The 121,658-nt window shown below is 43.2% G+C and overlaps 9 protein-coding genes, 2 long non-coding RNA genes and 2 pseudogenes across 14 annotated transcripts; 4 read left to right on the top strand and 9 right to left on the bottom strand.

Moving 5' to 3' along the window:
• The first annotated feature begins 27,789 nt into the window (after positions 1-27,789).
• LOC127769275 (putative disease resistance protein RGA1) lies at positions 27,790-41,000 on the top strand (annotated as a pseudogene).
• Positions 39,517-43,682, bottom strand: LOC127769276 (uncharacterized). 2 transcript variants are annotated; one of them, XR_008016751.1, is made up of 3 exons: positions 43,282-43,682; positions 39,725-42,745; positions 39,517-39,631 (listed from the first exon to the last, which is right to left on the bottom strand). It is a non-coding gene; the product is annotated as an uncharacterized LOC127769276 (long non-coding RNA). The 2 variants fall into 2 exon arrangements; XR_008016750.1 differs by lacking the exon at positions 39,517-39,631 and having other exon boundaries at positions 39,916-40,036; positions 40,178-42,745.
• A 500-nt stretch (positions 43,683-44,182) lies between these two features.
• LOC127770811 (GDP-mannose 4,6 dehydratase 1-like) lies at positions 44,183-47,609 on the top strand (annotated as a pseudogene).
• Positions 47,610-48,235: 626 nt separating this feature from the next.
• On the bottom strand, positions 48,236-49,768 carry LOC127770290 (uncharacterized acetyltransferase At3g50280-like). Its single transcript, XM_052295951.1, has one exon. It carries the CDS (start codon positions 49,745-49,747, stop codon positions 48,332-48,334), a length of 1,416 nt encoding a protein of 471 aa, XP_052151911.1. The 5' UTR covers positions 49,748-49,768; the 3' UTR covers positions 48,236-48,331.
• A 7,985-nt stretch (positions 49,769-57,753) lies between these two features.
• On the top strand, positions 57,754-61,853 carry LOC127770289 (disease resistance protein RGA2-like). Its single transcript, XM_052295950.1, has 4 exons — positions 57,754-58,100; positions 58,265-58,415; positions 58,506-59,207; positions 59,926-61,853. The coding sequence occupies exon 4, from the start codon at positions 59,942-59,944 to the stop codon at positions 61,724-61,726; it is 1,785 nt and encodes a 594-aa protein (XP_052151910.1). The 5' UTR covers positions 57,754-58,100; positions 58,265-58,415; positions 58,506-59,207; positions 59,926-59,941; the 3' UTR covers positions 61,727-61,853.
• A 3,002-nt stretch (positions 61,854-64,855) lies between these two features.
• Positions 64,856-69,903, bottom strand: LOC127770288 (kinesin-like protein KIN-10B). Its single transcript, XM_052295949.1, has 18 exons — positions 69,623-69,903; positions 69,322-69,526; positions 68,689-68,892; positions 68,402-68,594; positions 68,110-68,312; positions 67,347-67,603; positions 67,163-67,258; positions 67,057-67,090; positions 66,860-66,934; positions 66,723-66,773; positions 66,543-66,647; positions 66,388-66,463; positions 66,045-66,301; positions 65,891-65,937; positions 65,788-65,809; positions 65,647-65,715; positions 65,502-65,543; positions 64,856-65,292 (listed from the first exon to the last, which is right to left on the bottom strand). Exons 1-18 carry the CDS (start codon positions 69,820-69,822, stop codon positions 65,257-65,259), a joined length of 2,172 nt encoding a protein of 723 aa, XP_052151909.1. The 5' UTR covers positions 69,823-69,903; the 3' UTR covers positions 64,856-65,256.
• A 3,909-nt stretch (positions 69,904-73,812) lies between these two features.
• LOC127769373 (60S ribosomal protein L35) lies at positions 73,813-75,715 on the bottom strand. Its single transcript, XM_052294925.1, has 4 exons — positions 75,600-75,715; positions 75,368-75,503; positions 75,121-75,277; positions 73,813-74,116 (listed from the first exon to the last, which is right to left on the bottom strand). The coding sequence occupies exons 1-4, from the start codon at positions 75,601-75,603 to the stop codon at positions 74,042-74,044; spliced, it is 372 nt and encodes a 123-aa protein (XP_052150885.1). The 5' UTR covers positions 75,604-75,715; the 3' UTR covers positions 73,813-74,041.
• Positions 75,716-76,317: 602 nt separating this feature from the next.
• On the bottom strand, positions 76,318-80,312 carry LOC127769540 (uncharacterized). Its single transcript, XM_052295136.1, has 4 exons — positions 80,177-80,312; positions 79,968-80,081; positions 78,477-78,581; positions 76,318-76,914 (listed from the first exon to the last, which is right to left on the bottom strand). Exons 1-4 carry the CDS (start codon positions 80,280-80,282, stop codon positions 76,646-76,648), a joined length of 594 nt encoding a protein of 197 aa, XP_052151096.1. The 5' UTR covers positions 80,283-80,312; the 3' UTR covers positions 76,318-76,645.
• A 6,391-nt stretch (positions 80,313-86,703) lies between these two features.
• On the bottom strand, positions 86,704-91,901 carry LOC127772011 (3-oxoacyl-[acyl-carrier-protein] reductase 4-like). Its single transcript, XM_052297981.1, has 11 exons — positions 91,512-91,901; positions 89,676-89,818; positions 89,331-89,384; positions 88,506-88,586; positions 88,361-88,406; positions 88,169-88,263; positions 88,057-88,089; positions 87,616-87,750; positions 87,439-87,532; positions 87,128-87,210; positions 86,704-87,043 (listed from the first exon to the last, which is right to left on the bottom strand). The coding sequence occupies exons 1-11, from the start codon at positions 91,669-91,671 to the stop codon at positions 87,011-87,013; spliced, it is 957 nt and encodes a 318-aa protein (XP_052153941.1). The 5' UTR covers positions 91,672-91,901; the 3' UTR covers positions 86,704-87,010.
• A 3,191-nt stretch (positions 91,902-95,092) lies between these two features.
• Positions 95,093-96,772, top strand: LOC127769926 (uncharacterized). Its single transcript, XR_008016859.1, has 2 exons — positions 95,093-95,510; positions 96,456-96,772. It is a non-coding gene; the product is annotated as an uncharacterized LOC127769926 (long non-coding RNA).
• A 3,332-nt stretch (positions 96,773-100,104) lies between these two features.
• LOC127771382 (class V chitinase-like) lies at positions 100,105-102,912 on the bottom strand. Of its 2 annotated transcripts, XM_052297284.1 has the most exons (3): positions 101,711-102,912; positions 101,451-101,626; positions 100,105-100,895 (listed from the first exon to the last, which is right to left on the bottom strand). In XM_052297284.1, the coding sequence occupies exons 1-3, from the start codon at positions 102,894-102,896 to the stop codon at positions 100,893-100,895; spliced, it is 1,365 nt and encodes a 454-aa protein (XP_052153244.1). In that variant the 5' UTR covers positions 102,897-102,912; the 3' UTR covers positions 100,105-100,892. The 2 variants fall into 2 exon arrangements, with proteins under 2 accessions (XP_052153244.1, XP_052153243.1); XM_052297283.1 differs by lacking the exon at positions 100,105-100,895 and having other exon boundaries at positions 100,916-101,626.
• Positions 102,913-109,104: 6,192 nt separating this feature from the next.
• LOC127772039 (eukaryotic translation initiation factor 3 subunit H) lies at positions 109,105-113,592 on the bottom strand. The gene is made up of 12 exons (XM_052298010.1): positions 113,445-113,592; positions 113,220-113,329; positions 112,357-112,473; positions 112,151-112,254; positions 111,169-111,235; positions 110,652-110,785; positions 110,524-110,572; positions 110,376-110,447; positions 110,180-110,281; positions 110,021-110,088; positions 109,701-109,853; positions 109,105-109,325 (listed from the first exon to the last, which is right to left on the bottom strand). The coding sequence occupies exons 1-12, from the start codon at positions 113,452-113,454 to the stop codon at positions 109,268-109,270; spliced, it is 1,044 nt and encodes a 347-aa protein (XP_052153970.1). The 5' UTR covers positions 113,455-113,592; the 3' UTR covers positions 109,105-109,267.
• A 1,568-nt stretch (positions 113,593-115,160) lies between these two features.
• LOC127769620 (protein XRI1-like) lies at positions 115,161-118,309 on the bottom strand. 2 transcript variants are annotated; one of them, XM_052295218.1, is made up of 9 exons: positions 117,969-118,309; positions 117,202-117,254; positions 116,988-117,098; positions 116,770-116,906; positions 116,603-116,681; positions 116,425-116,506; positions 116,272-116,324; positions 115,896-115,976; positions 115,161-115,802 (listed from the first exon to the last, which is right to left on the bottom strand). In XM_052295218.1, the coding sequence occupies exons 1-9, from the start codon at positions 118,028-118,030 to the stop codon at positions 115,549-115,551; spliced, it is 912 nt and encodes a 303-aa protein (XP_052151178.1). In that variant the 5' UTR covers positions 118,031-118,309; the 3' UTR covers positions 115,161-115,548. The 2 variants fall into 2 exon arrangements, with proteins under 2 accessions (XP_052151178.1, XP_052151177.1); XM_052295217.1 differs by having other exon boundaries at positions 116,413-116,506; positions 117,969-118,308.
• Positions 118,310-121,658: the final 3,349 nt, after the last annotated feature.

Raw genomic sequence — 121,658 nt, forward strand, 5'->3', positions numbered from 1 at the left:
TATATCATGGAGCAGTTCTATGACTATAAGATGGTCGATGACCGTTCTGTAGTGGAACAGTCTCATGAGATTCAGATGCTGGCAAAAGAACTTGAGAACAACAACTGCGAGTTGCCGGACAAGTTTGTGGCGGGAGGCATTATTGCCAAACTGCCACCTTCTTGGTCGGACTTTGCTACTTCTCTAAAACACAAGAGGCAAGAGTTCAGTGTTACTGACCTCATTGGCTCTTTGGGTGTTGAGGAGAAGGCGAGGGCAAAGGACATCCGGGGCAAAAAGATCGAGGGAGGTTCTAGTGCTAATTTGGTGCAGAAGAAGAACCCTCATGCATCCCACAACAACAACAAGAAAGTCAAACCTGACGTCAAACCCAAGGCTACAACCAATTTTAAGAAGAAGGGCAAGGGAAAGGCAAAAGGAGATTGCTTTGTGTGTGGCCAGCCTGGGCATTGGGCCAAGGATTGTCCTGAGCGCAAGGACAGAAGTCTGCAAACATGGTTATTAGTGAGGGTGGAGAAACATCGGGGTATGGTAAATTTTTACCTACAGTTCTCTCTGTGTGTCAGTCACCTGATTGGTGGGTTGATACTGGTGCTAATATTCATGTGTGTGCTGATATTTCCCTGTTTTCTTCTTATTAGGTCGGGAGAGGTTCCTCCTTGTTGATGGAAAACGGATCGCTTGCGGCTATTCATGGTGTTGGTACGGTCGATCTGAAGTTTACTTCAAGAAAGATCGTGCAACTGAAGAACGCGCAACGTGTCCCTTCAATAAAGAAGAATCTAGTTAGCAGCTTTCTACTATGTAGAGATGGTTTTAGACTTGTGTTTGAATCCAATAAATGTGTTGTATCTAAATATGGAACGTTTATTGGAAAAGGCTATGACAGCGGAGGCTTTTTCCGCTTTTCCTTGGATGATATGTGTAATAAAGTTGTGAACCATGTAAGCGTTGATGATGATGAGTAATGTGTGGCATTCGCGACTTTGTCATGTGAATTTTGGTTGTATGTCGCGACTTTGTCATGTGAATTTTGCTTGTATGACACGCTTAGCCAACATGAGTTTAATTCCAAAATTCACTTTAGTCAAATGCTCTAAGTGTCATACTTGTGTTCAATCGAAACAACCTCGCAAGCCTCACAAGGCATCTGAGGCGAGGAATTTGGCACCACTAGAACTTGTTCATTCCGATCTGTGCGAAATGAATGGCGTGTTGACTAAAGGGGGAAAGAAATATTTCATGACATCGATAGATGATTGCACTAGATTCTGCTATGTGTACCTATTGAAAACAAATGATGAAGCATTACATTACTTTAAGATCTATAAGGCTGAGGTAGAAAACCAACTGGAAAGGAAAATCAAACGGTTGAGGTCTGATAGGGGTGGAGAGTATTTTTCCAATGAGTTTACTTCTTTCTGCGAAGAGTATGGAATTATTCATGAGAGGACGCCTCCCTATTCACCCCAGTCAAACAGGGTAGCCGAAAGAAAGAACCGCACTCTAACTGAGATGGTGAATGCCATATTAGACACTGCAGGACTTTCCAAGGAATGGTGGGGTGAGGCAATATTGACTGTGTGTCATGTCCTGAATAGAATTCCTACTAAGTATAAGGAAGTAACACCATTCGAGGAATGGGAAAGGAAGAAATTAAATCTCTCTCACCTGTGCACATGGGGCTGTTTGGACAAGGTAAATGTACCTATAGCTAAAAAGCGTAAACTTGGACCAAAGACCGTAGATTGTGTGTTTCTTGGTTATGCTATCCACAGTGTGGGATATAGATTCTTAATAGTAAATTCTGGAGTACCCGACATGCGTGTTGATACAATTACTGAGTCCAGAGATGCCACATTTTTTTGAGAATGAATTTCCTATGAAAAATGCATCTAGCACTTCTAGTCAAGAACCTATTTTATCCCCTGAGCACTTTGCACCGATAGAACACATTGATCAAATGCTTGAGGAAAATCCTGAGGAGGATAACATTGTAGCAACTCGAAAGAGTAAGAGACAAAGGACTGCAAAGTCTTTTGGAGATGACTACATTGTATATCTCGTGGATGATACTCCAAGAACGATTGAAGAGGCATATTCATCTCCTGACGCTGACTATTGGAAGGAAGCGGTACGCAGTGAGATGGACTCAATTATGTCTAATGGTACTTGGGAAGTCGTCGAACGTCCATATGGGTGTAAACCTGTAGGATGCAAATGGGTTTTCAAGAAAAAGTTTAGGCCTGATGGTACAATTGAAAAGTATAAGGCAAGGCTTGTGGCCAAGGGTTATACCCAAAAAGAAGGCGAGTATTTTTTTGACACTTATTCACCGGTTGCTCGCTTGACCACGATTCGAGTACTACTCGCTCTGGCAGCCTCTTATGGTCTATTGGTCCATCAGATGGATGTTAAGACAGCTTTCCTCAATGGAGAGTTGAAGGAGGAGATCTATATGGATCAAGAGGGAATGGTGTGCAAGCTGTTGAAGTCCTTGTATGGTCTCAAACAAGCGCCTAAGCAATGGCATGAGAAGTTTGACAATACACTTACATCTGCTGGCTTTGTTGTGAACGAAGCTGACAAATGTATGTACTATCGCTATGGTGGGGGAGAGGGAGTGATCTTGTGTTTATATGTCGATGACATATTGATCTTTGGGACTAGCCTCAATGTGATCGAGGAGGTCAAGGACTTTCTGTCCAAAAGCTTTGAAATGAAGGATTTGGGAGTGGCTGATGTTATTCTTAACACTAAACTACTGAGAGGAGATGAGGGTGGGATTACACTTGTGCAATCTCACTATGTGGACAAGATCTTGAGTCGCTTTGGTTATAGTGACTGTAAGGCAGCTCCTACTCCTTATGATCCCAGTGTGCTATTAAGGAAAAACCGAAGAATAGCAAGGGATCAATTGAGATACTCCCAGATTATTGGCTCATTGATGTACTTAGCTAGTGCAACGAGGCCTGACATCTCATTTGCTGTGAGCAAGTTGAGCCGGTTTGTTTCAAATCCGGAAGATGATCATTGGCATGCTCTTGAAAGAGTAATGCGCTATCTAAAATGGACAATGAGCTATGGAATTCACTACGCTGGGTACCCAAAAGTGCTGGAGGGCTATAGTGATTCAAAACTGGATATGTGTTCACACTTGGAGGTGGCGCTGTTTTCTGGAAGTCTTGCAAGCAGACCATCTTAACGAGGTCAACAATGGAAGCAGAGCTCACAGCTTTAGATACTACCACAGTTGAGGCCGAATGGCTTCGTGAGCTCCTGATGGACTTGGCGGTGGTTGAAAAACCAGTGCCAGCAATCCTGATGAACTGTGATAATCAAATAGTGATTATTAAAGTGAACAGTTCGAAGGACAACATGAAGTCATCCAGGCATGTAAAAAGAAGACTGAAGTTTGTTAGAAAGCAGAAAAACTCTGGAGTGATAGCATTGGACTATGTCCAGACGGCTAAAAATCTGGCAGATCAGTTTACCAAGGGGCTACCACGTAATGTGATAGACTGTGCATCGAGGGAGATGGGCTTGAGACCCACTTAGAGTTGCACAATAGTGGAAACTTGTCCATTGTGATCGGAGATCCCGTGAATTTGGATGGTGAAACAAACTATTGTGTAGCTGAGAGAAGAGACCCTAAAATGGGCTTATCTTCATGATGCACTTCTCTTCTAATCTGTATGGTAGGATGGTATACACCTTAATGTGATCCGAGTGGCTTTTCATAAAGCAGAGATGTTAGCCTACAGAACATCTTAGAAGGAACACAGCTATATGAGTCTGACTGCTAGTCACAGTCTATGAGATTTGGGTGATCTCTAGATACTCATGAAAAGGCCAGGAGTATGACTTATACGCTCCAAACAGAGGGGATGCAAACGGCAGCCCAGTACCAGTTAAGGGTTTGAGTGAGACCTGAATCGCACAAGACTGACAATTCAAGGCATATACCACTGTTCATTTGTGATCTTGTGTAGCTCTTTTCCTAGGTGGAAGTTCAACTTAACAGTCTCCACCGAAATACTGGTATAACAAACAGGATCATAATCGAGAGCATTTCCTATGAGCCATGAAATTTGGTGGGGATTGTTAGATTAATGGGCTAGGCCCAATTAAATCCTAATAAATTCCATTGGCCCACATTAAGTGCTATGGGTAATAATACCACCTTGGAAATCGGACGAAGAGGTCTCAACTTAAATACGGAGCTAGTGGAGAGTCTCTGTTGACCGGTTGAGATGGTGTGCGGACAGCCAAGCGGGGCGGGGCGGGGCGAGGCGAGGCAGGCAGCAGCTGCTGTGCTCTCTCGTTTTATAACGGACGGTAATAAACACGGAGAATTGATTTCGTATTAATGAACGCGTCGGTTACGGAATTAAACGTCGTGAATTGATTCCGTCGGTTACGGAATTAAACGCCATGAACTGATTCCATATTAACGAGCGTGTCGGTTATGAAATTAAACACCGCGGTTGATGACTCGAACGTTACTCTCGTGCTCGCATATATATACTTTGCAGCGACCAGAAGGATGGGAAGAAGTTGTTCTTCCCGACCTCTCTTGCACTTCGTGTTCCTCCTCTGTTCCTGAGCTGCAGAATCCTTCCCCGGTTCTGTTCACCTGCGCGCACAGGTGTACGGGATGAGCAGGTGCCTCCGAAACTCCGTCCGCTTGAGAACCTGCACGGGTAGGCGGGTGATCACGTTTTTGGGTAGCGCTTCAAGCGCGACTGCTCTTGTTCTTCGCGGCTACCGCTGCTGCATCGGCGCCTTCACCAAGATATCGACGGAGATTGGAGACAAGACGATTAACGACATCAACGGAGGCAATACTGCCTCAAAATCTAGCGGTGGGACGTTCTCAGGGTATACTTTCATTCTCTCGATTCTATTAGATGTTTCTTTGTTAATACTCTTTGCAATGGCAGCATTGCATTACTATATAAATGTTGATGCTTATTTCATATTAAGCATGCTCAAGTTGTATACATCTAGCACTATCACTAGATCTACTCATATTGCAAATGCCATGTTTATTGTCTTAATATTTTGGATTAAAATATGTTGAATTATGACCAAATTTCCAACAGTCTCTTCATGATCTTGGTGCGCCATTTGTGGGGTTATGCGTACAGCAACGAGGAGGAAGTGGTCCAGTACGTTGCGAAGATGATGCCCACTCTTGCCGTCTCGTTCCTCTTCGATGATCTGCAGTGTGTTCTGTCAGGTCTGATGATGCTCGATCTTAACAAAAAATTAGTCAAGTTGTGAACAATATATATGCTTCCAAACTTGCAGGGACTGTGGCTAGGGATAATGTGTGCACTCATCGTGCAGATGCTGTGGCTTCTGGCCATAACAGTGTGCACCAACTGGGAGAAAGAAGCAAGCAAATCTTGCATAACTTCTTGCATGATCACACACATGCATGTGCTGTGTTTTTGTCAGCTTTGTCAGTAAACGGTTCTTGATGTTGTGGCCTGTTTTGCATTGTCTTGTGTCTTTCCATAGGCTCTGAAGGCCAACGAGAGAGTTTTCAGTTCGTCCTTACCTGCAGACATGACTACATGATAATACTATGTACACGATCCAAGAATCAAGATGAAGATCGATGGACGATTTTGTTTGGCAATAATGGCTGAGAAATTCTTCGAGGAGAACATAAGGAGATGATGGGAAATCACAGCTTAGAAAATTGAGATCGTTGTCTCCATGTTTTGGTGACAGCAATAGTCACCAATAACATTAATTGGACTATATCTGTAAGGAAGCTTTCAGACTTCAGACAACGCGAAATCCGTTTTTGGTGATTTTTGGTCAGATGCAGAAACAAATTTTTTATGGAGTACAGGCACTGCATTCAATACGATAATGGACTGAAATGTCATGTTAATAAGTTAATTACATGTATTATGGATGTCAGGATTCGACAATGGTACTATTTTCTCTACTTTTGATTAGATGATTAATGACTGTTTTTGTTTGGGCAAAGACATGATGTTCACACTTTTGACAAAAGGAGTGTCATGATAAGCATACACACTACGTTGTTTCATGTACCAGAAGCATGCTTGTTGAATAGCATGATATACCAGGATACATGGACGCGTGATAGATACAACATCTTCTATCCACTCCCCATGTGTACTAGATGTTTCCTTGCATAAGCAAGCTTACAAAAAAGGTGTAAGCTTCACATGGATTCCTTGAGATATTAGAGAAAACCAAATATTAAGATATTAGAGAAAACCAAATAAACTGCAGTGATGCTCTCATTAACATGGTAGGTGAAATGTGAATTTGTGAGCAAAGCCTTCCGGATCAACCTGCAAATATTATCAACTTCGACGGGACTGTCTACATGGCTATATGGTGGAGTTCATGAGAAGTTGGTTAGACGACCGATTTTTAGCTAACAGTACTTACCAAACATCACTGTCTTCTTCACATGGAATAGAATATTTTTTTTATGGTTTGCTATGTTTCATCCATTCAAATTAATTTTTTAATCTGTATTGGACAAAATGAAACTAATTTTAACATGTAACAATGAGAATTCCTCATATAGTTCCGAACCAAAATGTGTCATTGCTAGGGCAACCTGTACTATTACTACATGAAACCATTTAATATAAATAATACATAATGGTCCTACAAATCAACCGTTTGAAATTTCATAAGTGTTTATGGTAATATTTGTTTCTTAATTTAATAATAATCTTCAACATAAAATGATTATATATGCTGAAACAAATCTTCAATTTACAGATATATGAACTTGCATTTTTCTAACTGGAAATTAAATATATATAAAAATGTGTTTGATATTTTGAAGTCATACTAATCTCGTACACACTAAAAATTGCAGCTATTTATATACTAATGGGACTGGATTTATTTTATCGATGCATATTGGATTAGAGATGAGAATCATAACAGTCAAATGGAATACATATGCAATATATTTACACGACAAGGAAAGGTCGATCGCTTAGGTAGTACAAGGTAGGTTGGTTTAGAGAAAACCTATTTGGTGAGGGTGCATATTTTTTTGAACATATTTTTTCTGGCTTACAAATATACTACCTCCGTCCTAAAATATAACAACTTTTAGTTACGAATCTGAACACACAATTGTCTAGATTCATAGCTAAAAATGCTTATATTTTGGGATGGAGGGAGTATATTTTTTCATCATAATGAATTATTACACTAAAAATCACTCCCAATCACTACAGGTTTATTAGACTGTTATACATTGTCCGTTCTATATATGACTTGTCCAGATTCATCTAAAGGTTCCAAAATATTTTAGGACAGAAGGAGTAAATTAGTCATTTGAATTACTAACCTTATGTCTCCAACGATGGTTTAATTGTTGGATATTACAGTTCTTATTGGACCGTCACTCCATTAGAGGTTGGCGTTTGTATGGTATTATTGCTCAATCCTCTCGTTAGCCATTTGACTATGAATATGTGTTCTCTTATCCTACAAGTACATGACTTTCTACCCTATGCCTATTTCTGGTTGTGTCTTAGCTGATAAAAGTGGAATTTGAATGAAACAAAAATACAAAACTGGTAAGGGAGTTGAGTACATGGTAGTTGCAATCATACCATCGGGATGCTCTAAAATTTTGACACTACTAATTGGTATTGCAATTAATTATTAATTCGTTATGTAGAACAGGAAAGAGATCAGATCGGAATTGGTAAGCAGATAATTGTGCTTATACAAAGGTTTGCCACTGGAATTTTTTTTTCAGTTATACATAGCTTTTACCATCATTAAGTTGAACAAACTTTATGTATATATCTAGAGATATGAAAAGAGTAATATTATCAATCATTGGTAATATGACGTTAATTGGATGCTAGTGACACAATATTTGTTTTTTGTTTTGAAGTTTTTTTTCTTTCAGTTGTTAATAGCCTAGTGCTATTGTGAACAAATTAATACATAAAAGTACATAGATAGGCATAATACCATAGCACAATTTCATTGAGATGAAGAAACTAGAGAACATATAAATGTTGTACTCAGTCTATAATCTAGCTGGAATATATATTTTTTATTCTTTGGCCTCTTCCACTTTAATTTTAATCTAAATGATTAATTAAACAGACTGACCATCTAACAAATTATATGGTCAAGATACAACTCAATCATGAACATATACATCCATATAAATCCATATAAATGTTTGAATTATCTATAAAAGCATGCAAAGATGTGCTATTTGCTTGGCTGGTTGCCCATTGAGACATAAACAAATAGTATAGCAACTGCCATGGTCACCCGGTGCAATCTAATTTGATTTCCCCTAATATCTGAATATAGAGTTAGAAGTGAAAAAGATAGGAAAATCTCTAGGTTTCAAGCCATCCATACTTCTGGGCAAGATTAAACTTGTCTGTGTATAAAGTTTTGCTATATATTGCCCATTACAACGCAAACAGTTGTTAGAAATGAAAAATGTATGGTTGTAACTTCAATATGCATGCAAGTGCAAATGCGTATGATGTGCATTTCTACTTTCCAGGCATGCTCATGCCTTCACAAATATCTGTTGAACATTGCTTCTTTTACCGTATCTGTTGCTCACTTGCAATTGATTTACTCTGAAATTAACTTGGAAGTAAATTAGCTTATCTCTTAACAGGACTCTAGCGGCAAAACGACTTTCAAATATTTCAGCGATTCAGAACAGAACCTCAACCAGCGAATAACCAGACCAATCATCAGTGCAGTACTTAATAGCAATATCTCACGTGAAGGAAATATTACGCAGCAAAGGATATTGACTCAAAAAGACAAGTCTACAATCCGTATAACACTATAGTCTTCCAGTTCCACCGGGTGGTGGACAATACGATCAGAAGAAGTGATTCCAACGAGAACCAAGAACTTACCCAGGAGATGGATAATTGGAGACCTGGACAATGCCATTTCTTCTATTTCATTGCCATCTGTTTTCTTTGGTGAGGCCACTGCAACATGGACGCCAGCCACGCCAACTATACCCTCCATCACCTTCTTCTTCCCAGCTAATCGTGCCGCCGCGCCCCTCCTTGCCAGCTCCTTGGCGGCGCGAGCAAGGAGTTGATATAGGCCGTTGGATTCCACACCGATGCAGATTAGGGAAGTTGGGCCCAACTTCCCATGACGACGATCCTGCAGACCCACCGATCGAGCAGAAAACACTATCGCCTCATAGTGGCTGGCTCCAGAAATTCTTTTTATGGTCCTATTCCACGCTCCAAAATTTCAAAACGCCGAAAACTCAATGTACGTATACAAAATTTACTCAAATACTCCACTAAAACTAGCATTTAAGTGTAGAAATTATAAAAATAGAACACAAATAGTCTAATGGGTCATACCTATAGAGTGAATTTGGGTCAAATTTAAGTAGAGGGGTCATTTTGGGTCAAAATTGAGGGTGGTCGAGGGACCACCTGTATCACCCCACCCTAAGACCCATCCCTACACGATGCCAGCGCGCCACCAGCATCCCAGCCCCACATCCCCACGCTATTGGACTTCTTTCCCGATGTCGAGGGCAGCGTGACATCGAGCTCGTGCTCCTTGCTGCCACCCATGGTCATGGTCATGGATCGAGCTCAATGGCAAGGAGGCAGAGTGAGGAGAGCAAGCTTGTCCTGGAGCTCCACAACAAGCTGGCGTGCTCATGTTTCTCCTAGTAATTAACCATCGAGCTTGATCTCTGTTTGTGCAGCAGGTGGGGGGCGCTGGAGGAGGCCACCGGCGATGCAGGGGGCTGGAGGAGTCGTTCTCCGCTGCTTGTGATACAGTCCATCGCTAAGGGCAATTTCATCCATTGAAGTGGTAAAAGTGGACAAAATCAAGCCAATGAATTAAAAAGGGGGACGAGCTCATTTGAAAGATCATTTAGCTTTCGCATTTTTTGCTGCGCGAAACGAAAAAGATACCATTAACATATACGTATTAACTATTATAAACTTAAAAAAATTAGTTTATTTGATTTATTTAGGAAAAACTTATGTTTAAATTTTTTTATAGAAAAATATATCGTTTAGGAGTTTGAGAGTATAGTAACGATAAATAAATTAGGGAGTTGTAAAAAGGAAAGGAGAAAATGAAACCATGTTGTGAGTTGGACGCTGCAGTGAAGGCCCGCTTGCAAAATAGTATATTGGGTATCAAATTACGTTGTGAGTTGGAGACTGAGGCCCCATTCGATCTCTCAGTTAAGAGAGATTTTCAGCGCATGTAAAACGAGAAAGCTCATTAACACATGATTAATTAAATATTAGTTATTATAAATTTAAAAAGTGAATTTATTAAAATTTTAAAAAAACTTTTAGATAGAAATTTTTTTTTGTCAAAAATGCATTATTCAACCGTTTGAAAAGGCTAATGTAAAACGAGAACATTGAAGCTTAGAGGATCAAATTTCTCACAGCGCACGGTCGAATCGTGGAGGCCGGCAGGTGGCGACAGCGGCAGGCCAAGGAAGTAGTAGTGGTATTGACCGTCTTCTCGCCCCGGTTCTTCCGCCCTCTCTCGGCGCCTTCTCTTCTCCCCCGCACCCGCACTCCTCCCCCTCCCCCCTCTATAGATGGCCATATGGCCCGAGGACTGCGGCCCGGCCCAAGCACGGCATGGCCCGACTGGGGTCGTGCTTGTGTCGGCCTGGCCCGATAGCCAGCCGTGCTTGGGCCGCACCCTCGGCACACTGGCCCGGCACAGCATGGCACAAAATAGGCCGGCACGCTCCAACGGTAGGCACGGCCCAACGGAGGCACGCACGCCTCGCCAGCCCAGCTCCAGGCAGCGGCATATATACTCCACCCCACCCGACCCCGCCACTCTGTGCCTCCATCTCAAACCCTAACCCTAGCCGCCTCAGCCTCCATCTCTTGAGTGTCGACAGCTCCGTTGCTCTACCTCCACTCCACGCCTCCATCGCCGCTGTCTCCGATGGACGCCTCGTCGGATCTAGCACCGACGGTTGGTGGCCTCCTGCTGGGGGCATGAAGGCCGTCTCTTCTCTCTCTTTTTTTTCTTTCATCTCGGCCTCTCCGGTGGCCTGATCTATGAGCTCTTCATCTCTAGTCATCAGATCGACGGGTGCGCTGTCGAGTTCCTCTCCCTTTTGTACTTTTTTTTGCCACCCTCATCGTTGCTCCGTGAGCTCTTCGTTAGATCCATCCCCCAAATCCAGTCAGTGTTCTCATCTTCTCGTAGATCTGTCGATATCTATCATCAATGGCAACTCCGGTGCTCCGGATGCGCAGGTACCATCAACAAGCCCTTATTTTTCTTAAGTTTTTTTTCTATCCAATCTGACCCCCTAACTATTGTGTGCTATCTCTGTGTATTGCAAGTCGCAGAGCGATAGCTACCGTCGAGGAACCGGAGTGCCCTCGATGGATGATCCATCCTCCTGCAACTACGAGTTGAGGATGATGGGGATGCGGGGTGATGACAAAGATGACTTGGAGGAGGAATGCATGGAGGTGTACGGCAACACTGCGTCACCTCAGATCGATGGGTCACGGCTGGATAATGAGCTAGATGATGATGGTATCGGTGTCGGTGGCAACGGTGCGCCGTCCGACTCAAGTGCTAGCAACAAGCGGTCCAGATCTGAGGTGTGGGATGACTTTGAAGAACTCTTTGAATCACACAATGGCTTGAAGGTTCGTGTTTCAGCTAAATGCAATTACTGCCATAAAACATTGTCTGCTTGTTCATCTGGTGGTATTGGACATTTGATTAGGCATATTAAGTCATGCAAACCTAGAAATGTTGGTGTTTTGTCTTAGTCTATGCTTAGGTTTAATGCTGATGGTTCTGTTAGTCAATGTGAATATAAGCCAGATGTTGCTAGAACTTAGTTGGTTAAGTTGATTGCTAGAGAGGATTTTCCACTGTCTTTTGGTGAATCTGCTGCTTTTGAGGTGTATATTCAGAAAGCTCATGACCATAGGTTTCGTTGTCGCTAGGAAAACTATCGGTAGAGATGTCTTTAAGGTCTTTGACAATCAGCATGCTATGCTTATTGAGACTTTAAAGTCTGTTAGCCTTGTTGCTTTGACATCTGATATATGGTCTGGTAGTGCTAAGGAGGATTATTTAAGTGTTGTTGCTCATTTTGTTAATTCTAATTGGCAATTAGAGAAGAGGATTTTGGGTCTGGTGCTGATTGTTGTTTCACACAATGCTGAAAATTTTCGAAAAGTGTTCTTTCTGTTGTTCAAGGGTATGGTTTGACTGATAAGATTTTCTCTGTTACTCTGGACAATGCCTCTGCTAATACTAAAGCAATGGATATTCTAAAACCTGCTCTGTCTGGTTATGTTGGTGATTTATATTTGCATCAGCGTTGTACATGTCATATCATCAATTTAATTGTTAAGATTGGTCTTGAAATCTTCAAAAACATGCTGACTGATTTTAGAACTGCTATTTCATTTGTGAATGCATCTAAGCAGCGAATTTCTTTATACAAAAGCTTCTGCATTGCTAAGGGTGTTCGCCCTCGTAAATTTGGTTTGGACATAGATGTTAGATGGAATGCAACTTATTTAATGCTTAAACATCTCTTGCCACATAAGGATATTTTTTCAGTGTTTATTGCAACTCACCATCCACCTGTTAATGGTCATGCATTGTTGACTGATTTACACTAGACAATTGCTGAAACTGTCCTGTAATTCCTTGAACAATTTTATGATTCAATTGTTATTTTGTCTGGTGTTTATTATCCAACATGTCCATTAATTATGCATCACATTCTTGAGATTGCTGGACATCTAAATACATATGAGAATGATAGGAACCTTAGAAATGTTGTTGTTCTTATGAAAACAAAGTTCTTATCATACTGGTCTGAGATTCCATTTATGTATTCACTTGCTTTTTATCTTGGGTCCTAGGGCTAAGATCAGGGGTTTTGCAATGTTCTCCAAATTATGTCCCAAATTATGATTGGTGATTACTCTGAGTATTTAACTGAGGTTATGTCTGCATTGTCTGACATTTTTAAAAAGTATGAAGCTAAGTTTGGTGCTTTGAGATTACAAAGGGCAACCCCAAGCAGTTCCTGTGGTAAGAAAAAGACAGCTTGGGGGAAAAAATTTGGGTCATCTGCTAGTGGTTCCAGTCTTGGTGCTAGACCTGGTGTAGGTGATGGGTTTGCTAGTGTCAGTCCAGGTGCTGGACTTGGTGCTAGTGCCAGTCCAATTTCTGGATTTGGTGCTAGTGCCAGTCCAGGTGCTGGACTAGGTGCTGGTCCATTTACCAGGAGAACTTCTGCTACTGCTTTCATTCAGGCTATTTCTTCTACTGCTAACTTGAATGCATCTGAGTTGTCCGCCTATCTTGACGATGACTTCAATATCCTTAACTGGTGGCATGAGCACAAACACACCTATCCTATTCTTTCCATCTTAGCTAAAGATGTTTTGATTGTTTCTGTTTCTACTATATCGTCGAAAATTGCTTTTAGCTTAACTAGCAGGATCATCGAGGATCAACAGCGGCGTCTAGGTCCTGCCATGGTGCAAGCTCTGGCATTGATCAAAGACTGGGAGCAAGCAGAATCAAAGAAGCAGCATTCCATGGAGAATGAAGAGCTTATAAAATCTTTTGAAAACTTGTATCTTGATGATGTAACCATTAGGGTTCGGGATGGGGCTGGGGCTAGGGCTGGGGCTGGGACTGGATGATATTTGTATTGGACTTGGACTTTATTATAGACATGTGATGAAAGCTGTGGGTTGCACTCTTTTTTCCTTTCTAGAATTTTCTCACGAGGTGTGAGTTTTTACCTAGAAAGGTTTTTAACGAGGCAACCATTGCACTACACAACAACTTTATTCAGTTAAATACTTGTGCCTTGTGCCCTTGTGTCTGTGATTTGTGTGAATGCATGAGTTTTAGTACAGTTGTGACTTGTGTATTTTTGAAACTTGTAAATTTTGACATGTGACTTGGTGAATGACTGAATGCTGTTAAAGTTTGTGAATTATACTTGGTGAATGCATGAGTTTTAGTACAATTTTGACTTGTGTATTTTTGAAACTTGTAAATTGTGATATGTGACTTGGTGAATGAATGAATGCTGTTAAAGTTTGTAAATTATAGACTTTGATGATTCAGACTGTGAAGGGTGAACTTTAGATTGGCATGATTGTGACTTCTAAAGTTTGTCAAAAAAAACCTGTGAATTGTGACTTCTAAAGTTTGTATTATCAACTTAGTTGTGTAAAAATTTGTTGAATAAGTTGTCACAGGCTAAATCGTGCCTAGGCTAGCCCGGGCCCAATGGGCTGATCGTCCCTTCAGGCCGGTACGGCACAGCCCGAGTGCTTGTGGGCCGTGCCAGGGCCTGATGTGCATCCCGTGGGCTGGCACGGCACGGCACGAAGTGCCGATCGTGTCGTGCCAGCCTGACTGACCTCAGCCTAGGCACGACCGTGCTTGGGCTATGCCGTGTCGGGCGGCCCATATGGCCATCTATACCCCCCCCCTCTCAATGCGAAAAAAATCTGGTGCATACCGGGTGCAAACAGCAGCCTGTGCAGCCCCGACGCGGATGAACGACGCGTGGACGAGGCGCTCATCCGACAGTTAGCCCGCACAAGCGAGTCCTCATCGCACCTCAACCTTAGCTCGGCTCGCAAGAGCGATCTCAACACACGACAACTCGGCTCGTGCTCACGAGGATCGGCTTGACTCAACGCATGAGCAGGGACTTGGACTGGCTCCCTGAAAAAGTGACGCATTCCGTTGATCGCTCCTTTGATCACACGTGCATGGAGCCTGATGTGTTCATCTTTCTTCGCTTCCTTCACTGGATCGCCGTTGTGCCCGCGCTTCCCGCGTTAGATCGCCACTGTGCCCGTGTGCAGCTGCATCATCCACCATGATAGGAGGAGGAGACGAAGAGAAGGACCTAGCCTGACAACCGTTTCTCCCACCTGGGCATGTGGAGGGCTTTGTCGCTGAGGATCATGGAGCTGACAAGGAGCATGAAACACAGGTTTGGCTCACCTAATTTTTTCAGTCACGTTTGTTGGTATTTGTTGATTTGTGGCCATCTGCTATAACTTGAACAGAACTTGGAGCAATTGGCCACGACGGTGCATGATGATCGTGGAGCTCATGCTCAAGTCAATGACAACACAATCCATTGTGTAGTATCTGAAGCGAGGACAAATGAAGCACCAGATCCGGTAATGAAAAAAAATCAATGAGAAACATAATATTCTGTATTGATTTAACAGAACTTATGAAATTTTGAACTCATTAATTGTACAACAGGTTAATAATAAAGTTGCACAAGCTTTGATCGTTCCTCAAATTGGAATGGCTTTTGATTCAGAGGAAAAAGCATATAAGATGTACAACAGATATGCTGGAAAGATTGGGGTTAGTGTCAGAAAGAGCCAGGCAAAGCGTCGGGTCGATGGCACTATATACCAGAAATATATAGTTTGTAGTAACCAAGGACAACGAGAATCTAACTCATCACTGGACACTACTAGGATGAGTTGTGATGCACGTGTTCGGTTTAGTATTTATCGAAAGGGAATTTGGACAATGCAAAAGGTTGTAGCTGAACACAACCATTCTCTTGTTAGTCCGATTAAGAGACACAAACTAAGGTTTATGACACAACCATTCTCTATCATGGATTATGCATGCTTTGGTGATGTTGTGTCATTTGACACCACATTTGACACTAATAAGTTTGAAATGCCTTTTGCTCCCCTCCTTGAAGCCAACCATCACAAGTAGATAGTAATTTTTGGGGCTGCACTGTTATTTAATCAAACTATTGAATCATTTGTTTGGCTCTTTGAAACCTTTCTAACGGCAATGTCAGGCAAGCATCCAAGCACAATTTTCACTGATCAAGACGCATCCATGGCAGCAGCAATTGCATTTGTATTCCCAAATACAAGACATCGTCTTAGTTTGTGACACATTTATCTAAATGGTGGTAAAAATCTTGGTCATGTAATTCATAAGCATCCTAACAAGTTTCTATCTAATTTTAAGATATGTGTCTATGAGGACAGATCGGAGTATCATTTCAACAAGATGTGGCATGAATTGTTGAGTGAATGCAAGCTTGAGGATAACGTATGGATGTCAAATCTATATGCTTTGAGGGAAAAGTGGGCTATTGTCTTCCGTGACTCTTTTTACCGCTGATATGACCTCGACTCAAAGGAGCGAAGGTATGAATAATGTCTTCAAGAAAAGATTTCGTAGGAAACTCGGTTTTTCGGAGCTCCTTGTAAAATGTGATAAGGTTGCTGCCAGCCTTCGTGAAAATGAGTTGCATGCAGATTTTAAGTCACGAAACTCGAACCCCGTTACTTGCATCCCAAATTTACCTATGATGAAGACCGCAGCTGACTCATATACAAGGAAGATGTATTCAGAGTTTGAAGAGGAGTTTACAAGGCAATTTTCATTATCATGTAAATTGTTACATACTGAGGTGTCAATCGTGACATTCATGGTTATGCCTAAGGAATCAAATCATGAAGCAACAGTGGTGTATAAGTATGACCATTACATGTTCTTGCAGAAAGTATGAGTCTATTGGTATGTATACACACTTTAAATCGCGTTATAATTTCTAAAAAATGGCATCCTTATCTTATAGGTATATTGTGCAAGCATGCCCTCAGAGTCTTCAATATGAATGAAGTTTTCTCTATGCCCTCTCAATATATACTCAACAGATGGACAAAATATGCAAAAAGAGGATTTAATGTTGATAAACAAGGAAATGGGAAGGAAACTTTGAAAACACATGCTGCACGTATCTCTCGAAAGGCAACATCCATTGCGTTGAAATGTTCAGTGTCAAAAGAACTTCTTGATGATTTGGAGAAAGCCATAAATAATCTGGACTTAGAGGCAGATAGTTCTCTAAGCAGGATGCAAGAAAAAACATGTGAGGTTCCTCTAAATTCAAATGGCTGTGTTGTGGACACATTAAATGGTGCAATATCGATCAGAGTTCCTCGGGTGGTCAAAGGCCCAAAGAGTAGATGATCAAAAGATGCAGTTGAAAAGAAGAAACGAAAGAGTACAAAAGGTGCTAAGAAGAAAGGTACTGATCCTGCCCATTCTAGCTTTGTTGTACAGTTATTTTTTTCATGATCAAATTTTTTGTGATTGAACTATAGGAGAAGAACCAAATAATACATCAGAAAACAGAGATGAAGATGCTGGTGATGCGTGTGTGCAATCTTCAACCATGGCTCCAAATGATGTGTGTGGGCAATCTTCGACCATGGCCGCATATGGTATGTGTGGGCAATCCTCGACCATGGCTGCATATGATGTGTATGGACAATCCTCGACCATGGCTGCTCCTTTAATCCAAGGTGGATATACAAGTCTTTTATTTGGAGTTCAGCAAGATTCGGCCATGGCTGCTAGAAAGTTACATTTCGATTAATACCATTTGGCACAACTTATAATGAGTAGGCTTTTTTTTAATGGATTTTGGTGTATCCATGAAATTGTACCCATTTAATATGTAGCACTATATTTTATTTTCATTTGCATCGTGTTACACTAAATTTTCATTGATGCTGTCAGTTTTGTCCATGAATTTGGTAGCTATGTAGGAGACATGAAATTATCTACATTGTTTCAGAAAGACCAGCTTCTGTATATCACATTCTAGATTTGAACTTCAGGCTTTTAGATCACACAATATTCCATATCTTATTTTCAAAAAGAATCAGAGAAACACTCATTATTTTTTTCCAACACATCATATGTATTAAAAAAAAATTACATTGTACAGATTACATAGGGATCCTTGCAATTTGACCAAAAAGGGGTACAAACTTATATCATGTGGACTACAATCTTTACAAACTCCTAATTGTGTACATAGTACGAATTACAAACAAAGACTACATTTATTATCTTGTCACTGATTATTCTGTGTCACTTCTTCAGCATCCTCTTGTTCATTGCTCTTCTAATCTTGAATTGCCAGTCATGCCGCACCCCATATATCTCACCTGCAATTCTGCAAAGATGGTGTATGTACAAATATGGTGAGGAATTTAGTATTTGGCAATCAACTCGTACAATCAATTGTTTAGTGTATGGAGCTATCAATCTGAAGGCATGTTTACAATTGACTGATAATTACTGTATATGAACATACAGTCAGGCTGTACATCTCGAGCTATCAAGCTGGAAGAATCATACACTTTATTACTGAAACTATTGAGTGTACATGAACATGCAGTCAATGACAATTGACATACACCTATCAGGCTCAATGAACCATACATCCCAAGCTAGTTGTTATTCCCAAAACAATAACTGTAAAGCAAACAGAGTGACTGCACCATCCATCACATTTCAGATTTTACCTTCAGGATTTCAGATTGCATAATTTTCTATATTGAATTTTTCAAAGGAATTGAATCAGAGAAAATCACTTTTTTAATACATCCATCACATTGCATGATTCAGAACACCCAACATGGCATGTATATTTCAGATTAAAGAATACATTGCACATTTATACCTTGCAAATTGACCAAAAAAAAAGTACAGATTACAGCTTGCAGCATAAATCCTTAGAATCTCTACAATTTACAGATTACAAAGAAAGTCTATAATCAACAAACTACAACCCTCTTTCGCATTTACAGTCCTTTCAGGCAGAGCATTTCTCTCTTTTGTATTTTGCTCAAAACATAGAGAACCACATGGTGACATGCAGAGTATTTCCCTCTTCTATATTTTGCACAAAAGATAGAGAACCGCCATTGCTCCATCAGGCTAAGAACCTACAAGAGAATGAGGATTTTTGTCATGGATGGAGGTCTACTTTTGTTGTAATTCAAGGTATGGGAAACAATTGAAAAAACTCTTAACAACATTTGGATGCCATCTTCTGAATTTCAGACGTACTGAACATCAGGCTCATCACAAACAACATAAAAAAGCTCTGATCTCTACCTAAGCTTGTAAACATGTGCAGCCACCACCCATCCTGGTTTACCGTGCTCCATGTTGCTTCGATCTCACAAATCAATATATGGATTTAACTAGTAATCTGATGAAATGTACACACGCTGGATGGAGTGTACACACTAACACTGCAAAACTACAGCTCTGTATACCAATGTGTTGATGGGGGTTGACGGCTAGGTACGCACGTAGAGTGACTGCACCATCACCAGTTCAGCATCAGGAACAGGTAGAGAAGTCGCTCCTTCACGTTCGCCGACACCAACCTTTCTGGGCCCGCCGCCATCACCGAGAGAAGAACGCGCCTCGTGCTCACCATTGCCGACCCTGCCATCGCTGGATTCGCTGCCGTCACCCATGGCCAGGAGATAGGGAGGCGGAGAGGAACGCACCTCGTGCTTGTCCTTGCTGACCCAGGAGCCGTCTTCAGTGAGGTAGGTGGACGGGTGAACGCGGCGGCAGACGAGAGAGACAGGCAGACGAGGGAGGGGATTGTGGATGAGCGAGCCGATGCGAGACCAGGGAGTCGAGCGAGCCGGAGGGAGCCGGACGCGCTGATATCACCTGCTTGGAGCCGAGCGAATCCCGCCGTTAGATCGATAGCCTATCCACGCGGCATCTATCCAGGTCGGGGCAGCAGTGCCGTTGGTTTGCAGCCTTGTCGCATCGATTCTTGATCCCACGGCACGGCACCGGATAGCCTGTCAACTGTGAGCTGTCCTTGAATACTTTGGGTATTTATTATATTCCTTGGTTCAAACCAAGAATTTGATTCACTTTTTTGTTTTTGGCTTCTCTCGGTTCGATTTGCAGGCACAAATGTGAGCATCAGACTGGATGGCCAACATTTAGGGTGACTCCACTCCAGAGCGCTGCTTCATCCAGCTCCTGCTTCCACTGTTATTTCTTTGCTTCCAAACCACCCATGCATTTAGGGTAACTGACCGAATCCAAGGCCATTGATTTCTTCCGCCTCTGTCAACCAATCTTCGAAATTTGACTGGCTAGCAGGGAAATCAATCAGGCAGATTCAGTGCAGAGAGAACAACCCAGCAGCTGTTGATTCAGTGCAGAGAGAATCCAGCACCACAGAAGAGGAAAGCATTGCGCAATTTGGATGATAGCTTTGCTGGACGGGAGGTTTCGGCATTGAATTCTCAGCAGCACTCGGCCTCTCGTAAAACATCCTCTAGTGAAGGTAGTGTTATAAGCTCATCCCCTTCTTTACCTTCTTTACCTTACGATTTTGTTGCTTCCAACCTTAGTTCTTTAGGGGTTTCTTTGGGTAACTCTCATGATGAATTTTTTTTCTCGCTTAATGCTTTGAAACATATTGAGGTTAATAGAACTAAAGCAACAATTAAGACTAGTGAGTGTAACCAGTCTAAGCACGTTTTTTCAGAAGTGGATCCTTTTATGACTAGTGATGATGAGGGCGACGATGTTGATGGTGCCCTACTCGCTCACTTAGTAAAGGACCTCACGGAGATTGATATGAACAATGTGGACCAAAGTGACAAAATTTGTGACTTGTTGGTATCCACTAGAAAATCCAAATCTTCTTCAAAAAGAAAAGAGCGAAAGGCTCATTCCCAAAATCCAAAAGCCTCTAAAATTGTTTCCTCATGAAAGGTATTTTTTGGAATAGCAGAGGTCTTGGAGACTTGGCTAAATACCGATATGTTGCAGAAATAGTTAGAGAGAAAAAACTAGACTTTGTTGCATTAATTGAGACAAGAAAGGGTGAAATGTCAAAGATGAAATTAGATCGCCTCTCTAGGGGTACTGATTTCATCTAGCATTGTCTCCCACCTAAAGGAAGATCAGGGGGATACTTCTCGGAATTAATGCGGCTGTTTTGGATTTATCCTTAATTGTTGAAGGGGAATTTTTCGTTAAATTTCATCTCAACAATAGGGAGGATAATTTTAAATGGATCTTGATGGCTGTATACGGTCCGGCCCAAGATGATTTTAAATCTAGTTTCTTGGCAGAGTTCGTTCGTACATGCCAACAAAATCATCTACCTACTCCTATAGGTGGGGACTTCAACATCCTGAGAAGTAGTGTGGAAAAAAAACAATGCCCATTACAACTCTCATTGGCCTTTTCTCTTCAATGCTGTGATTGATAGCTTTGACCTACGAGAAATCGCTCTAACGGGTAGGCAATTTACATGCGCAAATTCGCTTCCCATCCCGACTTATGAGAAACTAGACAGGATCCTCACATCAACGGAATGGGAATCCAAGTACCCTCTGGTTTTGGTTCATGTTCTTGACAGAGGAGTGTCAGACCACACGCCTTTGCTCCTTGACACAGGGGAAGCGGCCTACACGGGAAACATTAAACAGTTCAAATTGGAACACGGTTGGTTTCTACGTGATGATTTCTATGATCATGTTCTCGAGATATGGAACAAACCAATCAAGGTTCATAATGTGGTCCAAAGACGGAATAACAAGATGAGCGCTTTACGTCGCCATCTTAGAGGTTGGGCTGCTCATTCTAGTGGCGTCCTAAAGCAGGAAAAGGCGAATTTGCAAAAGACAATTGATTCTCTGGACATCGAAGCAGAGGTACAACTCCTTTCGGATCAAGAAAGAATTCTTCTTAATCAATCGAGGGATTCTTTGGCAAGTCTACTCCGTGAGGTGGAGTTTAAATGGTACCAACGCCCGAAAGTCTCGAACGTACTCTTAGGAGATAACAACACAAAATATTTTAACTTGATAGCCAATGGTAAAATAGGAAGAAGAACTTTTTCCAAGACCAGGATGAAGGGAAAATTGAGGGGGTTGAGGCCTTGAAAACTTATATTACGAGTTTTTATAGGAAACTTTTTGGACCACCAGAGGAGAACTCGTTTTCGCTTGATGAGTCCATAATTGGTGATATGGCTCAAGTTTCACAAGCTGAAAATGATTTTCTTACTGCTCCATTTTCGGAAGAAGAAGTGAAAGAAGCCATCTTTGCAATGGAGCATAATAAAGCTCCTGGACCAGATGGTTTCCCAGCTGAATTTTACCAAAAATTCTGGGACATTATTAAGCATGACCTGATGAACCTTTTTAATGAATTCTATACTGGCAGCCTCCCAATTTTCGGACTAAATTTTGGGGTACTTACTCTAGTTCCAAAAGTTAAAGGAGCAAATCAAATTGAAGATCCAAAATTGAAGCAAATCAACTACTCACACACACACGAAATCCAAAATTGAAGATCGGTGGAGAGGAAGAAGTGAGAAGACAAGGCTCAAAAGTGAATCTCAACAAGACCAAGCCAAGGGCAAGGAATATCCAATGTGACCAGCAGCCCTCACAAGTGAGGGGAGGGGGCTATTTATAGCCACAGCCCAAAATATGCCCGTTATGCACAATTATTGTGATTTTCGGATATGTCCGAAAATTCCAGCTCAGCACCGATAGCAAAGTCAACTAAAGATTTTTCGAACATTCCGAAAATTTTTTGGACAAGTCCGAAAAAATACAGAAGCGAATTTGACTCTACTGAGGATTGTCGGAAAATCCGAAAATTAGTTTCGGACAAGTCCGAAAATATACAGAACCACATTTGCCTTCACAGTCATTTTCGGAATGTCCGAAAATGCCTTTCGGACATATCCGGAAATTTCCAGAAGCGAAAACTGGTTCTGTGTGTTTTCGAAAAGTCCGAAAATGACTTTCGGATATGTCCAAAAAATTCCAGAACACTTCAAACTGAGGAGAAACACTTTCAAAAAATAGATTTTGAGCACCAAACTCATCCCTAGACATCAAGGTAACATCCCCCTTAATAGTACAGCTTTCCTACCAACTCAAGAGCAAATAGAAAAGTTGTACCAATATGAATACCTTCACGCCATCTTCTTTCTTTGCTTTAATCGATGCTAATAAGGTTGATCCGTAGCAACTTATGACTTCTTATAGCCTCGATCGGTGCATCGGTGTTCAGCTAAGCACCTGCTCCTTCACCACCGCGTCGGGTCCCTTGGCGCCAAGCCTTCGCTTGCCCTTCTCCCATGCATGGTCCATCGTAGCAAGTCTTACCAATCCTTCAATGCCTCTAGCCATCTTTTGTCACTTGTAGCCTTGGATCACAATGAAACCTCATTGTATTGCATATTCTTCTTCATCATCTTCGTTGGTTCTTCATCGTACTAATCCCTTGCTTATACATTCAATAGGCGCATTAGTCCCTTAATCGTTTGTCATCAATTAACCAAAACCCACTAGGGGCATAGATGGTCTTTCACGATCCATTTTAGGAAGTTGAGAAATGCGGAAGGGAAAGAAGTGGTCGAGAGATTTGAGAAGAAATTGAGTAGCTGGAAAGGAAAACTTCTTTCGTTGGGAGGATGACTTATTTTGATTAACTCAGTACTTAGCAGTCTCCCAATGTATATGATGTTATTCCTTGCAATCCCTAGTGGGGTACTTAAAAAACTTGATTACCTTCGATCTAGGTTTTATTGGCAAGGGGATGGACATAAGAAGAAATACCGGCTTGCTAAGTGGGACATTATTTATCGTCCCAAAGAACAAGGGGGGCTAGGAATTCATGACCTTGAGGTAAAGAATAAAGCGTTGATTAGTAAGTGGCTATTCAAACTACTTACCACCGATGGAATATGGCAACAACTGCTACGCAATAAATATTTGGGATCACAACCTTTATCTCAAGCCTATTGGAAAGCGGGGGATTCACATTTTTGGGCTAGTCTTATGAAGGTCCAACAAGACGTTTTCCGTTTTGGATCCTTCAAGATTAGGGACGATTCTCAAGTTAAGTTCTGGGAAGACAAATGGTTGGGTAATGCCTCGTTAAGAGAACAGTATCCATGTCTCTATAACATAGTTAGGCATAAACAGTCGACTATCGCACAGATTTTCCAAGCGAATCCTCCCTGCTTTTCATGGCGACGGGAATTAATTGGTGCAAAACTAGCTGCCTGGCATAACTTATTGCCTCGCATAGCTATTTTGGTCCTGGTACAAGAGCAAGATGAGTTTCACTGGAACCTCACCCCGAATGGGGTCTTTTCGGTCAAATCTCATTATCTAGCTCTAACACATACCGGGGTTCTGAATTTCAATAGACGGATTTGAAAGGTGAAAGTAACCCTAAAAGTTAAAATAATTCCTTTGGTATTTACGTTGGGGTGTAATTCTCACCAAGGACAACCTTGCTAAGAGAAATTGGAAAGGTAGCAAGACATGTTGTTTTTGTCACAAGGATGAATCCATCCAACATTTATTCTTTCAGTGTCACTTATCTCGCTTGGTGTGTTAAAACCTCCTCACAATGTCGGTCATATGTTTAGGAGTTGGCTATCATGTGTTCCCAAAGACATGAGGAATCTACTTTTGATGGGTGCAACAGTTCTGTGTTGGTCCATTTGACTAAGTAGGAATGGACTAATTTTTTATAATAAGATGGTGTCTTCTCCTTTGCAGGTTATCACCTTAGTTACCCGGTGGCTATGTACCTGGGCTATCCTCCACCAACCGGGACTGCGGGATACTATTGCGGTGGTATCACGATAGTTGGACCAGGTGGCGCAGGAGTTTTTTTACCCAGGAGCATGGGTGGCAGTCTAGTCTACGGATTGATAGCCACTAAAATATATGTTTCTATCAAACTTTGGTGCTTGGGAGATGTTCTGGTCGTTTCTTTCTTCTTTTTGGGCTGTGTGCATTTTTGCAGAGGCCGAGGGTGACTCAGTTTGATTGTATCGTCTTGATGTAATTAACTGAGTCTAAATAAAGCTTTCATTATCTAAAAAAAATCTGCAAGGATTCAGGGCAGGCAACCAGGATGTGGATGTCTGATCACAGAAGATGCAGATATGCCATGGTTTTGGAGACCTCTCTTCTTATGCGTTTCTTCAGAAGATCAGCCCATCCAGCAAAACAAACGCCTGGGAAGAACCAGCCACATCAACTTCAACGATCTCTAAATTGACGTGCAACAACAAAAGATTATTCGACCATGGAACAGGTGCTCGTGTGCGGAGTGTGCGCTGAATTCTCCTGAAGTGAAGACTACCAGCGCCATATCGGCACATCAGGGATGTCAACTTCATCAACAAAAACTGCTCATTAGTTCCCAGATGCAGGGTAATTCCAAAACGGCCTCTTAATTTGGTCCATCTTCTGTCCAGTGGTGCCTCAGCTACGGTTCTTTTGGAAGGGATCTTGTTAGGCACCAAAAACTCCATTGTGGGGGAGGGTGGGGGTGGGGGGGGGGGGGACATTTTGTAAGCAAAATGTTGATATATTGTCCAACTAGTAATTAAAATAATGTATCACAAAAATGATAACCTCATGATACCATGCTATGAATTCCTTCATTTCAAAAGGTAAGAGGATGGTATAAAGCTGAGTGGTGAGTTAAATATATGCAGTGGCTGAGCTTCCGGTATGGTGAGATGTGGCACTCGCCATACCTCAATTCCGTTCTGGTGATAAAGTGCATGCATGCGTGATTAGCTGGATTAACTTCACTGGTGGTAAAGTGCATGCATTCGTGATTAGCTGCTCTGACTTTGTTGTTAGTTATAGTTACATGAACCAACGGCTTATACCGATTATTTTGTTTTTACTTCTTGTAATTAGCTAACTATATAAGCTATAGTAGTTATATGACGCAACCGAGACAAGGTTTAATCTATCGGTCTAACAATTTCTATCTTCCAAAAATAATTTGAAACTTGAACAAAATTTGATCAAATTTGGATATATTTTGCTAAATTCACAAAAAATGTTTTTTGGAAATTTTGTTTGGGAATTTTGAATCCTAACACAGATCAATACAATTTGTTGCATCAAAACAATTTTTGCAATAACTTTTAGCAGTGCAAGGGAGCACACTGCAAATCCATAGCGTTTTGCCTAGGAGTATTATGTTGTTTTTGCTGTGCTGTTGCTGCCACACCTTTTTTTTTTCCTCGTCCTCCGCCACTGAATGTATGGACTGAACGGGACAACTCTTAGTGGCATCTTTTCTGTTTTTATTTTCTTTTTTGTCCTTTAGGCAAAACAATCGAACATCCTGGGTTCCTTTTAGTAATTTCCCAGAAGGTTAGCTGAGCACTTTGTGTGTGGAAGCAGCGTATGGCCCCAAAAGTGAGTTCAGCCCCTTCTTCTACATAAGGAAAGAACTAACTGAAATTTGGGGGTGTATTCTTCCAAATTTCAGTTAGTGCTCTTCGTTTAATTTTGGAAAATTGGTACTCTGTCAGGAACTAGCGCATCTGCACTCTCTTTCCTATGAGGCTATGATCCTATCTACAGGAGTAGAGGAGGTGAGAGAGAGGAGAGGAGATAAATATGACTTGAAAATAATTGAAGTGTTAAAAGAGAAATGAGGAGGTAAGTTAGATTTCTAAGCGAACCTTTAAAAGACCCGCCTGTGAAAATACATTTTTCCGTACGCCCGCTTAAGAGATCTGTCTAGAAAAATAGCCTTTTTTTTTTTTTGCATACGTCTCCTCAAGAGGTCTGTCTATAAAAATAGATTTTTCATGCGGGCCTCTTAAGGAGCCGTATGTGAAAATGGGGATCTATTTTTACAAACGCGGACACTTATAGCTCGTATGCAACCTACTGAGGTGCTCGTTTAGGAAAATCATTTGTATAGCAGTGATTTAAATTTCTTCTGATCCTACCCTCAACCATCATCCCAAGTCCCACCCCATCCATTCCTTGCTTAATAAGAGGCACCAATTGCTTTTTTTCTTAATCTTACCCGCTCAATCAAGTCGGCATTCAACATAGCTGCACACTTACACAAGTAGGATAAAAGTGATTGATGAAATAAAAATGACAAAAACAGTCACTTAACGAATTAGATGGTTTTACTACTTTCGTTTAAAAGTATGAACACTTTTAGGCCCCATTGAAAACGGGGGAATAGAAAAAACGGTGGATTGCAAAACAGAGGAAAAACCCAGAAATGAACGATTGATTGGATTGCAAGAAAAACACATGAATCGGATGAGAGAGATAGACTCAAAGGAATTTTTCCAAGAGGTTAGACCTTTCCCTAAGTTTCTATATAGGAAACTTTCCTATAGGATTTTCAATTCTATAAAATTCCTTCATAAATTCTTCAATTCAACGGGGCCCTTAACATTTCAAATTTATATTTGAATATAAACACTTCTAAATCACTGAATATCCCATCAACGATGAGGTGACCTGATGCACTAAGCTGTGTTTGAGAGAACAGAAAAAGAGGAGATTGAGAAGATACGCAAAACGAGATGAGCCATTAGCGTATGATTAATTGAGTATTACTACCTCTATTCTAAAATGTAACTATTTCTAGCATAGTTACTTGTCCCAAAATAAAGCTATCTCTTCACTACCCTCTCATCTCAACCAATTATAACTATTATCTTCACCTACTTTATCTTCTCCACCAATCACAACCCTCCTCCTATAATCTCTACCTACTTTCTTAATATCCGTACCTACCTAACAAATGCTTACGTTATGAGATGGAGGAAGTAACTATTTTAAATTTCAAAAATGGATTAATATAATTTTTTAAAGTAACTTTTCTATAAAATTTTTTTAAAAAACACACCGTTTAATAGTTTGGAAAGCGTGCGCGTGGATAACGAGACGAATCTCCTCTCAATCTCCTTGCTGCCGAACGCAGGTACAGTACATGGATTGAACGGTACAACTCCGCATTTTTTCCCTTTTGGCAAAACAATGTGCCTCCTCCCTGGTTTTGTTGTCCTGAAAATATCCTTCCCCGATTTTGTTCTCGAGAAAATTTCCTGGATTCTCCTCGATAAGTTCGCAGAAGGAAGGGTGAGCACATGTGCACGTGGAAGCGAGTTGACCCCCTTCTTCTACATAGGGAAGGTATATGTTGTCAGGTGGTTCTCTCCATTTGAATTTGTGCGAAGCCACAAGTTCTCTGGATTTGGGCGACGCGCATCTGTACTCTTCTCTCCTCTCTAACCTCTATTAATATCAATCTCACGATTTTCGTGAACAAACAGGTTTGATTGCTTTACTTTTAACAGGTATTAAGAGCTAGCAAGATCAAGAGGAGCTTGTCTGACCGTTGGGTAGAAAGATTGAAGAAATAGATTAAGGAGTATTAGATAATACTACCGTCGTGATTATCTGATACTCTAAAGATCAAGGTGAGCGATCCAATTATTAATTTCTCCCCTTCATTCCAGTTTGATATCTTTGAAGTACTACCATCGTGATTATTTTCCAGTACCAAGAGGAGGAGCATGTTGCTGGCTTCTGTGTTGTTTGCCGATTGTATACCTTACTAGTGAACTAGCTTAGCACAAAATTTGAAACTGTGCTTGTTGTTCCATGTTGCTTTAATCAAAACTGATCGAATTTCCTGAGGAACAATGTGCCTATTTGAGATAGATTAATGGTATCTTTAGTTCCTGTCTATTTTTAGTGATCAATCTGGTCCATTATACTGTAGACCCATCATAGTTTCTAGACTACAAACACAATTATTTTATATTAGTACATAGGTGATGGACTTTGTTGGGGGAATGGCTCCACTGCGGAGACATGTCTCCGAAGGGCGTGCAGACCTTCGAGGAGCCATCCTCCCCATGGAGATGACTAAGAGCGAATATCACCTTGGGGGCTCCGGACGGAGCCCCCCTCCACTCGCTCCGGGGCTACCCAGGGGCCCTGGAGAGCAAACCCGGCTCCGGAGGCTGCCCCAAGCCCTGGAGCCAGGCCAAGCTGCGGAGCCCCTCCCTGGAGCTCTGGAGACAGCCAAGGTCTCCGGAGCACCCGAGGCTTCCGGAGCCGCGCAAGGGCTCCGGAGGCCGGAGGGAGCCACCGGAGCTGACCGTGTGGCCCGGAGGGAATCACAGCTCAACACGCCTAGTGGCCCATGTTCAAGGACCAGGCACTGGTGGGCGGGAATAAATGTGCACTACGCGCCTCAACTACCTCTGACAACGGTCATGATAACAAGACTACGCCCGCTATTACACAGAGCACACCTTTGTCCAGGTAAAAGCGGGCACCCCGGGCAATACCCGGAGCCTCGGGGGCCGCAACCGTTTCATTAATGGGCGCAGCCCTCTCGGTCTCTGGGGATTTTACCAGTAACCCGAGGACTGACCCGCTGGCCAGCCCCTCAAGGTCTAGCAAGAAGTTAGAGGCACTATAGGATTTTCCTCTTGTACATCCATGTATAAATATGTGAACACTGCCCACAGTTGGCAGATTGAATACATACACATTACACATACACTTGTTGAGTTTTGCAACAACATTGGCGCCGTCCGTGGGGACTCGAGCAAGCAGCAAGCATCCGAGTGAAGAAGCATGCCTCCTAAAGAGGAAGGCGGCCTCCAGGGATGCAAGCGCCGCACCACGTGGGCAACCTCGGAGAGTGCTCCGTGCCCCTATTCGGTTCAGCGGTGACGACAGCGCCACCAGCGGCAGGACAGAAGGCGACGGATAGGCCGGCCGCGACGTCCACCCCAACGCCGAGCGAGAAAATGCCCATAGCGGCAGCGGGGGTGACAACCGCCCGGGCACCGAAGAACCACGTCCGGAGCCGGGGGCCGCAGGAGACCGTGCCACTACGATAGCGGCGCAGCTGGAGGAGTTCCGGGGGGAGATAGTCACCCTGCGTAGCGAGGGAGGTCCGCTCGTGGACGCCCTCCAAGCACAGCTGGATGAGCTCAAAGTCGCTCTCGCGCACCTTCAGGGTGCCTCCACAAGCGCCGCCGACGTCGCCCGTTCAGGGCCCCTGGCGGCGGGAACGCTCGGGGGCTCGGCGGCGCGTGTTACCTGACCTCCCCCTACTGTTAACCTCGAGTCACCACAGATGTGGCAGCTGCAAGAGGAGCTATATCCTCCCGGCTTTCGACCGCCCAAGCTTTCCAAGTACCGGGGGGACTCCGACCCCGCGGAGTTCATCAAGAACTACGCCCTCGCCATCGAGGCCAGCGGCGGAAGCCCGGCCACAACGGCCAAGTGCTTCCTCCTCACCCTCGACGATATGACGTAGCGTTGGTTCTGGTCACAGCCCCCAGGTTCGATTGGCACGTGGGGTCAGCTCTGGCAGGCGTTCTGTAACAAATTCCAAGGCACCTTCGTGGAGCCCATGATGGCAGGAAGCCTCTTCGCCATCAAGCAGCGCCCGGAGGAGTCGCTCTGGGACTACTTCAGGCGCTTCACGGCCACCAAGTCCCAGATCCGCGGGCTCTCGGACTAAACCATTATCGATGCTGCCAAGTAGGGGGTGCTTGAGGGCAAGCATATCACCTCCGTGGATAACCTGATGAACATGTTTAAAGAGTACGCTCGCGGAGAAGAGGAGAACATGCAGCGGAGGGTCGCTAGGGGCTTGCCCCGCTCCCCGTTTAAACACTAGAAGCGGTGGCACCGGCCCAACCCGGAGCGCCTACACCGCTGCAGCCTTTGACCACTCAGGCGCCTACAGCAACCACCACGGTCGCGGCGGATGTGGCCGCCGCTCCCCGGTCGGGCCGCGACAAACCCCCTCGCAGGAATAGGGGGCGCTGCGAGGTCAACACCGTGGATATGACCCCAACGGAGCAAGGGTGAGGCTCCGGCGGCCACGGCCGTGGCCAGGGCCGAGGCCACGGTAGTGGAGACCGTGACCACCGCGACCAGGCTAGAGGCCGCGGAGCTACACCCGAAGGGGTTTTCTGGTGCGGATGGCACGGGGCCAACAACTCGCACGCCACTGAGGACTGCTAAACTCTGGCTGCCGAGCGCGATGAGCGCCAGCCGAGGGGCCCTGGAGGCCAGCAAGGGGCACGGCCCGTGGAGTACCACGCACACTGGCATTATCCGCAACCCTGGGTGCTGCAGGCGTATCCTCGGGCGGGAGCCAAGGCAGGTGGTCCTGCCGATCTCCGGAGGGAGCTTCGCCACACATGAATCAAAGTGTCAGCGGTGCGACTACGCACGCAGCGTGCTGAACTTAGCTCCGGCAAGCCCAACCGCTCCGCAAGCCTGGGCGGCCGCTCCGGTCGTATTCTCCCTGGAGGACGGCCATGGCCGTCTGTACCCCCATAATGACGCCATGGTCATCACGGCCCATATTGCGGAGGCCGATGTCCATCGAATCCTCGTGGACGGGGATAGCTCAGTAGACATCCTATTCGTAGCCGCCTTCGACCAAATGAGGATCCCTCGAAACTGGTTGAGCAAGGCTCGCTGGCCCCCGAGGGGCTTCAGCGGGGACACCGTGGAAGCACTCGGGCAGATTACCCTCCCGATCATTTTCGGCCAAGGCCAGAGCGTCCGCGCGGAGCAGGTCACTTTCGATGTCGTCGACCTCCGCTATGCCTACAACGCAATAATGGGAAGGGGTTCCCTGAACAAGTTCGGGGCGGCCGTCCATCAAAATTACTTGTGCATGAAGATGCCCGGCCCGGCCGGCGTGATCACAGTAAAATGTGACTAGCTCGGAGCCAGGAAAATCGCGTACGGGCACGGACCACAGGCCGAGGCCAGGCATGTACATGAAGTGGACAGCGCCGACCCAGAGCGCATCTCCCGCTTCGTCAAGCCGGAGGCGGACAAGGGGACGCACGAGGTACACCCTGACCCAGCTCACTCGGAGCGGGCCTTCCGGCTCGGCGACGGGCTGGCAAGCGACGTGGAGACGGCCATTGTGGCCGTCTTTGGGAGAACTTAGACGTCTTCGCCTGGTCCGCTTTGGACCTTAAGGGTGTTGATCGGAGCATAGTGGAGCACCATTTGCACGTCCACCCGGGAGCCCAGCCGGTGCGCCAGGGGCTCCGGAAGATGTCCGCCGAGCAGGCCCAGGCGGGCCATGAGGAAGTGAAGAGGCTGCTCGAGGCCTAGGTCATTCGTGAGGTGAAGTACTCCGAATGGCTCTCGAACCTAGTGCTCGTCAAAAAGGCTAACGGCAAGTGGCGAATGTGCATCGACTTCACCGCCCTGAACAAGGCATGCCCCCGAGATCCCTGCCCGCATCGACCAGCTAGTCGATTCTATGGCGGGCTGCGAGCTCTTAAGCTTCCTAGACGTATACTCCGGGTATCACCAAGTATGGTTGGCTCCGGAAGATGAGACCAAGACCAGCTTTGTTACCCCCGATGGGGTATACTGCTACATCCGGATGCCCTTTGGCCTCCGAAATGCCGGAGCAACCTTCGCCAGTCTGGTCCACTCAACGCAAATAGCCTAGCTGGGCCGCAACGTCGAAGCTTATATTGACGATGTTGTGATCAAGAGCAAGCTGGCTTCGTGTCGCGGACCTCCGAGAGATGTTCGACAGCCTCCGGAGGGCTGGCATCAAGCTGAACCCAGAGAAGTGTACCTTCGGCGTGACAAGGGGAAAACTTCTAGGCTACCTCATTTCTAAGAGGGGGATAGAAGCCAACCGGGGAAGATCAAGGCCATCACCGACATGCCCCCCCCCCCCCGCCCCCTGTACCCCCAAGGAAGTGCAGCGCCTTGAGGGGCGCCTGGCCTCCCTCTCGCGTTTCTTGGCCAAATCCACGGAGAATTGCCTCCCCTTCTTCACTGTGCTCCGAGGCGTGCCGCCCTTTCGGTGGACGCCGGAATGTCAACAAGCCTTCGAGGGCCTCAAAGAACACCTGTCTAAATTGACAACATTAGCAACCCCCCTCGGGCCAAGGGCTGCTATTGTACCTAGCCGGCTCACCCGCCACAGTGTCGGTGGTCCTAGTGCTGGAGGATGACTCCGGGCTGAAGCTGCTGCAGCGCCCCGTATACTATGTATCGGAGGCCCTGGCGGGGCCAAAAACGCGGTACACAGAGCTGGAGAAGATGGCATACTCGCTAGTCATGGCTTCCCGGAAGCTCCGACATTACTTCCTAGCCCACGACATCAAGGTGCCGACCTCTTATCCACTGGGCGATATGCTCCGGAACAGGGAGGCCACTGGCCGAATCGGCAAATGGGTCGTCGAGTTGGCATCCTTCGCCATCTCCTTCGTATCTCGGTCAGCTACCAAGTCGCAGATCCCGGTGGATTTCATTGCCGAATGGACCAGGCCATGCTCCGATAAACCGGAGCCGCCCGCGGAGGAGATCTAGACTACCTGAACCGATGGAGCGTGCAACGCTTCCGGTGCAGGCACAGCGACCATCATCATTTTGCCTACAGGCCGATCAGCGTCATTCGCTGCTCGTTTGGAATTCCCGTCCACTAACAACATCGCGGAGTACGAGGCCATTATGTTGGCCCTCCGCAAAGCGAGGGCAATGGGCACTCCGCGCGTCGTGATCCACACGGACTCGCACGTCGCTGCCGGGTATATCGACAAGTCATACCAAGCTCGCAGCCCGGAGCTCGCCAAGTACTTGGAAGCGTTCCGCAAAGCAGAGACACGCTTCCGGGGCATCACAGTGTCTGGAGTGCCTCGAGCCACGATAGCGGACGTTGATGCCCTGTCAAAGGCGACTGCCGGCAGTGCGCAGTTGCCTCCACACATGCTCTATGAGGTATTGCACTCCCCGGCGGAGTCCGATGCAGACGCACCCGCCACCGGAGTCGCGGTGATCGACGCGGAGTCCGATTGGCAGCTGCAGATAACGGACATCCTGACGGGCCGCGCGGAGCCTTCTTCTGCAGCGGAGCATCAGCGCTTCCACCAGCGCGCAACGGGCTACGTACTGGTCGAGGGGGCCTTATACAAGACGGGGGTATGCGCACCCCTCTTGCGGTGCGTCAGTCGGAGCTAGGGGGCTGAGCTCCTCAAGGAAGTCCATGATGGGCACTGCGGGACGCACCTCGCGCCGTGAGCTCTAGCAGCCAAGACGCTTCGGCAGGGGCTGTATTGGCCCACAATAGTGGCTGACGCAGAGCACCTCGTGCGCCGCTGCCAGGGGTGCTAGTGGATGGGGCGAGCTTCGCACATGCCCCCCACGAGGCTCACTCTGATCCCACCGGTATGGCCCTTCGCACGATGGGGCATAGACATCGTCGGACCCTTACCTCGGGCCCCAGGAAACCTGCGCTTCGTCGTGGTAGCAATTGAGTACCTCTCCAAGTGGGTAGAGGCGGATGCCCTGGCGTCTATCACCGCGAGAACAATCCAGCGCTTTGTTTGGCGCAACATCATGTGCCGATTCGGGGTGCCCAGGCACCCAACAATGGACAACGGGCGTTAGTTTGATTCAAACAGCTTCAAGGACTTCTGTGAAGGCAAGGGGACGGAGCTGTACTTCGCCTCCGTCCGCCATCCACAGAGTAATGGAGCCGTGGAGCGAGCAAATGGCAACATCCTCTCCTCCCTCAACAAGCGTCTGGTCGACGCTCCATGCGGCACATGGGCGGACGAGCTCCCCGCCGTACTATGGGGCCACCACACGTCGGTGACCAGAGCCACTGGCTTTACTCCTTTCAAGCTCCTTTTCGGAGACGAGGCCATGACCCCCGCGGAGATCAAGGGTCAATCGCTGCGGGTTGTCCTTCCGGAGCACGCTGGCGAGCGTGAGGTCTCGGTTGATCTCGTCAAGGAGATGAGGGTGGTAGCGGTCAAGAACCTGCAGAAGTACATCGCAGCAACGCAGCTTTGGTATAACAACAAAGTAGCCCCGCGAGCGTTTCGTCCGGGCGGGGCCGTCCTAAGGCGCGCTCTACTTTTCCTTCAAACGGGCTTGCTAAGAATCTTCTCGGCTTCCGTAATGGCCGTGGAGACCGGTGTAAGCATGGCTACGAAGGCAAGAAGACAGGTCAGAAAAAGGGATATATTTCCCCGCTAGCCCTGCGCTCCGGGAATAACCTTACTTGTGGAGGACACTGGACCCGCGTAGGTCCCATTTGTGTGGTCGTCGCCGGAGGTGAGGTCATGGACCCAGCCATCCCGGAGCGGGATGACTCAGAGCATCGCGAACTCCTCCGTCCGGTCACGCATGCTAAGCCGCTTCGCGACCCTCCGAAGCAATTGATGCAGGCCGTTGAGGTCCAGATTGTCAGCGTCGACATCCAGGATCCGATGAAAAAGGATCTCCTTGTTGGTGGAATGAAGCCCGGAGCCAACCCCAACGTCGAGGTAGAACCAGCTTTGGGCCCACCCGGTCGCCCAGCGGCCGCTTGCGGACCGGGCTGGGAAGTACTCCACCAGGCCTGGGCACAGCTGAAAGTTGACGGAGGTGAAAGCCAAGGACTTTGTCTCTCCACCGTTGCTCACCAGCTTCGGCTGTCAGCTAGCGAAGTGGAGGCTCGCGAAGTGCTTCGTGGAGGCCCGGTGCCCGTCGACTCACATAGCGAATTCGTAGATCGCTAAACAGGCGACGGCATTGGCCGTCAGCTGGGGGAGCTCGAGGCTGTAGTACTCGAGCATGCCTGCAACCAGCTGGCTGACCGGGAGGCCGAGGCCGACGATGAAGAAGGCGCTGAACACCACGGCCTCGTTAGCCTCCGGGTGCGGAATCACCTCGTCACGCGGAGGTCGCCTAGCTCGGGAGGCCGCAGGGATCTTCCTGGCGGCGACAAGGTCTGCGATGTCCTTCGTGGACACCATCGAGGGGCCGAGAAGGCTCGATTGCTCTGGGTACTTCTGGCTTGCCCCGAAGAGCCGGCCCCCTGAGCCGCCGTCGATCTCGTCATCGTCACCGGCCGCTGCAGTATCCTCCATGGCGTAATCGGCGTCGTCGCCCGCCAACCCACTGCCGTCACTCGCGCCGGCGTCGGCGTGAGGGCAAGTGGTCTCTTCCTCAGCGCCGGCGAGCGGCGGATCCTTCGACTGCTGTGTCCGGCGGCTGCGCTCGTCGCCAGCTCACCCGTGCTCGCCGCCAGAAGCTGCCGCCCCCAGCGCGGCATCATCGCGGCCGTTGCCGCTGGTCACCAGGCCACCGCCGCTAGAATCGCCGCGGCGGTGAGAAGGGCGCTCACTGTCGTGTGCCATTGAGACTCGCAGGAAGAGAGCAAGTAGGGCAAGAGGAGAAAAGGAGGAGCAGTCGCGACGTGAATGAGGGCCACGCCGGCTAGCAAGCCTTTATAGGCCGACCCCGCCTCATCCGGGTCGTCCGACATGGCTGCCGATAGACCCATGCCATCCATCGTGCACCAAGTAACCGATGGCACAATCTGCGCCCCTATGCATGCTCCTCCCACGTCCGTCCGATCATGCCGCCGCGGTCAATGGGCCGCTTCGTGACTGCCAAAGCGGTAATGATGGGCCCCACTGGCGTCAAATCAGCCAGGGCACGGCAGTCGAGGCGGCAGGCGACCATTCACTCGAGCGGTCGGGGGACATCAAGAGCCGCAATGGTCATCTCCCCGGATGAGTGCGTGGCCCTTCTTCCCCCAGGCGAGAGAAGGCCCCCGAGGGGCTACTGTTGGGGAAATGGCTCCACTGCGGAGACAAGTCTCCGAAGGGCGTGCAGACCTTCGAGGAGCCATCCTCCCCATGGAGATGACCAAGAGCGAATATCACCTTGGGGGCTCCGGACGGAGCCCTCTTCCACTCACTCCGAGGCTACCCAGGGGCCCCGGAGAGCAAACCCGGCTCCGGAGGCTGCCCCAAGCCCTGGAGCCAGACCAAGCTGCGGAGCCCCTCCCTGGAGCTCCGGAGACGGCCAAGGTCTCTGGAGCACCCAAGGCTTCCGGAGCCGTGCAAGGGCTCCGAAGGCCGGAGGAAGCTACGGGAGCTGACGCGTGGCCCGGAGGGAATCACGGCTCAACACGCCCAGTGGCCCATGTTCAAGGACCAGGCGCTGGAGGGCGGGAATAAATGCGCGCTATGCGCCCCAACTACCTCTGACAATGGTCATGATAACAAGACTGCGCCCGCTATTACCCGGAGCACACCTTTGTCCGGGTAAAAGCGGGCACCCCCGAGCAATACCCGGAGCCTCGGGGGCTGCAACCATTTCATTAATGTGCGCAGCCCTCTCGGTCTCTGGGGATTTTACCGGTAACCCGAGGGCTGGCCCGCTGGCTAGCCCCTCAAGGCCCAGCAAGAAGTTAGGGGCACTATAGGATTTTCCTTTTGTACATCCATGTATAAATATGTGAACACTGCCCACAATTGGCAGATTGAATACATATACATTTCACATATGCTTGTTGAGTTTTGCAAGAACAGAATTATTTTCAACCACTAGATACAGTAAATCTAGCTTTGCCATGATACATCTCTCCCTACATGGAACTATTAATGGTCTGGCTTAATTTGTTTGCGTTTATAATCATGCGCAGTGCTCAACCTGGCTATGGACAAGGTTTTTGGAATATTTAAGGGAGCAGCTGGTCTTGCTGCCGATGCCAATGCGATCCATGAATTCTTCAAATGGTTGAGACCACGTGTCTTTGATGCCATATGTTCTCAGCAGCAGCAGCCGCATCTGCTGCAAGTGGGTTCAGGAGGGGCAGGATCAGCACCAGCTGGAGAAAGCAGAACAGCTGCACTACACCAGATTAATGGTCATCTTCAGAAACTCGAGCACGACCTTCAGCTGATCCAATCAACTACATCCACAATGTATGACCTCATCGACCGTCTTGAATGGCATAGCCACAAGGAAACAGAAGCTAGGCACCTTCGCCAGATGAAGGATGTAGTGTACGATGCCGAGGACCTCCTTGATGAGTACAATTACTATGTCATCAAGGTGAAGGTGGACGCGAGCAAGAACTTGGGGCAAGATCACATGCATGAACCCTTTTTAGAGTTCTTGGACAGTGTCAACTTCAGTGGCAATTTCAGCAAAGTGATGGAAATCCAAGACAGACTGAAGCATGTTTTCGACCAATCCACGGATTTAGGCTCAATTAGTCAGGCCAGAGACATGCCGTGTCCTTGACGAGTCACATATATTTGGTCGTGAGCAAGAATTGAAGGAGTTGAAGCAAATGCTAGGAGTACATGGACGCAAGAGAAGCAGGCCTGCGGTACACACTAACACCACTGAAGCAAGAAGGATGGAGTTGCCTGTGTTGCCAATAGTTGGCATGGGCGGTGTCGGCAAGACAACTATGGCCCAACAAATCTGTGAGGATGAAGTGGTGCGAAAACACTTCGACTGCATAATATGGATATGTGTTTCGGATGAATTCGAGGTAAACAAGTTAACAAAAGATGCTCTGGAGTCTCTTGGAGTCAAATCACAAGATACTGATACAAGGGATACACTTATGGTTAATTTACGTGATAGCATTAAGTCAAAGAAGTTTTTACTCGTCCTTGATGACATGTGGGATGATGTCTTAAAAGATGAGAAAGGATGGAGAACATTTCATAGAACTTTAAGCAATGGTCTTGATGGAAGTATGATTTTGGTCACCACAAGATCTTCCAAGGTTGCTAACTTAGTCAGTGACAGTAATCACTATGAGCTGAAGGGATTGCAAGATGGTGTTTTCTGGAATTTCTTCAAACTATGTGCATTCGGATCCGTCCAGAGTTGGAGCAACAATTCTCACAACAGGCCAGAGTTACAGCGTATTCGTCCAGAGTTGGAGCGCATTGGTTGAGCTATACTTCCCAAGTTGAAGGGTTCACCTTTGGCTGCCAAAACTCTTGGACGCTTGTTGAAAAGCAACCTACGCATAGAGCACTGGGAGGACATATTGAGAAGTGAATTGTGGACATTGGAACAAGAGGAGACTGACATTTTGCCAGCCCTTCGACTGAGTTACATTTACCTGCCACACCACATGAAAAGATGCTTCTCAATCTGTGCCCTGTATCCAAAGGATCAAAGATTTGAAAAGGAGTTTTTAGCTGACATTTGGGTAGCACAAGGGTATGTGGAGGCTGAAGATGCATCCTCTTGCTTTGATGACCTTGTAAATCGGTCCTTCTTTCAGAAAGCAGCTCACCAAGATGGTAATAATAAGTATGTAATTCATGATTTGTTACATGATACAGCACAGCTAGTCTCTAAGAATGAGTGTTTCATCATACAACATCTAAGTGACCTAGCTAAAATCCCTCCAAAGGTTCGCCATTTGTCAATATTTACTAATGGAAATATCAGGTGTGCAGAGTTAGTGTATATTTTCACACAAAATAAACAATTGCGATCCCTAGTATGCAATGATTCTTACCAATATTGGGAACCTTTTGCTCCCATGATTGACGGTTGGTTCAAGGAACTCCAGAATATCCGTGTATTGTGTTTTGATATTTCAACAGTCAGAAAGCTACCTGAGAGCATAGGCAACTCAAAACATTTGCGCTACATTGGTTTATTAGGAAATTCTACTTTGGAGACCCTTCCTTCATCTGTTAGCTGCCTGTATCATGTCCAGACTATAAATGCCAAGGGTTGTGTTTTCAAAAGATATCCTCAAGGTTTTAGTGATCTGATTTCCTTAAAGAAATTTGAATCAATGTGCTTCATATATAATAAGGATAAAGATAAGCAATGCCTAGAATGGCCCATAATGTGGACAACACCTGATGAGCAGTTACAGATGACAGAGGAGCATATTGAATTGTTACCTCATTGGAATCTTGAGCATTTGACAATGAAGTATTACCTGGGTAAATTTTGCCCCAGTTGGCTCCGGCCAGACTGCTTGAAAATGTTGATTTCACTTAAACTTTCTTATTGCAAGAACATTCAGAGCCTTTTATTCTTTGACCCACTCTTTCCTGATTCAGAAGATTCAAAGAACATTTGTCACCTTGAGGTGTTGGATATCCAACATTGTCCTAACATCAATTGGCAAGGTTTGGTGGCTTTACCTTCTTCTCTTAGAAAGGTTATCCTTGTAAACTTTGGCCATTCGACAGATCACTTTGGGAGTTGCTTTCGTGGCCTTACTCTCCTGACATATCTGGAAATACAGTGCGAATTCTTAATGTCTATTTGTATAAGTAATCTTCGATCCTTGGAGGATTTGCACATTTATCAGTGTAGCTCCCTCACATCCATCTGTGTCTCAGAGGCAAACAGCAGTCGCCCTGTTGGAGTATTTTCATTCCTTTCAAAAGTCAACATTTCGCTTTGCAATGCAGTGTTGAGTCTTGATGAGTTCCTGATGCCCGCTTATATGCCTGTCATGAAGACCATTCATGTGGAAAGTTGTCGAAAATTAGCGTTACTGCCGATTGATGAGCTTCATCGCTTTTCTTGCTTGGAGGTATTACGTATTGAATCCTGTCCCAATTTAAATACACGGAGGATAATGACATTACCATCCTCTCTTCGGAAGCTCAGCTTACTCGGTTGTCCAAGCATAGAGTTCATCGACAACAGCCATCTGGCGAGTTCAATGACACTCAAGGGACTCAGCTTGAAACTTATTAGCTGTCCAGACTTCATCTCTATTGTTGGTGCTATATCTGTCTCTGAAATACAGTCGGGTTATATAGATGATTGCCCCAAGCTGATGGAGATGACACAGCCTTTCACAAGAGGTCACTACTGGTACGTGCTTAGGAACCATACTTGATAGCTCTTTTTTTTTTCCATTAAAACTGGTTATCTCCATCTATCATAGAGTAATCTCATTAACTTTTTTATTTTTTTTGTACGACTTATTATTAAACTCACAGCGAATTGCCATGCTAGAAGTGCTCTGCTTCAATATCATAAATTGTGTTGTACTAATTTATAACATCTAGCTATACCAAATCTCATAATTGGTCTTATAGTTAGCCCTATTTTCATCAACTGTGGCAAATGGACTAGTTTCCACTGGCTGTCAAGTCCACAATAAGCTAATACTAGCTTGTTCAATACTTTACTTTTACAATACTATGCCATAGACTACTAATTTGTTTAGATTTAGTTATGCTGTAGAAAAAGAAAGCTAAAACGAAGTACGAGTTGTACTGTTTATATTCATTGGATTTGATAGTTCATTGTCGTCAATGTTTTCAGATGATTTCAAGATAATGTTGAGCGTTCAAGATGATTTCAGATGCAAACAGCACAGCACATGCCAGCATAAGTTATGTTGGGGATCAGGGAGAATTTTTTAGGAATACGCAATGAGCGCATCTTTGTATTAAGAGGAGTAAAAGTCTGTACAGGTCAAAGAAAAAACAGGAGACGGGAATTCAGGAAGTCACCCAAGAACTTTAACCCCTAATCTCGCAACAGAATGTTGTGACCTAAGCACCTCAATGCCCTAAAGACGGATGGCCGGTATGGCGGTATTGGCAAGCCGCCATAGCGCTGCCTCTTCCGCCATTCCCTTTGCCACTTCCGTCCAGCTTCTCTACTTTTGGTTGGACACCCAGTTATTCTGTTCCTTCCATATTGTCCACGCTGCGAGCATTGCAACGGTATCGAAACCGCGCCATGGCGAGCTGGAGAATCATCTCGGCAAACTCTACATCATCATTCTCTTCTATCATAATGTTTGAAGTTCAGATATACTAGAAATAAAAGCGTGCTAAGCCGCGCCCAGGCGTAGGAGACGGTGAGTAAGGCGTTGATGATAGTGATACATTCACTGAGTCATTCGTGGGACCAAACAAATTTGTAATGCATAGCGATGTTTGCATTGGAAGGCCTTCTAGACATGAATAGTACTAATATTTTCAAGTAGTAGCAGATCAGCCTCATATTTGCGAAGAGAGATGCTTACACATAGATTTAGACCTAGATTCAGCATTAGTATAATAGCATTCATGATTAACTACTCTCATTCACTAACCTTTCAAATATCTTCTGAAGTTAGCAGTTTTTTGAAAAAAAAAACATTGAGGGGAAGACCTCACTCATTTCATAAATGTAAAAACATAACAAAGGTTAAGCCAACATCTAAACCCCAGCTATTACATGCCTAGCAGATTGGACACATTTTGCATGGTGCCATCCCACCACAAGGCACTAATTTGCTCCAACAACTCGTATAACAAGTTAGTCATGCTTGTCTCCGAAACTATAGGTTGTCTGTAACTATGTCGAACATCAGCTTGGTTGTTTCTATTGTTCTTCATAGGCCTTGTTTAGTTGGGGAAAACTTTTGGGTTTAGTTATCACATCGAATATACGGACATATATTTGAAGTATTAAACGTAGTCTAATAATAAAACAAATTACAGATTCCGCTAGGAAACTGCGAGACAAATTTATTAAGCCTAATTAATCCATCATTAGCAAATGTTTACTGTAGCATCACATTGTCAAATCATGGCACAATTAGGCTTTAAAGATTCGTCTCGCAATTTACACGCAAACTGTGTAATTATTTTTTTTCACATTTAATACTTCATGCATGTGTTCAAACATTCGATGTGATGGGTGAAAAGTTTTTGTTTTTGGAACTAAGCAAGGCGATAGTTGATGTCCTTTTATGGCGGTGATTTTCATTGTCCAGAGGCATCTGACGACGCTTTGTTCAGCTTTCTAGGGTGTCTCTCTGCTGCATCACCACAAAACATATGTATCTCATTTAGCTCAAATGCCTGCACTTAGTAAAACCATGTTTAACCAATACCCTATTTATTAGCCTTGACTGTATGCTAAACCAAACCAACGTGGTTTCATGACATCATGACTCCATCTACATCTGGGCAGAGATACAAATAAAGTCATTCGAGATATGCATGCATGGATGCTACATACGGCAGGGAAGAAGAGGATATAAAATTGGCAAAAATAGAGTGCAGAAAGCACATAAATCCAGAATGTCCATGACTGGTAGCCAAAGCAACCACTTTAGAAAAGATTTAATTGCGTTACCTTTGATGACTGGTGAGCACACAGGGGAGCCGTAGCCCATAGCAGATCAACCCATACACCATTTAGAGCTGTGCAATAATATAACAAAATTGACAATGAGCATGCAAAGTGAATCGTCCGGCAGCCAGCACCCAGCAGCAAGAAATAGGGAAAGGAAGACTTGGGCGCTGTTTCTTTCAGCTTGGGATTATTATAATCCAGATTATTGGTAGTAAGCTGAAAGAAATAGACAACTTACTGAAGTAGCTTATTATTATAATCTAGAGTCTAGATTATTATAATATGATAAGCTTATTTAGATAAGCTTTTACCAGATTATTGGGTGAAAAATTACCTACCATGCCACCCACTCCCTCTTTAGACTTGCAAATCCAATAATCTAGGCTCTAATAATCTAGGAAAGAAACAACTAACCGCTTATTCTACTACAGATTATAACAATCTAGTTTATATTAATCTGACTCAATAATCTAGATTATAATAATTTTAAGCTGAAAGAAACAGGGGCTTAGGTGGATCAGGGACTAAATTTTAATACTTCTATTAGTGTCTAAACATCCGATGTGACAGAGACTAAAATTTAGTGCATGGATCCAAACACTACCTTACTACCGGAACGAAACGGAAAGGTAGTGGCGAATGGACTGTGGCCTGCACCGCTGTTCCGATTGACCAGCATTCCAGAAAGAAGCAATCCTCAGGCCGCTGCAAGGGAGGAAAGAGAGGAAACTAAAATACAACTGAAAAAAGGGTAATGAATCGGAAGAGAGGCAAGAGGCGCTCTGATCTGCAGCCAGCACCAGAGAAACCCAAAGAGAGAGAATGGGGAGAAGAACTGAGCGGAGAGCATCCAAGAACGAAGCTTGTGGAGAAAACCTCCGAATCCTCCACACTATCATACCGGCCGGGAGGCGACCACCAATTCACCTCAGCGGAACCGATGGCTGGGTTAGATGGTACATTGAACAGGAAGAAAGAGGAGAAAGAAATGACAGAGAGCGACTAGCGACCTCACCGGAGAAACCGAAGAGAAAGAAGGCTATGCCTATGCGGAGCAGCCGAAGAGGAGACTTGAGCAAGGAATCTCCAGTCTCCACTACCGCATAGGGAGGCGCTGGGCGATGCGATGCGATGCGATGGCGCTTCGTATGGGCAGAGAGCGGGCCACACAATGTGACCGAAAATAAAGGAAAAAATACACCGAATTTCCCTCAACTTGTCATCGACTTACAGAAACGTTGCCCAATCACAAAACCAGATATCCGACATCTCTTAACTAACCAAAGCCGGTCGCAATAGGTCCTTAGGTGGTTTTGACCCTGGTTTTGTCCTACGTGGCCGGCTGAGTCAGCGTAGGACCCACGTGAGTCCCACATATCAGCGTGGCCACATCAGCCTCCTCTCTCTCTTCCCTTCTTCTCTCCCTTCCTCATCTCTCTCTCCCTTCTCTGACTTAGCCGGCGGGAGGAGGAGGGCGGCGGCGGCCGGTGACGGGCAGCGCGGCAATGGTGATGGCAGCAACAGGCGACGCGGCGGCAGTGGGGGGAGGAGCTGTGGGCGGGCGGCGGGGAGGGGTGGTGCGCGGGCTCCCCCGCTGGCCACCACCCACGAGGCAGAGGAGCAGTGCGCGGGCGGGCGACGGGGAGGGGCGGTGCGCGAGCTCCCCCGCCGGCCGCCGCCCACGAGGCCCACGAGGCAGAGCAGCGGTGGCCGAGGGATAGGAGTTGGGCGGCCCCTCCATCCCCGCCGCCGTTGCCAATGCGGCGCTCCCCTTCTCGTCCCGATCTCCCCCGCCGCCCTCGACTCGCTCCCCTTCCCCCGCCATTCCCATCCCCACCCCCCTGCCGCCACCGCCCACCTCGCGGTCTCTGCGCCCGACTTCGACGCTACGGTGAAGACCCTCTTTGTGTGCCCCGGCGGTCGCCGTGTCGCCTGCCGCCTGCTCCTCTCCCGCCTTGCCCCGGCAGCCTCCTCCCCAGCCGATGCCATGTCGCCCGCCGCCTCCTCTCCCGTCTCGCCCCGGCGGCCTCCTCCCCAGCCGCCGGCCGGCTTGCCCAGAGAACATGAGAAGAGAAGAGTAAGAGAGAGGATGAAGGGAAAGAGATGACGTGGCAGCCTGACATGTGGGTCTCACGCTGATTCAGCTGCCACGTAGGATAAAACCGGGGTCAAAACCACCAAAGGACCTATTATGATCAGTTTTGGTTAGTTAAGTGAGGTCAGATATCTGATTTTATGGTTAGGGGATGATTTTGTAACTCGATGACAAGTTGAGGGACCTTTGGTGTACATTTTCTGAAAATAAACCAGGGCCGGCACAGTTAGGCCAGTTAGGCCGGCCCAATAAGAACGGAGGGACCGTGGGAGCCCAGGCTCTGGCGCGTTGTGCGTGTCCCTCGACAGATGCGAAGAGGCAGCGCAAGTATGGCCATACGCGTGCAACGACATTAAGGCGACCATACGACATACTACGCGATTTAACCAAAGCACAAAGGGCTAAACGAACAAAAGGCTGATGTGGCATAGCTAATCTTTCAGCAAACCTACGGCTTTTAGAGAAGTTAATATAACCAAAGCACAAAGAGCTAAACGAACAAAAGGCTGACGTGGCATAGCTAATCTTTCAGCAAACCTACGGCTTTTAGAGAAGTTAATATATATGGCACTATTTACTCAAAATTTTTCACCGTGTCACATCGAACGTTTAACACCTATATAAAGTATTAAATATAGTCTAAAAAATAACTAATTACACAGATTGCGACTAATTTACGAGACGAATCCTTTAAGCCTAATTGCTCCATGATTTGATAACGTGGTGCTACAGTAAACATTTACTAATGATAGATTAATTAGGCTTAATAAATTCGTCTCACAGTTTACTAACGGATTCTATAATTAGCTTTTTTATTAGTGCCCAAACACCTTATACGGCACCTATATAATACCCGATGTGACACGCCAAAATTTTAAACCTCCGCATCTAAACACCCCCTATGTATTGCTTATGGGACTAGACTAGAGACTAGAGACTAGAGAGCGTGCATGACAACAATAAGCGAAACATACACCCTCCGTTCTAACTTCCAAAAAGAATAGGATGAATCAACCAAACACTTATCTAGAGTCATCTGCAGAAGTTATTTTTTGGAGTACATGACAATAACATTTAGAGTCTGTGTGACTGAAAATTTATCTATTTGTCACTCTAAGAAACGGTCATTCTCCAAATGCTACTATTAAAATTCACTACGTTTTTTACACTGGAGCGACAAAATGTTTTTTTTTGCTACTTTTGCACATATGGGTGTGCCAACGTGGGAATAAGTCCACATTGACTCCCTCAAATATGGATTCAATTTAATTTGCATCCCTCAATCACAATAGCATATACATTAAATCCTTAACAATTAAAATTGGAGTAAAATAACTTTCTCGATAGTTTTAAGGTTGGTTTCCGCTGACGTAGTTCGTTGACCCAGTCCAACCGTTGAGTCAGCATGTATAGACCCACATGTCATCATCTCTCTCATTCCCTTCTTCCTCCTCCCCCTCTCTCCCTCCTCTCCCTGTTCCCATCCCTACTCCAACAGCTGCATTGTCGCGTGGTGGCCACAACGACGAGGCCGCCCCGCCATCGGTGTCACTTTCCCTGGTGCCGCTGCGGAAGGTCGCCTTAGTGATCGACATCACAAGGTAGGACGGGAGCTACTTGACGGAGCTTCTGTTGTGGAAGGGCTACGAAGTGCACGCGGCGGCTCTACAACATCTACCATGACCCACACACCCAACCATCGACGTCGCGCCGGGCGATTCACCTCCACTACACCGACATCTCCGACTCCACGTCACTCTACCGTGTGCTTGATGACATCCTCCCCAACGAGGTTTACAACATCACCACACAGTCCCATGTCGTGTTGTCCTTCGAGGTGCCCAACTACACCGCAGATGTCACAGCCACGGGCCCGCTCCGCCTCCTCAAGGCTGTCCACCTCGCCCACAAGCCCATTCGCTACCACCAGGTGGTCTCCTCCGAGATGTTTAGCTCCACACCGCCACTGCAAAGCGTGTCCTCCCCGTTCCACCCATGGTCCCCCTACACCATCACCAAGGTCGTCGCCCACTAGTACACCATCAACTACCGCGAGGCGTACAGCCTCTTCGCCTAGAAATGGTGTGCTCTTCAACCACGAGTCCTCACGCCATGGAGAGAATTTCAGACTAACATTACCCGCGCCGTCGACCGCATCAAGGTTAGACTCACCTCTTCGCCACCAGGGACTAGGGCTTCTCCGAGGACTAAGTCGAAGCAATGTGGCATATGCTGCAGCAGGACTAGCACGGCGACTACGTTGTAGCCACCAAGGAGTCCCACACCGTCGAGGAATTCCTCCAGGCCGTCTTCCCTAGTAGCAGCTCTGTCAGATGGCTCCCGTCATGCCTCGTGATGCTGGTCACCAGAGTGACCTTCCACGACAACGCTAGGGAAGGCAACATCGATGGCAGGGTGGTCTCACTTTCGTTGGCGCCACCGTTAGAGTGGGGGTGGGGACAGGGAGAGATAAGGAGAGAGAGAGGAGGAGAAAGAATGGAAAAAGAGAGAAAGGATGACATGTGGGTCCACACATGCTGACTCAGCAAATGGATTAGGTCAACGAGCCATGTCAATGTAAACCACACTCAAAACCATTAAGGGAGTCATTTTGCACCGGTTTTAATGGCCGAGGGGTTTTGAGTGATACAAATTATATTGGATGTATAATTGAGGAAGTCAAAGTGGACTTATTGCCAACGTGTACTGCCAACACAAAAGGTCTATTTTGCCCCTTGTAGGTCCCACATGTTAAAGAACAAGCTTCGTCTCCTCTTTTCCCATCTTGTACTGATGTTGTTGCTGCTTTCGCTGAGAATGCTGGGTCGGGCACCTGATGGCCATTTTTTTTTATTTTTCTTCTATTTTTTTCTTTCCCATGGGAGCGGCGGAGCTTCTCGATCCGACGGCGAGAGTCATGGGGAGCCGCAGGCTTCACGGCCATGGCTACCTCGGTTGGCGGTGGCTGGCTCCCTGCCTCGATCCCTGGCCGCCGGGGCACTGCTCCTCCTCCTCGATTCCCGCCACGAACAGGACTGAGGTGTCGTTGCTAGCTAATGCTGCTTGAACCAGTGTTTATAAAACCGCGCAGTTTTTAAAATAACGATATGTCTCACGGTTACCACGCGGTTTTCGCGGTAACCCCCTTACCGAGGAGGTGCGGTAACCGCAAAAAAAAACAATAAGAGAAACCCTGTCTTGAACTACTTTGGTTTTTTTTTTTTTTGTTGTCCCCCTTGTTCCAACCGAAGAAATTTGCCTTTTATTGGTGTTCGGTTGCTCCAGTGTACAAATCCAACCAAATATCATTCTTTGCTTCTCTCGATTTGATTTTCAGGCACACTGGAGATGGACTAGGAACATCAGACTATATAGATGACGTGGAAGAGTCAAGAATCTGGACAGACTGAGTATTTGGATTCGTAGTATTAGAATATATCATATCTCTTTTAAATTTATTATATTATGGGAAAGAGGAATATTATTAGATTTGCTTTTTTTTCATGTGATGGAGGGAGTTACTGATTAACCATACATGTGTCGCATTCTGCCACTGACGTCAGTGATGTGTCGGCGGTGGCGCAGTCACGGCGCTCATGAACTCCTCGTCGGCGACCAGCCTCGCGAGCGCCTCCGGTGCCAGGCAAATCTCCACCGCCATGCTCCCGCCGCCGCCTCGGCCCTCGTACACCGTCATCTTCCCGTCCAGCTTGTTCCCGGCGCCGCTCCGGACGCCCACCGGCCTCCCCCACCCGAAGTCGTTGCCGAACACGTCGAACCGCGGCGAGCCTGAGATCACCATCACGCCGGCGTTCTGCAGGCTCGCCACCGTCACGAACCTCGGCGTCTCCGGCCACGCCGGCAGCATGCGCCTCACGCTCGCCACGTCGCCCGCGGACGCCACGGCGCGGTTCAGCAGCCACGCCGCCCAGCCCAGCCCTCCGCCGAGGAGCTCGCCGGCGGTGGCCCGCGCGACGGCGCCCACCACCGTGTTGCCCATGTATTCTTGTGGCACCTCCTTGACCCGCGCTCGCAGTCCCACGGAAAGGCCGTGCCTCGTCTCCAGCTCCGGCGCGAGGCGCCGGGCTCGGCACACGGCTCGCCAGATGTGCGCGACCACCGACTGGAGCGACGATATGGTGGCCGTGGCGGCGGCGCCGGCGGCGGCCATCTCAGCGTTCGCCTTCTCCTTCAGCGTCCTCACGCTCTCCGCCGAGAAATGGAGGAAGCACTCCTCCACCGGCGTGTACACAGGCCGCCGGACCATGTCCTCCAGCTTGGCGAAGGGTAGAGGGATCGGCGCCGGGATGCCGTCCACGAACCATCTGTCGAACACTGGCGGCGGCGTGGAGAGCTCGAGGTCGGCGCTGTCAGCGCCGCGGCGGCGGTTGATCTCCGACCAGGTGCGGAACAGGTGCCAGAAGGTGAACCCGTCGGCGACGCCGTGGTTGAGGGACATGGCGATGAACATGCCGTCGGCGAGCTCGGTGACCTGCGCGGCCAGGACAGGGCGGCGGGGCTCCACGGCGGCGTCCGTGCCGAGCATGCCGTTGAGCGGGAAGAAGGACCACACCACCCTTGGGACGTAGAGCGAGTCGGCGATGTCGGCCACGGTGACGCCGGGCGCCACGGCGTGGACGAACTCCGCCCCCTCGCCATTGCAGCGGAGCGAGAGGGAGATGGTCGGACGAGCACCACCAGGCGACGGCGGCGTCTCGGCGACGGCGAGGCGGCCGGCCAGCGGGTAGAAGCGGGCCAGCGCGCGGGCGAACGACGAGACAAGGTGTTCGACGACGTGCTCACCTCCGCCGGGAGGCTTGGGCAGGACGACGCCCTTCTGGACGTAGTCGCCGGTGATCATCCGGAGATCCAACGGCGTGAGGTGGTGCACCGTCTCGTGCTCCGGCAGCTCGCCGGCGTGCTCCGCCGCCGGCCGGACCATGCGCCGCGACACGATGTGGACGCCGCCTTCCATTCTCGACTAGCTCTCGAGCTCAGTCGACTAATGGTGCGTACGTGTTCGATGAACAAGATCGAGTTTTAGGCATTGAATATTTATATTTTTTTTTATAAAGCATATGGCATATCACTCCGCGAATATACAACTTTAAATTTGGCTTTAACAAATATAACCATGTATACGGATACTTAGTTAGAGTTTTCTTACAGCTGGTAGAAATCCAATTTAATTATACATATTTATAAACTGATATATCTCATATTTTTTATAATATATTTTTTATATCTAGAATGCAAGAAAACGAAAGGATGCTTGATGGGGAAAAATCCATATACGATGTACAGCTGTATACGATTTGTGTGGTCTTTGAAAAACAAACGAGTACATTCATGAATGAATGAATTGATAAAGGGCATCCGAGGAAGCTTACCTGACTTTACACAAGAAGATCCACAAAAGAGCTAACTGATAAAAATAAGAGAACAGTGATGGGTCTAAATAGTAGTGGTGTCAAAATTCCTGTATCAAAAACACACGCAATTACAAATTTACCATTGGTTTGAATTCCACGTTATTGCAAGATTGCTATTAAAAAATTATAAAAATACTATAGAATTATCATTCGAGTAGCATTCTTACAAAATTGAAAAAAAAATCAGTAGTAAATTTGTAGATGCCCCAAAACTAAAAGTTGAATATTAAATCTACCTTTTTGCTTGTAAAACATACATCGTGCAAAACAACAAATTAAATTTATAATCCCAGGTCTCCTTTGAAACAAAGAAAAAAGGGTAGAATATTTGGTGGGATTTGTAAAGTAAGAAAAAAAAATCCTATGAAATCCTTTGGCATAAAGGATTGATCCCTATATATTATTTCGCAATTTCTCTACTGCCTTTCCGTGTCCCCTCCTGTATAGGGATAAATTAAATCCTTCCATTTCCACTATAGGGATTAATTAATTCGGATGGAAATCTTCCGTTTCTCTTCCTCCCACCGCGTGCAACACGCTCACAAGCATAAGTATACATATGCATCAGATCCAATGTTTTGTCCCTATTACACTTATGAAAAGTATCTCTATTTATATTTGTCTAATCCGTACATGGCATGTTACTGGTAGTTTATAATAGATAAGCCAATCCATAAAAAGTTTTGATTAAAAAGAATGAGGTTATGCCTTAGTTCCTGCCTGTTTTTTCTAATGTATCATCCATACATTAGTTTGGAAACTTTTCTATGGTTTGGTTTCTGTAACACTCCGTAATTCAACACGCATGACATTTTATTGGTACATTTCGATTATGTTCCAGTGTTGAATCATGCATTCTAAAGGTGTTTTTAGAATTTGCGGATGAGAGATGTGATAAACCTTTAATATTTGCTTAATAACTAACGGGAATACCCTCGCGTGGGAAAACAATTGAGAGAATCTATTATATACCACCGAGTTTGTTCGATTTCAACTATTTGCCATCGACATTGTCTCTTTCTATGATGTACTGGCGACTTTAGCAATTGTTCTACGATATGTCATTAGACTAGACCTCCTTTTAAAAATACTCGAAATATCCTTAGAGACATATAAGATAAACAATTGATTTATCTCGTTATAAGTTTAAAAAAAATAAGAAAATTTTTATGTGGCCTCCTTACACAACATGGAAGTTTGTACATAGGTTTTAAATTTTTTTCTGGTATATTTAGTTTTTTTAAAAAAAATATTGTTATGTGGTATATGAGAGAGAATTTGCTTATACATGAGATGATAGTATAAAAATATCTTATTTAGTGTATGAAAGATGATTTATATTAAAAACAATAATAAAAAAAATATTTTTATATACTGTATAACAGATAAGTTATAAATTATCTTTTTTAGAAAAAATAGTATTGTAAAAAGTTGAAACTCCTATACAAATTTCCATGTTGTGTGCGTAAGGAGGCCCGATAAAAGTTTTTTTTAGAACTCTTAATGAGATAAATCAATTATTAACCTTATATGTTCGTAAGGATATTTTTGAAAAGATGACTCAACCTAATGGCATATTGTAGAACAATTTATAAAGTCGCTAGTATATTATACAAAGAGGCAATGTCGATGGCAAATCATTGAGAACTCGAACGAACTCAGTGGTATATAATAGATTCTCTAAAAAAATTGGTGAAGACCGGCTGCAAACCTTCTCTTTTTTTTTCTTGGTTTTACATAAATATACACATTTAAAAAGGGATTTGTAAAACTATGTTGTTGTCGTAGGAATGAAAGTGCAAAATCACGCGTTACCGTACGACTTTGCGTGATGAGGATGCGAGACCACTTAGGGTCACACGGTGAGTGCGCGAGACCGTACAGTGCTAGACTAGTAGAATATGTGCCATGTAGCTTATACGTGGCATTGTGTAGTGCTATATATATTCACACTTGAATTTTGTTGCAACTTATAGAATATAAATTCCAACTCGTATATCTATGAAGTGATATACTCACGCCATCCTAAAATATAAGGACCTAGTAATAGATGAGAAATACCCTAGTATTACGAATCTGGACAAATCCATTATCCAAATTCGTAATACTAGAATATGTCTCATCTAATACTAGAACTAGTATTATAGAACATACTAGTATTATAGAACATAGCGAGTATCATATCCTGTTATTTTTTTTAAATATGGTCATAACTATTTAAAAGACACGCAAGCAGCGATACTAATTAGCTCGACTGTGCAAGCAAACAATAGCGAAGCATAGTGATGAAATTTGTGATAGTTTAAGCAACAATAGTTTAAAAGAAATCATTTTCCATGATCTCCTGATCTGATCCTCCATTGTCAGAGTCTGGCCACCTACCACCTCACATGGTAGGTTATACCATTTTCTCTGCCACCCATGATGATGAAATTTCTCAATTTTTCTGCTCACAAATTGAAACAAACGGATAGGAAGTGCATGATACTGACATCAATGGGGAGTAAGTAGATCTCATCCTAAAACTTTACACTATATTACATCAAACATTTAACACATGTATTAAGTATTAAATATAAACTTAAAAAATAACTAATTACACAAATTACAACTAATTTACAAGACGAATCTTTTAAGCCTAATTGCTCTATGATTTAACAATATGGTATTATAGTAAATATTTACTAATGATGAATTAATTAGACTTAATAAATTCGTCTCGCGGTTTTACTAATAGATTATATAATTAGTTTTTTTATTAGTGCCCGAACACCCCATGCGACATCCTATATAATATCCGATGTAACACGCCAAAACTTTACACTCCTGAATCTAAACACCCTTGCAGTTCACGGCGTGGTCACCGCGTCCATGAACCCCTCTTCAGCGACGAGCTTCGCCAGCGCCGCCGGAGTCAGGCAAACCTCCAGCGACATGCTCCCGGCGCCGGTCGGCCCCTCGTACACCGTCAACTTGCCGTCGAACTTGTCCGCGCCGCCGCTCCGCATGGTCGCCGGCCTCCCCCACCTGAATTCTTTGCCGAACACATCGAACCACGGCGAGCTCCCCGTGTTGATGGCGCTGCCTCCCATTGGCTTCGCGAAGTTGGCGAACTTCGGCGCCCGCGGGCCATTGGGCTTGTTTTGTGTAACCCTAGACCAAAATTTCCCCATCTCCTCCACCTCCATCGATTCCCCCAACACCCAATCCGGCAATCCCCATCCCCAATCCTCAATCCCCTTTGGCCGACAGCAGCTACTGCGGTACTGCCTGCTAGAGTCTTCAAGCGGCGCGCTGCGAGTGGAAGGGCAGGCGGAGGCGAGGAGAGGCATGGTTGCCGTCTGCGGAATAATTAACTATTTATCACTTTTACAAGTGGTGATAAATTATTTGCCACTTGACCTATATGTTATACACACATAAGGTCCCATATGTCATAGACACTGAGTGACAGATAATTAATTGCCATATCTTTAAAGTTAAATGTCCCGCCGTCTGCCGGGCTCCGGGCAGCCACACAGAGCTGCGGCATACACGCCGGACGGCGGCACGGCGTGGCAGGCGGCGAGTTAGTGACCAGCCGGCTAGGGGCGCAGCCGCGCAGGCGCCAAGCAGGGCGGCTGGCGCAGCAGCACCAAGCAGCAAGCAAGGCAAGCATAAAATGGAGCAGCAGCACCAAGCACCAAGCAGCAAGCAAGGCAAGCAGGAGCAGCCATCAGGCCATCATCACTCCCAATCTCCCACCAGCAGAAAATGGACGGAAAGAGAAAAGGGAAGGCACTGGCATCACAGAGAGGTACACTGTGTTTAGTTCCCTTCAAACATCCAGTTTTTTCATCACATTAAATATTTGAACACATGTATGTAGCATTAAATGTGGAAAAAAAATAATTGTACAGTTTACATATAAATTACGAGACGAATCTTTTAAGCCTAATTACGCTATGATTTGACAATGTGGTGCTAGAGTAAATATTTGCTAATGACAGATTAATTAGGCTTAATAGATTCGTCTTGTAGTTTACATATGGAATCTATAATTTATTTTGTTATTAGTCTACATTTAATACTTCAAATATATATCCCTATACGTCAATTTTTTTTTGCCAAAACAACTAAACACGGCCGTAGTACTTTTTTTTTTTTTTTTGACAATTTCAGAACATTGCAATTTCAAAGTGTATCAGCGAATCTTGAGGAATTGAGGTATTTTTTTATAACCTACTTTTATATTTACATTTGTTTGCAAATGGATAATGAATTGTGAATTTGTGATTAGTGCTTGTTACTATGACTTACTTGAGATAATGTTATGTTGTACAAAACTTACTTGAGATAATGTTACGTTGTACAATATTGTGTATTGAATTTTTTTTCTTAATTCTTGTTCTGTGCTAGCTCTCGCGTGTGGTAGTTTATTGGTCACACCTAATTTTTTTTCCGTCCTCCACTACACTGTACACGCGTGTGCCTTCATGCTGTGCAAACTCTGTGGTGCGAGCACTTTGAACCTATCTTCAATTACATCGATCAATAGGATCGTCATCTGCTGTTCTTGGGGATGAAATCCTTAAAATAGTGTCTCGCAGATACATACACCCTCTATTCCAAAAAGAATGGGATGTATCTAACAAACATATACAAACATATCTAGATTCATCTCAATTTTTATAGGACGGATGGAGTGCATGACAACAACGAGCGATACAAACACCCTCCGTTTCAAAAAGAATGGGATGAATCTAGCAAACACTTATCCAGCTTCATCTCAAATTATTTTTTATGGAATGGATGGACTACATGACAAGAACATTTAGATGCTGTGGGGCATGCGAGCATGAGGCATCAAAATGAGAATTTGTGATTCCGAAAATTTTAACTATTTGCCACTATAAGAAACAACCATTCTCCAAATGCTACTATTAATTGCCACTACGTTTTTGTTACTACTTTCATCTATGTGGTATGACAGATGAGTGTGACAACATGGGAATAAGTCCACTTTAACTTTCTTAAATATACGTACAATTTAATTCATATTCCTTAATCGTAATAGATATCTTAAACCCTCAACTATTAAAACAGGTGCAAAACAACTTTCTCGGTGGTTTTGAGGTTGATTTTCGCTAACGTAGCTCGTTGACCTAGTCCAACTGCTGAGTCAGCATATTGTGGGCCCACATGTCATCCTCTCTCTCTTGTTCCCTTCTTCCTCCTCACCTTCTCTCTCCCCGTCCCCATCCCACTCCCTAAGCAGCGCCATCGGCTTCGGCGACAACAGCGAGGCCGCCCTGCCATCGGTGCCGCCGCGAAATGTCAACCTGGTTTTAATAGTCGAGGGTTTAAGATACGTGGTATTGCGATTGAGGGATACAAATTAGATTGGACGTATATTTGAGGAAGTCAAAGTGGACTTGTTCCGCCATCGTGTACAACCAACACAATAGATCCATTTTGCCCCTTGTAGGTCACACATGTTAGAGAACAAGCTCTCTCATGTTTTCTCCTCTCGTACTGATGTTGTTGCTGCTTTACTGAGAAGGCTGGGTCGTAGACCTGTTTTTTATCATCTTTTTCACATTTATTTCTTTTTATTTTTCCTTTTTTGCCTTATATTTTAATTTTGATGGGCCAAACATATTAATATACATTTGTCGCCCCACGTGTCATATTTGGGCCCATACAACACGGCACAACTCGACCTTACCATAGCATGGATCGTCCCATGAGTCGTACCGGTGATGCCTTAATGGTCTGCACCATTTGCGGGTCAATGTCGTGCTGAGCCGGGCCGGCTCTTTAGAGCATTTACAACAGCCTCTCCAAGTCAAATTAGCTATTCAAGACAACAAAAAGATCTCCAACAGATGGCCAAACTCGCTGGCTGGCTGGTTAGATTTGGCCAGCCAAAACGCCTCACCAAACGATGGCCCCACATGCTATTCCTCTGCGCAGTCGTTGTCACCGGGTCGTCGTCGAGGTCATCGTCGCGAGCCACCACCGCCGTCGCTAGCCTCTGTGCTCGCCGTTGCCATCCCTGCCCCGAGCTCTGCCGCCACCCCCCGAAGTCGTCCTCCACCGTTGCCTCGACGAGCAGAGCGGGGCGAGGTTGGCAAGGCCAGCGGCAGCCTCTAGATCCGGTTGTGAGAGGGAGCATGGACGCCGCTATGCCGCCGCCTTCTGCCTCCCTGCGCCGTGCCGCCTAGTTGACGATGGGAAGGAAAGAAAAGGGAAAAGAAAGAAAGAGAAGGAAGGAGGGGGAGAAAGAGAGGAAGAAAAGGAGTAAAGGCTAGCATGTGGGTCCGTTGTTATTTTGGAGAGGATTAATATAGAGTCCGTTGGACTGACCATCTAGTTTAATTAGCCAAATCAGATAGACAGTTAGTTATACAGGTGTTTGAAGAGTCCAATTTAGAGAGGCTTTTGGAGATGCTTTTAGACAGCAAAAACGAAACCCCGTTTGGAGGGTGGCAAAATATCAAATTGGCACGTTAAGGGTGGCAATGAATATTTCACAATCTTACTTACCTAGCCCTAAAATACTTTTAGGTAAAAAAAATTTATAAAAATTGAACACAATCTATTTTAAATTCAGCTCTCAATATTTTTTTTGTTAAAATGTTGGGTCCATTCCAATTTCCAGGGGAATTTAACTATTTGCCACTATTAGGTTTGTCAATTATCCAAATACCCCTCTTAAATTTGTACTTAATTTTTTGCCATTGAAGAGAGACAACTTCTTAATTTTCTGCCACTTTTGCATACGTGGCACGCCAACGAGGCTGCCCCGTCATCAATCGCCATCTCTGCACCGTTCTAGATGCTTTGGATTGCATCAAGAGATTTAAAAATCGATTTCTATCTAAACCTCCATACTAAGCCACCCCGATCCAACAATGCAATTAATGCAAGCATGATAATAGATGAGAGGAAGAAGTAGAAATCAATCGAAGAAGAGGAAACAACCACCTTAGGGAGATTGCAGCAGGAAAGGTGCCAGCGTTGTGGAGTCGTCAGGGAGGCCGTTCTCAGAGGAGAGCAGTGGAAGCCGACGTCGAGGAAGGGGCATGCTCGTCGCCGCTGAGGAGCTTCTTGGCTACTACTAGCGCCGAGCAGCGTAGCGATGCGCCGCACACGAGAAGCACCACCTCTGTCGCGGAGAACACCATCGTCGCCACCCCCGCTGCCCCGACCTTCTCCAGTGGCCTCCTCATCACCCCCTCGCCAGCCACTTCACCACCGACGTCCTCACCATTGCATCAATCCCCCACCCCACCAATCCTCCTCTTGGCACCGACAAAGATGGCCGGAGGTGAGAGAGAAGGGGGAGAGAAGATAGAGAATAGGTGGAGGAGTAAGAAGATGACGGGGCAGCCTCGTTGGTGCGCCACGTATGCAAAATGGTAAAAGAAAAGAAGTTTTCTCTCTCCAATGGCAAAAAATTAAGTGCAAATCTAAAAAGGGCATTTAGATAATTGACAAAAGCTAATAGTGGCAAATAGTTAAATTCCCCCGATTTCCAAGCACCGACCGTGGTCGAATCATGGACGCCACCAGGCCACCACCGGCAGCGGCCGGCTAATGACTGTCTCCCTCCCCCCTTCTTCTTCCACCCTCTTCTCCTCCAAACCCCATCTGGCCATGGCCATCTCCCGGCTCCCGCACTCCTCCTCTCTCAATGCCTCAATGGCTCAATGCCTTCTCGCATCTATTCCTCATCCGACGGAGATGGCCATGGGAGCGGGGGAGCTTCTCGATCCGAAGGGGACGGTCATGGGGAGGAGCAGGGTCACTTGTCAATCTAGTCTTTACGGACATGGGCTGTCTCTCTGCCTCGATCCGTGGCCGCCGGCAACTGCTCCTCCTCCTCGGCTCCCCGCCACGAACAGGACTGAGGTGTCGTTGCTAGCTAATGCTGCTTGAACTACTTTGGTTTTTTGTATTTTGTTTTTGCCCCCCTTGTTCCAACCGAAGAAATTTGCGTTTTATTGGTGTTCGGTTGCTCCAGTGTACAAATCCAACCAAATATCATTCTTTGCTTCTCTCGATTTGATTTCCAGGCACACTGGAGATTGGCACTACGAACATCAGACTATATATAGATGACGTGGGAGAGTCAAGGATCTCCACACTGGCTGATTGGCGTGCAAAGCATATCCGGGACATCTCATCTTCTGGAACATAACTGCTCATCCGTGGCCAGATGCAGAGGTATTATCGTCATCTTTTTCTATGTACATTTGCACATGGTTGAACCAAGAGTTTTACTATAATAATTGGCTGTAACTTCTGTTGAAGCAGAGGCCGGATTATCCTCCTCTCCTCCAGTGCCTCGGCTACCATTCTTTTGGAATGCATCTTGTTGGTTACTAAACTCCAAATCGAAGGCGCCAGATTTTGTTAGCAAAATGTTAAAAATATTGTCCAACTAGTAACTAATATATGCTGTATCAGAAAATTGATAACCCCATGCAAAGGTCCGAGTCTGCAATGAGGCTGACTGATGAGTTAAATATATGTATTGAAAGGGACAACTCTTAGTGGCATATTTTCTTATCTTTCTTTTTGGTCCTTTTGGCAAAAAAAAAAAAAAAGGTCTCTTTTTTTCTGCCATGTTCTGAAAACATCCTGGGGTCCTCTTAATAAATTCCCAGAGGGTTATCCGAGCAATTGTGCGAGGAAGCAGCCTATGCCCCCAAAATCGAGTTCAGTCCCTTGTTCTACCTAGGAAAAGAACTAACTGAAATTGGAGGTTGTACTCTTCCAAATTTCAGCTAGTTCTTTTCGTCTGAATTTGGGAGATGAAATTGGTACTCTATCTGAAACTAGTGTATCTGTACTCTTCTTTCCTATCTAATCTCTAGTCATATTGTTCTAACATTTGAACAAGTAGGTGATCGCTTTGCTTGTAGCAGACATTAAGAAGAGCAAGATCAAGAAGAGGAGCTAGCTAGGTGGTCTGATCATTGGGTAGAAAGAATTGTGAACAAATTAAGGACCCAGGTGTGTGATCCAATTATTTTCCCCATTTATGCCAGCTTGATATTTTCTGAGTATCAGATAATAGTACTACAATTATCAACAGAAACTGTTTTTCCAATTGTACCCAAAGTCTGCATATTGCAGTCTTCTGTGTTCTTCGTCAAATTTATAATGTAGTAGTAAGCTTAGAACAAAATTTCAAACTGTGCCTGTTGTCTTACATGTTGCTTTCACCACAACTAATAGAACTTCCTGAGAAATTATGTGCCTATTTGAGATAGAATTGTATTTAATACAATTATACTTTTAGTTGTACAGGCAGACTGCATGTTGCAGCCTTTTGTGTTGTTCAATTTTATACTAGACAAGTAATGTTTGAACAAAATTTCAAAATTGTGCTTGTTGTCTTACATGTAGCTTTAACCAAAACTAGTGAAATTTCCTTCTAAATCATATGCCTATTTGAGATAGAATTGTATTTAATAAAACCATATCTTTAGTTCCTATACTCTCACAAAACAAAGTTCCTGTCCATTTTTAGTTATGGATCTAGGCCGTTATAATATAGACCCGCCCTAATTTCTAGACTTTATTTTTTAAAAAAATATAGTAGATACATGGGTGATAGATTTGCCTTGAACCACTAGATACAGTAAATGTAGCTTTGGCATGGTGCATCTCTCCCGACATGGAACTCTTAGCGTTTAGTTTGATTTTGTTTGCGTTTATGATCATACAGCAGTGCTCAATTGGCTATGGACAAGGTCGTTGGAATATTGAGGGGAGCAGCTGGTCTTGCTGCTGAAGCCAATGCGTTCTGGGAATTCTTCAGCTGGGTCACACCACACGTCTTAGCTGCCGTGTGTTCTCAGCAGCAGCAGCACCAGCAAGTGGATTCAGCAGGGATAGGATCAGCATCAGCTGGAGAAAGAAGAACAGCTACACTGCACCAGATTCAGGATGATCTTCAGAAGCTCGAGCACAACCTTTGGGTGATCCAAACAACCATTGCACCCACAATGCATGACCTCATCGACCGCCTTGAGTGGTATAGCCACAAAGAAACAGAAGCTGGGCACCTTCGCCAGATAAAAGATGTAGTGTACGATGCCGAGGACCTGCTTGATGAGTACAATTATTATGCTCTCAAGGTGAAGGTGAAGGCGAGCAAGAATTTAGGGCAAGATCACTTGCATGAACCCTTTTTGGAGTTCTTGGACAATGTTAACTTCGGTGGCAAATTCAGTAAAGTGATGGAAATCCAAGAAAGACTGAAGCATGTTTTTGACCAATCTAACAGTTTAGGCTTGCACAAAACACCCAAGAAGTTTGACAAAATTGTCAGACCAGAGACATGCCGTGTCCTCGAAGAGCCAGATGAGATATTTGGTCGTGAAAAAGAACTGGAGGACTTGAAACAAAAGCTAAGAGTACGTGGACACAAGAGAGGCAGGCCTGTGGCATGCAGCACTACAGCTGAAGCAAGGAGGACAGAGTTGCTTGTGTTGCCAATAGTTGGCATGGGAGGTGTCGGAAAGACAACCATGGCCCAACAAATCTGTGAGGATGGAGTGGTGCGGAATCACTTCAACAACTGCATAATTTGGATATGTGTCTCAGATGAATTCGAGGTAAACAGGTTAACAAGAGATGTTCTGAAGTCTCTTGGAGTAAAGTTACAAGATTCTGATACAAGGGATACTCTTATGGTTAATTTACGTGATAGTGTCAAGTCAAAGAAGTTTTTACTCGTCCTTGATGACATGTGGGATGATGTCTTAAAAGATGAGAAAGGATGGAGAACATTTCATAGAACTTTAAGCAATGGTCTCGAGGGCAGTATGATTTTGGTCACCACTAGATCTTCCAAAGTTGCTAACCTAGTCAGCAACAGTGATCCCTATGAGCTCAAGGGATTGCAAGATGATGTTTTCTGTGATTTCTTCAAACTATGTGCGTTCAAATCCAACGGTTCTCGCAACGACCCAGAGATGGAGCACATTCGTCCAGAGTTGGAGCGCATTGGTAGAGCTATACTTCCGAAGTTGAAGGGTTCACCTTTGGCTGCCAAAACTCTTGGACGCTTGTTGAAAAGCAACCTACGCATAGAGCACTGGGAGGACATATTGAGAAGTGAATTGTGGACATTGGAACAAGAGGAGACTGACATTTTGCCAGCCCTTCGACTGAGTTACATTTACCTGCCACACCACATGAAAAGATGCTTCTCAATCTGTGCCCTGTATCCAAAGGATCAAAGATTTGAAAAGGAGTTTTTAGCTGACATTTGGGTAGCACAAGGGTATGTGGAGGCTGAAGATGCATCCTCTTGCTTTGATGACCTTGTAAATCGGTCCTTCTTTCAGAAAGCAGATCTGAGTGATAAGTACGTAATTCATGATTTGATGCATGATACTGCACAACTAGTCTCCGAGATTGAATGCTTCATCATACAACATGTAAGTGACCTAGCTAAAATCCCTTCAAATGTTCCCATCTGTCAATATTCACTAATGGAAATATCAGCTGTACAGAATTAGAGAGTATTTGCACACAAAATAAAAAATTACGGTCCCTAGTATGCAATGAATCTTACCGAAGTAGTAAACATTTTGCTCCCGTGATTGACTGTTGGTTCAAGGAACTCCCGAATATCCGTGTATTGATTTTTAATATTTCAACAGTGAGAAAGTTACCTGAGAGCATAGGCAACTCAAAACATTTGTGTTACCTTGGTTTATTCGGAAGTTCTACTTTCAAGACCCTTCCTTCATCTGTTAGTTGCATGTATCATGTCCAGACTATAAAAGCAAATGGTTGTAAATTCAAAAGATATCCTCAAGGTTTCAGTGATCTGATTTCCTTAAAAAAAAATAGTTCAGATGAATTCATATATAATAAGGATAACTTTGATAGACAACGTCTAAGATGGACCCAAGTGGGAACAAGTGATGAAGACTTACAGATGATGGAGGAACATATTGAATGGTTACCTCATTGGAATCTTCAACATTTAGTAATAGATAGCTACCGGGGTAAATCTTGCCCCAGCTGGCTCCGGCCAGACTGCTTGAAAATGCTGACTTCACTTGAACTTATTTCTTGCAAGAACATTCAGAGCCTATCATTCTTTGAACCACCGTTTCCTGATTCAGAAGAGTCAAAGAACATTTATCACCTTGAGGTGTTGCATATCCGACGGTGTCCTAACATCAATTGGCAAGGTTTGGTGACTTTACCCTCTTCTCTTAGAAGGATTACCCTTGTAAACTTTGGTCGTTCCACAGATCACTTTGTGAGTTGTTTTCATGACCTCACGCTCCTGACATATCTGAAAATACAGTGTGAGTTGTTAACATTGATTCCGCTGCAAGTCTGGATAAGTAATCTTCAATCCTTGGAGTATTTGTGGGTTTGTTGGTGTAGCTCCCTCACATCCATCTGTGTCTCTGAGGCAAGCAGCAGGCACCCTGTTGGAGTATTTTCATCCCTTTCAAAAGTTACTGTTTCACTTTGCAATTCACTATTGAGTCTTGATGAGTTCCTGATGCCCGCTTATATGCCTATCGTGAAGATCATTCATGTGGAAAGTTGTCGACAATTAGCACTACTGCCGATTGATGAGCTCCATAGCTTTTCTCGCTTGGAGGAGCTACGTATTGAGGGTTGTCCCAAGTTGAATATGCAGAGGAGAATGACATTACCATCCTCTCTTCGGAAGCTCCGCTTAATCAATTGTCCAAGCATAGAGTACATCGACAACAGCCATCTGGGGAGTTCTATGACACTCAAAGGACTCAGCCTTCGACTTGATAGCTGTCCAGACCTCATCTCTATTGTTGGTGCTATATCTGTCTCTGAAATACAGTCAGGTGATATAAATGATTGCCCCAAGCTGATGGAGATAACACAACCTTTCACAAGACGTCCCTACTGGTATGTGCTACGGAACCACACTTGACAGCTCTTTTTTTTCCGTTAAAACTGGTTATCTCCATCTATCATAGAGTAATCCCATTAACTTTTTGATTTTTTTTTGGTATGACTATTATTAAGCTCACAGCAAATTGCCATGTTAGAAGTGCTCTGCTTCCATATCATAAATTGTGTTTACTTATTTATAATATCTAGACTCGAGCAAATCTCATAATTGGTATTACAATTAGTCGTATTTTCATCAACTGTGGTAAACGGACTGATCTCCGCTGGCTGTGAAGTACACAATAAGCCTACTAGCTTTTCAAGACTTTACTTTTACAATATGCCATAGAATACTTAATGTTTAGATTTAGTTATGCTGTAGGAAAAGAAAGCCGAAACAAAGTACGAATTGTACTGTTTATATTAATTGGATTTGATAGTTCATTGGCGTCGATAAATAATGATGAGCGTTCAAGATGATTTGAGATGCAAACAGCACAGGACATGCCAACATGAGTTATGTTGGGGATCAGGGAGAATCATCTCGGCCATCTCTGCATCATACACTTATAAGATAATGTTTGCAGTTCAGAATACATATCTTGTAATATACTGTGTTATTGTGTATTGGAGAGAGCCAAAAGAAAGTGCAGCCTAATCAGACCATGGGTATTGGCTAGGTGATGAGAATCTCAACAGCTGAATTTGTGGGTGTTACCCCATGGGAAATGTGTATTTTACTGGATGATACCTCATACGTTGATGTGGAGATTTACATGGAAGACTCTTATATATATAATAGAAAAAAATACATGTGTGTTGCATTGGGAAAAATAATATTATGATAAAACGTAGTAGATGATTCGGATTCAATTTTCCTATTTGAGTTCTTTAAGAAAAACACAGCCGGATCAAAATCTTCTGCAACCCCCACGATCTCCTTTTCAGCTATTTGGACTATATATATCCTCATGACCCTAGGATAGTTCTATGTCTGCTTATTTCGATCCCTAAAAGCTCTTGTGATAAAGGGTGGCCCACAGGAGGCCACATTAGACACCCTTCAACTGGCTGAGTGAAATTAAGTGGCGAGGACCGGCGTATAGAGCTTTATTGTCTTGAAATGATGTCAAGTCGAAACATTACCACATGATAACAACATTAAGAAATATAGTATTTTTTAAAAAAAAACTCAGGTTTTAGGGAATGCATGATGTAAAACCCCATCTTTTGAGGCAAAATGTTTCAATATGGATGCTTCATATTGTGAATTCCTATCCATCAGATTCATACTTATAGGTGATGTTCTAGTATAGGTTGCTATATGTTTCTCCCTCCCATTCATTCATGTTCTACATATTTTGCATCTGCCTTTGCTTAATAGGACTTTCTCCCACCACATAGTATCTTAAGAGCAGGTTTTATAGTATGGGTTACTACATCTAATCTTGCCCATGTCATTTCCATACCAGCCCCAACGCCCATATAAACTTTATTTTATTGTTTTCTTCAAGGGATAAAAAGGGTTCAGAAACTGGCTCTACCATTTCTGTTTTCATATTTTTTTTGGAAATCAAAATTAAAATCGGAAACCCCATATACGAAAAAAGAATCAAATATGGAAATGAAGCGAATATAAATCGGAATACAAAACAACTACTTCCTCTGTTTCAGGTTTTAAGACTTTCTAGCATTGTCCATATTCATATATATATTAATGAATCTAGACATATATGTGTGCCTAGATTCATTAACATCTATATGAATGTGGGCAATGCTAGAATCTTATAACCTGAAACGGAGGTAGTAGAACTGAGCTTCAGGTCAAAATATTTATCGGCTCATTATTTTTTTTAAAACAATAGATCGGCATTTATAGCAACAAATATCAAAAGAGAGGAAATCACATTAATGCCACATTATCAATATTGGTACCGCATTGTATGATGATTACACAAAACACATAATAGCAGCAAACCACTGCAAAGCACAGATTCTCTCACAGAACGCCAACTCCTGACCAAAGCATTTGCTCTTGAGAAGCAACTGGATAAAAAAATTACAAAAAAAAAAAAGACATGACACCTTTGACCAAAGAAGCATATGCACACTCCATAGGAGAACCATCGCACTCGCGCTGCTTACTTTCCTAGGAGTCGATAATCCCGGACATCATCTTTTTGATCTGGTGAAGATAACAAAGCAGTGGTAATTTTAGTACACCCAAAACCCATGTAGTTTGCATGAAGCAGCTGGAGTCTAATACTACAATACTATTAAGGAATATCTCTAGTGACAGTGTAATCCAGTGAAATGTTTGTGAAAACTAATTAAAACCATCTTCCAGTGATGAAAGTAGATAAATGTACACATTGCAATCAGATTCTCCAGTACCTCTTTTGAATTCATTCCGATGATGTCTCTCAGATCACTTATCTGCGAAAGCAAAGGAATTAGCTCTGAGTTGAATTGTCATGTATTAACTTCTGGTTGCTTGGGTCTAACGCCTACTGATCCCTTGTTGATCTTGAGTGCTCACCTCTTTAAATAGCTCTGGTGACTCCTCACGAAGCTCAAGTATGTAGTTTGCCCTTTTTTCTCCGATTCCCTACACATGTATCAGTGGGTTAATTGTAAGAAAGAAGAAATCTGGGCTGCCACGATATGATTCAGAGCAAACCTTTAAGCTTTTTAATTGCTCCCTGCAATGGACACACAAACAAACATGCATTAGAAATGCAGAAGTAGTGTGAAGTCGGTTGTAAAGATAATGCCAAACTCACTTATTAGCACTGTTGAGAAAAGTCAAGCACTCTTGAGCTAGAGATTTCTGTGGGGCAGAAAAAACAAGAGGGAATTCATCAGGCAAGACTATTATAAGAAGGTACAAACACATTAAGCGAATAAAATGAGTTATTGAGTTAAAAACAGGTTAACCTTAATCCCAGTGCTGCGGGCCGTAAGTATATCCTTGGGATCTTCCGCTTGCTCAAATTTCAAATGCACTTCAGGAGTTTTTGGCTCTGGTGCAATCGTGTTGATTCTCCGGACACATTCTATGTCCCACTTTTCTGCCCTCACGCTCACTGGCCGAGTGCTAAGAAGCTTCAATGAGTTTGAAATCTCTCTCAGTCGGTCACTCAACTTTGGGGAGGATTGGGTATTGCTGGCAGGAGTCTTCTCAACAAGGTTATCTGGGAGTGCCAGTCAGGTAATAATGTGATCATACTTTCCATTCACGTAATGAACTTGGCAACAAATAATAAGAGTGATGCTATACCAGTGATAGAAGAGCAGGTCAATCCCATGTCTGTAGTACATGAATGTTCCGGTTCCATATTTGACAAGGCATAGTCCTGAACAAAGGGACAGGGGCACTACGTATTTAATACAGAACTGCAAGCAGATAATGATGTATTCCTTGCAAAGAGATACCTCTTCTTGGATAGTACTTGGTAGCAATTCTTGCGTGCTGCAATGTACCACCTTTTGCATTTCAGATGATTTAACATCTCCGGTGTTTCCTGTTTCAGAACTTCCCTGCATTTTGCTCCAAATTTGTATCAATAGGTATTCATTTTGGAACATGGCTGAAAGGAAACCATAATAGTGTACCTCATTTGGTAATGCAGCTCGAATTTCCATGCCTACTAATGGTTGTACTTCCTGTACAATGATGCAAGGAGGTCCAAGATAAAATAACTCAACTGATAATCACCAAAAATGCATAGTAGGGTGCTTGTTATACTAACCTCAGCTTGTATTCTCACTGTTGCTGACTTGGTTTGTGTTACCACTGTAGAAGCAACATCCATAGCATTCTCCTCCTAAATAGTTCAAAAGTTGAAATTGATTAGTCAGTTAGAAGATAAAAGCAATTTCATGCCCATGTGTTACTTGTCTGATAAACCACAATAGAGTATAAAAATTAAGATGGTCAGTTTTGTACCTTCAATGAATTGTTGCTTGGACAAAATAATTTCCTGACGACAAAAAAACAATTTAAGCTGGTTTAGAAAAAAAAAATAATGATAGATCTATTTTCACAAGAGTACCTTCCACTTATTTTAGGTTTAGCATAATTTTCCATCTTAATTGAAGTACAGATTGAGCTTCCAGATTTTTTCGTTGAACTAATGATTGGCTGAGTCCTGTGTGAAATAAAACCACAATTAGCTACACTTTGTAGTGAAATACCAAGCTCAAAATCTTTTAGTTCACATATTAAATTCCTAAGACCTTCTATTAGCAGTAGGAGTTTGTCCGCCTTTTACACCACTATTATTGAATTCGGGTCGGGCATTCTTCTCTTGCATTGACATTGTTTTGTGCATAAACGTCCTTGACAAGGTTTTGGCATCAGTAGGTAAGTTCATATTTGACTTTGATGTTTTTTTAGCACTCAAGGATAAGCTGTAGTATTGTTCATTGACCACTTGGCTTGAGCGAGAAGCCAAGCCAAGAGTAGAAACTGAATCTTGGCAGCAATCTTCAGCCTACGACAAACAAGAACAAGGAAACATATATTTAGATTGGGAGAGTAACACCTATTGTGTATCAGTTCAAACAGGAAAGCTATGGTACTTATGCAAATATGTAACAACCAGTCAAAGCTAACTGTAGCTGGAGCGATGATCTAGTACATATTTTGTATAACAATTTGTAACATATGGCAAATGAGAACTGGATCGAATTATCACACCGACATATCCTTGGACTAAAAGGTAGTACTAGTTTAGTGACTTAATGAGGAACAGTACTATCAGGAATGAAGGTTCTGTTTTATGCTAAACTACTTTATCAGCAACATGAACATATAGCATGCACATAGATTGATCAAATCCTAATCACCGACAGGTACCGTGACCAAATGCTAAAATTTGCATTTCACAGGTAAATAGACTTGCGGAACTTACATGGGTAAGAGTCAAATTAGTTTGATAACTATTTTCTTTGGTGCAGCCCTATACAAAAGGAAAGTGTTAGCTGTTAAGTAGCTTACCAAACAGGCTATCAGGACGCTACCACTCGTCTTGCTCTTGCATAAAGAGTCTTGCAGAATACGAGTTACTTTGCTTTGTCTATATGGTACAAATTTCTGGTTGCTGTTCAGTGCTTGGACAACATTCATCAAGGCATGCATAGACTTGTTACCGGTTGGTACAGCAAGACCTTCATTCTTCTTCTGCTTGGGATCCACATAGCCTGATGATCAAAATATACAGTACAAAATTTATGCAACACACTATACCAATGAGGTGCTAGAAGGTTGGGATGCAGAAAAGAGAACAGACCTGCCAGGTTGAGGAAGTTTATCTTAGCTAGAGCATATTCTTTGCCTTGCTGATCGATGCTAGAGACGTAGATAATCAGCCCTTGGTGTCCCCAATCCTGTAACTGAGTGGAATCTTTAGCGGGATGGTGCCTCTGCTGGTTGGCAGCGCAACAACAAAGCTGCGAAAACTCCTCGATTGACTTGACACCAACCTGTAAAATATGATGGATCCGGTTAATACTAAATGAATTTTGCTATGATTTAATAGGCATACAAACAATTCGGGGAAGATGAGTGGTGTTGTACCCTGGAGAGGCCCTTGAGGTGAGTCTGTCCATCGGCATCCTCTAGTATGAGAACCTCATGGTTCTTGGGCTCCAAGAGGTCGAGAATGTGAGTATCTTGGAGCACCTGATAGGATGAGACAGTGACAGCGGCACCAATGGCTTTGGAGGAGTCGAGGAGTTGCGCCATTGCCATGGTGAACAAGCCAGGTTGATCAGGAGACCCCTGCAGATGAGGAGAGTGAGTAGCCTAACAGTGACAATTGCAACTGAGGAATGCAAGATGGTGTTAGGTTCTGACGAAAGGCAGGCTCAGCCTCAGCTGCGGTAGCATGTAAATACAGTATTTATGTAATGCAAGAAAAATTAGCATCTGTACTCTTTTAAAATACTCAAGTGGTGGTGAATCTGCCTAAACCTGCAACCACTATCTCCAGACATATTGAACTATCAAACTGTGATCTGAAAACAACAACAACAAAGAGAATTTCTATACAAAGTATTTAAGGGGGGAAGATATCAAACTCCAACAGCAACATGAATTCTTGGATTAATATTTGAAATGGTAAAGATACCATTATTTTTTTTCTCTCTTCTTTTAATTCCTTCGCAACTCAAGTTCATCCAGCTAGCTAGTAACCCATAATAATAATACCATGAAGAGGTGACGTTTGGCAGCCGCATCACCGCAGGAGACGACGCAGGCTTTGACGCCGCTGCGTCCTCCTCCTCCTCCTCTGCCATCAATGAGCGGCTTGACCTCGTTGTGGAAGACGCGGTGGTTGGGATCGTCTCTGAGGTAGCAGCCATCGACCCTGTACTTCTGCTGCTGCTGCTTATCCTTGGGGCCATCTCCTCGGCTGGTGCCGCAACCGCGTGTGGTTAATTTCATCAGCGATAAAACAAAAAAAAAATCCCCCAAAATCCAAATAGTAAGGCGTTTGTTCTTATCTTACCCAGAGGCCGCGGCGGCGGCGGCGGATGCGGTTGGGCGACGGGGGAGGAAGGAGATTAGGGCGGGGTCGTTGAGGGCGGCGACCTGGAAGTTGAGGGCAGCGTCGGGTGGCGGTGGTGCGTAGGGGCAGATCCTCGCGACGACTCTGACGCCGCCGCCGCCGCCGCCGCCGCCACCGGCGGGTTCCTGCTGCTGCTCCATTCCCAGAATTTTTGTTTTGTTTGGGGTTGTGGAGATCGATCTGGGGGGTGGGAGGAGATTTGAGAATTGGAGCGTAGTGGGGGTGGGGGTGGGGGGAGGAGAGGAGGAGCGTTTCTTTCCTCTTTTTGAATTGGGGGCTGCGGAGGCGGCGGAACGGTCGAATCGAGTCGAGTCGTGCAGCGGAAGGAGGAGGGAGCAGGAGGAGGAGCGTAGTGTGAGCTGGTGCGTCTAGCGTAGTGGGCCAGGCCCATGTTAAAGCCCATCCCATCTCTCCCCCCAGTCCTCGCAATCAGCGGTGCAAATAGGTTGGCCCACGAACTCACTTATTCAATTACTCTATCCGTTCTATAAAAAACTAGCCTAATAACCGATGTGATATATTCTAATATTACGAATCTGAATATATATTTATTTATTTAGATGTGTAGTAATAGGATATGTCACATCCGATTCGTTTTCTATGGGACGGAGAAAATACTATCTTATTGTCACGCTTATTTATATGTTTATCCAAATCGTTTATTACTAGCAAATAAAAAATTATTTACGAGTAAATAATGTGTTATTAGCGACTCAAAAGCAAATGCTGTCAGGGTTATGGATACCACATACCTAATACTAGTTGACTAAATCTCGGCATGACCCACCACATTCCATGTCTTATACGGGAACTGACTTCGGATATGGAGGGAGTTCCGAATAAGGAAAAACGACCAGAATTCTACATGGAAATGACAAGGACTACTCGGATTGTATCCATATTGGTTTCCCTAGTTCTACTTGGACAAGGGGGCACCTATTTGTATAAATACAACGCCTCCTAGGAGGAGAGGGGGGACAATCAAAAGACACAGAACAGAAGATCAACATACAAGCCAACATACGCCAAGACAAGCCGCCGGATATCGACATTAGAGATATGCCTGGATCGACCCTATCCGGTACCTACAGAGGCCGGCCGTAGGGATCTAGCGTTGTCTCTGATCTCGCCGGGCACGAACTCGAGGAGGAAGACTACCCTGTTGTCGACTACGAGTCAGACCTTCAGACCGCCATGTCGACAACAGTTATATAGGCTACCCCAAATATTGTATTGGTGTGATTATGGTGAATAAGAGCAATACCGGCTTCGGCCAACAGGATGTAGGGTTATTACCTGACAATTCAAGGGCCCGAACCTGCATAAAAATCCTCGTCCCCGTCTTTTTTACTACAATCTCGCATATATCCTAGTGCCAACAATCCCCATACTATACAAATACCGGAATCGCGACATCAAACGTCAACAGTGGCGCGCCAGGTAGGGGATTTTTGGTGCTTCAGGATTTCGACGAGATGGGTTTAAGAGATGGATCCTCCAACAACAAGCTACTCGACGACTTCGGACCAGGGAGATCCAACCCGGCCAGAGTACGTCTCCCGACGAGATTGGAATCATCGTCATCAACTAATCAATCCGGCGAGATCGACCAAGCTTCAAGAAATCGTCGCCGCGATGAAGAAAAATCAAAATTACGATAAATTACGATGAAAAAAATCAAAATTCAAAACTAAGTTCTATAATTTAAATTTTGGCTTATAAGCATACGTATAAGCCCCGGTCAAACGAGTGAATAAAGTTAGATAAGTTTGACTAGCTTGACACTAGTTTCATCGTAAAAAGATTTTCTTGGATCAAACTAAATCCCAACTCAAAAAAGTATGATAAGATTTTCTTACGACTGTTAAGGTGTAACTAAAAATTCAATCGCCTCAATTTAAATAAGTATATAATACTTATTTATTTGTAAATGATGGTGAAGCATGGCTCCCTTAACCTCCAATTCTAACGCGAATAACTCTCCGCCGACCGACCGCCTTGTCGCCTTGAGATGTTGCACTGGACTAGAGTGCTTCTTGGAGAGGCAGCGCATGGCAGACTTCCTAGCTGCCTTGTTCATCTTGGTCAAGTTGCTTCATAACTGGACATGCTGCTTGTAGCCTCCTCTATTTAGTGCTCACGTCGTTAACTTTTAACGTGGCCGACAATGTAAATATTATTTGTTTTGTTTGTTTTATCAACAATAAAACTATAATTTTAACTTATAACTTTACATATTTATATTAAATATTTTAATAAGACAAGTAGTCAAACATAATGTTAAAAGTCAACAGTGTCATATATTAAAAAAATTAAGATAGTATTTATTCCAATGTTTGGTTTAGAATTTAATTTCAGACCTTTTGTACATATGGAATGAGCAGGGAAGGCTGAAACTAATGAGCGTATATCTATTTTCGATTTTGAGAGGAAAAAAAGTGAATTTATTTCTGTTTCCGACCATTCTAGTTTTTATATCTATTTTCGATTTTGAGAAGAAAAAAATGAATTTATTTCTGTTTCTGACCATTCCGGTTTTCAACAAGATAGTAGCCTTACCGTATTCATTTCTATTTTCAAGAATTTGTTTGTGTTTCCAAAACTTTTGAAAAAAATTCAACCTACATTTTCCATTTCCAAAAACACATCCGAAAACTAATAACTCTCTTATATTCCTTTTGTCTCATCTCCTCTCCTCAACCTAATCATTCATTAAACCTCCTCAACCTAATCATTCATTAAACCTTATAGTACTTCAATAAAAAATTCATCAATGGGCGAATTGCATATTTGTTATTGGTTTGAATCGGTACGATGAATTTGTCATTATAAACATGGTAATTGCACATTTGCCCAAAAAAAAAAAGTTAGAACTTAACATATCTGCCATTAGGACTCAAGGCTTGGACTAAGGGCCTGTTTAGTTCCAAAGTTTTTTTCCAAACTTTCAACTTTCCATTACATCAAACCTTTCATACACACATAACTTTTCTATCACATCGTACCAATTTTAACCAAACTTCAATGTGAACTAAACACAACCTAACACTGTTAGCAAAGGTGTGTTTTGATGAAAATAGGACAATTGCACCCCTTCCAACGAAATCAAAGCAAAAGACCATCTTGCTGCTGCTTGCTCGAAGCCTCGAAGCAGCAGCCCGCTACGCAGTCGCCTGCACGCTGTGCTGCTTGCCGTAGCCCTTGCTGATTTGCGCAGTACTCACAAAAATCACCCATGACGCCATGAGAACTTCCAGTACTATCTACTACTTCATTGCAACCAATTTTCAGTTGATTTGCAGGAAGAGATGAAAGGATTTGAGAGGTGTTGGGTTTCTGTTGTAGTGCGAATTGATTTGCAAAAAGAGATGAAAGGATTTGAGAATGTAGGGTTCCTGAGTGGGAGAGAGGGTGGGAGTCGAGTGCTGCTTTTCTATGCTATTCTAGGGCGAGAGGGCAAGGAGGGGGTAAAGCTTTCATATTGGTTTTATGAATTATCTTGTTGTCTTTTGTGAATTATTTGTCTTCTTATTTATCAATGGCAAAGTGATGTGTGCATACCAATTTCAGTGGCACATTTGCAGTTGTGTTTTTTTAATGGCTATTTCGAATTAGATGACGAGTAGTGGTATATTTGCAATTCTTCCATCAATTTGCTTACTCTTCATCAAACCAACAAATAGATCTACCAACTATGAAATTTGTATCATGTGCCCCTTAAACTAAAATCCACCATGAAACAAGGTCCTGGCATGAAGGAAAGTTCAGCCTACTCATTCATGGTACAGATAGCCATATAGGGCTCAAATGACAAGTTTGTCGAAAACCGATTGGATCTCATGAAATTTTGAGGTTTGGAACCAGCACAAAAGTAGATTCCAAGTGAAGTTTCAAACGATCTTCAAGAATTCTAATTCCAAGCCATATTTGATCAAAATTTCGCAAAAAGCACCGCAGCCCTGGAGTGAATCCACCTGAATAAAAAAAGTGAACTTGGTAGTAACTACTATAATTTGCACATCAGGTTTCAGCAAAACTATCAGAGATGAAAAATGTGCTCCTCAGTTCAGCACTAGCACACTACCTTTGGTATAGATTGAATTTGAATGCCCATCCACGGTTGAACTATATAGGGCAGGTTAAGTGGAATCTCATAAACATTAAGGTAACCATCACATTTTCAAGAGACAGGTGACAGGCAGCTATAACCAAATAACAACGTTAAAAGGTAAAATAGTACGCACTTCATGCAGTAGACCAAATACATTGTACTAAGGTGACAATGGATGTCCACACAAAACATCAAATTTAGGCAACTGGGCAAAACTTGACAGGTAAAACATTTATGTTCCTAATAACCTAAGCCTTAACAGCATACTTCCTCATGGGGAAATACTTCTCGCGCTTCTTCTCCCTCTCGGTCTTCAAAGAGAGCTGCACGATAGCAAAGCAAATCATTCAGTACCAAAAAGCCCAAACCATTTAGCTAAATATTTTAACAGGATCAGATCAAACTAGAGGATTTCACAAGACAAGACCATAAAACATAAAACGACCTAAGTTACATGCACCATAAATAAAAATCTCCAAATTCTAAACTACACCAGATGCGTAATACAAATGCAGCTGAAGACCTAAAGAGAGAGCTTTAAACTTGATGCAAATCCTGTTATGATCAGAATTCCTAAAGGAGGTGAGGCTCAGGTCTCAAAGTGATTCAAATAGTGAACTGCATGGTCACTGTAATTTGTTGCAATGAAAACAAGGCACACAGGAGAGGACACACTATGACATGTAAGCCATATGATTAAAGCATAGTGTAAAAATAACCAATAACAAACAGCAAAAATAACAAAACAACAAGTGAATATTGAACCAAAAGGGTATTAAACAAGCCTGTGAGCCTGACTAAATGATTTAATGGATACAAGCAGTATTTATCATTCCGCAATATGATCACATACATACACAAAATAACGAAACTCAGCACTATATACTCTTACAAGGTGAGACCAACAGCTTCCCAGCAATCGTATGACAATTTGCAAACAGCTTATCACAATTATTAACTTAATAGACAACTAAACTACAAACAGCTAAACAGAATCATAACCGAAATACCCAAATCACCAGCAACAACTAGGCAAGCCACACAAGAAAATCTCATAAAAATCCGTGCAAAAATCGTTTTTCCTAAAGAGCTCCCTTGTTTCCCCAATACATGTGTTCTACTAATCCAATCTAACATAAAAATACACAGCTTGCACTGAAGAATTGGTAACTGTTTCAACATCAACTAGAGCAATTTGACCGAACAATGCCCTATGTAACACAGCACATCTAGCCCTAAACAATAACTGAGGTAATTCACATCCAATTGGTATAAGGTAGATGCATTCGAATGGGACAAAGAAAGAGAAACATGAGTTGTTCTATACCTGGTGCTTGGTGAGGCGCCTGCGGATGGCGCGGGTCTTCTTGGGGCGGAGGTCGAGCGGGAGCAGGCTCTTCTTCTTGTACGCCTCCCTCAGCGCCGCCTTCTGCTTCTGCGAGATCACCGTCAGCACGCGCGCGATCGAGGTGCGCACCACCTTGCTGCGAAAAAAAATTCACCACCCCAAGAACCCGTGAGCGAGATCCAGCCACACCAACAAACGAGCGAGAGAGAGGAAGAAGAAGGCGCACATCTTGGAGAGCTTGTTGGGGGCGCCGCCGGTGACCTTGGCGACGCGGAGGAGGGAGAGCTCCGCCTTGAGGTCCTTGAGCTGGGCCTGCAGCTCCGCCTTGTTCTTCCCCCGGAGCTCGTGCACCTTGATCCGGGCTGACATTTGTCCAAGAAACGGTCAGATCCGGAAGGGATTGAGAGCTAAAACTAATCGAGATGAACCGGAGAGAGGGAGAGGAGGGGGAGGCTTACCCATGGCGAGCGGCGAGCTTGGCTGGCGGCGGCGGCGGCGGCGGCGGCGGCGAGCGGGGAGAGGGAAAATGGAGTGCGAAGCAGAGAGGGAGGCGGCGGCGTGCGGATTATATATGTGCTCGAAGGATAAACCCCATCGAGGATGAGGAAACCCTAGAAGTTTTAGTTGGGCCTTGATGGGCCTAATGGGTATTGACTTGTATTGGGCCTTTATGGGCCTAGTGGGTAACTACTTGTAGTGGGCCTTTTACAAAATGGTTTTGAATTTTCTCATGTTTTGGTCCTTTTTTTTTTCTTTTTCCTGTGTGTTTGAGAGGAGGGTGTAAGTAGGATATTGAGAAGACACAAAATAAGATGAGCTATTAATGATTTTAAACTTGAAAAATGGATTAATATGATTTTCTTAAAACATTTTTTTCTATAGAAAATATTTGTAAAAAAACAGACCGGATAGCATTTCAAGAAACATGTGTATGAAAACCGAGAGAAAACTCAACCTAAAGCCTGAAGGTGAAAATTCTTTCATTCTACGTTGCCTCTGAAAAAAATTCATTGAATATATAGCAGGTTTAGTTTTTTTTTTTTTAATGTTTAACTCTTGTTCTTATTTTGGTGATGCATTTTGAGTCACTTTGCATCCACGTAGAAGAGCTCTTAAGTTTGTCTATGCGTAACTCTATAGATTGCTAATCAAAACTAAAAGTACACAGATAAAAGTAGACGATGGTATTTTACAGGAAAATGATGCATTTAAATTTCTCAAATTCTGGTTTTTGATTCAAAGGGTTAACTTCCAAAAGGTGCCAGATTACCAGCAGTATTACAAACACCACTACAGGCTTGCAGATGTTTTGGTAGCTAAAACCCTTTCCAGTACAACAATGACCAACATGGTTTCTCTCCCTCCATGAAAATCTTACAAAGACAGCAAAAATATGAATAAACCAAAATCTAAATGTTCTAACAGTCTAGAACTATAATGGTTTACGTGACGCATAGCGCCTTGACAAAATTATCAAGTCTATATCAGTAGTGTAGCACTGTAACTATGGTTCCTCCTTGCTAAGTTTACCAAGAGCTCGCTGAGCAAACAACTTCTCTTCTCGAGCTCGTTTCTTTGCCAAGGCTTCCTCATCCAACACCTGGATAGGCGACCATTCGGGGAGCGTAAACCAGCCTTTGCCTCCAGAAAAATGCTCTTTCAGGGCATGCCATTTGCCGTTAAGTTGAGGTCTCAGCTTCAGTGCGGCATAGTCCAATGCGGTACCAGCAGCTGCAAAGGTGACCGCATACTTAACTGCCCCAAAGTGTCCACCTGCAGTGACAGTGAGCAAATGGAAATCATGAGACAGTCGTGGTGCAGTACGGGGCACAAATACGGATATGGCAATATAACTTTCTGTGAGTTTTCAAACACGGTATATTTCCCAAAAGTTTCCACCAAGCAGCCTAGTAGAAAACAAATTATATAATGATCTATGCCTACATCACAGTAAACATATTCAGACAAATTTCAGTGCTAAAGTCCAAAAGCTGTTCATTCATCACAAAAAAGGTTTGATTTTTATAAAATGCTCAGACTTGATGATGATTTGAGTAAGGTCAATCACATTGGACTATCTATGAAACCTCAAGGTAATCTAAAGCAATAGTCAAGTAGAAATTTGAATTGAACAGAATATTCATAACTGGAGAATCTAGTAATAGCAGGTTGAAAGCTTATTTCATAATTTGTTGACAAGCTTAGAAGAAAGATGGATTAAAATGGTGGAATGCAGCAATCCAAGGTTAGCGCAATAGGTTTTTTTTTTAAAAAAAAAAAAACTACCAAAGTCAACAACGACACATTCCATTTAAATGGAACTGAAGATCTTGTTATGATTAGATTGGAGCTCAGCAAGACCACCAACCTTAGATAACCCATGAGAACCAAGTTGAAATATCATAAGCTCTTGAATGGGGAACTAAAGAAAGACTGCTAGTCCATCAGAAAGGCTACACTATGCATCATAGTTTAACTCTAAAATTCACTGTAGAGTGAAAGCAATAAGTGCTATTAACTATAGTGATGTTGAAGAATGCAAATTGAAAGCTTTTATTTAGAGCTTTCTTTGGAAACAAGAGCAGAAGATGTTACAGAGATTCTAGAGATGTATAATGGGTGCAGAAAGAGACGTACAATCGACAATCCTTCATCTAACAGAAGACAGGAAGTGAAAGACACTCAAAATCAGAAATAGTAGCCTTACCAGTACCCACATCCCACAAAATTCTGGAAAACTAGTGAATACAAATGACCTCATCACAATTTACAATACATTAACCTTTTTATGATTTTACCCATGATGGTGTTCGGGACCAGCACAAATTTCTTCCATGTACAACACTATGCCAATTTTGAGAAAATAAAAGGGCCTTGCGTTACAGGTGCGCTAGAACTTTTGTTCAGATGGTGTTCGAAGTAGGCATAACTAGCTTCCAAAAGGTTGCCTGAACAGATTAAAACACAAACCTGAAGGCTATCAAGCCTGTTGCTTAGTACTTTATGGCTGCTATATGTATTTTGTGAAGATAGCATGTGGAAATATATAATATAGTTGCTTTCAGATCTAAGTTGTTGATTTCAGTACCATACGTGAAACCTGTCCGATACCCCCTAAAACCTCTTTAAAAAGATGCACAGTTTCTCCCACACCCCACCCTGAAAAAACTGAAAAAGGAAAACAAGAAGTTGGGTACCATAACCTTTGAACTATATGTGAGAAATACTGTAGATGCTAGTTTTACTGAAAGATAAAAGTTACTGAAAAGACTAAATTATATACTTTATGGAAAGAACCAAAAGTCCAAATATGATTGTGCAATATAAGGATCAACCTTGTATTCGGCCAAGAACAGCTCCGCTTGCTAGCCCACCAACAACAGAGTTCATGGGATCATCAGGGGTTGAAGCTCGAGCATCTCTTGCAAGTTCACGTGCTCCTGAATGGAAAACAAGCACACGCTTTACATAAACATGTCGATATATAATATATTCACCTAGAGGCTCCCTGTCACTTGTTCACATGAGCTAACAGAAATTTTAAGTGCTGCAATAAATGAGAATACACTTAATTCCACTTTTTGCAAACATGTTTAATGTCTCCGCTAAAATGAAAATCATAGTAAAAAAAACAGTGCATAAGTATGTATTCTAAATCCCACTAAAAAAGGTATGTATTCTAAATAGTAGATTAAAAGCCACAAGATAGAACTTTGCCGTTATAGTAGCAACCAGAATTAAAACATACGCCAGATTTCATGTTAAAACATACGCCAGATTTCATGTGAAAAGGACAATAAATGTTCATACTCCATACTGTGTACAAATGTAAGCAATAATAGCTCAAAGCAAGTTCAAACATGTCAAGTAGACTATTGCTAGAACTCATGTAGCACAATAGCTACAACCTATGTTCCTTGTCTGACCAGAAATTTCTCCACTTTTTTGTAATCTTGAGCGATAAAACCCTGAAGTTATTTCAACTGATCAAGTGCTAGGGGAAAAAAAAACAGGAGTAGTTGGCACTAAAAAAGTTCTGTTCTGGGCGTTGCATTTAAAAGATTATAGCTGCTAGTCTGCCAAAATTCTACTTACTCATAGCTGATGAGCTTAATTTTACTAAAATTATATCATGGACAATAGACCAAAGAGAGATTTACTTAGGCATTGAATCTTTGCCAAATGAAAGTGAGACAACGCTAACAACAAACTAAGACAATCATTCTTTTATTCACAATGGCTTCATGGATGTTGATAGCATGATTAACAGCATGCTTAGAGGATAATGGATAATCGGAAACCTTACTATGGAGGGACTGGACGCATGTTAGAAGATGCTAAGGTACCACATCAAATTCCCCAGCAAGAGTGGCTATGCTAATTTACGCAGAAAAAGGCTAACCTTGTTCAATGGTTAACAAGAACAGTAATTCAATATCCCAAACTGAGACAGTAGAAATGTGAAAAACATCTCGTATCTGCCTATCATTATATATTTGCGCCATGTTCCCAGGCAGCCGCCTCCAAAATGAGTTTTAGTACGATCCATTACTGTTTTGTAGTGATAATCTAGTAGCTTAAATTTAATAACCTCAACCAACATCTAACTCATGACTAGAAATGGTGAGTAGTGAAGTATAACAACTCTACTTCTCTCCTACCACAACAGTAGATTATCAAAGTCACAAGTTCAGTGAAGAAATACTACTCCAATAATAGGTATCTAACCGCACCTCACTTAGAGATTCAATTCATCCCAAGGGCTACAGACTTTGCAACAAAAAGCTAAACAAATCAGACGCCCCGGCGTAACAAGAGGAGCTCACCACCGTAGCACCCGGCGACGATGGCGAGGTTAGCAGCGTAGGTGGCGGTGGCGCGTGCGGCGCCAAGGCGAACCCGGTGCCGCGACAGCAGCCCGAATCCAGCTCCGACCACACCTACAGAGGAGCATCCCAAAAGTCAGCGAATCCCCTCCCCCTTTGGAATCGCCCGCGGCAAGTTTTTCTTGGGGGGTGGGTTGGGGGCGGCTCACCGGCGACCGCGGCGGGCAGCAAGATCCGCTCCTTCCAGTCGGCGGAGAACGGCGCTGCTGGCTCCGGCGTCCCTGCGCCGGTGGGCTCGCTGGCCGGAGTAGCCATCGGAGTAGGGGCGGCGGCGGCGGCGCCGGTGGGGGGGGGGGGGGGGGGGTGGGGAGAGGGGCTCGGCCGGTGGGCTTCGAGATGCAGAGCCGCCGGTGTGTTGGGCTCTAGAAGGCGTCAGATCGGGACTCAACGGCCTAGATCAAATCGAGATCTGCATCTCCGGCCTAAACACGTTCTCTCTCTCTGCTGAATTAATCAGGAATTCAGGAGTAGAGTTAAATTATTGTGATACACGAATTTGTTAGGAGGATATAATTGAATGTGTATAAACTTATCGGTTACGTGTAAACCAAAGCTAAAATACAATGACAAAACGAATTTTAGTCAGTTGAGTGTCCATTAGAAAGTAGCGAGCACATATGAAGGTGGAATTCTACTTTGGACCATAGGAAGAAATAGAAGATTGGCTAAAAGTTGATGGCATCAACGTTTTCTCCAACATGTTTAGTTTATGGCTTACACGAACCGTGTAAACACATCGAGAACTCAGTGTTCATGAAAATCAAAATTGTATGGGAATGGTGGGGTCAAACCCTCGGCGGCGCTCCACCTTGGCGCGGGGAAGGCGGCTTGACATGCAATGTGTGGGGAAGACGAGGCGGCGACGCTGCGTAGCGCTAGGCGACGGATCCGATGCCGCCACGATAGGATCTGGTCCACCCACGGCTAGATCTGTCGCCGCTGCAATGGATCTGGCCGGAGGAGCCAACTAGCAGCGCACGAGACAGCAGGAGACCGATGAGGCGCAAGAGAAGGCTGGTGGAGGCAAGCGCGGCAGTGAGGGCTGTCGTGCTCTAGCAGTGGCGCACGCGGGTAGCAAGAACCCATGCTGATTGGTGACGATAGCTGGAGCCCAGCGGGAGGCGATCGCGGCGTGGCCGGTGTCCAGTGGCAACATGTCGATGGATGGAGGCAGGAATTATGGCACCGTTGAGGCGCTACCACATGGGAGATCCGATGACGAATGATGGCTTCGGGGCGAGGCGATAGCAAGGTGGGCAGCCTGCCCGAGGTGGAGGCGGCAGCGATGCCGTGAGGTGGGTGTTTGCAGGGCATGCAACGGACTCTTATCCATACACTAGTCCTCTCGTGGTGACGCCTTGCCGTCACAAGATGGCCACGCTGGCGGCCTAGTACGGGGAAGAGGAGATCCACTCTTCTCTCTCATCCTCTTCCTCCTCAACCCAGTCGCGTGGATGGAGGTTGAGTGAGCTGGATCCTGCAATCCTGCTTAATAGATGGTCGACGACAAGGCGCTGGTGTGGTGGCTATGCATTGAAGGTGCTCAGTTGGTGGTGGCCGCTGATACGGACAGGTGCACGTGGCATGGGAGGGCATGAAGATTACGGGTGAAAGCCTAGCCTTTGGGCCGACAATGGCGACACTCATGGGCGCCACTTTTCCCTTGGGGCATTGTTGTAGAATCTCTTCTCTCCTTGATGGTTTTCTTTAGGTGAAAACCATGTCATGTTCTCAGAATAGGTGACGGTGGTGTTTCTCGACACCGTTTCTTCGCTGGTGGTGTCATTTGAAGACCCATTCCATTAGGGGTGTTGTGTTCATGTTTACTCTTTACTAGCGGGGATACGGTTTGTAGACGCGTGGTGTGGTTATTTTTTTTCTAGCTATAGTCTTCCAGGGCTATAGACTTGTTTTGTTTTCTACTATATTAGTACGAAAATGTGCGCTGTCTTGTGTGGGTTATTTTAAAAAAATGAAGGGGTAGCAAACACCGAACAAACCAGCTTTCTCGGCCACCTCTAGGCACCTCCCTTTTTTTTAGAACTCATGACTTTTATTACACTAGAAATTAGAAACAAAGTACATGAGTTATGATCGTCTCTTCAAGTCAGAGGTTTACTAGGGCACTTGTGGTTGGACATGTAGAGTGATAACAAGTATGAGAATTGTTGTAGCCAATAATTATAGTTTCTAGCCCTAGAATTGTGTCTTCTAGCTTTACTCGCAAGTCTATCCGCAACTTCATTTGCCTTCCGAGGGATCCACTTGACATGCAATTGTTGCTCTTGCAAGGAAAATTCTGAAATTTTATAGTAATGGCCTTAAACTCCAATGTCTTGGGTTCTCCTGTAAATTATTTTGATGGAATATAGTCGCAATTGTTGCACTATCAGTGAGGAAGATGACATTCATCAAGCTTAAACACCTGCAAGTTTTATAAGCCACCCAGAACACTGAAAGCTCTGCATGCAAAGGTGAAAGAGAATTTGCACTAATAGCCTTTATCCAAATGGCAGCATGAGAAGTTGGATCATGAATAAAGATACTTCACGTTTTATTATCCAACCAAGAAGCATCAACATAACATCTTATACCTGTAGGAATGAGAGTTTTAGTTGTTTCGACGGCAAAATGAGAGTTTTAGTTGTTTCGACGGCAAGCTATTGTTGTACATCGATCAAATGCTCCGACCAGCGTGCCATGTGCACGTTCCTCGATGGCATCGCTGGGATCTTGGATGCGCCCAGTACTAGCGGTGCTCATCATCGGCACACCAAGGCACTCTACCTTGAGTTCTTCCGCATCTACGACAACGCTGACATCATTGACTAGATGATTGAGATCACCGTTGGAGAGTGGGGTGTCGAAGGTACAGCCTCTATGAAACCGAATTATCTCCTCCAAATCCGCATCGAATCCATTGTTTTTTTCGTACATCTTATCAAATTTTGTGGTTAACATCCAACAAGTTTGCGATTTTTTGATTTTTCTAAAATCTTTTTAAATTTTTAATTGTAAAAATAAATCTTTTTTGGCCACGTCGGTTTTGCTGTTGTGGCATAATAAAACTATCACGTCCACTACAGATGATGTGTTAGTATTGTTTTGCCATGTCTGGCAGGTCAAAAGATCCAGGTTTTAAAAATAAGTTTTATAAGAGTTTATTTTTAAAATTAAAAAATGAAAGTTTCAAAAAAAAAACAGTTCATAGACATTATCTATTCATCAAATATCATATCAGCAGAATCAAGCAGCTCTGCTCAACAGTAACCATCGTTTAGGCTGTGTTTTTTTTCTCCCTTTTCTCAACTTCTATTTTTTTATATTTTGCGCGCAATGCTTCTCAAACTATATTTTACATAATTTTTTAATAAAAAAGTTCCTATAAAAATCATATTAATCTATTTTTAAGTTTATTTAGCTAATGATTCGCTAAACTATCGCTCTGTTTTCGGTGCCTCGCCTTACAGCATGCATCGCCTTACAGCACGTCAACAAGAGCAGCAAGCGTGTTAGGATCGGGATCGGAGTCGGAACTATATTATCTCTGCGACCTGTGTACGTAGCTGCTTCCCACCGTCATCCAAACTAAAAATCTTTCTGCCACGCCTAGGATGAAGGCGCCCCGCCGCTGGGCGCGCCTCCCGCGCCGCCTCCCGGCGCTCAGGTTCTCCGTCGCCGACGTGCTCTCGCCGCGCTACTTCCGCTCCGTCGACCGCCTCCGCCGAGCCAGGGCGCGCGGCGCCGCCGACGCCGAGGACGTCGAGGGCAGGCTGCTGCCGTACATCAAACGCCTGGACCGGCGCGCCACGCGCGCGTTCCTCGACGGCCTCGCCGGGGTCCTGGACGCGCCCGGCGCTCGCCGCCGGCGCGCCAGGTCGCTCTACCTCGAGTTCTTCCGCACCTACGACGGCGCCGGCACCATCGACCGGATGATCGACACCGCCGTCGGGGAGTGGGGCGTCGAGCACCTCGACGTCGTCGTCCTCAGGTCGGCGCCGCGCGACCCCCCGCTGCCCGCGTACGCCTTCCCGGACCACCTCCTCGACGACGGCCGCCACCGCTCGCGCCTCCGCAGCCTGACGCTGGGCCACTGCGCGCTGCCGCCGCTGCACCGGTACGCCGCGCTGGAGCGGCTCGTCCTGCAGGACACGGCGGCGTCCACCCCGATGTCCGCGTACGACGCGGTGTTCGGCGGACGCTGCGGCGCGCCGCTGCGGGTGGTGCACCTCCTGTGCTGCCGCGGCGCGGGCGACGCCCTGGTGATCGACGCGCCGCGCTCCGGCGTGGAGGAGCTCGTCGTGGACAGCTGCTCGTTCCGGGCCGTCGAGCTGCGCCACCTCCCCGAGCTCCGCCGCCTCGCGTGCCTCGGCGACGGCACCGCGCCGGTGGTGGAGCTCAGCTTCGGCGCCGTCCCGCGCCTCGCGCACGTCAACCTCACGTTCACCGCCCCCCCGTCCCCGGCGACGCCCCACCACCGCGTCCTCGACTCCCTCCTCGGCGGCGCGCCGGCGTCGATGTCGAGGCTCGCCGTCCGCTTCACCGGGCCGAAGCGGTGGATCCTCCCGCGCCCGCTCGGCGCCGCGCTGCTCGGCCTGAGGGAGCTCCTCGTCGCCGACGTGCCGCCCACATGGGACGTCTCGTGGCCGCGCCTCCTCCTCGAGGCGGCGCCGGCGCTCGAGTCGCTGCACACCCACGTCTCCGCGCCCGCGCCCGCCTCCTCGCCGGACGAACACCTGCGAGTCGAGGGGCGGCCGATATACTGGCAGCCGCGGGGCAAGTTCCGGCACCGGCGGCTGAGGGAGGTGCGCATGGTGGGGTTCACGGCGAGCGCGCCGCGGCATACGCGGTTCCTGAGGTACCTGGTGCGGGTGTGCGCGACATTGGAGCGCGTGGTGCTCGTCCGGGACGGGCGCGTCGAGGAAGACGGGCTCTGGGGGTGGAACACGGTGAGCAATGGCGATCGCCCGTGGAGGCTGGACGATTGGATGTCGGTCAGTGCGCAGATTAAGCATGGTAGAACTTGGTCGAAGCCTCATGTTGAGGTGATTTTAAAATAGATTTGATGTATATCATTTCTTCTATTTGCCCGGAGATTTACATTCGATTATTTTTCCACTCGAGAATTGATGTATTTTTTTTATCGCCACGCCACCCACACGTCATTGACTTCACGAGGGTCCTACACGATATTGTCACATGGTAGCAACCTAAAGAGTAGCAAATCATCGATTTTATCATTTGTACGATATATTTGTATGTATAAATCCACTAGGTTTTATTAGAAGAAACGTTCTCATCGTTCTCTACGAACTCTAAATTCAATTTTTATTAATTACATAGAAAATGCGACCACGCGACCATGTACAATATACTCCCTTCATTCCGTTATCCGAATCTAAGCAAAATATTCCTATCGAGGATCATTTCATTCCGTACCTTTCTCCAACCAGACAGCTTGAAAAATAGGATCAACCCAACCCATCTTGTTTCATCCACTAATCAAACGCATGCATAGTGTATAGATAGGAGGTGTTGAAAAGACTAAGGACAAAACTTGTATTTATTGTAGAAGTTGGTGACTTCATGTAAATGTAAATATATAAGTATACAATATATAATCAAAATTTATGTTATTATTGTACAAAGCTGAAAATTATGATATAAACGGTGTCATATAAAGTCGACGATGCATCCAGTAGATGAAACTGTACGTACTACCTACTATTTTATACGGCGCAATCCCATTTTCAATGTACATAATAGGCATTTTCATCGTGCCGCTTGATTCAAAATCCCATTTTCATCCTGGCAACGATAGTGGCGCATCCGCAGCATGCTGCCATGGGAGCGACGGATCCTCCCTTCCTGAGTACTGCAATGGCGGCAACTTCTCCTACAGTAAGGAGGTTGTATCTTGCAGCGTCTAAGGGCGTCCACAATGTCAATCAAAAGTGGGCATTATACAATAAATGCACCTATATGAGTTGCCTCTATACATTGTAGATGTGGCCTTTATAGCATTAATGACTAAAGTAGTCCATATAGCTATGGGCTGCCCACAAGATAATACAATATATTACTTTTTGAGTTCACTGTTTGGATATGAATAAAAAAACAAAAGCAGTTGATCTAGTACTCTTTGACAGGTATCCAGCGTTTTGATTTCTTAGAAAAAAAATCATCGCAGTTAGGCGGTTTAACATGGTTGTATGTTGAAATCGGTTTTCGCAAACAACCTTTTTAGTTGGCTGCTAGTAAAAAACCAGTTAGAACTGCCAACACACCTCTTTCAACGTTAATGTCACATGTGTTCCCTTTGCAACCTACTGCTTCCTTCCTGCATTCATATCCTTTATAATTGATTAGACATTGTAATACATCGGCAAAAAAACAAAATAATAATCATACATTAGTACTCCAACAGAGAGTAGGATATGCCATATCCAGGTAAAATCTCTTATATTTTGTAGATAGAGGGGGTAATTTTGCTGCAAAAGAGAAGATTTGCTGCAAATCGTACGTAGAAACTAGCAATCCAATACGTATTTGACACACCGAATCTATCGCGGACTCTTACGTTCTCGGCAGATGGACTCGTAACAGACGTAGATAAAGGACGGACGAAAATTTTGGATGACTAAGGAAGCGACAAAACTCATGGATGTGCAAGGGATTTTGAGATAAAAATACAAATGCGCACCAGAAATCTTCTTTAAAATAAGTCAAGGGGGGCAAAACTCTCATTGGTACCAAGTAGCAGCGGTTTCCTTCTCTCTAAATTGCGCGCTAGGAAGAAATCTTACTGATTTCGCTACAGAAATTGGCACATCAGAACATCCTTCAAACACGTATCTGAACTTCCAACACCTAATTTTATTCACTGGTGTTTACAAATCAAGGGACGAAAGACCTAACTCTGTAGTCCAAAATCATTTGCAAACATTATGTAAAACAATCCTTTCTCTGTCAAGCGTTACGACCTACATCACCATCCCTCCATCGATGGTAAGAACCTGCGTAAAATGGCCAAACAGCAAGTGGTTAGTTCGATGATGAATGAACGCAGGGATGTGGTGTGAATTAGGATTCAAGCGCACCTGTCCCGTGATGTAGTTGGCCGCAGGATTGAGAGCCAAAAACTCAACCAAGCCAGCAACCTCCTCTGGTTTGCCATATCTCCCTGCAAGTCATATCAACCATTGGTACTGACTGAAATTATTGAACTGCGCAGGGGATGTGGCGTTATCTCACTTATGAAGGGATGTAGTGTTATCTCACTCAGATTAGCACATAGGCTGTTTTGATGTTTTTAGCAAAAGAGGGGGGGTTTCGCGCAAATAGAAATCGTGCATGATATAAAGAAGATAACAATGCCACTTAGTCAAGGAGTACAGCTTAACACACGTACCTAATGGGATGGTTGACAAGATTTTCTTCTCAAGATCCTCTCCAAGTTCAGCAGTCATGTCAGATGCAATGAAACCAGGTGCAATTGCATTCACCTGCATGAGTATTCAGAGTTGTTTGAGAAGTCGGGCTACCCTAAAGTTATACGAGAGCTAACAATGGAGAGATGAAGCCATACATTGATATTTCTGCTTGCATATTCCCTAGCTACTGTTTTCGTCAAACCAATAACCCCAGCCTTGGCAGCACTGTAATTAGCTTGGCCAATATTACCAACAAGACCAACAACTGATGCTATGTTGATGATTTTTCCCTGCATTTCAACACAAAAAACAAGCAAATCAGTACTCATGGTGACATGGATATGAATAGCTCTTTTTAACAAAACTTCTTAAATTCAGACCACAAAATGAATAAAATTAGTTATTATTATGAAACCTGACTAAACTTGTAAGCAATATTAAGATATTTTTCAAGATATGATAAAGATATTTTTCAAGATTTCATGTGTATTATCAGACTCGCCAAAAGGGACCATTGTTAATCCATGAATACGAAGACACAGCAGTTAGCACCCAGTATAGTAATAGAAAAGCATTCTATGCAAACCAAACACTACCTTTTTCTTCTTCATCATTATTTTTGTAGCAGCCTGCAAGAATGTATACAGGTAAGATGAATAATGTTCTTCAAGACTTCAAGTAACCAAAAACAGTACAATACAAACTTACTTGTGTACAGAGGAAAACACCAGTAAGATTCAGGTCAATTACGTCTTGCCATTGTGATTTCTTCATCCTCATTAATAATGTGTCTCGGGTAATTCCTGATAACAAGATGTTCTTTTAATTTACAGACAAATTGATTAACATGATAGGAAGCTAAAAAAAATGTAAAGAAATGAAACTACAATGGGGCCCAACCTGCATTGTTTACCAGCACATCAATTGTTCCCCATTTATCAAGAGCCTGGTAGATTAAGTAATCATAAACGAGTCATAGAGTGAAGAATTGATATAAAAGTATATTTAAAAGTGCATTTTTATTACATAAAGAAACTGCACTTACTGCTTTCATCATAGAATCCACATCGGCTTCTTTTGAAACATCTCCCCCAAAGGTAATAGCCTGACCACCACATGCTTCAATCTGGAAAAATAACATTATAATTATCTGATGGAACTAAGGATAGTGTGGGAAACCAAAAGTAGTTTTCTATAGTATGATTTGTATATTTGTAGGAAGATGTCTCTCCAAATTTCGCTTGAACTGCCCTTTTTGACCATGGCGGTATGGAGAACTTTCAAATTGATCTAAAATAACTACACTTATAAGTAAAAGTAGTTAAATATGGTTGAATCAACCACAGTAGAGATTCATCTCACTGTTTCTTGCTAATTATTATCATTATTATTACTATCTACTAGTTTTGAAAATAAGTTACAATGTGCCAATGAAACAGATGAAGATAGGAATGCAATTAGATTTTAAATTGCTCTGGGTTGACTTCTGAAATGTGCAATTGTTTTGGAGTTGCGTTATCATAAACGGCAAGATTATTCAGCAAGATTTGTAAATGATAATACTTTAATGTATTCCTGTATGAGGCTAAAAAACAGGAAAATGAAAAATAGAATTAAGGAAATCCAACAATGATGAGAATTAAGGAAAAAAAAGTTATCCAAAGCATAAACTGATTGCCTGTAGTAAAACTAAAATGACTAACAAATAGCATTAGATAGTGAAAATGTCCACACACACACACAATGGTTACGATTTAGAATCACCTTAGGGTTATCCTTATGTTAAGATTTGACATTAAGTGACAGGTAACCAAGTAATACCAAACAAAGTCTATCTACAAATACTAAATTTGGGAATCGACAAGCTCACCTCTTTGGAGACTTCTTCAGCCTCTTTTGAGGATCGGGCATAGTTCACCAGGACCTGAAAGGCAGTGGCAAGTCTCCGAGGTTAATCTTATCATTACACAAAATATAAGGAAAAAGAGAAATGGTCTTTTGCATTGTTGAGAAGCCAAGCGGGTAGGCAAAAGTGTAAAATTACATCACAACATGTCTATCCCTCTATAAGATATCAAAGACAACAAATTGGAAAGCAACACATACTAGAACTAGAACCAGAATTCCAACATGAGCAGTACCGCACAACACAAGTACACAAACAAATCATATCAGCTGTTGAACAAGCTGTTCAGACTTTAGTTGTGACGCTCACCTTGCACCCAGCTTTTCCAAGAGCCAATGCAGTCGCCTTTCCAATCCCCCTGGAGGCACCAGTCACAATAACAACTGGAGCTTCCAACTTTGTAGCATCTTGCACAAGTGCTTGCTCAACAGCTGCAACATGGGTCCGCACGCCTGCAGATAGCATCGCTTAGCATTGGATACCAAGAGTGTAGGTTGTTTGAATGAGTTTGAAAAGGAGGATAAATTCAAAACACAGCTTTCCTGAAGAAAGCTCTTGAAAAGAATACATTTAGCATATGAAAAGATGTGAAAATTTTAAATTAAAAAAAATGACCCTGGACACAGAACAAAGACACAAGTCTATATAGATTTTTTTTAAAAAAAAATACATAGGAACATCTGTTACTTCCAAAACAAGGCAATAAACAGTAAACTCCATCTTGACAAATACCATGCAAATGTCTGTTTCAATCAGACTTAGTTCACATCGAATGTTCAACTTTATCAATGATGATTACAAAGTGGCATCTGCAGGCTAAGCATATCATATCATTGAAGTGTAGTGAAGCACAGCTACTTTTCCTATGTGCTCTATTACAGATGTTACTGGTCCTGAATTTGATGATGCCATAAATATGTTGATGATACAGTAGTTTCAGAGTACCTCCAAAAGGGCATGATTCCAAGCTATCAAAAATAGAAAAATAGCTCCGCTGTTCTGTTTCCACTTTTTAATACATTTGGATGTCTATTGCACTGTAGATAATTAGGACCAAATATTGTTAATAGCTCAACTTCCACTGTCAATTGACATTTGACAAATACTGTGGGATCTGTAAATTTTGTCAGAAAAAAATCTTTACAAGTACAGTTCAACATTTACATTCTTATGCTGAAGCATTTGGAATCATCATACAGCTTCTGACAAAAGATTAAGCTTTTGTTGATTTGTTGCATAATTTTCCACTAAGACACAATACCTATAACAAAGAACTGACACCTATGGTCATCATCAATTCCATTCCATGGCACGTGAATAATGCTAGAATAGATTGCTGCTTGTTGGGTTGCTGGTGCAAGCAAAGATACAAAAGAATAATATTTTATGAACCCCAAATAACACATTGTGTTCTTAATGCACCAATTAGTGTGTTAGATATTTCAGTTTGCTGATAACAGGACTAGGCAAACCGTGTGATATTGGGGAAAAAACAAAGTGATGCTGACTTCCCTAACAAAACCAGACCGCAAGCCACTTCAGCTATGTAAGGAACTACTTCCCAGTGGACTACAAAGTAGTTTATCATCGAATTAAGATCCCAAGCACATAAACAAAAGAATAAAATCTGGTCTAAAACATACTCTTGTATTTTTTTTTAGCATTACCATATCCTATTTGGCAATGAATTTCATATACTAGAGTATGTTCTTAAGATTGGATTGTCTAAAGTGAAATTCATTGCCAAATAGGATATGGTAATGCTAAAAAAAATACATGATTTTGAACTAACAGAAACATAGGCTCATCAAACATAAGTTGATCCATAAATATAAGGGGTACTCCTACATTTTACACCAAATTTAAGAGAGCTCTCCATTTGATGTCAACTTGTAAAATACCAGCATGAAATTTTAAAAATATAACTGAAAAATAATATTATACCAGGCGGAGCATATCCCCAAAACCCACACGTTTGACCCAGCAAGTGCGGATCCTAGGCTAGCACGAGCAGCGAAGCGTTCGCCACGGCGTTCCCAGATCTCCATGCCCGAGCTAACCCAGCACAACAACGACTAAGTCCACCCGCCGCTGGAGCGAGACAAAGAGAGGGGTGGGGGAAAAAAAAGGGAAGTGCGGCCTTACCGGAGAAGCCGCCGGACCGCACCGCGCGCGAGCGCGCGGCCGCCGCCGCGCCGAACGAGACGAACCCTCGCCGCGCCACCGCCGCGACGGCGGCGCCGCGCGGGGCCGCCGCCGGGGAGGCCACTGCTGCTGCTGCCGCTGCGGTCGCGGAGGTCGCCATGAGTGCGCGTAGAGAAGACGCGGCGGAGGAGGCGGAGGCGAGGAGGCGGTGGGCCACAGGGAGCGGCGTGGCGGGCGCGCGGGGGGTTGGTACTTGTAGCCGCGGCGGCGTCGGAGTCGGCGGAGGCGGCGGCGGCGGAGGGAAGTTTTTTTTTTTTTCTTCCTGGGTAGCTCAGCGACGAGAGGGCGAGGAAGGGTAGATAAACCCGTCGGTGTCGTTGGGGGGCGGAGCGCACGAGGAGAGGAGAGGACGACGGGAAGAATACTCTATTGGAGCCCCCTTCACACCTACTCCATCCCTCCTTTTTAAAAAAAAAAAACAACAACAAACCTAGGTTTCCATATCTAATATTGGATTTGGATCGTCCGTCTTATTTAAAAAAATTATAAAAAAATTAAAAAGATAAGTAACGTATAAAGTATTAATCATGTTTTATCATCTAACAACAATAAAAATGCTAATTATAAAAAATTTCATATAAGACGGATAGTTAAATGTTGGATACAAAAACTCAGGGTTTGTCTTTTTTTTACGGAGGGAGTAAAATGGAGTGACAGATTAACACATAATTAATAAAATATTAGCTATGAAAACTTAAAAAAATGATTAATATGCTTTCCTATAGCAACTTTTTATATAAACTTTTTATAAGGTATGTATCATTTAACGGTTTAAAAATTATGCACGTGAAGAACAAGGATATTATGAGTTGGGAATTCGCGGGAAATAACACAGTCGAGATCTGCAAGCGAAATGCCCCCTGATTTCTCCTGATTTTCTCAGCCCGTTTTGGCGGGTGGCGGCAGCTGGCCACCCTAATTTGACGTGAACAAGGCTGATGATACAGATGTATCTGTATTCTGCTTGCTTTTGATTTCGATTGGATCTGACTCTTTTTCTCTTCGTCTTATCCAGGGCATCCATCCAGCACAATGGGTTTTCTCTTCTTCTTTTCGTCAGTTTTAAGGACGAACTTGGTATTATTACGGTGCTGTTTTGAAACTCATCGAAGAAGATGAAGATTAAGACGACGCACGTAAAACGAGAAATCTAATAGCGTATTATTTAGTTAAGTTTTAATTATTACAAACTCTTTTTTTAAAAAAAAAAGATTTTACATTGTTTTCTGTTACCACTTATATCCTCCATAAAAAAAGACAACTTCTAGAAATGTATATATATAAAGGATTGTCCAAATTTCATTTCTAGAAGTTGGTTTTTTCGTGGGACAGAGGAAGTACCACGCTCTTCAAACTGATGAAATATATGCTTAGTGCGAAAAATTTCTATATAGCAGTTGCTCAAAAATATCAAATAAATCTATTTTCAGCTTTACTATAATTAAAAGCCAATTAACCCTGCACTAACGATTTTTTTTGGTTTTGCATGCCCTTCCTTAATCTTCATCCATAGGGCCTTAGTAGGTCATATTTAAGGCATTTTTCTAAAGAGCTAATTGAGTTTAGCCACTCCTCATTTTCTGTTAACATGTTTTTCAAACAGCCCTTGCCTGCTGAACGTAGGCCTTGTTTAGTTCCCAAAATTTTTTTTCCCAAAAACATCACATCTAATCTTTGGACACATGCATGGAGCATTAAATATAGATAAAAAGAAAAACTAATTGCACAGTTTGAATGAAAATCGCGAGACGAATCTTTTGAGTCTAATTAGTCCATAATTAGCTATAAGTGCTACAGTAACTTACATGTGCTCATGACAGGTTAATTAGGCTTAATAAATTCGTCTCGCGGTTTCCAGGCGAGTTATGAAATTAGTTTTTTCATTCGTGTCCGAAAACCCTTTCCGATATCCGGTCAAACGTCCTATGTGGCACTCAAAAATTTTCTTTTCGCGAACTAAACATGGCCATAATGAGACATGTTTTTCAAACAGCCCTTGCATGCCAGACGTAATGAAATTTTGGTCGCCATTATATCTTGCCATGGAAGAACATGTACGAGATAATGAGAGAAGGAACTCCTTAATAATGATAATATGGCTTGGAAAATAAACTAACTTGGAGATTCAAAAGTGTTAGGGAACAACTCCAAAGTGTTTTTATTGGGCATACATGTATCAACATGGCAATAATGAGAGAAAATCCAAGAAATATCATTAACAAGTGTCAAATTTCAAAAAATATCATTGACGAGTGAGAGTTCCATAAAATATCATCGTGCAAGCTATTTTATCTCAGAAATATCATCGTTGTTAGGGTTTCGTTAGTAGCCCTCCATTAAGTACAATATGATGAACAATGTATTTAATGATATAGGATGGATGGAACACTAACAATGAGAATAGTATTTTTTTTTGGACAAAATCGCGTGTACGATTGTATTCTTATGAAACTCGCACTCGTTGATAATATTTTTTTGTAATTGGACGCATGTTAATGTTATTTTTTTTGGATTTTCTGGAAAAATGAAGAGTCCATATTGCAAGAGCGAATTGACTAGTAGAATTCATGCAAACGATCCCGTGCTTCTAGTTATGCGTTGATTGGACGATTATATAGCTTGTTGGTAGACGCTAATAGCTGATGCCCAACGAATTTGGAACCTTGGTTTATAGTAATACGATAATGCTCAAATGTCCCCACTAATAGATACTAATTGTGTACTACATAGCTTCTATATAGTTTAATAGATATATCTGAGATATTGTACATAGGTGGTCCACATTGGAGTGTCAAACAAAATCGGCATAAGTTATTTTAAAAAGAAAATCAGAATGAAGGATAACAATACATGAATTATACTAGTAAAACATGAGAAAACAATAGTTTTAGTCTGTTAGGAGGGGGGGGGGGGGGGAGAACAAGAGATAATAGACTATTCTTATAATATTAATGTCGTTAAATATTTCACACCGCTAGCCATTAAGCTTGGGCTTTATCTTTTATCTTAGCCAACAATAGATGTACTGAGGGCAATCCCAACCCATAGTTAACATAAGCAGTGTCTATGGTGTCATGTCAATAAGACATCACAATAGAAACTACACTCTACAACCTATGGTTTCTTAAAATGGGTCATTAATAAATACATCATCTCTCTTTCTTTACCAATCATATTTATTCTTCATCTATTATGAAAACACTATTCTCTCCCAATGCAAAACTTGATAGTGTCTAGTACATAGGTTCTCGTATTGAAGCTGTGTCTTGCATGAGACCTAGTTTCTTCCTCTCTCTTCTCTCTCTCTTAATTAATATAGTGCCACATAAGCTAAAAATCCTACATGGCAATGCAGTTGATGCCATAGACACCATCCTAGTGGGGCGTTTTACAGTACCCTTCACTTGTGCCTGTAGTAGTGTAGTAGGATCACATCTAACCGTTGATTTTCGAGGGTGTTTCAGTCTTTCTCCTAATTTTAGTGGAAGGGTATTACAGTATTTTCGCGTTCCAATCGCCAGCATTCCTTTGTTCCAGCCGCCGCCATCTGCGCATCGCCTCCCCTCCCCTTCGCGCGGCTGCGCCGGCCCTCCCCTTTGCGCGACCCGATGCTGCCGGCGCGCCGCTCCTCCACCTTCGCGCGGGCGCGGTGCCTCTCCCCTTTCGCGCGAGCGCGACCTGGTGCCGCCACCGCGCCGCCCCTGCGCCGTAAAGCCGTCTCCGTCCTCCTCCAGTCCCATCCACCTTAGGCATCAAGATCCCGGCGCCGACGAACCGCGCGTCACCTGGCGCGTAGCTGACTCCCGCCGGCCGCTTTCCTTCCCCCCGCCGGGATTCTCGGCGAGTTCCCCACTGGCTACCTGTCCTTGTTGTGCGTGTAGTCGCCGACCCTCGTCTGATTTGGATTCGGAGTCATCACCAACTCTCCATTTGTTTCAGGTAATGTAGCAGATGGTTAGGGTAAACTTTAGGAAGGCTAGCAAGATTATTTATTTCCCTAATCAATTAATTACCGTCCTAGCTTAAGGTCTTAAGGATGTGCTAGTAAAAACAATAATGGCATGTCCTTAAGGTCTTAAGACATAAAAACAATAATCAGCTTTCTTGAGTACAACCTAAAGTTTGGCAACTAGTAATCAGCTAGTAATGGCATGAGCATTGTCTCCAAATTTAGTCTCTGCAGGTTGTTCAGACTAACAAGTGAACATAATGACAATCTGTTTTGATTTTAATGTGTCACTACCTTATGGTGTGAGTAGTTAGAAGCAAACTAATTGGTTTTTTCATATAGTTAAGCTTCAAATTGTGCATATAAAAATAATTCGATCTGGTTACTCGTAGCAATATATGAAGCATGGTGTGATGGGCTGGACTGGTGTGCAAATGGAGATTCTGTAATTCAGACTATTCATGAATTGAATGGGCAAAGGAAAAGAATATCAATTCGAGTACTATAATGTATTCAGATGCAATACTGTAACTGAAACCTGGTGTCATATGCCAGTTTTGGGCTCTCCATCCTGATCCAATATGCACAACAGTGTCCAGAACTCCAGATACTGTACCCATCTGTGCAAGGGAAACGTTAGGGAGTCTTCTTCTTCAGCTAGATTTTCTATTTTCCCTAATAGATTACGTATCTAGTTTAAGGATTTGCTAATTTCTATCAATTAGAGAAAGAAAGGATGTTTCGTGAAGGGGATGCCTGCAGGTGATCTGACTCCTATATATTTGTTGTATTTAGCACCATTATATATATTCTTGAATGTATTATGAAGAAATGAGCTACCTTAAGAAAGTTTTGTTCACCTTGTTCTTTCAAATATTCAGTTAGGAGTGTATCCTGATGTAATTCATTTTTAATCACATTTTCTCAACCTGCAGAATCTGAAGATTGGAAGCTCATCACCATTTGCCATAATCCATTCAAGCAGAGCAGTTGCTATGAAGTCGGTACTTGGACATGCTGTCCTGAATTTTGTTCTTATGTGATGGCTTCCAGAAATTGCAAGAGCACATTTATTGATTTTTGGTTTTTTAGTCTGTAAACAAGTAGTCTTGGGATATGGTGTTTTATTTGTTATAATTGAGCTGGTACTTTCAAGTTGCTTATAGCTGCACTGAGCATGCCCTCAAACTGTGATTTACTGTATACTCCTGCCATCACCGGAATCTGAATTGGTCTGCAAGCTTGTGAGTTCTGACTTGCTTGTGAGTGGGGTTGTGCGTGCAAATCAGGATGCAAAAAAAAAAAAAATTGGTTAATGTTGAGCCCTTGCTCTGACTAGCTGTCTTTTTTTTTTTATTTTTGTTCCATGATAGTGTTCAATTATTTTTCTGAAATATTATAATATTTTAAAAATTGTGGCATCAAGTGCTGATTTTAACATACTTTGCAGCTAGTTAAGATGGAGGACACGACCATCAGATGTGCTGCCAGATAATCTAGTTTAGTATTTTGTATGCTTGATCAGGAGTTGGCGCAGAATAAATAACATATATTTTATCCTGACTTCACAATGTATAACGGATGATATTCAGTCACAAATAGAACCTGTGATCCCACTAGCTAATGCCGGTGCTAGCTTCTATTTTTCACTTTTGTATATCCTGAAATTGTTGGGGGTAATATGGCTGAAGTTACAAATTTGAGAATTTTCCTGACATGGTGCTGTGCATGGAGTTAGTGATGGTCGTCACAGTTCGCCACAAAATGCATTGCGTGCACTCCAAACACAGTGCAAAACAGCTCCCAGATTGTTGGATTTAAAATGTGGAGGCAATGGCTGACAAAATTCAAATTTGGTTTAAATTTTGTCAGAATTTAGTTGGATTTAAATGGGGAATGTACAAACTGTGTCGAAAACAAAAACCACTCGGATTTTTTTGTTGTGAACACATAAATCATTTTAAGACAATATATGTTACGTCCGGATTCCATCCAGTCTATCTAGACTGGGTCGGCAACCAAAAACATGTGTTTTTTCATCGTAAAGACACAAATTAAATAAGATCTACCATTTTAGGATAATATATGTTACGTCTGGATTCATTCGGTCTATCCTAACCAGATCGGCAACAAAAAAACAAACACATGTTTCTTCGTCGTGATTACATAAATTAAAAATGTTATGTGACATTAAAATATGTTACGTCCGGATTCCATCTCCGTATCGGGTCGGCAACCAAAAAAACATGTGTTTTTTCTTCATGAACACATAAATTAAACAAGGTCTACCATTTTAGGACAATATATGTTTTGTCAGATTCCATCCGGATAACCATTTTAGGACAATATATGTTACGTCCGGATTCCATCCGATTTGTCCGGATCGGGTCAGCAACCAAAAACACGTGTTTTTTTCGTTGTGATCACATAAATTAAACTAGAACTACTATTTTAGGACAAATTATGTTATGTCCGGATTACAACCGTGATTTTTCGGGTTAATTATCTTTAAAAAAAAATCAAACTCTGGAACCAGCCGATCCGAACATGCGAGGATATAGATTTGCTTGTCCAATTTTATTTTAAGTCCATGTATTATCGGCTGGATCAGTGGAGCCCATTGAAGAGCTTGAGTCCCTGTACGTACATCTGGCCCTGAACTTTGGGAGGCCCATGTTATTGGCAGCCCAGGTGATGATTAACGCCTGCACCGTTAATCACACGTGAACGCTGGTACTCGCTCCAAGTGAACGGTGACACCTCCACTGCATGCGCCACATCAGCACGATCTGCAGCCATTGGTACAAATCGGATCCGGACAAATCTCCTAGTAAAGATGCGCCACAGCCACGAGGATCAGGAGATCAGCAGCCCATTTTTTTCTCAGGTATATATATGTTAATTAACCAACTAATCCTAAATCGGGGCGTAGAACCAGCCACCAGGGCCGGCCCTAGTACCGTGCACGCGCAATTACATAATACACCTCCTCTTACTGCTGAATTTACAAGAATACCACAATAATTTTTCTACAATTACCCTTATACTACACTACTACACCCCTTGTATTAGGTGTAGTAGCAATGAATTTCCACCATTAGATTCCATCTCTTCTATGGTCCATATTCATCTAAAGGTACACTAAAAAAATCTATCCTAGGTGGAGGGTTGAGACTGTCCTAAGGGCAAGTATAACAACTGAGCTTGTATAGGCTCTAATAAGGCAATACACGTCATCTTGAGATTACAACAAAGGTTAACTATGACCATTAATCCACCAAAATAATCTTTTTATTGTAAAGCTTAACATTGACTTCCGTTGAAAGCATTGTTATGCTGGCTGTTTATTTTACGGTAGTTTTGAATTTTTACAAATGAATTGCTCACTCTATTTACAAAAAGTTTGAAGTATATATAGTTGTCTACTCAATACCCATGTACTAAAAACATTCGTGATCACCTAACTTACACTCATCACCAGCCCAACACAAGTTTCTGACCTTCGGAATAACCTTAGGCAATGGAATACTCACAAAATATCACTGTTTTTTTTAATTCCCAAGCTACTAATGCATTCTTGGAGGTACAAATCATCCGTCAGGACACTCCAACAAAAGTTGGATGAAAATTTGGATATTTGTGGCATGCTTTTCAAACTGCTAAACAATACGTTTCATGTAAAAACCTCAAGTCTCGCTCCGGTCCTTTCTACTTAGAGTAGAAATTAATCTGAGCCATTGATCGTATTTAATCGTAAGGTTGAGATCTAGTTCTACTCTCACCAAATTTTATGGGAGTAGAAATGTGGAGGGATATATTTGTATAGAGATAATAATTAGCGTGGGGGTATTACCGTAATTTGCCATTATCTAACTATTCACCCTTTCCATCCACGGCACGAAGATAACCTTGCCGTCGTCGACGTCGGCGTGAACCAATGCCAGCGACTGTTTCAGACACAGAAATGTTTCATCATAATCTGGTAAATCTAGTATATCCTTGTCAAACTTTTATGTTTTCTGAACCATAGCCATCTCTCATGAATATGACTGGATTACAAGCCAATTCGATGATGTTTATTGCTACCGACTGATTGCTATTGCTTTCAGCCACAGGAAAATATTCTGCTCAGAAGGAAGAGGATTTTGCATACTGGAATAAAAGCCACAAAATATACCAATTACAACAGAGGAAGAGGAGGATGAGAAATTTTGGTAGTGATGCGGTGATGCGGGCCTGCGTCGGGGGCTCGGGGGCAGCACCGCCGGCCACGCCGCCGCCTGCCGGGAGGAAGAGCAGAAACTGTGGTGATGTGTTGGGGCGAGATGCGTTGCGTCGAGAGTACAGGGCAAATGGTCGACATGATCATCCCATTCCAAAATTACCCTTAATCTGTAATAAGAGATTACTAATCTATCCTTTAAGATAAACGGTCGAGATTAATTCTACTTGTAGTAGAATACTGCAAGTATATTGCACCGGAGCACTACTCAAAAACCTTCTATATGAAAGTCACTCTAAAATATCAGATAAATATATTTTTCAAGTTTATAATAATTAAAACTCAATTAATCATACGTTAATTTTGCGTAAAATATTTAATTTTCATCTTCATCCCCATCTACCTAAGTTTCAAACACCACTAGATTATGCTGGAAGCAAACACCTTCACGATTATGCACAGCAAAATGCGGCTACAGGATTCAATAACTAGCCAAGGCAATGTAAGTTCTCTCACTAATTACGAATATTCTGATAGCCACTTGTAAAAATAAATATATTCGTCCCAAAGTTAAAACTTTCATTTGGAGACTCACTAGAAAATCTCTTCCTACTGCTTGAAAACTTCATGACAGAATTGAGGAAGTCCTAACTGTACTCATTTTGGTCTCCAAGAGAGAATGGGATTCAACTAATCAACTGTTCTTTGGCTGTCAATGTAGCTGGTTGGTTTGGTTTGTCTCTGAAATTCAGCTTAGAATTGAATCATTGATGCTCTCAATGACATGCAATCTGTTAATGAAATCTTTGCTAACTTAGTAATTAGCAGAGGACCATCTGGAACAACCCTACCTAGAATCTGTACCATCCTCCTCAACGACATCACCTATCTCTCGGACAAATGCTAATGCTGTTGATTCTTTACAGAACAGAGATTTCCAGTACAACCCTGGACATTAAAGAATCAGACCTCTTTTATACCAGCTTCAGCAGAATTTGCAGGCCAATTGGCCAACATATGAACATGAGGTGTTTATACTAGTTTTCTGCCCTTCATGAGAGTGTAATTAATCTCCCTCACCCATGTTTACTCCCTCTTTCCACGAAGACTTCTTCTTTTTGCCCGTTTCATCTGTCCCATAATAAAGACTTCACTTTGAAACAATCGATGTATTAGAGTTTGAGAAAGTAAGAGATAAATATATTCGAATTTGAGGAAAATGAGGGCACAATTGCATTTGAGCTTGACTGCTTGAGAAGGTGGAGAACAATTGCACATGAACTGGAGAAAAGGAAGCATATTCTAGACTTTTTGACTTTATATTGATATGTGTGAGATAAACTAAAAATGAAGTAATTTTTGTAACGGATTTAATATGTTCTAAAAACTTCTTAATCCAAATAAATATATGTGTCTTCAAACCGAAACTCATGTTTTGGCCACTCACTACAAAATGTCAAACCAAGGTTAACTCAAAACTTGTACGGTCAGTCACTAAAACACACTGTTTTTACTCCATTGTTAATGTGAATTCCTATTGGAACCTGCTACTATGATACAATTTGAAACGAAATCACAAATGCAACGAATAACTAATCTGAATTTGAGCACAACATCTTCATAAGAACTAAAGAATTTTCTAACATTTCTTCTAGATTTGGTAGCACACGAGAATAAGAAGAAGAAGAGCACCCAGATGGAGACGCACATCCAGCATTCTCCAAGATAACCGTGAGAACGACGACGACGACGACATCGGCGCGGTGGTCGGTGCAGGCGACTGGAGCGCCGGCGGCCGCTGCACCGGCGCCTGCGTCTGCCGGGCGCCGCCGGTGACGTTCTTGAACTCCGGCGAGATTTTGGTCTGCGTCCAGACCTGTGATGCTGCAAGAAGATGAGGAGCTCAGTGTCAGCAATGGCAGCGGCCAATGGAACAGTGTCAGTGAAAAAGCTTGGAGCATGGCTGACCTCGCCGTGACACGGTGAGGTTGGCATCGTCGTAGTTGACCGGCCAGAGGAAGTAGCCGAGGAGGCCGCACCGCGCGGCGAAGGCGAGCTTCTCGGCGACGACGGCCACGCCGTCGAACGCGACCCAGACGTCGCCGACGGACACGTACGACGCGACGGAGGCGTTGTCGTAGGCCGTGATCACCGCGCGGGAGCCGCGCGTCGCCGTCGCGGCGAGCCACTGGACCTCGGCGTAGGACATGGCGCCCGTGGCGTTGCTCCCCCGCTGCTTCGGCCCCGCGGCGACCACCGGCGCGCCGACGCCGTTGTTCGCCTTGTTGCGGAGGAACCAGGAGCGGCCGTAGAGCGGGATCCCCATCACCACCTTGCTCGCCGGGACGCCCGCGTCGAGCCACGACACGACGCCGTAGCTCGCCGAGTAGTGCGACGCCCTGTCGTAGAGCGGCGCGTCGAACGCCGTGGCGTTGGCGGCGCCGGGAGGGCGGAGCCCGAACGCCATCACGTTCACCCAGTCGAGGCTCCTCGCGACGGCCTCCGACGGGTAGTCCACGCCGGCGAACGGCGCGTCGAACACGTGGTTGGAGAAGTACACCGTGGCCGTGAGCAGGAACCCGCGGGGCACCGCGGCGCGCCACTCGGCGACGAGGAACCCGAACTCCGCCATCTCCACCGCCGACGCCGGGAACCTCCACGCCACGTCGAGCCCATCGAACCCATTCTCCCTCGCGACCTTGACCGCCGCCCCGATGAACGCCGCGCGCGACGCGGGGTCGGCGGCCATGGCGGCGAACGCGGGGTCCGACACTGACCCCGACCCCGCCGCCGCAGCCGCACCACCACCAGCGCCGCCGCCGCCGATGGAGAGGACGGTCTTGACGGCGGCGTTCTTGGCCTTGACCGCCCTGGAGAAATCCCCCAGGAGGCTCGCCGCCGCCGGGTCCGGCGGCAGCAGCAGCGTGCGGCGCGCGGGGTGGACCGCCACGGCGTAGTAGTAGAGGTGCGTGTACAGCGACGCGTCGAGCGCGGCGAGCGGCCGGAGGTGGGCGTCGGCGGCGAGGTAGTACCCGGCCCGCACCGCCTCCCGCGGTTCTTGGCTCCTACGGGTCGCCGCCGCCGCGAGCGAGAGGGAGGAGAGAGTGACGGCAGCAATGGCGGAAAGGAGGAGGAGGCCGTTCTTGGCCGCCATTGGTGAGTGGAGGGGAGAGGGGTGGGGGTGGGTGGGGAGGGGACATTGTTTTTGTGCCATGGACACTCATGGGAGTGAGGAGGGGAATCTGTTGGGGGTGTGTTGGTATGCAAGTGTTTGCATTTGCATGGAAGTTTACTCATTCACTCACAAGGGAAGATAAAGAGTCTTGTGACTTTGAGGGTGACTTGGTGAGATATTTATAACTATTTATCACTTTTACTGAACTCATTTGTCACAAACACATAAGAGTCATGAGTCCACATGTTAAAGACTATGAGTTACAAATTCTTAATTGCCACATAAAAGTCCTAAGTCCACATGTTAAAGACTCTGAGTTGTAAATTCTTAATTGCCATATCTTAAAAGTGATAAAAAGTTAAATGCATCTAACTTCAGTATTGTGGATGGACAGAAGGTGATGTGCTGTGAACTTGAAGCTACACGTATGCACAATTGGACTTGGAGAGGCATATATATGTGCTTGGGCAATGGGCAATGGTCAATGGTCAATGGAGGATCATCTGAATTATCGCTGGTGCAGTAGCAGTCACTGATACGTCGATCTTATATATGTAGAGAATACATATTTATGCTTCAAACATGACTAAAGTATTACACCTTGAAATATTAAAAAAAAAACAGAACTTGGCATTGTGTATGGTGGGAGAAAATTTCGAACAAGATGATTTTCAGACAGCTTGGAAATTGAACGAATTTGTTTCTTTTTTTTGCCCACTGGCACTTCATACTGGCAGCGGCGGAGCCAGGGCCCGGGGACCCTACTACCCTAGGCAGTTGCCCGGGCTCCGCCGGCTACATGCAACCATGCCCCATTAGATTAAATCTAATAACTCCCTCCATTCCATAATATAAGGCACAACAACTTTTTTTCTTAAGATGTTCCATAATATAAGGCATGTATGCATGCAAGCAATTAACTATGACATTTTCTCCATTAAATTATTACTTTTTTAAATCCTCCACTCTCATATTCTCTAAATCTATTGGATGCATGCATTATATTTATTAGGATGATCCAAACTAGAAGATGATAATAATTATTTCTTGGTCTTTGGGTTAGAGGTGGTTATGCCTTATATTTTAGAATGGAGTGAGTACCTTGCTAATAATATCTCTTAATCACTGTATAAATTGTAACAACAGCAGTACATATAGTGTACATACTTATAACGGTTTAGTGTAAAATAACAAAGCAAATGCTCACTCTAAAATGATCTACAAATTTGTATACTATATTTGTTGTTAAACTTGCTTAGGCTCACGAAAATTTCTAGATCCGCCACTGTATACTGGTAAGTTGAAAATGTGAAACCCTGGTGACGACAGACTATGGAGCCGTTTGGAATGTTCGAATTTATGCATCGCTTTTTTTTTGTTGGAGTTCAATATCCTTCCTTGTACAATTTGTAAATTCAGGCATTTCAAATGGTCCTAACCACTAGTTTTTTTTTTAAAAAAAAAAGGTCCTAACCATATCCATCCACTCGACGTAACCAGAGCCCCACCTAAATTGTTGGAACTCTCGCGTGCCTCTTTTTGGATGCACAACGTACTCATACCGCACGCACGCAAGCAATTCATTACACAAAAAAGATTGTGAATTATATATATCAGGGTTGTACATCTCGAATTCAAGCACGAGAAAATACGTTTGCGTGCGTTCAAATCCCAATACTACATTACACGAGCGTGCGTTCACCGCAAACTTTCCCAATGGTTAAAATCCCAATGAGCACTGAGAAAAAGTCAAAAAAACGTACTCCATTCGTAAAAAAAAAAAAACCCTAAAATTAGAATGAGATATAAGGCCATTCCCAACCAAAGACACTGGATATAATTTCCATAAACTCCACATCATAACTAATACTCCCTCCATTACAAATTAATCTACATATAGTTTTTTTAGGTTATTCCTAAATGATCTACATATTTGTATTCATTTATTAAGTTTATTCGTTATTTATGCATTGGAGTAAATGGACATTGATGTATGCATCCATGCACACAAGTATTTATAGCCCACATGCAATATCTTGATTTTCTATTGGCTAGGAAATAGTGAGGATGGTGCATGCATTGGGTTTGTTGCTAGAGTAAATATAGTATGAGAGAGTTATTAGCTTTTCTTGGTCTTGGTGTACCTATGAAATATGTAGATCAATTTGGAATGGAGGGAATACTAGACACTACTCTTCCAATGCAAACACCACTATTACATACTTAAATTTAATGCTACTTATCTCACATAATGTTTTGGATGTTGTGTAGAAACCATGTCACATGCAAGACATGCTTTCCTTCTCTTTCTTTATTTATTTATTTGCCACATTATTTTTCATTCTAGATGGTAGCTTATTTAATGCTATGAACATCATCGTAGTTATTTGTTAAGAATGGTCTAATCTAGTGCAACGAATTTAGACATGTTATATTTCATTCTAGTTCTAGGTTAGTTTTTCTTTTTTTTTTTTTTGACGGGAGGGACTACCATGAAAGCTTGCTGTGTGAATGAATGTTGTAGGAGTAGAACCTGGAACGAGCTGTGCATTTTCCGGGAAATCACTGGTAAAAACCGACCAAGATCGATAGTACTACTAGTAGATGTAAACTCCCATCCATCTTGTGATTGTTTTCTGATTGGCCGCTGCGTTTGGAAGGAGATGATCCTCGTGACAATCTGTGCCTGCAGTGTGCACCAAGGTCCCTGCCATCTTTTGCTTGTCTTGTCTCCAATTGTGGGTCATGGCCATGCATGTGTCCGGGCCAAGCAGCAGTTAGGCTGTGTTCGGAACTCTTCCCAACTTCCTCTTTTCGTTATTCGAGCGCATCATTTTTCGCACGCACACGTTTTTCAAACTACTATGTTTTTTTAAAAAAATTTCTATACGAAAGTTGCTTAAAAAATCATATTGATCTATTTTTTAAAAAAAATTAGTAAAAACTTAATTAATCATGTGCTAATAAACCGTTTCGTTTTCCATACACACAACTTGTGTTGGGAACACAAGATTCCAAACACAGCCTTAGTGACACTGATAAGAGGCAGATCAGCAATCAGCAAGCATGCACTTAATAGTGCAGTGATAGAAGTGCGATTTTAATCTCAAAGTTCCGTGTTCAATCTTCAATATACTTATAATTTCTTTCTGGAAAAAAAAATATTTGGAGGACTGCCACAGGCTACAGCCTGGCTTCATCTCTTCTGTAGTTGGAGCACACACAAACGGTTTCCACTCCAAAGAACTCGGTATATGCGTGATGCGTCGATGAAGGAGAAATATTGTTTGGTGGATGAGTCTTGCATAGCTCAAGCTCATGCATGCACCGATCCATTTAGTACTTCGCATAGATAAACGAAAAGGCACTAAGATGGAGTATAAATATACTAATCATTTCTGAACAACATCAAAAATTATATGATAATCGTTTGTAAATGGAGGAAGTATTATAACGATTTTTAAGTTCTTTAACAAATACTAAGATTAAGTCAGAAGATTTCTTTTTAATTGCTTTAGTTGTTATTTTTTAATTTTAAAATCGCTTAGATTCTCTTTGGAAACATCTGATCGTCTCTTGAGTTAATGAAATGAATGAAACCATGAGAATTTGAAGCCTACACATACTTCAAAACGGAGAGAGTTATCCATAGCGTAACCATCTAACATCACGAAATGATAAAAACTGTCGGATGACAAGACATTATTAAGAGCAAATCTTATTAATAAATCACAAAAAAATACTCCTTCCATCCTAAAATATAACAACTTTTAACCCTCAGGATTTGTCCTAAAATATAACAACTTCTCCACTAACATTTTCTTCCCAACCAATCACAACCTTCCATCATTCACTTTTTCCATCTACCTTCACTACTAATCTAATCACAATCCTGCACCATTAACTTTCACCTATTTTCATATTAATCGTATCCAACTATAAAATTTCTTATATTATGGGACGGAGGAGTACTATACTATAACCATCGACTCTAGCTAACGGCATGCGTAATTGTTTGTCCTCAGCTACACAAGCGTACGTACTGCATCGTCTCTGGATAACATCTCGCTTCCAAAACGACCGTTCGTTCATATTTGAGGTGAAAATTTCTTGAAGATTTTGAACTCTTCGTATTTCGAATGATATAAGAAGTTTTTAAATGTCAGGAGGCGTGAAACAATGTACTAGTGCAGTGAGCGAGGTCCAGACCAACCGCAGCTGTGTCTCACTCTGATTGTCTCTTCTCGCCGGCCGGGGCGATTTAAAGGCCAGGCACCCCAACTGCATACGGCACGCCACGGCTGCCTCTGCCTGGTCCACGGCGATAATAAGCTGCATGTACCCGGAGACTATGGAGCTAACCTTTGATTAATCCATATTAAAACTAACATGTATAAGTTAATTGTAAAGTCTTTATTTTGTTCTTTCATCTTTTTCTCTCACTATAAATTTAATATAGATATTTTTCTCACCATATTATTGTATGTCTTTTTCACATAAGTTTATAGTTGGCTTATGTCCCACTACCATCCTTACTTTTAGAGAGATTAAGGTTCTGAGAAGTAGTTGTTAGTAGTCAGCTTATGAGAATTTGAAGAAATTGGGTTTTTGAGAGCTGCAACTTTTAGAAGCTATAGCTGCTATAATCTTCCTCAAACAAAGATCTATGGTCAGGGATGGATTGAACATGGGTGCTAGGACACTCAAGTCCTCCTACCCGTCTAGGTCACCATTGATAGGAGAGAGAAGGAAGAAAAAGAGAGAGGAAGAAGAGAAAGGGGGTTGGAAGAGAAAGGAGATAAGTCATCCCTATAATGTTTTTCTAGATCCGTCCTTGCCTATAGCTAAAAATAATTTGTAGATAAAACTTTTACACATGTTTTTACTGACTTAAAAACTAATATAAAAAAACTACATTAAAAAAAATCAAAAATCAACTCCAAGATCAAGCTTTAAAATTCAATTTTTGGTATCACTTGTAAGTCAATGGGAAAACAATAAGACCCCAAAATACCTATAGAGTACTTTAGTCCCTTTACTTTTTTTTTAAAGAAAAAAAATTTGGGGGGGGGGGGGGGGGGAGGGGGACACAGTAGAAACCGAGGGCTGCTAATGGGCCCATCCCCCTAGACGCTCCTCTCCCCCCTTCCTCCTCCCCTTTTTCTCTTCCTACTATATCATAAAATTTAAAAAAAAATAAAAAAACAAAGTTAAAAAAATTTATGTATAGAAATACTATATATAAAAAGTATTTGAATTTAAATTCAAATTTGAATCGGGTATATAAACTTTTGACTTATAAACTTTGGGTCTATAAACTTGAGATGTATAGAAATACTATATATACTAAATTCAAATTCAAATTTGAATCGGATATATAAACTTTTGAATTAGAAACTTTGGGCCTCTAAATTTTAGGTGTATAAACTTTAGATGTGTAAACTTAAGGTGTATAAATTTTAGGTACATAAATTTACTAAAATAGAAAAGTAATGTGGTGAAAAAAAAAACCACGTGGATGAGGGGTGACCACGCGCGATCGATCACCCATTAGGAATTTCATTAGAAACCACGTGTTTCTTAACGTGAAAATGGAACCTATTTGGTATATTTGGCGTAGCTGGAGATTTTAGAATAGCTACTGCTCTTATAAACTTCCCGAACCAACTATTACTAGTTCATTTGTTATGCCAGAAGAACTATATCATTAGCATACGTGGCATTTGTTGCTCGTAACTTTTTAGGCCCACGATGACCCCATAAAGGCCAAACATAACCCTTGTACCATGTGATAACCCTTCGTACATATATTGTTGTCAGCATCTCTCTTGAATACTGCATCATTCTGCTGTACCAATCCGTCAAACCGTGGTTGGCACTTGGCCTGTAACTGGTACGGTCTGGAAACCCTTTACTTGTGAGATGCAGTGACTACTGTCTACTGCTATGCCCAAATAAGGTGATTAGAGCTAAACCTCTCATTTTATTCAGATAATCTGTAGCTACGATTCACAAGGCATTGGCACAATCAAAATGCGTTCAGCTCTCTAGCAGGATACGATGGTCTGCTTCAAACATGTAGCTACAGATTATCTGAAGAAAATGAGGTCTGATAAAAAAATATTTAATTGTAGTTATAGCAATTTGAGTTAACTGAAAGATTTAAACACCATAAGAGACCCAACCAAGCGATAAAATCAATTTATCATACTGCGGACTTTGTATCCGTAAGATTGGTACAATAGGCTCTGGCTTTTCTTGGCAAAAGGTATAATAGGCATAAAGCACAAGGCAAAATTGACATCTAGCAAGTCAAATATCATAACAGTTGCCACTCATCACCTAGCCATCTAGTCCTCCTGCAAGGCCTTCATTAAGTAGAGCCTGTTGAAATTCTGACCAGCAACCCTGCAGTAGTAACGCAAATATCAATATGGCTGGTGAATAAGCGCAATGGAATGAAAAAAAAAAAACATCTGAAGCTTTACGACGGAAACAAGAGCCAGAAGAGAAATTTTGCCATATTTACTTCACCGTAACCATTGCCATAATTAAATGGATCATTCAAAAAGGAACATTTTGTGTATCAGACTACACCACTACATGCTAACAACATTGTATATTTAATACTTTTGCATGTTACTAGTTCAATCATGAGACATGCATCTGTACGACTATAATAATCACAGTAAAATTTCTACATCTAATGGTTCATTCCTGACGAAAAGACACAGGCATTATGGAACTCCTAGAGAATAGGCATAAACTTGCGAGAATCCATACCCATTAATATGGTTGCAGTAACTGGAGATCTGATTGGTTACAAGATAACCCTCCAAACGTGACGGCTCAGGAATCGGCTTGAAAATGGGATTGGATGGGTCTTCTTCTGGCAATGGCTCCTCTCCAGCAGCTTTTCTTGCCATATTCTCTTGCCTGCAGCATGTCAGTAGCAAAAAAAATATGAGACGTAAATTGCCATATTCATAGCAGCACCTGCTTTGCTTATTTCCGAGAGGAAGAGTGCGCTTGTTTAAAAAGTTGGCACATTCCAAGAGCTAATGAACTGATCAATATCACAATGGACAAGCAGTTGTTTTGACCTTCTCTTTTGGAGCCATGCCTGCTGCTGTGACTGCTGTCTTGAGACATTGCGATAGTAATATTGGAACTACACCAGAAGGACAACACCCAGTCATATAAAATATATTTGTCACAGTAACATCAGATAGTTTATGCAAAAGTTCATTTCAAAAAATAACCTTGTTCTGCTCTGATGAAAGATCATCCATGCAGCCAATCAGAAATTCCAAGTTCCTTTCCATGAATGGAGCAGTTGACAATTTAAGGCGGTCAAAATCACACTGTAACAAGAAGATAAATATAAATCCTAGGTAGCTGCTAAAGGATGATGACAACAGATGCCACATAAAAAAAATTCACAAGTTAACTCTAAACCTGTGAAACAGGTGATTCAGGTTCCAGCTCCGTCATGAAGGCACTGACAAGTGCAGAGTTGGAAACTTTAATCTATGAGACAATAAGACAGGATACATCAGGACACAAAAATTGTACATATTGACATGAAAGATAACTAAGTACATACCGGTATCTCCTCAAAAATATCAACCCATGACAATTTCTTCTCTCTTAACCTGTAAAAACATGTAGTCATTTGCATATGCAATCTTTAAAAACTATTAGAAGGACTGGGTTACATAAAAGAAACCGTACTTCTCTCCAGTTAAACCATTGTTACGGTAAAGATCCATGAATGAATCTGTGAGTTTCAAGGCCTTGAGAGCTAGAACCCCCTGATTTGACCTAGATGGGTCATAAACGATGCACACACATCTCCGGATATTCTCCTGTAACATGCAAATGTTATGTTCTGCATGCAACATCGCAGAAAATTATGCAACTCTTATGACCAACTCATAGATATTTGATATATGATATGCATGTACTGCTGCGTATACTACATTGGATGTACAAACAGGTTAGATATTGTAATGCATACAGAGACTTAACCTTGATTCGTGTCAAAATAGGTTACATGCTAATTAGAGAAGCTAATTAGGTGCACTGTTTGCTGTCCTATTTGTTTGTTCATGCTGTGCTAGCTATTTTGAGCTAATTAATGCGCAAGTTGGCCTAAAACTATTACTGCAGTAGGTCAACAAAGCTGGGAGAGGATAACCCAACAGCAATGGAAAGATTGATCAATTGCACCTTATTTATTTTTGCATACCTGATAGTTCATAAACGTTTCAATCAGTTCCACAGTCTGAAAAGATCCAAGCAAGCAAGATTGATACCTGTACACAGGCATGGGAAAAAAAGGGTCAAAACATGAAGCAGAACAGGCTACAGCTTTGTTGGATGATTATGATAGTTGTATGTGCAAAATCTGTTAAACAAGTACAACAAGAATGGAGGTTAAAACTTAAAACCACAACATAAATAATACAAATAATAGGACACATCACTTAAGCTCAAGATGAAATACGTTGGATAATTAGTCATTATTGGAGTTAAAAATATAGCAAATATTTTGAACGAGGCATGAAACAGCTAGAATGCAACACAGGTTAATATGTCGTTAATGCAACTGCAAAAGACTGGAAAATACATCGAGTAAGCACAAAACCAGCCACTTTAAGGTCAATGTTAACCACATACACGATAACTAAAGGTTGCTACCAGAAGCTTGATGATGTTTGGTTGCTTCATGCAATAAGAAATTTAACACTCTCATGAAGTGTTTCCAAAAGAGGATTAGATAAAATAATCAGTCCAAGCAAACAAGCAGAGCACCATTGATTTTAAACAGAGACAAGGTGAATACATGACACAAACAACATTTCTATACATGTATGCATAGAGGCAAAATTCCACATTTATTTTGTTCTCACTTTTCAGTGTCACATACTCAACAGCATCACTAAACTATGTTGACAAATGAGCATATCTCAATTTAGTTTGCCTGCATTATTAACTACAGCCAAAGATGTTAGCAACATTCCAAAAATATAATAATGAACAAACGGTCAGAACAAAGAAATACGAATAAACTATTTATGCACATATAAATTAAAGGCAGAGGATCAAAGACTACAAAAACAGAGTTGTAACACGTGTAAACTCAAAGGCTGCTCGCAGAAGCACACGGCAGAGGTTAATTATCATATGGAACAACAGCAATAGGTATTGAATGAAATGTCTTATCATACCATCCAACAGTGTTATTGTCAACATTAACCTCCCTCAAGCACCTCATCATCTCAAGCTGATAATTTGCACCATCTGCATCTGCCTCTTCATCATCTTCTCTCATCTGTGGTCAAATATTAAAGTAGCTGTTAATCTATAAACTAAACAACCACAAGAATACTCAAGTCATATTAAAAGAAATATGTTATAGATGTTAAATACTCACTGGGAAAGGAAAACAGTTCGTTACTTCCAGAACACTGCCAACATCCAAACCAAGCAGTTGGCCTGTAACTAGAGCAGGTGCAAACTCCTCACAGTGCTTAATGATCTTCAGGACAGCCTGCATGATTGAGAGAGAGAGAGAGAGAGAAATTTGTGAGTGGAAATATAAGAGTACTATACCTAAACATGCCTATTCAAACACAGGGCAAAAGAAAAATGCGGCTGGCCCTCAGAAAATCATCCAATGTAAAGGTGCAGCAAATTTGATCTAGTAGAGTATGGTCAACATAAGTACATGACTAAAAGCAACATGTGTGTCGTGCAATATGGTTGTGCTCCACTAGAGCACTCTTGGAGGCTCCTATTGCGCTGCGAATCAAGCAAGAATTTTCTCCCACCCTCTGCTCTCCCTAGTTTCTCCTACACTTCTTCTCAACAATCACAATGCAGATGATCACTTTCTTTTTTGCCGGAATGACCGAAGGAGGTCATTCAATGTAATTAATTAAGATAGGAAGTCTTCCGATCACTTTCAAATCATGTGTAGAAGAAAACATTGTAAAAAAGACAACTATATTCGTAATAACCTCACCAAATCCCTCCAGTTCCAGAGCCAAAGGACCCCGATCTAATTACACGGCAAAGCATGTAATTACCTCGATCTAAAGAGCTAAACAACACATTTGGGTGAAGAGAAATCGCACACTGCGGGCGTTTCATCACACAAACAGATCCTCCCGAAATCAAGAGCTTATCCCTACTTCATCCCAAGCGCAAGTCGCCCAAAACAAACATGCTAGCATAGCGGACGCGCTTCGAATTCTACCAAGGGACAAAACGGGAGGGGAGAAGAAAAATAATCACCAGGCCCTCCATCTGCACGACGCGGAGCGGCGACGGCGCCTCCTCGGTGACGGTCGACACGGCCTGCAGGAACGACCTCGCTCCCCCCGACGGCCCTGCTGCTGCTGCCGCTGCAAACCAAACCAAACCGAACCAATTAAACAAACCACCCATTCGCCCCCAGAGTCGGAAGCGGAGCAGGACACAAGAGAGGGAGAGGGTAGGGCGGTTCTTCGTCTCGCTTACGATTCGCCATGGCTGCTCGGGTGGTGCTCGACGGCGACGGCGGCGGCGGCGGCGGCGGCGGCGAGGAGGAGGAGGAGGAGGAGGAGGCGAGCTAGGGTTTAGGTCAGATTCGCTCGTGTGTCGACTCGAGCCCGATTTTGATGTGCGGCGCAGATTGTGTCCCGGGCTGGGTTTGTTCACGGTTTACGGGTGGTGCCGTACGCTATCTAGGAGCCGTTGGATCCTAAAATTGGCGGCTGGGATTGAAGGGGTTGAGACTTGAGAGGTTTTTTTTTTTTTTTTGACACCTGAAGGGGGTTGAGAGTTGCCACTTGAGAAGTTGAGATTGAGAGAATTCAGACAAGGAGCACCGGATTGCCATCTACTAGAAAAAAAAAACAATTGGTGTAAAAAAAGGAAAAAAAACAATTTGTGATGATAAAAAAAGAGAAAACGTTGTATTTGGTGTAAATTAGTTATTGTGAGAAAAATAGTTATTTGTTAATTATTATATTTTGCTTGTATCATTTCATTTATACTAGAATTTATGATTTTTCTAAACTAATTATATTATATGGTTTCATTTATACTGGAATTTATTTTTTAAAAACACTAATTGTATGATTAATCTGAAATATTGTTTTAAAAAATACAACGACTTATAAAAGTAAAATGTGTGAAGTTCGATTATATATCCTTCAATTTATATTGAATTAGAAATCAACCTCCTAATAAGTCTACTTATCAATTTTCGGTCCAAAAGGATGCCACACTATCAAATCTCGCAAATAGGGCCGATGTGTGATCAAGAGGAGAAGGCCATTCAGCACATTTTGATAGGTTGTCTTCTCATGACAAGTTTGGTATCTCCTCTTTAGTCGGTATGGTTGTGCAGATCTTCCATCACAACCAAAGGATAGTTATTTTTGTAAATGGTGGATAAAGGTCAATTCTATTATTCCAAAGGTGCTCAAGCATGACCTGAATTTTTCTCATTACTTTGGAAGCATGCACCAAAAAAATTGTGTGTTTAACGAATCCTCTCCTTGCGGGTAGTTGGATTTCAGAGAAAGGGTTTTTTTAGTATATAGCAAGAGCTAGGGGCTTGGCTTAGCTAGAGGTAGCGGGTGGCTAGAGTTGTTTTGGTGTCTATGGTCGCGTCCTCTTTAGTCTTGAGTATTCTTGTGGTTTTCTCCTTTCTTTTTTTTTTGTCACCACAGTAGTGGGGATCTTATGTTTAAACCTTTTTTTCTTGCTTGTTCAATAAAACTATCGTCATTTATAAACGATGACATGATCATAGACTCATGATCTTGCAAGAGATAGCAAGTATTATCTATTGTTATTTCGCCATTGCAACCTATCCATCAGAACTCAATTCGAGATCGGTATTTACTTAATAGTTTATAGATGAGAGGCCGATGTTCGAGTTCTTCTGCCCTCTCTATCCTAGAATGTCGACACCTTCACGAAAACTCCTGGGTTCTCTATCTGAGTAAGAGATGACAATCATCAACTACTGGGTTCTCTATCCGAGTAAGAGATGACAATCATCAACTACTAGCTTCTGTGCCAAGAATTTCACTTGGATCATAGTGCCGCTACAGGAGATCAAAATTTAAGATGTGTTTCATGTTCCATCCGATTGACCGCTGCGTCAAGGAATGAGAGGAATCTGATACAATAGTAGGAATTCGGATATCTCATATTCTTCTTGTTACCAGGATGTATACAAAATGCAGTACTGGATGCAATCGTATATAAACTCACCTGTATCTGTGCTATATATTGTAAGCAACAAAATAATCAAATGTTTCCCGATTACACGCGTCCATTTGAGAATGGACAACTATTCAGAAAAATGGGAGAACACCCAGAACAACATCCAACATAAGTTAGATGAGTAGAGGGACATGGTTTCTGAACACAAAACTCTCATATATTTAACATTAGCCGCATGCCGCTAATGTACACAGGATGAATGGTAAATCTTTGAAGAGTTAGCCATTGATAGTCATCCTAAATACCAAATCCATGGCCAAAAAAAAAAAAAACTGGAGAGCTGTGGAGATCAAATTGCTGAAAGCAATCCAGGTAATGGCTGAGAAACAAGTTGTTTGGACTCTCAACCTTTTGTTCTTAGTATCGTGATGCTGCCTCTGCCCCCGTCAGTTCTGATCCTTGTCTTGCCAATGACTGGCTTGCCAGAGAAGGCTGAAGTCCCTAGGGTTTCTGGAGCCTTCTTCGGAGGAGCACGGATTCGCTGATTTATATCCTTTAGAGTGATGACATCTCCTTCCTCCCAGGATGGTTTGATGAGGGTAAAAGGGTATGCTATAGTTGTAGTTAAATTCTGCTTCGCCTTAACCAGTGAGGTTCCTAGTATAGCAGCAGAGACAAATGATCAGCATAGACAAAACTCAAAGTAAGAAATGTTGATGACATGATAAGATACTGTCAAACTGAAAATACCTTTAGATACTTTAAGTGTAGAAAGCTTCCTAGTCTCCTGCATTAGAAGACTTTCTGTCACTGAATCATTCTCAGTTGTTCCTGTTATAGATAGAAAGAACTGGTAAGTTTCCTGCCAAAACTACAAAATCTTAGTTTCAGCGAGGCACTCAAACTGTATGTCCGTCAATCAGTATAGAATTTTGCAGTGACTGAAAACATGGCATTGCATCGAAGGAAAACAGCAAACAAAAATGTTCTCTACAGATATCTCGCATGGGGACGTAAGGACAAACAGTGATGAGATGGGATGCTCATGCATAGATTACAAGCCATGTTTTAAAAACAAATGAAAATTTGACTTTAACAATGCTGTAGACGTACACTTTGCACTGACCTGAAATACCACTTTGATCATTGGTATATGTAACGCTCTCCTGGCTAGAATGCCTAAAAATGAATCCAAGCTTAACATGTCATCATTGAAATATAATGATAAAGTAAATACTGTTTTCTGTGGGAACAGAGAGTAGCTAACATTTGGTCATGCCTGAAATGCATTTGATTTTCATCAGAGCAATTTTTCGAATGACTATTTGATGGTTGGTAGAATGCTCCAGTTGACAAAGAATCTATTGTATCAGATGCCACTATTTTCAGTTAGCTAACAAAAAAGGCATAGCAATTTAAGTTGTCAAACAATATAATATGAAAAACAAAAGACAAACCAAAATTATTTGAATTGTTCTGTGAATCCCACTTGAAGCTCTGCGGTTCATCGGTGCAAAGCAATGAAATTTCTGATACCTAAGACATGGATCAGGAAAAGAAGTAAGAAGTGTAAACAAGAGCACAATGCACTAACTTGGAAGATATCTAGGTGCTAGTGAATTACCTCAGATGTGCCCATGGTAGAACTTATTTCACGATTTCCATCTTCTGATTGATTAGACTCAGAAGGGTACTCCAATATGCGGCGGCGCTTTGATTCCCGAGATTCCTCTAGGTCCAACGTCTCCTTGCAGGTGAAATCTGACTCGAGTAACATCTCCATTTAAGCAAACATTCCAGAGGAATAACAATTGATGGTGGTAAGAACAAGAAACTACCTACCATCAATATCAAAGAAGCCACGACAATCTCTTAGAGGAGTTTGATTGCCCAGCAATCCCAGTAGGTCATCATCATCTTGATTGAGGCAGTCCCACATGAATCTAGAAACATCTAATGTAAAAAGAAACAATCAAATAGTAAGTGGAAACTCGAAACAGATGCTCCGAATCTGTGTAAAGATGCTATTATGATTTATGGATTTTGAGTGATGTACCATGATTTGCAGCATTGCTCTCGCACTGCTCCGCCGCTTGCCAGTCCCAAAGACTGCAGTAAGCATTACAAGATCAGACATAAATCGCAATCAAAGTAACACGGCGAAATAGCGTGCCATTTTTAGACAGTAATCAGTTCCGCGGACAGTCGAAACAGGATACAGCTTGAATCATAATGAGTTCTTCCTTATAGTTTCTACATAGATCATAATAAATGTTATCACTTCGTGCTACGGCAGACTCCTAAACCGGAATTGATTATCACCGACACGGCATTGCAAAGACAGTATGTGTCCATTTATTCTCAAACCCCTTGAGCCCAAAAATTGAAGTGAAACATTTCCAATCTAACACACAAATCTAAGAACAGTCATGTCCTCCTCCTCCTAGTATCCTAGCATTTCCCAGCCGCATCAACCTAAATACCCACGGTTTTTGAGCCATTTCCAACAAGAGCAACTAAATCGTCATACGAATAACATATTCAGCAAGTGATATTAAAATTAAAAAAAGAAACACACACACTAACATACACGAATCACCCAGACCCGATCAGGCGATCACCCCCCCCCCCCCCCAAATCTACCAAAACTCTAAACACCAAATCGCCACAACCACAAGACTTCTCCATCCCCCAAAAGGAGGCGATAAACAGTCGCGGATTCCAGTTCCCCCCCCCCCCCCCCCTCCCCATGGCCGCCGTCTCGACGACCAAACCAAACCCGCCCCGCAAAGCAACCCCCGAAGACGTAAACCCCGCACCCACATTTGTTCACCGCCGCCGATGCCTCCGACTCCGACTCCGCCGCCGCCGCCGGACGGGTCCATGTCTGCGCTGCGGCCGACAACAACAACGGCAGCGGCGGCGCGCCCGCCCCCTCGCTGGGCTTGGAGGATCTGCTTGACTCGGGAGCAGAAGAAACGAGGAGGAGACAAGAGCGCTCCGATGTCGTCGTTCGTCTGCTACTACTCCGCTCTGACTCTCGTCCTGCGCCGCATTTGTAGGACGAGGAGGAGTAGGAGAGGAGGAGAGATGGAAATGGAAATTGCGATAGGGCAGGGCAGTGTGAGTGTGTTGGTGTGGGTGGGCTGGTTTCCGAGCGAGAGGGCCGTTGCCACCTTCTCTCTCTCTCTCTCTCTCGTGGGTCTCCGTGCCGCCGCGTGCTCAAACCGCTACTTACTCTCTCTCTCTCCCCCCCCTCTCATCCGTCTGATTTTCTCTCTCTACGCGTTTTTTTTAAAGAAAAAGTAAGGAAGGCCTTGATGGCCTTTCCAAATTCCAATCCCAGCCCAGCCACAGCCATGGTGGCGAACTGGCGAAGGTCCAGCTTAACCCACACCATTTTTCACCTAGGCTTTTATTTTCTTGAGAAGGGTATTTTTATCCGGTCTTTACATCTAATCGGATATATGCAACCTTTTCAAATTATAAACTTAACCCTTAAATAATCCAATCCAAAATTTTTCACACGGCCTTGGGTGACATAGATGAGAAATTTGATACATTTTTTTCGTGGTCAATTTTGCTTTAATCGGCGCTTGTGACGATGATACGTGGGACCATTTAGGTGAATGAAAGCGGGCTAGGATGTTGAATAATCGATGATCATTTTAAAAGAGTGTTATATTATCGAATCTCTTGTCGGAGGGAGTGTCGATTTCGTCAACTGCGTATTGGGGGGGTGTGTTTCTCTCTTGTTTTGGAAGGGGTGTGACTGGCTAGGGTTGGATTTTGATGCTATGGATGGAGGGGGTGTGGGGGCAGTGGTAAATACTATGTTAAACTTGGAGGAGGATGGATTGATGGATGGATATGGATGGAGTTAATCTGATAAGGCCGAGAACTAGGGAGTGGATATTGATATGAGTTTATGCGATGCGGTCGGGTTGATGGGTCACGCGTTAATTGAGATAGTGGAGTAATAAGAATAATATCATCTTTTATGGGTGGTTGTCCGAAAGAGTACCCACCGATTTGTTGCCTTTTTTGTTTTATATGGAGCTGCTATTTTTGTCGCTTTGTGGTACGGAGTTCATGCTGACTTGGATTGGTATGAGATGCTGCTAAAGGCAACTCATTTCTTTTAATGTCACATAAGCGAGAGACATGTGTATAAAACCAATCGGTCACGTGACGACACACTTGAGCATTATTTTGGAAAATAATTATTACCGTTTGATCACGATAAGATTCAATCATATTATGCTAAAGATTTTAATTTTAATTTGAATAAACTTTTATGTAACTCTTTCTACCAACTCCAAGGCTGTGTTCAGAACTACAAGTTCTCATCTTTTACTCTCTTGTTTTACACATGCACGCTTCTTGAACTATTAAACAATGTGTTTTTTAACAAAAGAATATCTATGGAAAGTTGCTTTAAAATATCATATTAATCTATTTTTCAATTTTTAGCTAATACTTAATTAATCATGAGCTAATCGGCTATCTCGTTTTCCGTGCCAAGGAGAGAGGTTCCCAACACCTCCTCCCAAACACAGCCTAAGCCATATAACCACAACAATTAAGTGATTTACTATCATATTTGTTAATCCTAGGCACGAACAACAAAACTTTGCTCAAACAAAATCGCATATATGATTTTATTGAGAAGGGAAACTGTGACCATTGAGGTTTCTCACAACTGATAAAGGGTGGTAAATAGTACTAACTTGGGAGAGGATGGATGGAGTTAATCCAATGAGGCCAAGAATTAGGCCTCATTGGACGATGTGTTGATATGAAATTAAATGATGTGTTTAGGTTCAATGGTGAAGCCGGATCTCAGTATGAGGGGGTTCAACTTAATAAGTGATTACAATAAAAAAAAACTAGTATAAAAATATACACAAATTTTAAGATTTTTCATACTCTATATTATCATATCAACATAAAAAATGATAATATAATATATAGGCTTATAATGTAGCTATAATGTGTAACATATTTATTTATTTCAATTCAGCTTTATAAGCAATGGGCAAACAAATTATAAACGATGATAAAATCATCCGAGCTAAAAATCTAGATAAATAGACAAATAATTAGACAAAAAAAGACAAAATGAACAAAGAAATTACAAGTGCTAGTATTTCAGAGATTTGAAATTGAAATATTAGCCACATAGTGATGTCTCCCTCTGTTTCATATTATAATTCATTTGACAATTTTTTTTCTAGTCAAACCTCTTCAAGTTTGACCAAGTTTCTAAAAAATATAATAGTATTTCAACACAAAACAAATATATTATCAAAATATTTCAATGGTAGATTTAATTAAACTAATTTGATATTTATATGTTGCTTAATTTTTCTATAAACTTGGCCAAACTTAACAAAGTTTGACTAGAAAAAAGTCAAACGACTTATAATATAATATGAAACGGAGGGAGTATATTGTTAGACCCATTTTCTTTTACATAATTGATGATTAGATATGTTAGATATTAATAGCACGTAGTAGTAAGTTGCATGTCGGAGGAAGGGGGGAGGGGGCAGCGACGCCCTTCTCCTTCGGCTTAACCCTTGTTTTGGTTGATGGGTCATGCATTAATTGATAGAGTTGGGTAGGTTCATCTTTTCTGGGTGGCTGTAAAAAAAAGGTACCTGCTGGATTTTTTTTCGTTTTGTCTTTTATGAAGCTGCTATTTTGTATATTTGTGGTAGGGAGTTCATGCTGACTTGGATTCATACGAAGTACTAAAGACAACTCATTATAGCGAGTACAATAAGGCGATATAAGCATGTCGTACAAGTTGACATTTGTTCTTTTGTGGTGTAAGTGGGCTGCACAAGTTAATACATCACATATGTTCTTATGTGGAGGAGAGCGGAGAGCAAAGAGAAGAAAAAATAGACTATAGATTTGTAGCCAGCTATAGCACGAGCTCTAATAAAGTTTGTGAGAAATAACTGGATTCGGTTTTAATGATGCAATATATATCTATACTGACTATTATATGAGTGGGATATTAGGTTGGCTATAGATAATGTTTCAATTCTTTGAAGCTAGTAATTGGTTATATTATTAAACTTGCTTGGAAGTTTTTTTTTCTTAATGGCGTATAAGCCAGAGATACATCATACATGACCAAAGCAAGGATCACAAAATCGTTCACTCACGGAACAACGCTCCCGAGCAGTTTTATTGGTTACAACTATTACCGTCCGGCTATGGTAAAATTCAAACAATTTTTGCCAAAGATTTGGATTTTAATTTGAATAAATTTGGCCTCGAACGGTTTCGAAATTCATACCAACTCTATGTCCTATTTTAATTTGAATAAATTTGGCCTCGAACGGTTTTGAAATTCATACCAACTCTATGTCCTATAACCACAATAATTAAGTGATTTACTATCATATTTGTCAACCCTGGACATAAACAACGAAAGCAATTTCAAAGGTAAATACTTTTATACTTCTTTTGTTAGTGGTCCAAAAGCAAAAGTTAAAG

Source organism: Oryza glaberrima, chromosome 4, assembly GCF_000147395.1.
Source record: "Oryza glaberrima chromosome 4, OglaRS2, whole genome shotgun sequence".
Taxonomy (NCBI): Eukaryota; Viridiplantae; Streptophyta; class Magnoliopsida; order Poales; family Poaceae; genus Oryza; species Oryza glaberrima.

What these genes read in the sequence shown, in the direction of transcription:
- LOC127772039 (XM_052298010.1), bottom strand. An exon ending in GACAATAACACTGTTGGATG is followed by an intron (nt 111,236 to 112,150) that starts GTATGATAAGAC and finishes GCCTGTGTACAG; the next exon opens with GTATCAATCTTGCTTGCTTG. An exon ending in GCATGGCTCCAAAAGAGAAG is followed by an intron (nt 109,854 to 110,020) that starts GTCAAAACAACT and finishes GACATGCTGCAG; the next exon opens with GCAAGAGAATATGGCAAGAA.
- LOC127769620 (XM_052295217.1), bottom strand. Translation starts at nt 118,030, where the DNA reads ATGGACCCGTCCGGCGGCGGCGGCGGAGTCGGAGTCGGAGGCATCGGC. An exon ending in TGGCTTCTTTGATATTGATG is followed by an intron (nt 116,907 to 116,987) that starts GTAGGTAGTTTC and finishes TACTCGAGTCAG; the next exon opens with ATTTCACCTGCAAGGAGACG. An exon ending in CTACCATGGGCACATCTGAG is followed by an intron (nt 116,682 to 116,769) that starts GTAATTCACTAG and finishes TCCATGTCTTAG; the next exon opens with GTATCAGAAATTTCATTGCT.
- LOC127769373 (XM_052294925.1), bottom strand. An exon ending in CCCAACAAGCTCTCCAAGAT is followed by an intron (nt 75,278 to 75,367) that starts GTGCGCCTTCTT and finishes TTTTTTTCGCAG; the next exon opens with CAAGGTGGTGCGCACCTCGA. An exon ending in GGCGCCTCACCAAGCACCAG is followed by an intron (nt 74,117 to 75,120) that starts GTATAGAACAAC and finishes GCTATCGTGCAG; the next exon opens with CTCTCTTTGAAGACCGAGAG.
- LOC127770288 (XM_052295949.1), bottom strand. Translation starts at nt 69,822, where the DNA reads ATGGAGCAGCAGCAGGAACCCGCCGGTGGCGGCGGCGGCGGCGGCGGC. An exon ending in TTTCTCAACAGTGCTAATAA is followed by an intron (nt 65,810 to 65,890) that starts GTGAGTTTGGCA and finishes TGTCCATTGCAG; the next exon opens with GGAGCAATTAAAAAGCTTAA. An exon ending in TCGGAATGAATTCAAAAGAG is followed by an intron (nt 65,293 to 65,501) that starts GTACTGGAGAAT and finishes TATCTTCACCAG; the next exon opens with ATCAAAAAGATGATGTCCGG.
- LOC127772011 (XM_052297981.1), bottom strand. Translation starts at nt 91,671, where the DNA reads ATGGCGACCTCCGCGACCGCAGCGGCAGCAGCAGCAGTGGCCTCCCCG. An exon ending in GCGGTCCGGCGGCTTCTCCG is followed by an intron (nt 89,819 to 91,511) that starts GTAAGGCCGCAC and finishes TGCTATCTGCAG; the next exon opens with GCGTGCGGACCCATGTTGCA. An exon ending in TGGATTCTATGATGAAAGCA is followed by an intron (nt 88,407 to 88,505) that starts GTAAGTGCAGTT and finishes TTAATCTACCAG; the next exon opens with GCTCTTGATAAATGGGGAAC.
- LOC127770290 (XM_052295951.1), bottom strand. Translation starts at nt 49,747, where the DNA reads ATGGAAGGCGGCGTCCACATCGTGTCGCGGCGCATGGTCCGGCCGGCG.
- LOC127771382 (XM_052297283.1), bottom strand. Translation starts at nt 102,896, where the DNA reads ATGGCGGCCAAGAACGGCCTCCTCCTCCTTTCCGCCATTGCTGCCGTC. An exon ending in CCTCACCGTGTCACGGCGAG is followed by an intron (nt 101,627 to 101,710) that starts GTCAGCCATGCT and finishes ATCTTCTTGCAG; the next exon opens with CATCACAGGTCTGGACGCAG.
- LOC127770289 (XM_052295950.1), top strand. Translation starts at nt 59,942, where the DNA reads ATGGACAAGGTCGTTGGAATATTGAGGGGAGCAGCTGGTCTTGCTGCT.
- LOC127769540 (XM_052295136.1), bottom strand. Translation starts at nt 80,282, where the DNA reads ATGGCTACTCCGGCCAGCGAGCCCACCGGCGCAGGGACGCCGGAGCCA. An exon ending in CGTCGCCGGGTGCTACGGTG is followed by an intron (nt 78,582 to 79,967) that starts GTGAGCTCCTCT and finishes TTTTCCATTCAG; the next exon opens with GAGCACGTGAACTTGCAAGA. An exon ending in TGTTCTTGGCCGAATACAAG is followed by an intron (nt 76,915 to 78,476) that starts GTTGATCCTTAT and finishes CTGTCACTGCAG; the next exon opens with GTGGACACTTTGGGGCAGTT.